The following is a 144,179-nucleotide window of genomic DNA, read 5'->3' on the forward strand; positions in this document are numbered from 1 at the left end:
ATCAAATTAGTTCCAAGGTAGACTAAATCTTTCTTCATTTCGAAAATACCTAAAGTTGACAAGAAATTTTTTTTGTTCCTGGCGGCCCACATTCTTATTGAAAAAAGCTCTACTTTTTTCGAAGTTTATCTCGTCTTGTTATATCAGAAAATTAATCGAGGATTGCTTTAACAATTAGCACATCGTCTTTCTCTATCCGGCAGAAAAGAAAGGTATCATTAACAAAGAAAACGTGATAGACTTCTGGAATAAGCCTAGCAATTTTGATCCCTTTGAACATATTCAAGTTTTGATATTCATTGAGGAGTCTTGACATGATGTACATTATAAGAAGGAACAAATATGGGCTAAAGGGGCAACCCTGTCTAAGCCCACGACTTCCTGCGAACCGTTCATATGGACATCGATTGAGTTTAACGGAGAAGGAGGTTGAACTTGTTAGTTTGTGAACCAAGTTGGACCAATGTTGGTAAAACCCTAAAAAAGAGAATAAACAATTAAGGATCTGCCATTCCACTCTGTCATCAGACATGTCGAGTATCAGGGCCACAAAGCCAACTTTACCCCTAGTATGGTTCATAAAGTGAAAGATCTCATGGGCCAAAAATATGTTCTCTTTAATTTCCCTTTTGGGGACAAAAGCTTCATGAAGTGGAGAAATGAAACTAGGGAGCAAGGGTTTAAGTCTAAGAGCAAGGGTCTTGGCTAGAATCTTATATGTCATGTTGCATAGGCTTATGGGCCTAAAGTTCATCATTACTTTTCGGTTATCTTTTTTTTTTTTTTTGGGGGATGGGTGGGGGATGAACCATACTAGTGTATATTTATTGCCCCAATTCCCATGGTAGGTTGATATCAATAAAAAAAGATTGAGCAAAATCAAGATATCAAGCAAAAAAAAAAATATATGCATTAAACCTGTCGAGCCCATGAGCTTTATAGGGTCCCTGGAGAATATGACATTTTTTAGCTCCTCAAGAGATGGAGGTGCCGATAGCCCTTCCAACAAATATGGGTCAATAAGAAGGGTTGGGGAGGAGGGGGTGGGGAAGAGACATTCCACAAAAGTGCAGTCTAGAGGGTTGGAGGTGGAGAAGAGATTTGTAGATACTTTGAGAAGGCTGCAACAATACTTTGAGGTTCCAACAAGGTAACTCCATTGTGTTCAATAAATTTAGTTCTCCTCTTATGACGGTAAATCTTAGAAGTGAGATGGTAGAATTTGGTATTTCTGCCTATTCGAGATGCAAAGGGATCTAGATTTTTGAAACTGAACCATTCTTCAGCATTAAGCACCTAGTACAAGACATTTTTCTTGTCAGAGATGACCTTCCAATCGGGGACAAGTTCAGATTCGAGGGCATCTATTTCTTTCCTAGGGTCATTTTCTCAAAGAGTTTAGTTACAATACTAAACACTGACCTATTCCATCCTTGAAGAAAACGGGAGAGATTTGCTAACTTTCTGCCAAGGGGTTCCTCTCAACATGCAGTCCAATTTGAAGTGATTGAGTCCAAAAATTTAGGTGAAGATGCCAAGCCACGTGGTAATGAAAAAAGTTTATCCCTTCTCTCACCCCTCCCCCCCAAACCCACGTGAGGAGGGGATGTTGATAAGAGGATATGATTGTGGTCTGAGCACAAAGCTGGCAGCCTCTCAACCTTAATTAGCATTGGGGTAAAGCGCGACCCAACAGGATTCCACAAAGTAGTGGTCGAGCTTTTCCTTGATTAGTTTGGGAGGTTTCTGTTTGTTTATCCAAATAAAATATGAACCAAACGCAAAAATTTCCACAATGGCTAAAGAAAATATGACACCTTGGAGGGCACCTTTTTGGAAACAAGTTGGTACCTTCTTAGGTGCTCTTGACTACCCTTTTGTCGTTACAGGTGATTTTAACCCTTTTGTCCTTATAGGTGATTTTAATGAAGTTTTATCTAACGATAGTAAGCTGGGGGGGAGGGGATTTCAATTTTTTTCTTCCAAAAAGGTGCCTATCCTAATACTTCAACTAAGAGATGCTTAAATTGGTATCGATAGACTCTACTTTTCACCTAAATTATTTAAAAAAAAAATCAATAACATGTTAAAGAGATCTCACATTTAATTCTTTATATTGTAAATTTTATGTAACTTCTGTGCACTTCTATCAAATAGGCCTTACGTTTTGAAATAAAGTTTCAGCATGGACCACCCTCAGAAAAAAAGACAAGATGATTATAGACTAAATTTATTTAGATTTTGCAAAGGCTACCTAAATAGTTTTTTTTTTTTTTTTGGATAACGCAAAAGAAAGCATATTCCATTACTAAACTATGTTGACTCTCTGTTGAATCTGTAATTACATGAGACGTTTTGATGTGATTACAGAGACCTGGACCGTAGAAAAAGCATCTGAAATTTGTACAAGTTACAGTGTCAGATAATGTCTTAACATACCTGCAAGTGGTTTTGTGATTCAGGTTGTTGGAATACAGAGTGTCTTCCAGTGGGTGAGTTTTTAAAGCATTGATCCGGAAATAGATTTTGTTAGTAAGTGTACAGATAGCACTGGTAAATTACATATAGAACTCTTGTGTTTTAATCAATTACATCTATTACTCCTGGAAGCTACATGGAGAGAAAATATTTAGCTTTCGAGACATTAGCCCACATAGAGTCGGGGTTTATCAATTAAGCGCCACATAGAGTTAGGTTCAACAATTATCCTTTTTTTTGGTACGGGTGCTTTTTTAATACTAGAAATGAAATGCCGTCTGTAAGGGTCAAACCCATGACCTCTCCACTGAGAAGTATGGATCTTTATCACTCATCTAACCCCTATATTGGCAACAATTATCTTTTTTTGATAGATTTGTTTTATTAGTCACCATTCAGGATCATTACTCGAATTGAATAATTTTTCAAATATGATCAAAACACCCGCTGTATGCTAAAATGACTAGAATGCCTCTTAAGTAACTTGCATCTTATTCTCAAAATTGAACCTTGTACATAGAGATGGGTGTTGTTGGCCACAGTTTTACAAGCGCTTTCTTGCTCTCTCTCTCTCTCTCTCTCTCTCCTTTATCTCTTTGTTCAATCTTTTTTTTTTGGTTGGCTGTACAAGGGAGGTTTTGTATACATTGAGGGAGGGGGGGGGGGGGTTGTTACATAGACTATCAAATCCATGACTTCTTCACTAAGAGGAGTTGGTCATTACTAACTGAGCCAACCTGTGATGGTCTTTGTTCAAAAAATTTTTGCCACTCTTTCTTTTATGCTAGAATTCTAATTTCAATTACTTCAAAGATGTGTTCGATCTATTTTTCTTTCTGACCTCAATTTCTCCTTTGTTTGCTCACTGCTTTGGTTCTTCCCCTTTGTTTCCACGAGGTTTCACTCTTAGTCCTTTTAAAGCAAGATCGTCGTCAATGTTGAATATTAAACAAGAGAATAACAAACCCCAAAGCAAAAGAAAACAGAGATAACCAAGCTCTTCCCACACGCTGATGATTACTTCCATAGCTCACAATAATTCCTCTAGCATTGTGTGTAAACTGAAAACGAACCGTCCCTTTGTATGTGGGTGTGTGTGTTTGTGGTTTCTAGAAGTGGTGGATGATTTATGACAAGAACGAAGAAGATCGAAGAAAAAGAAATCCCTTCACCCACCTATATGGTTCTCTAAGAATATTAAGGTATAGGGGTGTTTATAATTTTCAATGATACAAGTAAGGACAAAATTATAATTATATTTATTTGAGGGTATAATGGTTAATTTGCTTCAATTGTTGACAGCTAAGGGACAGTGTTAACTTTCTTTGGACCTATCTCTTGAGGTCTAGGTTCTTTTTTGCTTGCTAATGGGCTCTACCTCTTGCTTTCTCTCTTCGTTTTGGGGGTTTTGGTTAATGAATTTATTCATTCATGCAAAAAAGAGAAAGGGAGGAGGGGGGGTTCACAAATTTTGTAGCAAAATAAAGGAGTGCATGTAAAAAATTCTAAATAAAATGAAACACCATACCTTGAGCCTGGATGAATCTCCCCCATCAGGAGAGAAGAGTGTACTCCCCTGACGGTTCTCCCCATACAACAGTCGTGGGACCCACTGGGTATCCCGCCTCTAATTATTTTATCAACATTCATAGGTGGGCCCCACCACTACTATGTGGTAGAGAAGTGATGCTTTTATTTGTCATGTATAAACAACCAATAGATGAACATATCCAATGCTAAATTTTGGTGCATTAAGTAGGAGGAAGAAAAGTACATACATCTGGGCTAATATTAGCATTACACTAGTGTACAGAGCAGGTAGAACCTCTCCCTGCTCTCTCCCATCCGTCTACTGCTAATCTAAGAATATTTTAGGGATAACAAACCTAAAATCAAATCAAGTCAAAAGCTCAGAATAAAAACTCAATGTCAGTAATGACTGGATATCTGACCTAGGTGCTTCATTGTTAAACCCTCATGACTGATACACATCTTTGCTTTCTTGACTATCTCAAAATGCATTATGGCCATCTGACTAGCCCACCAGGACCTTGGATGACCAGAATTCAAACTCAGTTGACACTGTTCATAAGTATCACCAGAAATGGATGTAAGGCTCAGAGACCTTGCTGCCTTGCATTACTCTATTTCAAGTCATTGCAATGTCATAGTAACCTTACCCTGTTTATGAAGTAGGCATATCATTATTAGAAGGATGAAAAGGAGAAAAATAATAATGATATGAACATAAAAAAAATGCTCTCAAATTGCTCATACATGATACCCAAAGTTAGAGGTAATATAGATGGCTTAACCCAACAAACTTCAAACTCATCCATGGTGATTTCTCCATTAATCCAGTTGGATTAGACAATACAGGACAATTTGTGGCTATCATACTGCATGCAAATGTGAAAATATTAAAATGAAAACCTTTCTTTTTTTGTTTGGACTAGATCTGATTGTGTTTACTTTTCAATGGAAAACATCTTTTGATCTTCATAAAAAAAATTTACAACTGGAGTTGCATGCACAGTAAAAGTTAAAGAAACAGTTTCTACTTCTCAGCTCTGGAAACGGCAATCCATTTACCACTACAGTTATAACTCCACTATAGGTGCCCTTGTATCTGTCCTTGTTCTGGCAGGGAGCTGGGCCCCTCTCTGATAAGGAAGGAAGGGAAACCGTTCAGAACGAAAGGCGTGTGGAGAAACGAGCAGGCAGGAATGAAGGCTGCAGCTGAGACAATTTGCCACAGGGTGCAGTGGTGCTTCGACCACATAAATCAGGAATATATAAATCAAAATTTGATGAGAAAGAGATACATAATAAATGTTGTTATATATGTGGTTATATATGAAGAAGCGAAGAAAAGAGACAGAATATAGAGCCTCTAGATCAAATACATAATTCCAAAGGGAGAAACAAAGGAGGAAGCTGGCCAAATGCTTCCAAAAACATCTAGTCTTTGTGTCTTGGAACCCAACTTGATACATAGTCAAACAACAGAGAAATCTAAAGGCTAGAAGCTAATAAAGTTTTTGGACTTAGTTGAGGAAAAGTGAAAGAAATGAATGGGGCTGGTAGCTAGTCAACATAGGACATGAAAGAGAATAGGATGTATTATCATGTTGGAAAAGTCAAGGCTTGCAGTAAAAGGGGGCAATTGTGAGTCTTATCAGAAGTTAGGGCTGCAACAGGGTTGGGCTGGGCCAAACTTTTGCAATCCCAAGCCCATCCCTATATCTAAGCCTATTCTCGTCCTAACCCTATTTCAGGGCCAAATATTATTGTCCCTGACTTTAAGTGTCACATCCTCCCAGCCGGTACCCTAACTGGCATACTCGAGAGTGTGATCCACAGCCCCGAAGATCAGGTATCAAGTAATCAACATCCCACATAAACAATAACATAATCATGAACAATAATAATCGATGTGCAACAGATAAACCAAAGATCCAAATAAGGAAAGAATGAATCATATATAAATCAGAGTACTAAATATAATCAGAGTGTCTAAATCAAATAAGTAAAGTGAGGCGAAATCCCACTCTACAACCAGCGGAAATGTAGTTCTAAAAGAGAAGAAACAGAATGAAATCTAATCCCAATAGCAGGTACAATAGGTAACTAAATTGTTCTCAATCTTATAGACAATATCCCTATAAGTATAAATCTCATAAATGGCACAAGGGCGCTTCCACTCTATGGTCGGACTAAGCATCGTACGGAGCATAACCACTCGCGGAATCTTCAGTATAATTGTCGTAACCGCAATCACTTTCTTGGAGATATGCCTCTTCTCCTTGCGCTTCTTCATACGAGCAATCATGATACCGGAACCCGTAGAATAATCTAACAAAACATTGTACAAAAGGAATGAGTTTCAAAGAAACTCAAGAAGACAGTTAAATCTATAATAACATAAATGGCAGGATTACAAAACAAACATAAATGCAATATGGTATGAGACAAACAATGAATGTATGAATCTAACTCTATGTATGCTGGTCTTTATTGGCAGACATGCTTTAAGTCATAGCACCGTACTTCTTTAGGAAAGTCTCATTCACTCATCATCGGCTGGTAATGGGTCCTTCATCCCTCGGGATATTCCATGGTGGGGGTATAGGTCACCACTCTCTCACATCACCATTGGTCTAAGTACCGGCGCATGTCGGGGTTAAAGCCTAGCCAAATGCAAGTCTTCTACCGGTTACATCAAGTCGGATCCAGATACGCCCATTCCTCGCCCCGGCGATCCTTTCCGGTATCCTTCACACTAGAGTCCTCATAGTACCTGACTACGGACTCATCAACCCTATTGGTTATCCACATATGGTAAACGGGAAGCTCTCACATCACCATTGGTCTAAGTACCGGCGCATGTCAGGGTTAAAGCCTAGCCAAATGCAAGTCTTCTACCGGTTACATCAAGTCGATCCGAGATACGCCCATTCCTCGCCCGGCGATCCTTTCCAGATCCTTCACACTAGAGTCCTCATAGTACCCGACTACGGACTCATCAACCCTATTGGTTATCCACATATGGTAAACGGGAAGCTCTCACGTCCTCTCACGGGTTGGTTACCGGTCTTAAGCGCCCGTGAGCCCAAGTCTAACCATATGCAACCCTACCGATAAATGGTCCCCACAATGTGATTCCTGCCCTCTCACGGGTTGGTTACCGGTCTTGAGCGCCCATGAATCCCCATTGCTACCACGGGTCGTTCGGTCTCAATACCCCTCCGATTAGGGTCGACATAACGGGACATCCTAGCCAAACACTACTAGACAGTCCTAAATATGTCATCCAACAGTTTAGGAAGGTGTCCAAAGGGCATTTCCGAAAACATCCCATAATATTCCCGTAGTAGTCCTAGGACAGAAGTGTCAAAAGGAACACCTCTCCTTTCCAAACCATACTTAAGCATACACAAGCATCAATCCATAACATCACATATATGGTAACTTCATATATGGAAAGAAATCAATAATTACATTCAACTTGTACAAAACTGGTAAGTAAATCATACATCAGTCTATTTAATATAAACAAGTAATGCTACCGATATCAAGACAGGACAACAAAGTAGTATAACATTGTAAGAATCTATTTAAGGAGATAAACTAACAAGATTCAAATATAGAAACTAAGATATACAATTTATGTTGTTAAGGAAGTAACCATCCTTACCTTTTATAACTTGCAAAGGAATCTTAAGAAATCAAGTAAGATCTTGACGAACTTGAGAAGAGGATCCTAGACAAGTGTATACAACATATTAGGAAAGATCCCTAAAAGAAAAGATATCAAAACATCCAAAATAGACCAAATCGGAGTTGTTGACTCATTGGTCGATTGGATTGGTCTCTCGTTTCAGTCGACCAATCACCAACCAATGGAGACAAGTGGCCTACAAAATCAGAGTTTTAAGAATAAAGAACCGAATTTGGTGGTTCAAAAGGGTACTAAACAAGCGGTAAACTACATTGGTAGTATCCTAACATATAGAGGACCTCAAAACACTAATCGAATCAAGTTTTCAAGTTACAAATTAGGAAACAAAAAGTTACCATAATTAGATTAATCATGGTACTTGAAGAATTCAAGATACAAATCATAGACAAGAACAATAGGAGAATGAATCATTGATTTTGATAAAGATATCATGGAAGGCATACTTAGATCTTCAAGAAAATAGATCTAAGAACATGAATCTAAATAAGGAAACAAAACTTACCATAGATGTATCATCATGATTCTTGAAGAAAGCATGGTATGATAGAGGAGAAACAACTAGAGATTGATAGATCATGGATTATGTAAAGAAAACACAGTGATTGACTACTAATATGATCAATATAATAGATCTAAGAACATCAGAATTTAAATCAAAGATAAACGAAGACGAGATCATGATTTAGATCATGATTCCTTCAAAAGCTTGCAATGATCATGATTACGGACATTGCTTTAGCCTTTAATCCTTAGGAAGATCATGAGAGATAAGTTCAGAGATGTTTGCAACAGAGAATGCAGCATCTCCTCACGCCTCAACTCAAAAAGGAAAGAAAACAAGGATGAAGAAGAAGAAGAGAGTGTAAACATACCTTTTTGTATAAGAACACAAGTTTTGACGAAGATCCGTCAAGATAAACACCAAGAGTGCAAGGGAGATGACTTGCAGATGTCTTTGGTTTGTTCCAAAGAGTTTGGAGGCAGAAAATACGAAGTAGACTCGAGATTGGACTTAAATAGAGCAAGCAAGACCTAATTACCAAAGACAGAACCCATTGGTCGAGTGGATTGGTCGACTGGTCCAGTCGACCAATTAGTTCAGCAAGTTCAAAACAGGGAATTGAAAGCTCAGAACAAATCCAAACATAAAGGGGTTTTGCACACACACCAAGTGACTTACCTAATAGGTAGAAATGCCTTCAAACCATGATAGAGAACACTCCAAGTCCATCAACTAATCCGATCTTCATCTAGATTCAGTTTCCATAAATAGCACATTGTCATCAACACTCATGGATTCAAAGCCAGACACCAAGTCCTCCACTGGGATGGCCCAAAGCTGACTTCTTGCTTTACTTCGGGTTGTCGGACCTACAAACAACAGGGTTTCCGGGTCAAGGTTAGGGCTGGGTTTCACATTAAGCCCTACAAGGCCAAGCCAAGCCTATTCCCTCCCTGATTGGCCTTGTCCCTAGCCCTGTCTTTGGCCCTATCTTTGGCCCTATCCCTGGCCCTATCCTTGTCCCTATTTCTAATTCATTGATATCAAATATCAGGGACAAAATTAGGACCATGATAAAGGCCAAAATTAGAGACGGGTTGGGAACAGGCTCGGAGTCCAAAGAGTAATCCCAAGCCTGCCTTTGGCTCTAGTTAGGGCTAGAATATTTAGACCCTAACCCGCCCTCAGGGCCAAAATCTTGAGCCCAAGCCCTATTCGGGCTCAGGGCGGGTTAGGGCCGTCAGGGCCAAACTTGCACTCCTATCAGAAATAGCCTACTGGTAGTATATGCCATGATGCAACAAGAGAATCTTTGGGATTTAGTGAGGTAGCATATAGATAAACAAACAATTTATTTTGGACTTGCAAACAGAGTACATTAAGTAGAATATCTAGGACATAAGCAATGGGCTTGGCTAGTAAACGAAGGACAATAAAATGCATAACCTAATTTAGGTTTATGACCTAAAATGGCATTGTCATGGTATATAAACAAAATAAAATCATATAAAAGATATGATTTAACAGTAATAGGCCAAACTATCTTTTATGTACTTGAAAAGCAAAATTATACCTAAAATGGTGTTGTCAGGGCATATCTAAAGTTTAAACAAAATAAAATGATGTAATAAGACATTATCTACTTTCTTTTTTCTTTTTTTGGTACAGAAGTAATCTATTCAGATTCAAATAAAGAGAGTGTACATTGGATGGCATTGCTCACAAAAATTTGCGAAGCCAGGGAGTAATTCTGTCTCACATACAAGAGACAGCACCTTTCAAGCCAAAGCTTCTGCAGCAAGACATGGTTTTACCATACCATATTAACTACTATAAGCAAGGTTTAAAGAATCGGTGTTGGGTTAGGTTTGGTCCCTTGTGTTTTTAGGGGTGTTTCGCCCTTCTGCTTTTTTTTTTTCTCTTTCTTTTTTTTTTTTTTTTTTATTTAAAAAGAGGGGGGGGGGGTGTTGTTTTTTTTTGTTGGTTTTGTTTTTTTTTCTATTTTTTTTTTTTTGTTTTGTTTTTTTTTTGTGTTTTTTTTTGTTATAGGTTTGAAAATAACATATAGCATCTACAGAATTTCAGCAAATACTACAGCAAATTGTAAAATGCGACCACTTTTATTGATTGAACAATATTTTTTATTGTTACCTTACTTTTCAGGCTTAAGGCTTACATCCTGCTAGCCCTGCCAAATCACATCAAGGGATTGAGATTTGGAAGATCATCTGCAACCAATGAAATATAGAGCACAATTGCCTTTCTTAGACCTTTTTGCACTTCCCCCAGCAATTTCCACAGGATTTGATCCCCATATAGATGGAGATGAAAACCACATCGATATTAAAAATCCACAAAAAGAGCAAAGATCATGTAGAGCAATACATGCACCTAAATAAACGTAAAACAATGAAACATAGAGAACCATTTCACAGTGTACAGCAGAATGATAAGTCCAGGACTAGGAAGAAACCTATGGTTAAATTGGCTAGAGCATAAGCCTTCAGTTACCAGACCAAGTAAGCTACCTTACAAGGTTGCTGATCAGTTTGTTTTTGCTTTCTGTAACAGAACAAACATAGGCAATATAATCTAGGAAAAAGTGCAACTGATTAAGAACTATCAACAAATGGTTGTGTTACTATAACATGCCACTGAATTGCAATCTGCTTCGGATCAGCCCTCAAAAGAAGTAATTGAGGAAAATAGGAAGGTTGTGGCAAAGTTAATGGCAGAGTATTTAGCTTATGAGGAGGACCAAGGCAGGCAGAAATCTTGCATTAGTTGGTTGGAAAGTGGTGACCTCACTCATTATCGAGGATAAAGAGGTGGCTTAGTAGAACACTCAAGGTGAAGTAGTTGGTGTTCATATGGAACCAGGAGTTAACAAATCAGAGGTTCTTGAAGCTATCATAGAGAGAGAATCTTCTAAGCTAAAGGGGTGGTGGGCAAAGAGTACTCGAGTCATGCCGCCAGAGAGATTTTAGTGAAGGGTTCAGCTCAACCTCTGTCAAACTACATAGGTATGCACTTCAACTTTCCTCAGAAAGTTCATGTTAAATCAAGAAGACAAGTGGCAAATTTTTTCTGGGGAGGAACTGAAGATTCAGGTGTCTGGCTTGGGAGAAAATTACTCGAAGGCCAAAGGTGGAGTGGGTTTCAGAGACCAAACAATGCAGAATTTGGCCTTGCTCTCAGAGGCAGCATGGATGCTCTTCAGTGAGCCAAATAAGGACTGGGCAAGACTGATGACAGCTATATATTAACCCTGACTTTGATGTTCTACGTGCTCAACTAGGGAGGTCTCCTTCATGGGGTTGGAGAAGTATATTTGAAGGGTTGAAGGTCTTGAAAGAAGGTCCCATATGGAAAGTGGGAAATGGTGAGCATATCTCAGGTTTGGGATGATCAATGGGTGCCATCCTTGATGGAGTTTAAAGTGCAGCAGTAGGTTCAGAGTTCCTCTTCCATTGATAAAGTCTCAGACTTAGTGGATGCAAACACAGGTGAGTGGAATATTGGAGCCCTCATTAATATCACTTTTTATCCTCACGAGGCACAAGCAATTCTCAATGATGAGGAAAGAATAAATAAACTCGAACCAGCGGTGAGCCAGTCCGACCAGACGGAACAAACCAGTTGGTTGAGCCAGTCCGACCAGCCGGACAAGTAAACCGACCAAGCAAGGGGCGAAAAGACAAAAGCGAAAGCAAGGAAACGAAAAGCCAGCAAAGACGGACGCAAGACTCAACACCATATGAGAGGACCAAGACAAGATTCGACACAACAACAAGGTTGAGTCCCACAAACCGACGAAAAGCATAAAAGGAGAGAACACAAGAGAAAGGACGCGAAGACTATCACATTCGAATTCATGTCATTACTTCTGTCCCTTAGCGGATCCCAACTAGATCGTCGGAGGTGAAAACTCAACCTCCACGGTCGAGCTCATTCTTGCAGGTTCAACTGGCTGAAGGGACGAACAGGATTGTGCAGCAACACTTAAGATTCGAATACCATTGCCACTGAAGACATTCAAACTTGGGAGCTGCCAATAATGGGAGGTACTTTGTTAAATCAACATATATTATGCTAAGAAACTAGTAGAATAAGGTGAAAGCAGCAGCTCAGCCATCGGCCTCAACGAATTAGTAGATGGAACATGACTCCTTCGGTTTGGAAATTGATTTGGAATAGTCTCCGCTCCTTCCCCAAAATCAAATCCTTCTTATGATGTACGTGCATGTGGTGGTGGAGTAGCCGGATTGAGCTTCAGTGCTGCGCATTATAAGTTGCATATGATGAGGATGGATCGAGTGGACGAGGTCGAAATCTCGAACACTCAGGAAATGCGCAGCACTAAAGTTAAACCTGGAGTAGCCTCTGGTGAAGGACTGGTTACTAGAAAATTAGCAGCTCAAGCACTTTTAGGGTGAATCGGATTGAGCAGTGGATCCTTGGTCATGTTTCTATTAGGCCATCCTTGATGATATTTGTGTCCGAAGACCGATTTCGTTTCTTGTGTGTTCTCAAAAATTTCTTGGGTTGCTAACACAGTAGCCGATTCCCTAGCTAAGAAGGCATTCTTATCTGATAGTGCGACAATAATTCTCAATTCCGACCCAGGAATTTGCATCAAACCAGAGAAAGTAGATAAGCAAATCAATATAAATTGTCAATATAAAAGAATTCAATTTAAATTCCAGGCATGAAATCTTGAAATCTCAAATATCATTCAACCTAAGTCCACCAATTACGATGTAAAGATGAAAACATCAAAGGAACTTACAGATATTGGCCTGTCCACAGAGTTCTTGACGTGGTCCAGCAGTTTTTCCATCTCCAACAATCTGTGTAATTGCCTCTTAAGCTTCACCACCATTGTTAAAACCCTCAAACATTTAAGGGAATTCAATTTTAAGGTCGAGGTCGATGACATCGTGAGTTAAAACATGAAAGGGTTATCACTAACTTCCACCACACTAATCCTTGGTTTCGAAGGTGGCACACCAAGAGTTTTCATTTTGTTGTTTTTATGTTTTTTGGTGAAATAGAACTTATACAAAAACAAGGAGTTCTGTCATTTGAATCCTCTTCAGTCTTTCATTACTATCTTCATGCTCAACCTGATACAGCAAGAGTAGAGAAAGAGAAGAATTGAGAATATCTCTACAACTCAATGCATTGCCTGTAATCAAACCTGGAAGATGGTGCCACAATTTCACCCTCCCCCACTTCCAACCTTAAAAGAAAATAAATATAGCTCTAGAGGATAGATACTCTAGCAAAGATATCTAACAAAAATGGTGATTAAAGAAGATCCCAATCCTTTGATGTTTCAATTTTTATTGGATTATCAACAAATTTACTTTATACGGGAGTGAAACCCGATATGTATTTCGGGTGTGACAGGAATTTGTCTCGCACCTAACGATATGTATGAAACCAATAACTAAAAGCAAAGACCCAACAATTTACGTAGTTCGGCTTGATGGCCTATGTCCCCAAGTCAAGTCAATCTCACGGAACCAATTCACTGATTAGGGAGAATTTACAATAGACATACCTCAATCACACTGTGCATGGGACCCACTCAACAAAAATTTCACTTTGACAATATTACCCTCACTAATCTGAATCCGGATCTTTTCCCCATTGGGGGCTTCCTGACCACAAAAACTAGTGGGTCCCACTGGTTTTGAAAAAGTTTTTATTTTTATTTTTTCCAAAAAGTGTTTTTTACCATGGCCCCCACTGATATTTGTGGTTAGGAAGCGTCTGGGAGCACTTTGTGCTCCCCGTCAGGGTCACTGATCCGGACTCCACTACTCTACCTATAATAAAAAAAAAATACCAAAAATAAATATACTAAGGAAACTCTACTGATAATAGCTCATTCTACTTAGAAGAAAACCTACTTAATAGAGTATTTGTTCACTACCAACCTCACGCCCCGTACAATTCAAATGTACTCAAAGGGTTTTGCTCTAGTTTGATGGGAAGTAAGCCTCTTATTTATAGGCCAAGGAAAGGTAAGATTTTACTACAATTCAACAAATGAATTGTGTCTGATAGTATTTGCAATAAATGTTACCTACACTTTTGTCTCCCCAATCCATTTTTCACATTTGCAAAGATGTAGCCAACTTCATCATTTAGTTGATGACCACCATTCATTTAGGGCCTGTTTGGTTACATGAATTTGAAGACTTCAAATTTACGTCTTCAAATTTATGGAGTATGTGGAATGAAATATGTGAATTCATCCTGAAAAACTACTTGGTCGACGTGATTTTTGTGAATGCACAAATGTTTAGCGCTTTTATAGTAGGAGTCTATAGATTCAAGTTTTTAGTGTAAAACGATGAATCTCTAGATTTCATGAATCCAGTGATTTTCACAACCAAACAGGTATAAATCTCGCATTCATGAATCCAGAGACTTGAAAACTCTAAATTCATGTAACCAAAAGGCCCTTAATGCATCAATGCATTTCCTACATAGAGTGGTCCATCTCTATATTTTTAAAACCTCAATGCAACCAAACTTTCCTTCCCATGTGCTCACAAGTTGACCTTTTCTTATTTTTAGGCACTCCCAAGGGCCTTTAAAACAAATTTCATTAAGAGAGAGACATATTTGAACAGTGTAACTGCAAACTTCTTTATTTTTTTTGGTAATTCAGTCTTTCATTCAAAGGCAGAATCTGAGGCAAATTGAGTACAAAGATCAATAAGCCAAGGAGAGGAAGATGGCCAGATTGTCTTTCCTTGAAGAGACATGGCCTTCCTGGCTAGAGAGTGAGCAATAGAATTCATCTCCCTAGAGGCATACTCGAAAGAGCAAGTAGAAAAACTTTGAGTTACAAACAAAATATCCGAAATGATAGACTGCACTTCCATAGATCTACATTCCACTGACCAGTCAAGGCATTCTATCAAAGTAGCACAGTCAGGCTTGAAGACAATATTCATCAACCCTTCACTTACCGCCCACTGAGATGTATGTAGGATAGCCAGGGCCTCCGCTTCAAGACTATCCTTAGAAAGGATTGGGGAAGAAATAGCTCCCAGAATCTTCAAGCCTTTGTCAAAAGCTATAAGTCCCACGCCACCATTCACATCATCAAGGGGGAGGGCCGCATCACACCAAATCTGGGATTCCCATAGATCGCTAGCTGAAAGAGTTGGATGAATTTCATGCTCATTGCCCTCATCCACCAGATCAAAAGAGATGGGCGCCATTAGTGTTTGAGTCACATTCCAAAATTCAGCATGAGTACATTGGGCCTTAATCATTATTTCTTCTGGTCTTGGGCCTTTGCCTCTAAACATGACTGCATTGTGGGCTAGCCAAAGACCCCAGCAAACAAAGGCAAAATGGCTAAAGTATTTCCTCCCAATCTCCCTAGGTGGGAAGTTGATTTTCTCCCATTGTTTAATAACTTCTGGGAGAGAAACCAAGTGATCTTGGGGAATCATGAAGTTCAATCCACTTCCAAACCAAATTGCTTCTACATAAGGGCATTTGAATAACAAATGGGCCGATGTTTCAATCTCTTTGCCACATCTTCTACAAAGTGGATTAATTTGTATTCCTCGGTGAGCAAGGCCACTCCCAGTTGCCACACCTTCGGCACTAACCCTCCATAAAAATTTTCTAATTTTAGGGAGTGTTTTGCATGATCGAATTCTTTTCCAAACTCTTTTTGAAATCATCTCCCAATCTCTTTTTCTTGAAGATGTGGGCAGACCTTGCATGGCATGATCTCTTTGATTTTGTAGAAGATGACCAGGACTCTTAGTTGAGAAAATGCCATTGCTAGCTCCATCCCAAATTTGTTTGTCCTCATTGAGCATGATGGGAATTTTTTCCTTTGAGTATAGTCTTAGCATCACTTGGGCTGAACAATTGTTTTTTAACTCCACATTCCAAGACCTAGAGTGTTGAATCATGAGTTGGGCCACATGAGAGATTGTGCAGTTTATGGGCTTTGAACCTGATACCTTAAAATCCACTTTTGCTCGAATCCAATTACTTTCCCATGGATCAATTTGATCTCCAGAACCTAATTTCCACATAAGTCCATCTTTCAAGACCTTCAATCCCACCATGATACTACGCCAAGCCCATGATGGGTTATGGCCACTTCTTACTTCTAACAGTCCACTTTGAGGGAAATATATTGCCTTCATAGTTTGGGCCCACAAATGAGTTTGGTTCTTTCCATAATCTCCATGCAACTTTACATAGTAAGGCCCTATTGTGAAGTATAGGATCCCTTAGACCCAGCTCACCATTCTCTTTGGATTTGCACATTCTAGCCCAAGAGATCCAATGAATTTTCTTCTCATCTTCCTTTTGTCCCCAAATAAAATTGCTCATAGCTTTTTGAACTTCATCATGATGACTGTTTGGAAGAGAGAAATGAGAGGCTGCATATGTAGATAGAAAGGTAGCCACTGATTTGATTAAAGTCACCTTTCCGTCAGCAGAGAGCAAGTTATTTTTCCACCCCTTGATTCTACCACAAGTTTTCTCAGAGAGGCTTTTAAATGCGTCCTTTTTTGACACTCCAATCTTCGACGGGAGCCCAAGATATTTTGTGGGCCCCGAATTGTAGGGTATTTTAAGCGCTCTAGAGAACCATGTCTTGAATCTTCTGTGAGTGTTGGGGCTAAAGGTCATTGATGACTTTTTCAGATTTATCTCCTAACCACTTGCATTGCAATATAGATTTAAGCAGTTGTTTAACTCACTCACTTGATCAAGTTTAATATGAGAACAAAGTAGACAATCATCAACAAATAAGAGGTGGGAGATGGGTGGGGCTCTTCCTCTAATGCTTATCCCCTTAACAAGGTTTTCTCTTTCAGTATTCCCTATAACAGCTGAGAGTACCTGGGAGCATATAATGAAGAGGAAAGGAGATAGGGGGTCACCTTGTCTAATTCCTCTGGTGGGTGTGAATGAATTTTTATCTATGCCATTTACTAGAAGAGTATAGGATACCGAGCAAATACATTCCATAACAAGGGACACCCATCTCTTTGCAAAACCCATCTTGAGCAAGCCAACCTTAATAAAAGGCCACTCCAATCTATCGTAGGATTTCTTCATATCTAGCTTTAAGGCTAAGAACATGGCTTTTTCCTTCTTGTTCTTTATGTTTTGGAACATCTGAAGGGCAATGAATATGTTGTCTGAGATCAGTCTGTTTTGGACAAATGCTGACTGGTTGGGGGCAATAATATCAGGTAGTAGCTCCTTCAACCTTCTGCCATTATCTTGGGGAGAATTTACACCACCACACCACACAAGATTATGGGTCTAAAGTTCTCAGCCTTGTTAGGGTTTACAGTCTTAGGGATAAGACATATGAAGGTACGATTGAGGTCTTGGTTCAACTTACCATGCTCAAAGAATTCAATAATGAATATGTAGATGTCATCCTTAGTAATGCACTAGAACTGTTGATAAAATAAGAGGGGGGGGTACCCATCTAGCCCTGGCCTCTTTTATGGGCCCATATTTGCTAAAGCTTTGTGGACCTCTTCTTGGGTAGGAACAATGCAAAGTTTAGAATTTAATTCATTAGGAATAATGCACTCTACTTGCTGTAGGACCGTGTCCAAAGCCTCATAGCTAATTCATTCTGAGGTCAGGGCCTTCTCAAAGTGTTGCCCAAGCTCCATGTATACCTCTTCAACAGTCTTGGTCCACTCCCCATTGCTCAACTTGAGTTTCAAGATCTGATTTTTTTGTCTCCTTTAGAGTGTAGAAGTATGAAAAAAAGATGAGTTGTAGTCCCCTTCTTTGATCCAATTTATTCTAGACTTTTGTCTCCATAGAGTATCTTCCCTTTCAAGTTGCTCCTCTAATTGATTTTGGATCACCGCTTCTAATTTCAGATTTTCTTCAAAGGTGGGTTTACTTTGCAACACAACGAAACGATCCTTTAAGACAGCAATTTGTGTTTGGATGTGGCCAAAATTTTCTTTATTTCACTTTCTTAAAGGCCCTTGACATCTACACGTTTTCTTGAATGATATCTCATCTACATTACCCTCCACCGGTTTAGACCAAGAGTCTTGAATCACATTCTTACATTGATCACTTCTCAACCAAGCAACCTCGAAGCGAAAAGGTCTACGCCCTTTTGAGAGACCTCCCTCTGTGTCCACAACAATTGGATTATGGTCTGAAGCAAACACTGGTTTAACAAAAACAATAGTGTCTTCAAACTGTAGTCTCCATTCGGTGTTTGCGAGCGCTCGATCCAAACGGACATGAATCACATTAGATCCATTTCTCTTATTGCTCCATGTGTACACTGGCCCATTTGCACCTAAATCAAGAAGTTGACACTGATCCATCATATTCCTAAAGGCCCCAGTGTCTCTAAGCACAACTCTGTTCCCACCTTCTTTTTCAAACCAACTGAGATGAGAGTTGAAGTCCCCAACTGCAATCCACTTATCAGTTCTATATCTTCCCATAGAAATTATTTTTTCCCAAACCTTATGCCTGAGTTGCTTGTTGGGTTCGCCGTACACACACGAAAGATAGAAGCTGTTGTTCTCCTGATCAGTAACTTCACAGTCAATCAAGTTGAGACCTTTTTTCAAGATAGAGATTTTCACTTGAGATTGCCAAAACAAAACCAATCCACCTGCAATTCCCCTTGGGGGAACTACACAAATTCCACCCCCATAATTCAAGCTCTTGACAGCTTTCATAACCTAATCATCAACACTTTTTGTTTCCATTATGAAAACAATCTGTGGGTAATCAGATTTTAGGTAGTTCCTTAGAGCCCGGACTGTCCGTGGGTTCCCATCCCACGACAGTTCCAACTGAAAAATTTCATTGAAACCTATGGGACTGATCCCCAGTCACCACGGGTTCGGAGGATAAAAAATGTCCACCAAGAGAAAGCCTTTTGTCACTAATCTTTACTTCCTTCAAGTTGTGTTTCACTCCTAGAGCAATTTCCTTCTTTGTCCTCTTTTTGTATTTTTGGCCTTTTTTAACTTGGGAAGTTGGTTCAGTTATAACCACCTTGTGACTCCTTGCCTCTTTCTTCATGTTGGTTTTTTGTCGTTTGGTTCTCTAAGATATAGAGACGAGTTCAGTGTATTATGGATAAAATGGCAATGAAGATGGTGGGGTGGGTCAAGGTAGTGCATTGGTTTTGAGGGAGAGTGAGAAATTTGGGATGGTTAAGGCTATTGGATTTGACCAAGGAGGGGGGCAAATTGAAAGTAGAGACATTGGGGGTAGAGTTCGTTGAATGAGGAGTCAAAAAGGACATGACAGATGTGTTAGGTAGGCGGTCAAAACCAGGTGGAACATTGGGAAGACATTTAGGCTTGGGATTTGAGTCAACTAAAGAAACTTTAGCCATATGGGAAAGGAGAGATAAAATAGCTTCAGATTGTTTAGGCTTTTTCATAAGGAAAGATTGGATCGATGGAGCCATTGGTAGTAGAGCTGGGGGTGATTGGTTGGACAGTTGACAATCAGATGAAAATGTTTGCAAGATACTAGGTAAAGCCGTTTGAAACTTGCCATCTATTTCTGCCATTTTTCTGGTACTCTGAGTAAGCTATTTGCTACACTAATCAGACATCTGAAACCTTGTGGATGAAGTTTCTTTAACGTTCATATCCATACTGCTCTTGGAAAACTTCGGTTGAGACACCCTCTTCTTTGGCGACGACAACAAGTTAACAGTAGGAGTCTACGATATTTTAGGCTTCAATATAACCTCCTTTTCATTTTTCCAAAGCCTCCCATCTAGCATTATTGCTCTATTTTCAGTGCTTCCTTTCGGTTTGGGCAAACCCAAGCAGATGATAGAGGAGTTACAGCCATGAATGGCTTGGTGTGATTTGTGTTCTTCGAACCACCTGAGACACCTATTATCTTCATGGCCAAAAGTTCCACAAAAAAAGCACACTAACTGTAGCTTCTCGTATTTCACCAAACTTGAAAGGTTTCTCCTGATTCTCTTCTAACTTTCACCCAAAATTTAATGGATTTTCTTATATCCAAAGTAATACGTGCACGAATGAATTGAGTGAAGCTATCGAATTGCATTGCTACAATCTAAAACAATTTGAGAGGTGCACCAATCTTTTCAACAATCATGAAAGCAACTTCACCATCCATTAGCTCTTTAGGTAAAACATGAAGTTGTACCCAAAACTCGCACTGAGTGAAAGAGTTAGCATGAACTTTCGTTTCTCTTTTGAGAATCATTAGGTTGTTTGCAACTGTCCATGGACCTTCAGCAATGGTATTGAGAATGTCCATCTCCTGCACAACAAAACATTCAATTCGTCCCCAACCATTGGTTGAATCTTGTCCAAGACTTGAGAAAGAGCCGTTTGGGAGATGCCTTCAGATGCTACAGCTCCACTAAAGTGGTCCAATAAAAGATCACTTAGCTGATTCTCATTAAAAGTCCAAGATCCATCCAATTTCTTCAATTTTAAAATCTTGTTTGTCTTTCTCCTTTGAACAGTAGAGGCGTGGAAGAAGGCTGAATTTTTGTCTCCCAATTTAATCCAATCAATTCTAGATTTTTGATGCCGAAGCATCTCTTCTCTAGCTAGCTCCTCATCAACCAGATCCTTCAATCTATCTTCCTCATCCATAAATTCCTTGTTGTTGGGACCTAGCGCTGGAGAGGCGCCACAGTTTTGATGCCAGGCTCTTGCCTAATGTCCCCCATCCCCATCCATAAATCCGTGTTGGGACCTCGAGGTGAGGTTGCCTAAGGGGGGTAGTTGCTAGCTACATTATAAGAAAAATTAGTGGCACCGTATCCATAGGTCCGGACTTCTGGAGTAATGGCAAGCACTTGATCCTACAATTAGTATCAGAGCCTTGGTGATTCGGTAATTCGATAGAACCGAATTAGGGTTCTTGTGAGTTTTATTTCTAATTCGGTTTGTATAATCTCATATGGCATATAGGTTTGATTACTGTTCAAATTCTTGGTTATATATGCTTTTGCTGCTTATATAGTCTACCAATTGGTGTTCAATTCTCTAATTTTTTTGACCTATTTGATTCAGTAATTGCGATAACCTATGTGTGAGATTGAATTCTGATAGATTAATTACGGATTTAATATGTGGGAATAACATGTGCTAGTAATCTGACTTTTTGTTTGCATTATTAGTTCATTATTGTTAGCTAGGCACTTTATTTGGTTTATATTGGCCGTGTGCATTAACAATTATGCATAGTTTGATGCTGCTGTAAATTGCACATGCTTAGCAACAATTTGTGGTTAGATTAGTTCTTGTAATTAATTTTCAGAATTGTTTATATCAGTATTTTTTTAATTATTTCTTGTATATACTGATTTGTGAGATTTACATGGGTAAAAGTGGAGTTTAGTAAGGAGTTGAGTCTATTTGGGGAGGAGAAAGAGGATTCTCCTCCTGGTGTGGTTTCCACAAGCTCTAGTAGAGCTGTAGGTTTCGGTGAAAACCTTAAGTACCTGTCTGGGAGCTCCAATGGGGAGTTCTAGGGTAGACATAGAAAAATTTGATGGGATTGGGGATTTTGGAATATGAAAGAGGAAGATTAGAGCTCTCATGACCCAACAAACACTTCTTAGGGCAATAGATGATCCTGATGCTTTCTTTGAAAGCACAGACCCTGTATTAAGGACTGAAGTGATGGAGAATGCAATTGGTTGTATGCTCTGGAACATCACTGATGGTGTTATTAGGTGCCTAGATGAAGATGATAACACTCCTATCAAAATGTGGACAAAACTTGAACAAATTTATCAAAAAAAGAACTTTCTTTGAAAGCATAGACCATGTATTGAGGACTAAGGTGATGGAGAATGCAATTGGTTGCATGCTTTGGAACATCACTGATGGTGTTATTAGGTGCCTAGATGAAGAGGATAACACCCCTATCAAAAATGTGGACAAAACTTGAACAAATTTATCAAAAAAAAGAACTTGGGTAACATGATTTATTTAAAAGAAAGATTGTATGGCTTTAAAGTAGTATCAAACGCTTTCGTTGCTCCAAAAGTCCGGACCTGTGGATACGGTCCCACTATTTTTTTTTTGGTTAAATAGGCGCTTTATATTAATACTAAGATATAAATATTACATAGAAACTAGGAACGAAAGTAATTGTGGCCATTCCAGTCTTGCTCGATAATAACCGAGAGCCGGTTTGGCAAATGTTCAACCTGAAGTTCTACTTCATTCTCGTTTGAAACCAAACTATCCAAAAAGTCAGCGGCTGCATTAACCTCCCTCAAATGATGTATGAAGACACAATGGCGAAACATAGGTCGCATTCCCCAAATATCCTCTAAAATATCACGAGTTGACCATAATGCTTCACTAGGTTGAGCAATTTGCTAGATTGCTAGAGTGGAATCACTGCGAATCTCGACACAGGAATAATCTCGATGACATGTGTATCGCATACCCAATCTAATTGCTGTCAATTCCATACGTATGACACTAGGTGAAGGACAGCCACCTGCTATAGCAAAGAGAACCTCAACAACAGAATTTCTTCCAATTGCTCCATATCCCCCATGATACGAACCAGAGGTGGGTGAGCGAACTGAACCGTCACAATTAATTGCAACCCAGTGAGAGGGAGGTTTAGACCAGAAAAGACACAATTCAGCCGAGAGAGCATAGTTAACAGGAATTCGCCAATTTGAGAAGAAAGAGCGATGACTGGGAGAATCCTTCACACATTGGACCAGATGAGAAAAACGATTTTGGGTATCACCCAATATGAGATTCAGCATCACACAGGCTCGTCTCCTCTCATTTCGATAAAGAATGAAATTATGAGATTCCCATAATCGATAAACTGTGGCTGTAAAACTGAATTTACGAACCTGCATCATAAGAGAGTCACCTAGATAGTGAGAATGGAGCCATTGAAGTTTATCCGATAGCGATGAAAGAGAAGCACGATTAAACCCATTCAATTGCAAGACAGCGCGCCAGATCCAAGCGGAAATAGGGCAATTAAAGAAGAGATGATCCTTTGTTTCAGGCGTTGAATCACACTGTGAGCAACGTAGATCTTCTGTAATTCCCATGTTAAAAAGACATGATTTTGTTTGTAATCTTCCTTTAATCGCCAACCAGGTAATGAAAGAAAACCAAGGTTGGTGCAAAGGAAACCATATCAAAGAGGCCTAGTCCATTGGTAGGGGACGAACCCAAATGCATTCCCACGCACTTCGAAGAGAAAATTTACCGTGTTTTTAAGGCAGCCACACTGGAGTATCTGGCTGCAAAGATGAATAACAGTGGATTAATTTAATCTCAGGTAAACGGTTTTGAATAACCAAATCAGTTGAAGATGTAATCCACCCACTCCCTCCACTATGCACGTTTCTTAACTGAGAGACACGATCCAAAGCATTTCTCCCCAAAGCTTGAGAAATGAGACAACTCACTTCATCTAAAGATCCAAGTGGCAACCAAGGATCACTCCACAAAAGAGTGCTATTTCCATCTTTTAAAAAGTACCGGATTAAGCCGCGAGCCTTAGAGCGAAGCCGGAGAATTGATCTAAAAGAATTTGAACAAATCATTGGAATTAAAATGCACCCGAGAGAGGCTTTGCGTAACCATTGATGTCGAACAAAATTTACCCAAATGGAATTATGGGTAGAACACGGATTCCACAAATGTCGAATTAAAGCCGCATCATTCCATTCCCGTAATCGCGTTGAATCCAATCCACCTTCTGTTTTTGGACAACATACTTGAGTCCAAGCCACTTTGAAAGAGCCAGAAACCTTTCCACCAAGCCAAAGGAATCGAGACATTCGATGCTCAATAGAGGAAATGATACAAGCAGGTAGCTTGAAGACTGAGATCCAATATAACGGCTATCCCTAGGTAACCGAGCGAAGCAAACAGAGCTGACCAGCATATGATAAAGATTTGGCCCGCCATGAAGTGAGTCGACGATCAATCATATCCAATAAAAAATTAAAATCACTCCGTTTCAAAGACATGGAAGACAGAGGATTCCAAGATATCGAATCAGCATTCGACCCTCCGCAAACCCCAACTGAGAATAATAAGAGATTTGATTGTTGAGGAGCATGCCGCAAAAAAGATAGCAGATTTAGTTCGGTTAACAGAAAGACCCGAAAGATCATGAAACCAATCCAATAGACTGGCCAAAAAAGTAGCATTTGATTCAATTCCCTTCCCAAAAATAAATACATCGTCCGCAAAGCATATACTTGTAATTTTGGGTTGAGCACAATAAGGGTGGAATTCAAAAAAATCTTGATCCGCCAAAGACGCCAAGGAATCTGTAAAGACCTGTAAGATGAGATTAAAGAGAAAAGGCAACAAAGGGCAACCTTGTCGAAGACCATGATTTGCCGTAAACATCTGACTTTCCGAGCCATTGATAGATACAACATAAGATGCATTAATAACACATTGAGTAATCCAAGTAATCATCTGAGAAGGTAAGTCCAGCTTTGCCAAAAGAGTAAATAAGAAACTCCACTGAACCGAATCATAAGCTTTTTGTAAATCAATTTTTGCTGCAAACCGAGGTGTACCAAGAGTTTGGGATAACCAGCCCTTGACTAAGATATTATCCAAAGCCCCCCCCCAAAAAACCCCACACAAAAAAAACAAACACAACCCCCCCCAGAAGAAAAAACCCAAACAAAAAAAAAAAAAAAAACAAACCAAGGGAAAAAACCACCCCCCCCCCCCCCCCCCCCCCCCCTACCCCCCCCCCCAACCACCCACCCCCCCCCCCCAACCCCCCCGCGCCCCCCCCCCCCCCCCCCCCCCCCCACACCCCCTCAACACATGCCCTAAAATCCTCCAAAAATCCCCCCAAAATAGCACCATGGGGATTTGAACACGAGACTTCCTAACTCTAATACCACTTCTCGGATCAAGTGCTTGCCTTTGCTCCCAAAGTCCGGATATGTGGGTATGGTGCTACTAATTTTCCTTATACCGTAGCCAGCAACTACCCTGGTTTGAGTTTGGATCTAGACGGGACCTTGGGCAACCTTAGCACAGCCTGGCGAGGTCCCAAGGGGAAGGGTAAAAGAAATGACAATCATATTTAATAAAATTCTTAACAACAAGATAATCATTGTGAAAGGGAATTTAACAAGATGATAGACAAGTCTTGGTCATCTTATTTACTCTTCTCCCCAGTACTGACCAAATCTTGAGTTAATTTCTTAAACACATCTAGATTTTTGTCTAGATTGATAATAGAATCCATTTTAAAACTATACAATCTTTCTTTTAAATAAATCATGTTACCCAAGTTATTTTTCTAATAAATTTGTTCAAGTTTTGTCCACACTTTGATAAGGGTATGTTATCCTCTTCATCTAGGCACTTAATAACACCATCAGTGATGTTTCAGAGCATGCAACCAATTGCATTCTCCATCACCTTAGTCCTCAATATAGGGTTTATGCTTTCAGAAAAAACATCAAGATCATCTATTGCCCAAGAAGTCTTTGTTGGGCCATGAGAGCTCTAATCTTCCTCTTCTATATTCCAAAATCCCTAGTCCCATCAAAATTTTCTATGTCTACCTTGGAACTCCCCATTGGAGCTCCCAGACTTGGGTACTTAGGGTTTTCACCAGACCTACAGCTCTACTAGAGCTTGTGGAAACCACTGGGAGGAGAATCCTCCCCAGGTAGACTCAGCTCCTTACTTAACTCCACTTATTACCCTGGTAAATCTCACAAATTAGTATATACAAGAAATAATTTAAAAATACTGATATAAACAATTCTGAAAATTAATTACAAGAATTAATATAACCACAAAGTGTTGCTAAGCATGTGCAATTTACAGCAGCATCTATGCATAATTTTAACGCACACGACCAATATAAACCAAATAAAGTACCTAGCTAACAATAATGAACAGATAATGCAAACAAAAAATTTGATTATTAGCACATGTTATTCCCAGAGATTAAATCAATAATTAATCTATCAGAATTCAATCTCATACATAGGTTATCACAATTACTAAATCAAATAGATAAAAAAAATTAGAGAACCGACCACCAATTGGTAGACTACAGAAGCAGCAGAAGCATATATAACCAAGAATTTGAACAGTAATCAAACCTATATGCCATATGAGATTACACAAACCGAATTAGAAATAAAACTCACAAGAACCCTAATTCGGTTCCATTGAATAGCCGAATCACCAAGGCTCTGATACCACTTGTAGGATCAAGCGCTTGCCGTTGCTCCAAAAGTCCGGACCTGTGAATACGGTGCCACTAATTTTTCTTATAATGTAGCCAACAACTACCCCGGTTTGAGCTTGGATCTGGGCAGGACTTTGGGCAACCTCAGCACAGAGCATTGCGAGATCCCAACAATTCCCCCCCAGATCCAAAGCGAGATTTTGGGATAACTGAACCTCAACACAACCCGGCGAGGCCTTAAAATCATTAAAAATCCCCCCCCCCAAATACCACCATGGGGATTCGAACACGAAGACCTCCTAGCTCTAATACCACTTGTAGGATCAAGCACTTGCTGTTGCTCCAAAAGTCCGGACCTGTGGATACGGTCCCACTAAGGGACTAATTTTCCTTATAATGTAGCCAGCAACTAACTCAGTTCGAGTCTGGATCTAGGAGGGACCTTGGGCAACCTCAGCATAGCCTGGCAAGGTCCCAACAATTCCCCCAGATCCAAAGCAAGATTTTTGGATAATTGAACCTCAGCACAACCCGGCGAGGCCCTAAAATCCTCCAAAAATTCCCCCCAAATACCACTTGTAGGATCAAGCGTTTGTTGTTGCTCCAAAAGTCCGGACCTATGGATACGGCGCCACTAATTTTTTCTTATATTGTAGCCAGCGACTACCCTGGTTTGAGCCTGGGATCGGGCGGGACTTTAGGCAACCTCAACACAGCTTGGCGAGGTCCCCAACACTTGTAATTTGCCTTTTTCTGAATCAACTCAATATGAATTTCAGCCCTTTAATTTTCTCCTTGACTATACCAAATTCCATCCTATTCCACCTCTTAAATTCTTTCTTGCAATTCTCAGTCCTTTGACATAAAGGGTGCATGTCATCCCTATTTTCGTTGGTCCTCCAACCATGATCTGCCACCTCTTTACACCGGGGATGTCTCATCCACATTTCCTCAAAACGAAAGGGACGATTCCCTCTGACTTACCCCCTTTCGAGTCCAGAAGTAGTGAATTATGATCTGAGCAAAAGGCTAGGTTGATGGTTACTGCGGCATCTTCAAAGAGCATACTCAAATTAACATTGGCTAACACTTGATCAAGTTTGATCCGAATGTTGGCAGAGCCTCTATGCCTATTGTTCCATGTGAAGTCAGGCCCACACAAACCCAAGTCCGTTAAGCCACATTGAGAAACCATATCTTGGAATTGTTTAATATCCCTTCCTCCTTTGATGTTTCCACCTGCTTTCTCATGCCTGCTTAGAAAACTATTAAACTCGCCCAAACATACCCAAGCTCTTGCTCTTTGTCTACTAATACTTATTATTTGATCCCACACTTTTTGCCTTTGATGCTTAATGGGGTCCACATAGACACATGAGAGAAAGAAAAAAAAAAAAAAAAAAAAAAGATCTGGCTTCAACCATCACTTCCACATCCATTACATGCTCATTAGCTGATATTAATTTAACCTGAATGCCATTTCTCCATAGAAGTGCAAGCCCTCCAGCCGTGCCCAAAGCATTAAAACAAAAATAGTCTCCATCATTTTACATTGTTGGCTTTTAGTTTCAACTATGAACATAATATCTAGATGTTCAGATTTGGGGAGATTTTTAAGAGCCCAAACTGCCCTGGTACTCCCCAGACCTTGGCAATTTTAGCTAAGGTCCTCATATGGACCCGTGGGACTGATAAACCCCAGTGGCCATGGGTCCAGATTCTAAAAAATGATCACTTTCCTCTAGCTGATGTAGAAATGCTTCTGAGAGATCCAAAATTTTCTTCATTTGACGACCTGTTTTGCACTTAGAAACCGTTCTGGATGGTTCAACAATGTTCAGGTTGTTTCTTTTTCTGGAGATGGATTGGGCCATTGGATTTTTGTTTATTCTTAATGAAGGTGGGTTCGGGCATTCTGTTGTGGGATGGATAGAGCTTTGAGTCATCAGACACGTGGGCCTAATTTGCAAAGGAGGAGTGTTATTTGGGCTTAAGTGGGTTTTGGAGTGTGAGCTAAGTAGTACTATGCCTATAACATCATCTCCTCCAACCAACGAACATAGAAATCCTATGACACTTTATGCCTATGGTTGTCAAGGTAATCGACAACTATAACTTTATAAGTCTGGTCATCAACATGCCTAAGATAACCAGTCTGAGGGAATACACAATTTGGATAGGGAAGTCCTGATGGAGGGGGTATTTGGGGAAACATGATAGAAACAAAAAAATAAAAAAATATGGGAAAACTACGAAACTTGCAGGAAAAAGTCCCATGTTTCCACAAAATTTCCCAAGTTTTCCATGAAATTTGAGAATTTTTTTTTCTCATGAACCAACTGGTCTAGCTTGGTTGAACCATATTTCGATAGGTTTCGAGGTTTCAACAAGTTTCAACAAAATTTCGACTATTTCGATCGAAACGACTTTTTTCGATCCCTTAGTTTTTAGTTTCGAGATTCCCAAAATGAGAAATTTTGGTGGAAATTTCGCAAGTTTCGATTGAATTTTGTTCTTTGGACAACAAGAGGCCCATAATTTAAAACATGGGAAGCTTGCATTTGAGGGTCATTCGGTGGGGGTGTTATGGTTAATTGGATTGAGGGGATGACTCTGTTGAGTAGCAACAAAAGAAGGGAAAGTTGACTTTGGTATGTCAGGGGCTTTGGGTTGAGTCAGGTTGCAATTTGCGAAGTGATTCAATAAGGAAATAATGGCAAGAGAGTGGCATGGGCGTTCGGAGGTAGTCTTGGATAGGATGAGGCAACTGGTTCTGGGCGTCAAGATTAAGCTAGATGGCTCTCATCTCAATCTGAGCATTTGCAGGAGATGATATAAATGGTTGAGGTAATTGACAGGGGATGATTTCAGAAAAACTTTCCTCATACTTATCATTAGAATGGCACTATTGCTAGATGGACCTGTTGATAATCGAGCCTCCTGTGTCTCGGGCTCCCTCATTGGTTGAGGCACATGGCAATCTGCCCTCCATTGTGCGATCAGCTCCTTTCTTGGATTCCTCACTATTAGAAATTGGAATTTCTTCATCCCTATTGTCTCCGGTCACCGGAATCTCTCTTTCTGGTGCATACTCCGAGCTGGACCCTTCATTCTCAACGGAATATTGTTTAGTGAAGATTATTTTGGTCATTTTGACTAATTGAGTATCCATTATCGTACCCCAGATTTCCTCTGCACATTTCGGTTTGGGCCTTTCTCTGCAAAAACTAAGCTCGTTGCATCCATGATTTTCACAGTGCATTTGAGGTCCTCAAATTTCTTTATGCACCGACCTTCCTCATGGCCAATTCTTCAACAGAAAATGTAGTAAGTCGACAATCTCTCATACTTGACTGCAACTTCCATTGATGGCCCCTGAGAGCTAGTAACTCTGATGTAATCTCGAAGGGATTTTAAGATGTTGATTCGCACTCTGGCTCTTAGATACGATACTTTTGTACCAAACTGCATACCATTGATCAACATAATTGAGCTGGTCTCCCCCATTTTTCTTACTAATTTCATAGGAATAATATGGTCCATAAACTCAGCCGGCAAAGAGTGTATTTGTACAGCAAAGAGTGTATTTGTATCCAGAAATCACAGTATTTAAATTCCCAGTTATTCCTTTCATTCCATGGTTCTAGAGGATGCTAATATTGGAACAAAAATTTCCTATCTTCCAGAGTTATGATTTCCACTCTGTGACAAGTGTTCTAGGTCTAAGAAGACCCTCAGTTACCACTTGCTTTCTGAAAGTCCTACCTTCCATCAAATATCCTGCAAGAGTATTTTCCCATGATTTTGTGACTCACAGCTCATCTGCTACATCAAGAGTAACCTCATCATCTAATTCATTCAAACTGTAATCCGCTTTGGGAGTGTTGACCTGAGAAGATGGCTAATAGGAAGGAGACGTGGGTCTTTGCCCATAAAATTGTGTGGTGTCCAGATGAAGACATGACTTACAGGTTTGTGAAATGAGAGTGAACAAAGACAAAGAAAAGGGAGTAATCAAACGGAAACATTTTCAAAGACATGCCGGAGGGCGAAGAGGTGTAACGACAAAGATTTGATGTTGTATAGAAACTAATATAATAGCAACTAGATACAACAGTGACAATAGTATATCTCAATATAAACCCCATACTCAGAGTTAAAAGATTAGGTACTTTGAGAACAAATAGAAATTTCTTGACAAATTCAGCAACATTTTTGTATTGTAAGAAAAACCTTAAGCTAAAGAAACGGATTTAGTAGAAGAATTAACCTTTGTAAGTCAGGTTTTGATATTGACATGGGTGGAGAACAATTGTGGATAGAAGTGTTGAATAAAACCCTAAATATATGTTTATTTTATGGAATAAAATGAAGTGAGAAAAAACCGATGGTAAAAGTACATTATTTCCATTGAAATTCTAAAACATGGTTTCTTTGGTTTATTGGATTGGGAAAGTAAGCATAGAAGCTCCTTTAATTTAAGATAGCTTGTTTACTGACATAACACCCAACTTTTTCTATCTCATTTCTTTAAAAAAAAACTTTTAAGTGAGACTTTGTAAGAAAGGGAGAATATATATATATATATATATATATATATATATATATATATATATATATATTTTTTTTCCAACAAAATCCTTTCATTTCTTTTTATGTTCCCTCGCTCAACTATTAGTACGTCTCACACGCTTATTTTTTTCATCCATTTTATCTTGCAAAAGAAAAAAAAGCTAGTAGTGGGGACCTATTGACATATGATGTTCTAACCCACTATGCTAAGTTAGTAGTCATTGTGTATGTGTGGTTACTTATACTATGAGTTTATTTGTTTGCAAAATAAAAAGTGTTGGAAAAGTTGTACACTTAGATCTTACATTTTAATCGGGTAGGAGGAGGGTGCTTCATCTTCTCTTGAAGGTGGAATCATGGAAGTCGCCGGAGTTCAAGTTTGAAGAAAGGCTTGAAGAACTCCAAAGAGCAAGCTAGGAGAAGCGAAATCAAGTCGTTGAAGCACTTGTGAGAAGTGAGAACTCAACATACTCGCATGAAAACGAACGGAGAGAGAGAAATGGAATCTGCTCATTCCGGCGATCAAACAGTTCACCCAGTTCAGAGTGTTTTCAATAATCGATTTCTACCTCTAACAATTTGTTTTCGAACCAAAGAAAGAGAAATCGTGAAATTTCGAGTGACTTTTGCTGGTTTGTTGGAGAATCGACGATTTTCGGTCAATATCGGTTTCACATTGCTTTTCGTTTCGGTCCTTGGCGAACTTGGCGAATTTTGCCTAATTTCAGGTGAAATTCGCTAAAACATCCTACCGTGGGTGGGAGGCAAATAATGGAAAGGATAGTAGATTTTTCTAGCTTTATTGAATTGTTCTTGGAGAGAGAGAGAAGATGTGGATTCTTATATTTTCAAAATTTTCTTAAAGAAGAGGATTTTTTTTTTTTTTTTTTTTTGGGATATGAGGTTCATCCGGGCCAGCTTGCGCGCACCATGATTTACATCCTCAAGGGAGCTTTTTTATATTAATGCCGCCAAGTTAAAGAAGAGGATTTTGTTTTTATATTGGACATGTATCATGAATTTAACCATATGGATTGAAAAATTTTCCCTTCATGTAGCTAGATGATCTAATCTCATTTCTTCCTTATTTTTACCACTCTTAGTTGTTTATAAAAAATGATAGAATGCAACTCACTAATCATTATATTTGTAGATAGGAATGTATAATTTATACATATTGAAGAAGGGAAATGAGTGGACTTTCTACAAAATAAAAGTATCCATAAAAGTGTAACAACTTTTAAATGTGGTTTTTATTATAATTTTTGAGTAAAAAATTGACTACATCTAAGAACTTTACTTATGTTACAAAATTAATATATACAAGGAGGCATGTATTGATGACCAAATTGAGATCAACATGGATCAAGAAATCAAGAAAGGCAGCAAAAGTAAAACAAGTGTGAGTAGACTTTCTAAATGCATGACCCATTTTGGATACACGGAAGCATGTTTAATTCTAGCATGTCCCACATTAATTCTAGTATGACCCACATTGTATGGGATGGATATTTTATAATAAGTAAATGATAAGATTTATTTGGATTTAGATAGTCAACTCTTTCTTTTTCTTTTTTTTGGTTGCTAATTCCGGTTTTCAAGGCTTTGCCCTGACTAATCCGGTGTTCGACCCGGGTCGCACACCTGGTTGTGGTGGGTGAGTCTCCCAGCGAAAATTTTTTGCATCCACAAGATTTCAACTGGAACCTTACTTAAGCGGACCAAGCTACTTACCGCTTGGACCAACCCCCGTTTGTGATAATCAACTCTTTCTAACCTTACATAAAAATAAAAGTTTGGATTCTCTACCCGTCGATTAGACCCCCTTCACACCTTTCCACATCTTACGGAGTAGGTCTCATCTCTGGTCTTCTAGTCTTAGAGATAGGATCTCCCCTTAAAATATGCAGTACAGGAGTGGGGGAGGAATACAATCCTCTACCTAGTGAGGTAGAAAATCCAACTCCATAATCAAATGGTTGGAGACCTTATCTAGGACAAGCTTTTCAAGCAAAGGTAGGTGATTTTTTATATGTTGGGGATTGGAGTATTATATAATATCCTATCAGGCTGGATAGAATCGACAATCCCTTTACTAAGAAGTATTGGTCTTACCAATCGAACAACCTTGTGATGGTATAACACAATCATTTCACCGTTGCTTGTGTAAGATGAAAGTAAATTAAATAGATAAGGAGTTTGAGAAGATTATTGTGCCTAATATAAACTACATTAAAGTCAATAACGATAATTTCATAAAAATAAAGAATCAATAATGATGATTTCATTAATTTTTTTTTTTAAGTCAACAATGAAATACGTATTTTAAAAACACACAAAAATTTATGACTTATTTTCCACACTTATGATAACAAGACGTGGAGAACCACGTCCACCGAACAATTTATCCCTTGGCTTCCTTGATAATTGTGCACTCAAACGGTTGGATTTTTTTTTTTTTGTCAAAAAAATAAAAGTCATATCATTAAGTACAAGAATATAAGCTAGGAAACTTGGACGCCAACAAAGTGACATCAACCATGAATAAAAGTGGGATATTCTACCATGATCGAGAGAGGGAAAGACAACGCGCTCCCCTAGCTAAAAAATTAGCAAAAACATTGCGTATAAAATATTTATTGGATCCTCTTTGATTGGTATAGGCTCTGCCTATAAAATATTTATAATAACATTATTACTTCCAAAATAGAGCTCTTCTAAGTGCATCTGCTTCTACTTCTATTGTTGTTTTATTTCCACATCCTTAATAAAAACAAATGACTGTTCTTTCTAGATGATCTTTGATGATTCCTCTGTATTTTGCTTGCATGGAGCTGTTGAGGGCTTTAATAGCTGAACTATTAATGTTTACTTTGAGCCAACCTTCTTAGGAGCTTTCCATTTAACTTCTTTGCCATCTTCAATTTTTGTTGTTTGAGAAAGCTTTCCATGATAATCTTGAGTCAAGTGGAAAGCTAATGTTGAGCATACCATCCGGAGGGCTTTGAGGTATTCATTTATAGTATTTGCATATAAACCATTTACCATGAAAAGAGAAAAATCAACCCTAAATGAATTCACATCTTCTAGAATTTTCACCCCAGCAATTCTCTGTAATTCTTATTTAAAATTGTGACATGAAATCTAATAATTAAACTATTACAATTAATATCCAAACTAACAATTAAATCTAATAAATTTCTAAAATGCTAATGAAAAGTTAGTGAAACAGTTGTGAACCTTACTTCTTAGTGGAGATTTTGTGGATTTAACCGTCCGTCATCATAATAATATCTCAATTCTCAATTATCCAACATATAAAAAACGTCTTTGTATAAAAAAAAAGAGGGATAATTACTATTACTCCCCTGTATTTTGATTTTATTAATACCGTATCCCCTATACTTTTTAAAATTACTAATCAAACCTTTAACTTTGTCTACAATTACTAATGCCCCTTACTGTTAAGTTCCATTAGTTTATTGATGATGTGGCATCTTTATATTTTCTTAAAACCCCCAAAATACCCTTATACTTATCTCTTTACTTATTTTTCCTTTTGTCAAGTTACAGTAGTACCCTTAATTAACTATGGAGAAAAAAATAACTATAATCCGTTTTATTCTAAAAAAAAAGACCATCAAATAAAGAAAGAATGATTGAATAAAACTAAAATAGAAACCGAAGATGAAAGAAGATCGAAATAATCTAACAATTTATTTTCCCACATTCTACTGAGAAAACTAAGAACATTAAATTTACAAGATTCTGTGGTTTCCTTTGCATTTCCTATGTAGGCTTGAATGAAGAAGACGAAGAGGAGAAGGTGGGAAACCAAATCGGATTAAATGAAGTTTAAGGTAAAATTGGCATTTAATATGGTTTTTATAAATGGGGTGGTATCGTGTTTTGATTTCTTAATTTTAAAGGATAAAATAGACAGTACATATTCGAACTTAACCGCTACTTAACACTGTAATAAGAAAGGGGGACAACAGTAATTTCGTAAAAAACAATGTTTTATTAGTAATAAAATCAAACTACTGGACAATAGTAATTATCCCACAAAATAAAAATCCCTAAAATTTCTAATTTCCTCTCTCGTCTTTCGAAATAATTGTGTAACCCTCGTGAAGTGAAAACCGTCACTACATTTCATCTATTTGACCGGTTCGTCCGTCTGGACGTGGTGACAAGCAAGCAGCGAGAGTGATTGTGAAACAGTAGGTGAGGCACCACCCGATTAAGTTGTAAGTTGTAAACTAGCCATTGATTTCCAATCATCATCAGAGAAAAAGCATCATACATCATGTCACCCCAAACCCCGACCCCACATATTCAACTGCCCAACGAACGAAACCGAAACCACTTCAAGTTCGGATCAACTCCCTGTTTCGGACAACAATATACTCTTCCAATGGATTTGAACCACACATTCGGGTAGGGCCCACACAAGAATTACAAAACATTTAATATATTTTTTTTAATTAATACTTATAAGTGGCTATTGTGGGATTCTTCCCCAAAAAAAAAAAAAAAAAAGCTATTGTGGGATTAAAAACCGTCAGCGCAGCATATTGCTCTCAACAACCTCAGACTTCCCATTCAAGAGATGCTCTTTTCGTTTCCAGGATTTGTCCTCTATTGTAACGGTTTTATCTCTGACGTCATCACTCTCGCCCCATCTCTGTTCTTGTTTCTGACTCCATAAAAATGGCTCCGTTCTTGCCATCTCCCAGTTCGAAACTCTAAATTTCTATAAATCTTCACTCAACCTCAGTCGCTATCAGAGAGAGAGAGAGAGAGTTTCAGAGAGCCACCATGGATCCATCACCTTCGAACTTCCCAATCCTCAACTATGTCATGTCTCGCGTCGCCGCTGCAACTTTGGATCCCTTATCGGATTCCGCCTCCGTCCATGTAGACATCGAACAACCACCGGCACCGCCGTTAACGGAGCGAATGCCTGGCCTTAAGGATCCAGAGCTATTGGCAGCCATGACCAAGGCCGTCACCGAGGTCGCCCAGACTCGATCTGTCCTCCAGTCACTCGGCGAAAGGCCCGATCATGAGGCTGTAGACTTGGCGAAGGCGAAGATCGCCGAAATCGAGAATGAACTATCCAAGCATCTTGAAGAGATCGAGCTTTCACCTTCCCCTGAGGAAGTGGAGTCTAATACGTCGCCGAAGAAGGATCAAACACGGCTGGCCGCCGAGAAAAAGAAGGAAGGTTACAGAGCCGTGGTGCGGTTGTATGAGATGCACGAGGCCTACGAGAAGCTCTTGAGAGAAGCTGAGGAGAATTTGGAAAATATATACCGTTCTGCTACTGCCGGAGCCGAGGAGAATGGTGCTGATGATGAAGTCCCGCTTAATGATGAAGAGATAAATGAGGACGTTGTTAGCATATTGCAAGAGGCGTCAAAGAAGGATATGGATAGGATTGATCTTAAGGGACGTCAATTGAGGTTTCTTCCTGAGGAATTCGGAAAAATTCGGGGCTTGGTCGCTCTCAACCTGTCTAGCAATCAACTTGAGGTCAGTCTCTTCCTCTTCTTTTCTCTCTGTCAAGTCAAATATGAACCACGCTTATGATAATTCTAAGTCACCGATAGACGGTGGATTGACTACATTAGTGGAAATGGATTCTACGATTCATGTTGGACGAAATTTGATAAGTTTCTTCATGAAAGTTTTTTTCGCCAATTTCTTTCCCTTTTAACGAAGGAACTTGGGATTGCTTTGAGACACTACTGAAAGTTTCAATCTTATCTGTTTTTCGCCTGATCAATTTCGAATCTGCTTGTATTTGAATTCGTACTAATCTTCAAGAGGATTCCCCCCCCCCCCCCTCTCTCTCGCGCTCAAGTAAATAATTCCTGGGGTTGACCAAAAAAAAAAAATCCTGGGGAAAGATGACTTGTTAAGATAACGCTAGGTGGGAAGGGCCAACCTAAGTGTTTGGAGCCCTTAAGGTTTTATTGGAACAAAACTGTGTTGATTTGTTGCTGAGGTGGATTGAATCATTCAAGTAATCCATGCTTCAAGCTTAGGGTATAAATTGAGGATATATGGTAATTTAAAGGCTTTTTTTTAGACACTTAATTTTCTTCAATAGTTGTTTTCAGATTTATGTTCAGATTCCAGGACGAAGAAGAAAAAAAATCCCACTGGCCAGAGTTGTATGTATGTATATAAAGGTTACTTAGAAGTCTTTGGTATTTTTGTATTGACAAAAATAAAATCTGACTCAAATCAAGCATAACAGGAGGCTTTGGGATTTGATCATGGACAGAGTGCAGGGGATTTATCTTCCCTTGATTGAGGGAATCTAATGACAATCTGATCCTCTTTTGTTTATTCTGGACTGGGGATGGATTATCAATTTTGTTGCTGTTGTTGATTATTTGACTTCTGCAACTTCTAGGAGATGTCTTTTCTGTTTTGGATCTGTTGACTGTATAGTTACCATTATCGTATGTATCCATATTGAGCCTATGATGATTTGAATTCCTTGGCATTATCCTTTTTGCACTGTATTACCAATTTCTTAGACTACTTAGGTAGATTTCTTTGAAAACTAGTGTGCAAGATGAAGTTTCTAAAAGGAGAAGAAGAGCCTAAGTGGATCTGAGGCATGGTTGGAATAAAAAAAGTTGAGGACTAGCAATTTAATAGAAGATATGTTTAAAACCAGAACAGAGAGGCAGTTTTTTTTCTTTCTTTCTTTCTTTCTTTTTTTTTTCTCTTTTTTTTTGATGAATTTAAGTGTTCATTATATTCATTTGATCTTCAGCGCTTAGCAATGGGTGTACACGATGCATGAAGCAGCCTTACCCCTGCTTTGAGGTGATGCTGTTTCTTGACTTGAACACGTGACCACTAGGTCTCAGTGGAGCAACTTACTATTGCACCTAGGCTCACACTGATGGCCCTTGCTATGCCATTGAGCACTGAAGAGTAGTATGTTGCAGCTTGCAACTTGAAGACTTAAGAAAGGAGAAGGATGGGCCAGAAAAGGGACAAAGTAACAAAATAGGGCCTTACAGGTTAAGATTTAATAAGAAATGACATAGCATAGAAGTGGAGTGATACAACAGCGTTTATGTACAATACTCAAATAGTTTGAAAAAGGCTTTGCCGGTTTAAGCGATAACATCAACTTAGCCTCATCTCAACTAAATGGGTTGGCATCAAGGACCCTTTAAAAGAAAAGAAAAAAATAAATAAATAAAAAAATAAATAAAAATGAAGAAATGAGAAAAGAAAAGTGGGAAATGGAAAATAAGAGTGAGGAGTAAGAGGAAAGAAAATAACCCAAGGAATAAGGAAAATCTCAGTTATGTGTTAGCGACATGGATTATTGTCCTCCAGTAAGCTCCGTATAAGGCCATACTCAGCAAAAGAACCAAACTATGCATGTCATTCTTGACATCCTCTCATATACTCATTTTAGGCCTACCCCTTGTTCTTGTAGCTCCTTCAAGCAGGATCGGACCACTTTATACAGTGGTTCCTAGGCCTCTATTGGACCTTTCTGTAACATGTTAGATGACATTCACAGGGCTTGTAGATAATTGGGTAACTCCCACATCAGCTTTGAGATCACTTTAAACTTTCTAGTTTTCCACATATCCATCTTAACATTCTTTGCAACATAAAGCTTTTCTCTATGACACTTCTTAACTACCCCAACATCCTGCCTCATACATCAAAGCTGGTTGTAGACTTGTACAGCAATCCTATTGAACTTTCCTTTAAGCTTTAATAAAAGAATATGCTGTTCACACAATATTCTAGTTGTACCATTCCAATTCTTCCATCCTACTTTGTTGGTTTCAGCGGACTCTATTATATCTTATTGCATTATTGTTTGCTTTGGTAGTCAACTGTTTGCTGTAAAAGTAAACGTGTTTAATATCGAAATCATTTCTAGAATCATAGATAGGGGCATATTTTCTACCGTTCTTTGTGAGACATCTGTTGCTTGTAGTTGCTACATCTTCAATTTAATCCAGAGCATCAGTGTTGGAGATTACAACACACTATATCATGTGACATTTGTATTTATCCTTCATATATGCACTTCATTTTATTTGAATTTTTGGTACTGGATACAACATTATTTTGTAGTTATAATGGCTCATTTAACCAAAGAGCTTCAGGATGAGGTTTCTTGCTATATGCTTTTTGTTGATGATATTGTTTTGATAGGTGAGACACAAGTAGGGATTAATACCACTCAAGGTGTGAAATTTTGCTCCATCTCACCATTTTGCCCTTTGGCGAGATGGGTGAAATTCTGAAATTTTGTCAAGATTTTATTTTTCAATTTCAACTCCAAATTTTGGTGCGTTTTTTGGTTATTTTGGCTTGGTTTTCAGTGTTCAGCCTAATTTGAGGCCAATAAACATAATTGGAGTGTTATTTTTGCATAAAACCTAACCCAAAGTGGTGTTCTTGATTGGCATATGTCAGGTTGTATGTGAGAAAAACTAAAGAACATGAATTTTAAAAAATGTAAATATGGATATTATGCAAGAGAACACTAAGTTTTTCATTAAAACATAACAAAAAATACAACTAAAATTCAATATACAAGTGCAAGTGTGGTGTACAACTTAATAGTTTGTAGTACATGGTTAAAACAGTATAAGTGTATAACATAAGTCAATAGATAAATAAATTAGACATTACAAATTTATAGGACACATCAGACCTACTCCAATCTAATAATAGTTGCTATGACGGGCTAGATCCATCCCCAGACTCAGGGAGCTCTATTAATAGAGGACATACTCGGCCCATGTAATGAAATGCTTAAAGTTTCCTAATGATGTATGCACACTACCCTTCTGTAAGTAGCATCATCCACATAAAATAGCCAACCCATCTTACAGAAAGTGTAGTAAGGGTAAGGATTGCTATTGCGTTGGCGGCTAGTGCTCAAATTAGTTTCAACATCATTTGAATCTTTTTGTGGTATCGCAACTAGTACTTCTATTGCCTTGATGGATATTCAAATATGGACTCCAAAAATGATCTGCTTGATCCATCCCCAAATTCATATGTAGACATACCACTCAGATTAGCAGATAAACCACCGGATTCCCTTAAATTAGTAGATATGTTATATATGCCCCACTATGTACTTCCTCATATCAATATCCGTAGACAAGGCCCATAAGCCCATATGGTGCAGACCCCATGCTCTCCCTGCCATCTAAGCTCATTGATCCCATCAAGTCTGCCAAGCTAGCCATGTCAGTGTCCCTCTTGATCGGTGGATGGAATTGGCCATGGGGCCCTCTGGTGTAAGTACCTTTAGATATGGAGCCCCTAGCTTTATGACAAGGAATGCCACCATGGTGCTCATCCTAGGTGGGATGCGTGAACTATGACTTCTTAGTGAATCTAATAGGGCCCTGTTATGTCTTCGATAGTGAAACCGCCATATGCTCTTGAAGTCTTCCTCCACCACCACCACTGCCATCATCATCATCGTTGTCGTCATCTCATCTGAAGCCTCATTATCATCACCACCATCCTCATCATCACCTTTACCACCATCATCATCCCTTTGCTGAGTCTGAGTAAGAGCTAGGTCTCATCCAAATCCTATGCGTATGTGGAAGGCACAACATCATCGTCTGCGGGGACATTGTCCAATCCTCGTCAAAAATACCAGTTGCCTCTTGTGCATGTACTTGACCCTCGTCAGCCATAAATGCATTAACATAATGCCCATATGATGAGCAATCTATGGGTCAAGCCTCCCTCCAGGCTGGTTTAATACCAGCTCACCTCTTCCCCCCCCCCCAATCAACGAGGGGGTCCTTACCATCTGAGTCCACCTAGAAGATATCTACAAGATCAAGTCTCCTACTTCCCGTCACTCTCCACATGTCTTTTTATGTGTTGCATCTTCAATCTCAGGTTATAGTGGATGAACACAAGGTCTTTTAGGTATTGAGATCCGAATCTGTTCCACCTCTTTGAGTGGATTGAGGAAAATATGTTCGAGTTCCTTTCACATCCAGAGGCAAAGCAACTTTGCAAGAGAACCTTGATTGCTAATCTCTTGAGGTTCTCTGCACTCTCACCATAGAGAACCCACCACTCAGTTGTATTATGACAAAAATATGAAGTTATTATTTAATATATAATTTAGTAATTTGTAAAATGTAATAATTGTATACAAGTTATTAATCTATCCTAGATCTATGTGATCTTGTCCCTTCACACTAGCATCTAATCTAAAGGACCCGAATTCATCCCTGAAAACCTTGATTTGCAATCATTTGCAATAAAGGTTAGCTAAGTTCTTTCAAAATTCAAATGCAAGTCCTAAATCCTAATTCCCTACTATCTCACCTCATTGTTACACTGGGACTGGAGTGTTAAGTCTGGCCAACTTTCCAACCATGGGCATCACCACCTCAATAAGTTTTGTCTTTAACCTCAACGGTTGTTGTACTAGTATTTGGGGTTAAGGTAATAGGCTGCACAATTTAAAAATCACGATTAGATATAGGATTTGTGTTGATGTCAATTGAATGAATTACCAACAAATTGCATATTTACTTACTAACCTTATGCAGTGGATGCATAAGATGTGCAATCCATTGATAATTGATGATGTCTAGAAAGTGCTTGCAGCCTCTTGGATTTGCGTGATGTACAACCTCCCTCATGGCCTCAATGGCTGCATACAGGTGGGGCATAGTGGCCTCTTCATGGAGGAGTCCACCATATGTGGGACCTTTATAATATGCTCTAGGTCTTTAGCACTATCACCACTTGTCTCTAGAATGCATCTGATGATACTGTACCATGTATTGTGCGCTCAGTCGAGGTCCTCAATCCTGTCTAATCAAACCAAGCTTGAGATGTAAACATGGATCTCCACCCCATTCTCTTCTCGTCGATATTCTTTAAGGTGATGTAGTTTGTGGTGAACCTCGTGATGCTGAGTCACACTAAGTCACCCCTACATGCCTGTCTCATCATCTGGAGTCTAGTCGTGATTATATGTAAAGTTCATAACCTATGTAGCCCTGTCCACAACGCTCTCCACAATCTGAATTTTCTTGAATGTCCTTTAGCACGAGGTTGATACAATGGGCCACACATGGTGTCCAAAATAAACTGTACTCCATAGATTGCATCATCATCTCACTGGCCTTTTTGAAATTGGAGCTGTTGTCTGTCACAATCTGTACCATATTCCTAAGCCCTACCTCCTCCACCACATCCTGAAGATGTCCATAGAAGTATTTGTGGTCTCTCACTTGCCTGAATGCATCGACTTCAAAAAGATGGTGCTCTTATCACAATACATTATAAAGTTGATGATGGACTTTTTTGTTGGACCAGTCCATCCATTAGACATTATGGTGACTCCATAAGTCTCCCAAAATAGCCTCATCCTTGCAATGTAAGCCTGTAACTCCTCCTGCTGCGTGAAGTGTTTGTTCATCACCTCATGAGGGGTGGGGCCATGGTAACCAAAACCTACCTCTGCGATTGTGTCAATCACGTGCTGATAATAGGGCCCTTGTGCTATGTTAGCTATAATGGTGTTATAAAGCATCCATTTTGCCAGTGCTTCCTTCACCTTCCCATTCATGTTCTTCCATGCATCTGAGATCTTGGGCTGCTTTGCCCCCTTCTTCCTGAAAACATCAAGATCCTACTTTAGTATAGGATCCTATTGCTATGGAAAACCTATTGAGGGGGAAGGAGGACCCCTCTGACTTGGTGACCTCCTGAACATACCAAAAACACCACTTGACCCTGATGGTCCAACTCTTGCAACTCTAGAGGGACCAGTTCTTGTAGATTTAAATATGGCCCTCTCCTACTGGTGTGATGCCTTGCTCTCTGCCATTGCCCACCTCAACTCCCTGGCCTCCTCTATATGGACATTGACGGGATCAACATTGTCATCACTATCAGAATCAACGGGAGGTATGCCAAAGACCCCCCTCACTGCCTCATTCGGTGCTCTAGCCACTCTTTGCTTGTCTGCCTTCTTCTTCCCTACCCCCTTCTCTAACTCTTTGACTGCTTTCACTACCTCTACTAAAACATTGTTGCACACCTGAACATCCCTCGAATTGCCAATGAGGTGTGCCTTAAACCTACTAATGCTACTGCCACAAACTTTTGGCCACAGAAGTTACATGGTGTCTTCGCTTTATTATTGTCAATCCATGTGAAATATGGCCATTTTGTTCCAGAAGAAGAATAAGTGGATTTTATTTTTATTTTTATTTTTATTTGTTTCCTTCCTCATTTTCCCCCCACCTAGGAATATTCTCCCCTTATGTTTAATCCCACATGGAAAAGGTGGAGTATTTCCCTCATGCTTCACTTTATATAAAGCCTAGCCCCAGTTCCTTTTAGACAAACTAAAAACTGCTCAAAGCTCTTCTTCTCTAGTAGAATCTCCTCAGTTGGCTCTTTAAGGGAGGCGGCTAACTTTTAATATATTTTTGTTCTTTAAGTAAGCATTTTACTTTTCCCCTTTTAATTTTATGTTTATAGTTTAGGTTTTTATTTTCAGTATAATAGATAGAAATTTTCTTTCCTTTGAATAAAGTTGTTCTTTTCAATTTTAGTCTTCTTTTGTCTCCTTTGCGAAACTTTCCCTCTAAATATTCCAATTCTAGTGACAAAGGTTGGAGTAGTTAGATTGGGCTAAGCGTAGCAATTTCCGTTTACTTTATTCAAGTGACTCCAAGACAAGCATATCACAGCTCACATTGATTGAAAGAACAAGATCGAAGACTTCTTCCCTGTGATCGGGTTTGCTGCACGATCCGTGTGCTTGTGGTATTTATTTTAATTTGACAACAGTAACATAGATGAAGATGTTGAGGAGGATGTGTGCATGACTAGGAGAGAGAGTAAGGAATGATTATATTAGATTCAACTTGAGTGTTACACCAATTCAAGACAAGAGATTGTTGCTTGAGGTGGTATGGGCATGTCCAAAGGAGGGAGCACCTATAAGGAGGAGTGATTAGATCCCACTTGATAGAGCTAAAAGAGGTAGAGGTAGGCCCAAATTGACTATTGAAGAAGTAGCAAGAAAAGATATGCATGTTCTAGGACTAGACACCCATATGAGTGCAGATAGAGCTGTATGGAAGACTAGGACCAGTGCGGCTGATCCTTTATAAAGAGAGATGTTCTTGGAATGCTACCTTGATTGTGTCTCCTACAATTATCTTCATATATACTTAATGTTTTACTATTACTTCTTGTCTCTTTTACTTAACCCTTAAGTATCCATGTAGCCGACCCCATTGAGTTAGGATAAGATTATGGTTGTTGTTGTTGTTGCAGTAGGAATATAGAAAATTGTAAAGACACCGCAAGATATATAGCAAAAAGCTTTGACACCCCAAAAGTATTGCCAAATTGGCTTAGACACTCCAGAATGTCACCTAAAATTGCATAATAGTGCACTCCGTTAACATTTTCTGTTAGGTCATCCTTTTTTATTTTGTGGTTTCCAAAAATGCCGTTAACCATTGTGACATTGCTGTACCCTCATTTACCATAACAGTTAAAACCCTAAACTACCACTGATTAGCTCGTTGAAGGAATTTCCCGTTCATCCATCTTCTTTCTTCGTACTCTTAGGGGTATTTTCATCCCAACTAAAAAGGGTCAACTATATGCATCCTTTTAGATAAATTTGGAAACAATAGAAGACCTTCACAACTGATTCTCTCTGCAGTGATGGAGCAACAGTACTGAGCAACTAAAAGGGCCCCACTATTTCTTTCTGCAATGATTCAGCAACTTATTCGAGAACCCTTCGGAGTGGCCATTTCAGGTGGGTACTGTTTACACTATAAATCATGAACTGGCTAAGTTTTGAGGATCCTCTTCTCTCTCCATCTCTACTGATTTGCTGTCATCCTCACTGTCAATGGTAAGAGGTTGGAAATGACTAAGACTTTTGTGATGAAGCAGTGGATCCTGCAGCAAATCTTCTTAGGATGAAGTCTAAGATTGGTAGAGCTACTGAGGCTGAACGGATCCCATACCCCTTCATTTGCTCCTACCGCTTTGCAGGTACTTCCTGAATAACTTGGGACAGAATGACAGATGCTTGCCATAGTTCTTCCAAGAGACAGGGTCAGGATCACAGGGGATTGAATTATCAAACATAACCCAGCACCACCTGTTTGATATCATTTTCATCCTTCATTCTTCTGAATCTAAAATCTTACATGCCTATTAGAGCAATTGTTGTAAAGGAGAAAGATATTGGCATAAACAATCAAAGCAGTTGATGAGGAAAATCTTGTGTTCTGTATGTTTTCTAGTTTCTTCCACTTCATGGCTTGACGGCATCTTTTTGGATCATTAAGATTAAAAAAGGATTCCACACCTTAGAGTTCTAATGGGTCAGCAGCAAGTACAGCGGTGGTTTTTGGAAGAACCTCATGGAGATCGCCTTATCTAGGGTTTCATATTGTCCAATTTGTAGAAGAACCTCACGGAATCACATCTTTAACAAGGGCAAGTAGGAGCTAAGATGTCTTTTTCCCTAATTGTATAAGGTGGGACAAGAAGGATAAATTGGTCTTTTCCTGTTTAAACTTAACTTGAATTGTTCTCTGATATAAAATAGGGCAGAATCATAATAGTGTTTGTTATTACAAATATACTAGTATGGTTATGTTTGTCTTTTCCATGGTTCTGATAGAAAAGGGGCAATTGCCAATTCGAAATACTTATGGGGTGTCTTTGAAATTCTATGTACAGATATTACAGCTTATGGCCTAACCCATGAATTTATGAGTTAATATTTTGAAGTTCTCTTGCGTTTTGATAGATTTCCAGTAGTTATGTAGTGAGCCCTTTGTAGAAGAGTGGATTCTCTTAGGATAAGTGGATTCATGGCCTATTAATTATTTATTTGGTAATTCAGTTACGATCAATTTTCAGGTTAGATTTCTTCATTCTAACCTGCTTCCCATCTTCTCTTTCTCTTTTCTTTTTAATTCTTCAATATCTTTGGGATTACTGACCAACTCTGATTTGGAAAATTTGTGTTTGTTATCTGATCTACGGTTTCTGTTTCTAGTAGTGAAGTTTATTAGTTTATGTTCGAGTTTTAGTTCTGCTTCTTTAATCTGTCTTGATTTAGTGGATAATTTTTGTGCTCTCAAATATACCCACAAGAACCTAACCAAAAAGGATTTGAACCTCATAATGGACCAGCTTCATAGACCAATTAATGGTCCAGCTCCTGGGAGTCTTGAATTAGTTGAGTTTATTATTTTTAACATATGAAGATAGGATTTGGTTGGCTTGGTATACAGATAAGAGACTTAATCACTTATTTATCGTAATTCAGTCAAGGAGTTTTGCTAGCTAATAGGATTTTAGTCCTAGTCAGATTAGGTCTTCGAATTCAGTTTTTTAATTAAAAGCATTGGTCAGAGACAGTTTAATCATTGAATGAGATGGATTTTCCTTTGGCTTGAAGTCTGTAAGAGTGATTACCTCTCCTTCCTTATATTATCCATCTTCCAACTGAGCACTGTGTGTGATACTCCCGGGAGCAAATGTGTAGAACTATGCTTTTGCCATATGTAATCGACTATCAAAGGAATGATCAAAATTTGCTGCTTTCTGTCTGAAGCTGCATAATCATTAAAGCAGCGCCATTGTTGTTTGTATTTTGAAGAGAAATTTCTTCAACCATAAATGGTTTCAATCTCCTCAACCTTCAACCTATTGCTGATCATAGTTTGAGGATCACGTCCACAGCAAAGAAGGTGGTTCAATCAAAGTTTGAATGTGATCGGAGTTCTGGTTTCACTTCCAAATCCCAAGTCCGAAGCCTAAATAAAAAACTTTAATATCCTTGTTTTTATTTAATTAGTATAATCTGCATCATGAAGTGGAGGTGTTGGAAATCATTTGCATTTTTAGTTACATGTTTATTATCCAGTAGTAATCTTTCCAAAGGTCAATGCGAAACCTATAAGGTTGACATCTTGCAGGTACTTATGTATTGATGAGGTTTAATCTCTTAAGGTTATGTATTTTATTGATGAATGAATAGACTTATTTTCTCTATCTGGGATTAACAGTTTCATGCTTCTTTTCATGATTAACTGGATTATGTGTTTCACTGAACAGGTTATTCCTGATTCAATTGGTGGACTAGAAAATCTGGAGGAGCTAAATCTTTCAAACAACCTTTTGTTGTCGCTGCCAGATTCCATTGGATTGTTGAAAAGGCTGAAAATCCTTAATGTGTCGGCAAATAAGCTTACAGCCTTACCTGATAGCATCTCCCATTGCAGGTAACTCATCAGTTCCTAGTTTGTTTCATCTTCAAACATATATCAGCTACTTGTGGTGGTAACTGTTATTTGTGCAAATATTGTGGTGCAGTTCATTGGTGGAGCTGGATGCAAGCTTCAATTCTTTAAAGTACTTGCCCACAAATATTGGGTATGAACTGGTGAATCTGCAGAGGCTTTCAATCCATCTCAATAAGATCCGTTCTCTTCCAACTTCTATTTGTGAGATGAAGTCTTTGCAACAACTTGATGTCCACTTCAATGAACTCCGTGGTCTCCCTCAAGCCTTTGGGAAGTTGACAACTCTTGAAATTCTGAATCTTAGCAACAATTTTAATGATCTGACAGAGCTTCCTGAGACATTTGGTGATCTGATAAACCTCAGGGAACTTGATCTCAGCAACAATCAAATCCATGTTCTTCCAGATACTTTTGGTCAGTTGGCCAAGTTAACCAAGCTCAATTTGGAGTTAAATCCCCTGGTACTCCCACCAAAGGAAGTAGTAAATAAAGGAGTTGATGCAATCAAAGTGTTTTTGGCAAAGAGGAAGCTTGACATGCTATTAGAGGAAGAACGTAGGATTACAGAAGAAGCGAACAGCCCAAGGGGGACTGGGTGGGTGACTCGCAGTACCTCATGGTTGAATAACTTTGTTACTGGATATTTTGTAGGTGATACAACCTCACCTGGAGACCCATATCTGGATCGGCAGTTATGATTTCTTGGACTTCTGGCTTCTGTTGCCATATACTTTTCGTGGTATGTACAGGCTTCACTATGAGATATCTTTGGTTTGGGTAAAAAGCTTGCTTGTTGCCTGATCTGCTGAACTCCCCGAGCAAGTGCTGGTTCTAACAGTTTTTTTGCTGCCTTTTTGTGTTTTGTTTTTGATTTATCAAACATCCTTGAAATGTTCATAAAGTTTATGCCAAAGTAGAATGGCTGAGGTTTTGGTTTTTTTTCATATTATGTTGTTAAAGAGTTGAACAATGAAAATAGATGGTGAGTGTCTGATCGAATTGATTGGATCATGTAAGAACAAGGTTCAAGTCTATAGTTGGTCTGTTAAGATGCCTCAGCTGCATGCATTACTGCACTTCTACTTGATACGTATTGTAATGATAAATGGCTAGTCTTGCTGTGACCTTTTTTTAACATTTGCATGTTTTATAAGTTACATTTACTTTTTCATGAGCAGTTAGATCATCAGTAAAACACAACAAATAAAGACTTCAGAAGAAGAAACAAAGTGGACAAGCTTATCACCAACGAATCCTTTTGATTATTGAAGCACAAGTCGTATCTACCTTGCGATGGTTTTACATGCGTCTATAACAAAGAAAAGGAAATTTGGAGGGAGTTGGGAGTTATATTAGAGGTTTTCAGGGCAGAGAGCCCATGAAGGTTAGGCAAAGAACACAACAGGGAGGACATTGAATCCGATTTTTCACTCTTAGATCAAACACATTCAGATGAGTGTCATGGAGAAGGCTCCACCTTGATGTTGTCCACGTGTCATCCATCTATACTACTTGTATATTATCCATTGCCTATGTATTTTACTTTCCATCAGAATATTGTCTGACTTTTTGGGTTCTAGATGTTGGAAGTCTTGTTTTGCTCACGAATGTGTTGTTCTTTGGTTTGACTTTTTCCTCTTTCGGTCTCTTGTTCCAGGGTTTCTTGGTAGGTATTCTTTCCTTTCTTGGAGTTTTGTAGAACCCAAGGAATTGGATAATATTATTAATGAGGGAAAGCACAATATACAGACAATGAAGAATAAGAAGAGAGGAAGGGCTTCTTTGTGTTTTTTTATATATAGTGGGGATGCAGTAGCGGTGATCAAGTGCCCCCCGCTACGCAATGTTCGGACTTTTTATCGAATACGACCTATACAAGCATTAGCCCTGTGCGCTACTAGTGCAAGCACGCCCCATCAGCAGAGCCCCACCGGAGGCTTAGTATAGTCCACAGAAGCCGGTAGCACTCATGCCCAGCACCACCCTCTGTCCAATGCAAAAAACGGAGGAGTCGAGGGGATTTGAACCTGAGACATAAAGTTTATCAAACCACTTAGGAGTGAGCTTGGGACCACTAGACCACCACCCGCGGTGGTAGTGAAAGTTCTCACTAACTCAAAACAAAATTAGAAAATTGGTAGCTTTCAAGTGGAGAATGGGTCCTAGTGTCAATGAAAAGATTGTAAAATTATAATAAACTAAAAATAATTGAGAATTTTTGTGTTCAATGATGCTGCAAATAAAGCAATTGAAAAGGTGATGTTGCTCATAGGTTGTGGCATTGAAGACTTACAATTAGAAGTGAAAAAGGAATGGAAATACCGACACAGAAATGTTCCCTAATGCTCAGTCTTTCAGAAAAGAATATGTAAGCATTTTGTAACAATACAGATGGATTTTCAAGGGAGGAAAACATTGAGGCTAGGGCATACTTGACTACATTCACTCAATTTACATGGTGCCAGGTATTGTCTTACTTTAAATTGATAATTTCTCAATAGAAGTTTGGACAATAGGAAGAAGATACATTACGGGCAACAGAAGGGAATATACTTCAATATCCATGATTTTTTTTCCCTAACAAGAAAGAACAGAATTCTTACCTGGCATAGATGATAGTCCTTTAATGGAAGAGATGAAGGTACACAAATGATCGACATGAGTTCTAGGACGCAACAGGTATTGCAAACTATAGTTGTTTATCACCACCAGAGTATCCAGAGATTAAATTATCTCCATCTCCCCAGTCAAGTCTTTTCCAAATTAAGATGGGGTCAGACTATATGAATCCTTACCTTGGAGAAGACCCTGTGTTGTGTATGAACTCTGTAAATAATGAACCATAAAAAAACAAACACAGACCCACCATTCTTCCTTTTGGTATAACAAAACCAACCAGTCAGAGTCTCCTCTTTTAACACAGTGATGAATGATAGATTAGTTGACCAACTCCAATATCTCCTATTTCATTCAAAATTAAAGACAAAAAAAAAAAACCACTCCAGTTCTTGAGCACTATTATGATACACACATCAATCAATGACTCAGTAACAAAACACAAAAGAAATTTAGATTTGCCACCAAGAACCCTTCCACTGGTGTCTTAACTTGTTCTGGTGTGATCTTACACTACTGGAAAAGGTAGTCTCAGCAGATAGAGAAAACCCCCTCCCCTCAAGAGTTGGGAGTTGGGAGTTGGACATTTAATGATCAGAAAACCTTACTATTATGCCCACCTAACATTTGGGTTTGTGTTTTTGTTCCTGAGAATGATGACAGACAGAACAACCAAGCAAGCCTCAATAGTGAAGATCTATGAAGAGGGAGATTCAGCGAGAGGACGAGTGACTTCATCAGCACCTGAGTTCAAGGCTTCTTCATCCTGAAACAGATCATCGGTCTTCCTAAAGACAGAGTGGAGGAAGATGACTGCCAATCCAATCGACAAGGAGACGATAATGTTGAGCGTGGCTTTGGTGAGAAAAAGGAAAACAAGAGTAACAATCGACAAGAGAACCAACACCACTCGATCATCAATGGTTGTTCTAGCGATGACCCACGGCTCATCTCTTAGAAAATAGAAGAACAACCAAAGAGCCATCATTACCACAAACACTATGAGTGATATGGGATGCCATAGCAAGCTCAGGAAGACAATCAAGAGCACTATAATGGCGTAGTTCATCCGAAAGTAGCCCAAGTTGGTTGATACACCGGCGAAAGCTTCTCTCACGTTTGAAGGAACGCGAACGGCATGACGGTGAAGCATCTCTCTCCATGGCCTGCAAGTGGCCAACTCTGATTTGATGCGATCTTTGGCTCTCGACATGTATTCCCCACCTGAAGCTCCCATCGACTCTGCTGGTATTGTCCCGTATCTTGTCATCTGAGAAGACCAAGAAGAAGAAGAAGAAGAAGAAGGTTCCTTTACTTCTTTCCAGAGAAGGGATTTGCAGAAGAAGAGGTGATTTATATAAAAATCTGAATCTGATTTGGGTAGTGATCAAAAGGTATAAAATCATCCACGATACAGAAATGGTAGTCGATGATGCTGGGGGAGATTGGATTCCTTTGGCGCAGGCACAGAGCAACATTCACCATGATGGGACCTCTTGAAAATGTCGTAACTACCAGTCTAAGTTTTGAGGGAAAAGCCTCGAGAACTCCAAACATGTGGAGATAAACAGATATGGGCAGAGAGGTCGCCATTGCCGACAACCAATTGCATAGTTTACAAAGAAAAAGATTGACCTTTTCGTGGCTCTTGCCAGGGCATTCCATCAACTTAAGAGTTAAGAGTGCACTGTGTCTGAAACAACCCATCTTCATAATTGAAGCTTCAATCACGCTCCTTGTATTCGGTGCTAACTTTTGGATAACCGATATGGATCATCATGGAAGAGATTCAGTGAATCAAGCATCACAAATTTGAATCAACTGATTCATACCTGATATTAAGATTCAAGTGGATGGGGGTGATTCATTGATTTCAGTTGCTTAGTCACAGCTGAGATTTGTTAAGATCAGTTTAGGATACATCGAATAGTCTTTCTGTTGAACCCATGACCTCTTTACTAAAAAATATTAATTATAGTCAATTGAGCAGCTCTTTGACTGTGCCATCGGTGAGTGACCTTACCGCACCAACTCCTCTGTTGCTTGTTGCTGATGCCGATACTGATGGGGATCATGTTGCCTAAGATAATGTATTTTAGAATCAAACCAAACTTATTTTATTCATCTTTATTTATAAATCTGGCAGCACCATTGTGTGTTCTAAGCCCCATTCCCCATCACAAATCCGTTGAGATGGCCATTCAGTTTGATAAAAAGATCACTGCTATCTTGCAGTAACTCGGTTTTCTAAGGTAACAAGTTGGATTTCGAACTTAACATTGTCAATGTCGACTCCAATCCTTAACACCAATAACCATGCATTAAACATAAACGCCCAAACAAGAAAAGATGCAAATGGGATGGTGTGGGATTATCTTCCAACAAGAATCTTCTCACCTGATCTTAAAATAAAGCAGATTGGAGGTAGCTCTTCGTCTCATATATTGTCAATCCTCAGTATAGCACCAGCCACCAACTGCATGAGTCCCCACCAAACTGATCTGGTTGGTTGTAGTTGGATTGACTAGTTGTTTGGTAGCTGAGCTCACATGGATGGGTAAACTATTAATGCAGGGACATCTCAATTCCAACATTTACAGTTTGTATTTAGTGCTCGTCTTCAGCACCTCTTTCTGAAACTTGTAAATTTGGGCAAAAGATGTGGTAATATATACATTTCTTCTTTCATCTTCTATCTATGATTTTAACAGAATCTTTTTGTTGAAATGTTCAGCACAAAAACCATACAAGCACAAGATTGTCAAAGGAATTCACATTTTCCCACTGGAGCTGCTCAACTCTATCAAGCAATTCTTTGACAGATTTATCAGCGAGTCTGCTATAACTCGTGCACTGGACCTCATATAACCACCTGTAAAATAAGAATAACCGAATTATCTTTGCATCCTATGTCAACTCAAGAGCACACTAAAGGTAACATAAAAGAGAAAAACTCGGGTTCTCTTGAACAATGGATGACCCAAATCACACACCTCCCCCACCCCCAAGAAACCAAGGGTGGGTGGCCCAAGCAATCTAGCGTTCACGGTTTAGCATGCACGCATTAGATTCGACCATCGTGGCATTGTGTAGATACCTATCATTATCACCACATATGCTCAAACTGGTCCCATATATTATTTACTAGATTGGATGGTTCCAGTAAAATAGATACAATCTTAGAGCTCTAACATGCATGACCTGTAAAATATAGCAGCGAAATTGCATAATGGATGTGCAAGTCTTTTGAGGTATTGTAAGGGCAATACCCAGTGAACAAGGCTCCTACGATCGAAAGGGGAGGGTCATAATGTATGCAGCCTCACCTTTCCCGAGTCAAATCTTCTGCCACTAGGTCACAACTCACAAGAAGCAACCTCACCATTGTGACTAGGTCCACCCTCTTTTGAGGTATTGTCATATTTGTTAGTATCCCTTAAGGAACTGTCATTTGCTTACTATAAGTCTTCTGAATGTTAACCCCATACTTGTAAAACCCAAAAAGAAAAGGGAGAGCAGGGGTTTACCATACCTGATGTAAGCATCACAAGAGGAACATTCTTTTCTTTGGCAAATCTGAACACCTTCTCATCCCTTCTGACCACTCCGTCAGGACTGATCTGTCCACTTGATATGAACACAATCAGTAATCATTTATTGTAAAAGCTCAAGGGGCTTTAATATATATAACCAGACAATTAGGAAAAAAACACGTTACTCCTTGTGCTGTCACCTTTAAACATATGGTACACAGGAACATAACATAATTTAGAGGAAATTACATGCATCCCTGGTTTTACTCCTTTTACACACACCCCTTGATATTTAACTTATCATATCTGGAACCGGGAATGCTGAGAGTGTTAGTGAACTCTTAGTTGTAAAGGGTAGATGACAATTTTACCCATATCATGAGCTGAAAATATAGATTGAGATACTGTTTCTGTTTCTTATGCTTCTTCCTCCACACATAAAATCCCCGAAGAGAAGAAAAGATGTGATGATATTCATTATCATCAAGACATTGAAAGAGAGACCTTGCGTTTACTGACAGGCAGTTCCAGACATTGCTGCAGCATGTGGTTAGGTGGAGAATGTGTCAAACTATCTCAGAAGCTCTAAAGAGGTGCTGTAGTGGATGGTGTCACAGGTCTGTTCATCGGAGAAGAGGAGGGAGGGAGGGAAGTGAAAAACCAAGTTGCTCTGCAACCATGAGCTCCATCTTATATCCATAAGCAGCAGCAGCACAACACAGCGCATTGTGAGCAACACCAATTGTCAATCCGCAGCTTAGATAATAGTCAGGATAGAAAGGTCTCATAAATAGAAGATAAAAATCCTTTCATTTTTATGGATTTCTATCTCCATCTGAGATGCTTAGTGAGAGCAAGTCACCGCCCTGAAAGGCATGTTAGCAAGATCTCACAGAAAAAAACCAACACGAGAAGAGGAGAAAAAAGAGGAAGAAAAAGCAAATTGATTTGGGGATTTAGGGATAAAATCAACTCTGCAGAGTGGATCTAAGATATTGATTTGCGATTTAGGATTAAAACAATTGTCTACAATCAGGAGAACTGATCACCCTCTAGCCCATTCATAATATAATACTGGTACCTATGCATTTTCCAACCTATAATGACAGGAAAACTTTAATGGAGATAAAATGATTAAAGGATTAAAAAAACCCAACATTTAGACTCAGGAGACTCTTAAGTCAGCCTGGTAGAAACTATAGAAGAAAGAACAGATGAAGTGGTTGATGCAGTTAAAAATTGAAAAGAATTTGTTCAATCTGCTAAAAAAGCACAACCCCATCAAACAACTTCAAAATTGAACAGAATCTGACTTCTGCTAATGGACTTGAGCATGTGATTGATGAAGTAACAGTGGTAGTCATTTCCCTTCTTTCAGTCATTCAGTTTGATAGTTGAGTATTTATTGCAAGAGAAAAAGAAAAATGTCACCATTAAAAGTGGGGACACATTGAAGCTAAGAAAATTGCAGGGAAAAGAAGTATGAAGAGATACAATAAGTTGGGGACACGAAGGGGAAAAATCTATTTATAAGATAGCTAAGATAACGGATAGGAAGAGTAGGGATCTTGACCATGTTAGATGTATTAAAAATGAAGATGGTAAAGTACTAGTATGTGATGAGGACATTAAAAAAAGATGAAAAATCTATTTCTCTAGTCTACTAAACAAGCATACTTTAAGCACCTATGATTCGGACGATTACATCATTCACCAAAGCACCAATTTTTGAACTTATATAAGGAGAATTTCGATGTCCAAAGTAAAAGAATCACTAAGGAGGATGAAACTCGGGAAGACACAAGGTCCTGATGAAATCCCAATAGAAGTATGTAAGAGCTTAGGAACCCATGGACTAGTTTGGTTGACTAAGTTGTTTAATAAGATTATGAGCAAAGGAAAAATGCCAGATAAATGGAGGAGAAGCATCGTAGTTCCAATTTATAAAAATAAAAGGAGATATTCAAAGCTATAAAAACTATAGGGGCATTAAACTGATAAGCCATATTATGAAATTATGGGAGAGAGAATTTGAAACCTATTTGAGACACTTAACTACAATTACGGAAAACCAGTTTGGGTTTATGCCGGGAAGATCAACAACGGAAGGTATTTACCTAATTAGGAGACTTATGGAAAGGTATAGAGAATGTAGGAAAGACCTTCATATGGTATTTATTGACCTAGAAAAAGCTTATGATAGAGTTCATAGAGCATTATTTTGGCTAGTACTAGAAAAAAGAAATGCTGCAAGTAAATATGTAGACATAGTTAAGGATATGTATGATGATTCAGTGACAAGTGTAAGAATAGTGGAGAGACAAAGTTATGAATTCCCAATTATAGTTGGGCTACATCAATAATCAACTTTAAACCCATATCTATTTGCACTTATAATGGATGAATTAACCAAAGACATTCAAGATGAGGTCCCTTAGTGTATGCCTTTTACTGATGATATTGTATTAATAGATGAGACTCAAGTGGGGATTAATACCAAATTAGAATCATGGAGAGCAGCTTTGGAATCAAGAGGTTTTAAACTAAGTAAAACGAAGACAAAATATCTAGTTTGTAACTTTAGTCATAGTTGGGCAAACGATGAGATGGTGATACTTGACGATAAGGAGATTCCTCAAAGTGATTATTTTAGGTACCTAGGTTCAATCATAAATAAAAGAGGTGATATAGAGGATGATGTTTTCCCAAGAATTAAAATAGGGTGGATGAAGTAGAGAGAGGCGTCCAAGGTCAGCGTATTCCATTAAAGCTTAAAGGAAAATTTTATAGGACCATTGTTCGACCAGCTATGATGTAAAGTGCAGAATGTTCGGCTGTTAAAAAGACTCATATAGATAAACTCAATGTAGATGAAATGAGGATGCTAAGATGGATGAGTGGCAAATCTATGAAGGATAAGATAAGGAATGATCATATTAGAGTTGTTTTGGGAGTTACTCCCATAAGTGATAAACATCGCAAAAGTTGTTTGAGGTGACACAACCACATTCAACGGAGACCTATAAATGCCCCTATACGGAGAAGTGATATAATCCAAATTGAAGGGACTAAAAGAGCTAGGGATAGACCTAAGATAACCTTAAAAGAAGTGGTGAGAAAGGATATGCATAGCTTAGGCCTTGTATCTAGCAATGGCCTCAAACAGAACTGATTGGAAGGCAAGAATTCATGTAGCCGACCCCATTTAGTTGGGACAAGGATTACTGTTGTTGTTGTAAAGGTGGGGACACAGCTGCAGGAAGAGGAACACATATTAAAGAAGGGAGCAAACTTTTCATTTAGATCTAAATATACGGTAAGGGATGGGTTTTGTACTATGAGAATAAAACGTCACACTACACCAGTGGTGGGTAACATGGCCATTTTGGAATGTCTTGGCATCAGCCAACCCTTCCAACTTAACAGACTGAGGTTAGTGCTAGCCACAGTATATTCCAGGACAGTGCACAGGGTTGCACGTTATTTTCTCTTTTATAAGTTAGTTTCTCTTCCCATTAGTAATTAATTTGCAAGTACAAAATCTTGATTATTTTGCAAACACAAAATTTTTCTTCAAGCCATCAAAATTGTAGCAACTATTCTAAGCAATTAAGTATGACTAGCAGAAATAGAGAGCAAGCTCCTGGTTCTGAATTGATGACAAAAGCCAATCTAAAATGATGACAGTAGCCAATCCTAAGTAATTCAATATGATGTAGACCATACTTATAAGTTAAAAAGTGTGAAAAGAAAACAAACAACTAGGCAATACAATGAAGAAGACTAAATCAAATGAAAGCATAAGATTACCTTCAACATGCCCAGAGGATCTCCATCAAGGATATCAGTTCCAGCATTGTACACTACCAGCTCAGGATCAAATGTACAGCCAGCAACCTATAATTTGTAATAAAAAAATCATGACCACATGCAGCAATCGTTTTGATCCCATTGACACATAAGGTAGATGACAGAGATTGAACTAAGTTACTGACAAATATCATGTCATTAAGTTTAATAAAATTATGTGTAACTTCTTGACAATCAAAGATCAGCCTCAAGCACAAAGACAATACATTATCTAGCAGGCAGGTAAGCAATTACCAATGAAATGAAAAGACTGCTGGCTCAAGGAAGAGGAAGCAAACAGAAAAATGAGAAACAGTGAGAGTTTGTGCCCCAGATTGCAGCCATTTTATATATGGTTAGCCTCAATATGATAAATAACATAAGCCACAGCCCGAAAATACACATTTATTATGTGATGCACTACTAACAAACAGAGTCCAAATCTGGTAGTCTCAGTTATTGTCTTAATTGAAGAATATGAAGTCGATTTCTCGAGTTAATGATTTGAAATAATTGGGTAATAATGCCTAGAAAGAGATTTAAATAAGAAAATAGATTGAATAAAAATATCTAAAGAAATACCTCAAGTGCTTTATCCAACTGCTTTAAGTACTCATCAGTGCTGGTCCCACTCTGGCACATAAGAAAATAAAATGTGCAAAGTTATATAAAGCAAGATCAAATGCTGGAACCTAAATAGTCTGATTTGAAAAATAATGAAACAAAAGAGATCATGTCATTATTACCCTCACTTCAACTTTCTGATCAATGTACCTCCTAGCCTCAAAATCCTGAAGCAGAAAAATGATAAAATATCAAGTATGGAAGCGATGCATAATCCACTGTTTAATGATTCAGTAAATGCACACAAGAATTACAGAAGCTACGGAAATTTCAATCATAAATTGTCGAGATTGGCAATAAAACTTTTATTCCTACATAGTATCAACAACATAATTTTTATAGAAGAGTTTCTTACATAAGGATATATTTCAGGGTTGTACATGTCCAGAATATAGACTCTATCTGTGGGAACAATGCTGTTAGTGAAGTTACAAATATAATGCACAGGTAAAAATTATAATTACAACAGTTGGATAGGAAAGCGTACTGTCACGTGAAAAGTCAGTTTCATGGCCATTCCCTTGATGTGCATCAAGATCAATAATCATCACTCTACGTGCAAGAAACAGGACATAAAGCAATGATATAAACGTAATAATTTTTAAGCTCATAATTAACATAATGATCGTATTCACTAAATATCAGTTGAGTACCTCGAAAGATTTAATCGGATAAAAGCATAGCAAATGCAAAGTGAGATGTCTGCATACACACAGAAACCACCTCCTTTCTCTGCAGAACAATGATGAAACCCTCCCCCAACATTGATGGCCCAACCTCGTTCTTTCGCAAGCTTTGCTGCTAAAATCGTTCCTCCCACCTAGTGAACTTTATGTTCAGTATCTTCAAACCCATAACCAACAGAAACAGCAAAGAAAGATCATTAACACAAAATGGGTGAGAATTTCACCTGCTTACGGAATGGATTCAGAACTTTCTGTTGCACAAGGCAATTGGGAAGTAGAGCAACAGGAGGCACCTGGAAAAATGTGATGGAATTACTGGACAGTTCTTCATCTCAACTGCCTGAATTGATAAACAAAAATCTAACCAGAAATTGTCATGACGATGGGAGTTCAGCATCATGAGTATGTAAAATTCAAGGACAACCATGAGAACAATTACATTATTTATATTATCATATAAATACATAATTAAATTCAGGGGGTGAGGAAGCTTCAAAGAAGCTGGCAATCAACAGCCATGGCATTAGTGGATTGTTAGACGGACTTTACCCCCAAAACTAAAGAACCATGAAAACAATATATGTATAAACCATGGAACTAAATTTTGGTTGAAACATGTTGAAACTGGACAGTTGTCTCAGTTCTGCATGATAGCTTTGTACTATAAAAAAAATAAAAAAATAAAAAAATAAAAAAATCTTTGGTTTCAATTGTTTTATACAGGTTTCAACAAATTTCAACAATATTTCAAAATTCTCAATTTTTTTGACCAATAAATACCAATTTTAATCAATTTTCAAGTTTTCAATCAACCCAGTTTCAGTGCTTTTGACTAGCTTTGACAAGTTTCCGTAGTTTGACCAAATTTCAGTTTCTGGATGCTTGAAACCTTGGTTGGCACCAGAATCTTTAACATTGGTTAAATGAACTATAGGGTCATAACGCTGGGACAGGACTGATGTGATACAATAGTAATAGAGCAACTTTTGAAGCATTGTTCATTGTAGAAAATTAAGCATTATCAACTCTATCATTCACCAAATGACATTAGTAAGAGAACAAAGTTGGGACAGGACTGACGTGATAAGGACATAAATGTGATAATCTAGAGGATGAACCATGAAGAAGATTGTTGGGTCATGTTGAATGTGGATCTTTCATATCAATCGTCAAGCAGCAGAAATTAAAAGCTTTCATGTCGTTATAGAAAACCTATAGCCTACTAAATATGATGAATAATACAGCCTATAGTATCAAAGATGATTCAAAAGCTGTTCTTTTAGTTAGTCATCTAGCTCATAAAGCTGCGATAGCTACATACATATTGTAATTTCTGGGAACAACGTAGATCTCTGAGTTTGTTAATTGAAGTTTATCTCCCTCCCTCGCTACCTCTCTGAGACTGCTAAAGATAATAACTGAACCTATTTATTATGTCCAGGACACTTCATCAGGATTACCTCAATTATAATAGAGACATTCAGACTGCTTTTCAGGCTAATCAAGTATTTTTCTGAGTGCACCTGCCAGAAACATAAAATGAATGTGAAGCCAATGGATATGGATACTCAATACACATGATTAAAATCATCTAGCATCAATAAGGTTTGCATAGGAAAAAATTCAATTCTCGTGGACATAATCAGTACACATTAGCCATTGAACCATAAACCTAGGACTAGCCCCCAGGAAAGTCAATGTAGCTTTGGGTACTGTATTTGCTTTGAAGTCCTGGTATAATCATTGATTATGTTGTAACTGACAGAACTTGACAGACCTTTGATTAAAACCAGAATGAACTGGTCTATCTGTATCATAATTTAAATGTTTCGTAGATTCCATGATTCTCACTACTACTGATCATAATGAAATAGTTATCACCTGATTAACCTAAACAGCCTCCTTGAAGCTGCACGATAGGAAAGAGAAAGCAAGCAACCAATCTAGCATGCCTTCCTAATTCCTAGACTCAAACTAGAAGGCAGCTATATACTTTCTCGTTTGTTTGACAATTCAATTTGTAGTTGTTCTTTCCAAGGTTTTTTTTTCCAGAATGGTAATTATGTGATTTCTGGCAAATTTTTCTTTTAAAGTACATTTTATATGGTGTGTATCTTAAAAGGGTTAACTGCAATTAGGACATACATATGCAATGTTGGGGCATGATGGGAAAAAGTAAGCTGCATATTTTCTTCAGGTATAACCTGGTCATGATTGGAAGCCAGTAACACCAATGATTTATGGGGACTCCGACATTTCAGTCAGCTAATTGGATCAAATTGACTGGGCTTCATTCAGCCAAGAAGAGTGGAGTAAGAGAAGGTAATCTTTGCCGTCATGGGTATTCTTAGCATAACAACATCATCCCAACAATTCACCAAAGTGCATAAGTTTTAAGAACATCAAATTCTACAAGTGAGGTAAAGACAAAAGTAGCTAACCCTAGGATAAATACAAAGAACAGGGATTCTCTGATGATGGCTACCAAATCAAGATTATGTCACATAAGTTTGGAACCAAGTAAGTTCGGATATGATTACAATGGTATATGTAAGTTTTGCTCCTACACTTGGGTGATTGATCATAAGAACCTTCGAATAACCTCTAAGATGTACCTGAACGCCAGCTAAAAGCTTTCTTTGAAAGAAGTGAAAAAAAAAAAAAAAAAAAAAAAAAAAAAAAAAAAGAAGAAGAAGAAGAAGAAGAAGAAGAAGAAGAAACATGTAGGTATCGAGAAAAGTCTGTGGCTACCACAAGTAAATCATCTTTTGACGCTTCAAGAGGCTCAACTATCTGATCCTTTTTAAGAACACCATCCTTGATGAGGTATTGGCATATTCGACCCCACTTTGATGAATCAAAAGGGTGCCTAAACAAATGGTTGAAAGAATAGAATTAAAAACATTTAAGATGAACAATCAATTCAGATTGCACTTTCAATCCAAAAAGAAATGACACAAGAAATTCAACAATGTTATTAATAAGACATTCTGACTGCAAAGACATTACAACTAAGTAGCTTATCTCCTTTTTTCTTTTAAATCTCCAAGAAAAGATGAGGAACCTCTGTATAATAACAAATTAAGTCATTTCACATTTAGAATACGGCTAAACTAAAAGCCATTCGTTAACATTTTTCTTTTGAACGAGCATTTATTGACATAATAGAAATTGACTTTCTTGAAGGAAAGACAACAGTTTATCCAAAACCTTGGGTGGGGGACACCAAGCATCATCAGATAGTTCATGGGTAGAGGGTGAAGCTAAAATTTCTTGGGAGACTTGTTATTGTTGGGTTTGTGATGAAAATCACTTTGTCTTTTTTGAGTTCAAATTTGAACTTAGTGGGTCCCACTTAGTGTTAAACATGGGTTAGGTATTTGGTATCATTAAGAGGGCCTTGGAAGAGGTAAATGGGGGCAGAGAAAGAGAGTTTCTAGTGAGTTCCAAGAGCGGTTTTGAGCAAAAACGGGATTGAACTTTTGGGGTCTTCTTCTTCTTGTGGTTTTGCAAGAAAGGGGTTTCTTCTCTCTTGTATTCTTCTCCATTGCAACTCTATTGAAGCTTAAGCTTGAATTGAAGGGTTTTCTTCAAGAGCTTGAAGGTGGAAGGATTTCTTCAAAGAGGTTTGAGAGGTGGTATGACCAGTTGAGGTAAAATCGTATTATTCTCAAATCTTGAACTATTTTGAAGATTAAAATAGTGAATTCTAATCTTGAACATTTCGGGTTAGTGAACCACGTAAAATTCTTGTGTGTTATTTACATTTATGTTTCATTCTTGTGGTGGTTTGTTGTTATTTGCTTTATGATTATCTTCAATTTATTTACACAAGATCCTTGGTTTATTTCATTTATTTGGGTGATTTGTTCAATTACCAGCATCCTTGGATTGGGTCTTGTCTTCAACAGTTATGACAAAGACAGTTTGAGACATAATAGATTGTAAGTAGTTAACATACCAAAAGAGCTGCCTGATTGTACAACAACAATATTTTGCAAATCGACTTAATGATAACCTTCACTACTTTATCTATGAACATTTTTTAAAAAGGAAAGTAACTTCTCAGAACAACTTTAATTAATATCATATTAACGTACCCATTAGAATTCAGAAGCCAGAACAGAAAGAAAGAAGGAAAGAAATGGTGACTTACAGTTTCTCTATCCCAAGAAATGCGATGTCATAGGAAGAAGAGTAAATTAGAGGAACCTGAAAACCAAGTTGGAATTGAAACTATGAGAAACAAAAGCAGAGGAAGTGAAACAGTTATAAATTAGTTGTTTTGTTCAGAATTGGAGGGATAACCTTGTTGGGAGACACCTCGAAGTAGAGCTTGCTGGAAAGAACGCGATTCCTTCGGAGGGTTTCCGAATCGATAGAAGAGGGACCTCCAGTGACGGACGAACTCGCCATTCTCAAAATGCGAGTTCTGAAACACAAGCAGGCGTAGAAAGATGGTACTGTGCAGAGTTTAGTGGCTGCCACTTCGAAATCGAATTCTATCTTCTTCTTCTTTTTTTTTTCTTGAACGAATCCAATCTCGAATTAGTAATTACAGGGATCCGAGGTTGAGTCGGCGCAACTCGAACTCAGCCGTGTAGTTGAAGCCTGAAAGTGACACGGTGTGAGGCCCTCAGACTCCGACGTGTCGGGGCTGACCTATTGCGCCGTCACTGTCTGTGAAGAACACTTCCTCCATTGCGAGACTCGAACTAAAAGACGGTTTGACTTTCTATTAGTGTTTATTAGATTTTAAGGTTTATCGGGTCAGGTTGTCGGTGCCACGACTACACATCCTCAGGAGAGCTTTTATATAATTAACATAGAAGGGGATTCGCTTCGACCTCAAAGAAAATTCAAACCAAGATCATTGTTATACCTTTGCAAAACTTAGTTTCTTCTTTGGGTTTGAGAATTGAGCTTTTTTTCACAGATCATTGCTTTACCTTTGCAAAATCGATTTATTCAATTCTAATCTTGATAAACCCTCTCTTTGATAGACATGCATCTAGTACAATGGTGGATGTCTCCTATGCAAACAATAAGTCTAAAGAGGTCCCTACCACACTTTAGCCTCTCCCCCCAGAGAACAAAAAACACTTATTCTTGCAATATCAGTTGTCACTAATATAGCCAATCCCATTGGTTCCTCTTAGGTTGTAGAACCCGTACAAGCACAAAAAAATATAATATAGAAAAGGATTAAATACTACACATTTCAATTAGAACCAACACTTTTTTTTTCTTTCTTTTTTTTTTTTTTTGGAATGAGGTTTATCCGTGCCAGCTTGCACACACCACAACTATATCCTCAAAGGAGCTTTTAGATAATTAATATAAAAGGGGCTTCGCCCCTAACCCCAAAGGGATTCGAACTTGACCTCCTAGGTAGAACCAACACTTTAATGTCATATCGCAATCCAACTCTTTCAAGATCATGGGCAACCAAGAGGAGATTAACTTCAAAATTCAGATCTTGCTACTGATCCAACCAATAAATCTGCTACTATATTTGTCTCTATGCCATAAAGGTGCAATATTTTATATTAAAATTAATTGATGACAATTTATAAAAAAAAAAATGAAAATTAAATGATGCTATTATCACTAAACAAATATTTAAAATATTAATTTTTTTCCTTTCTTCTTTAAAATTTTATATAAAACCAATTTTACCTTCATCCCTATATTCTATTGTTTCTCTTCTTGAGACTCTTGTTTAGTCTTCTCCTTCCTCAACTCTGGTAGCATCCCCCACCTTATCTTAGATTCATTCTTAACAAAGAGTTGTTATAACAAATATGTTACAAAATAATAAATTGAAAAAGAAACAAAAAAGAAAACACACAGAAATTTAATGTGGTTCACATGCCGATATGGTATGTTGTGTCCACGGGCGAAGAAGAAGAGTTTTTCACTATACAGAAGAAGAACATAAGGAGATTTTACAACGAAGAATGACATTGCAAGAAATCTCACCCAAAACCTTAATTGGAAATCTCAAATCTCTCAATAATATGGTAGGTGAACATAACATACATATCTATAGACTCCAATCAAGTAAATGGGTCAACTCATCGAGTTTGGTCGTACCATAGAACAAAATTCTGTCAAAAATTGAGAAATTTCCACTAAAAATTTTCATTTTGTTAAACTCGAAACGAAAAACTAGGGGAACAAAAAAAATTCCAAGTTTCGATCAAAATTCCGCATGTGGCTCTTTCTTCTCGCTGATCGCTCTCGGATTTGCTAAGATCAGGGCAGCAGTTAGGGGTTCAGGAAAAGAGAAAAAGCTGAGTACCTAACCTAGTCTTAGTCATTTGATCGCAGCATGTCGGATGTCTCCATGAGTAGCTCACGACAGAGGGCCAAACCATCAAAACTTGTCGAAACCTTGAAACCTGGTTCAACCCAACTAGACAAGTTGGTTCATGAAAAAGAAATTCTCAAATTTTGTAGGAAACATGGGAAATTTTGTGGTAATCTGGAAAATTTCGTAAAAACTTGGGAATTTTTCTTGCAAATTTCGTAGCTTTCTCATATTTTCAATTTTTTTTTTTTGTTTCTTTCATGTTTCCTCAAATACCCCTTCCATCAGGACTTCCTTATCCAAATTGCATATTCCCTCAGCCTAGTTATCTTAGGCATGTTGATGACCAGATTTATAAAGTTATAGTTGTCAATTATCTTGACAACCATAGGCATAAAATATCATGAAATGTTTATATTCATTGGTTGAAGGAGAAGATGTTACATACATAATACTACTTAGCTCACATGATGGATCCACCGAGGTATTGAGTTGTACTTTCCTTTTATTGTCAGTTACTTTGTATTTGATGTTTTGAAGTTAAAAATTATATATTGAATGTTATGTATTTAAGTAGTTAAGTTTATAGTGTATTATGTACATTAAATGACATATTTACATTGATTTTTTTAGCAAAATACAACCAATGTGTTCTTTATACTCTAATTAAGTTAAATACAGAGTTTCACCATAAAATACTCCCTAAAACCTGTGGAGACTAGTACAAAAAAAGTCTTAAGTTTCCTCGAAATTCCTCAGTTTCCCGCCTAGGTTTCCCGTTTTCACCTAGTTGAAACTTGAGTTTCCTTAAAATTTTTTTCTATGGGTCATACCGTACTGTGGGGGCTCTGGCCCCACACCTCGTCCACAAATATCCACAAACAGGTCATTCAAGTCACCCACCAAAGTATGTCAGTGGTTCTATCTTCCAAATCGGGTACAAGAATTCTAGTCAAAACATAACAAATCTGCACCTTGACTTGAATTCTCCCATAAAATTGAATAATCGTTATATTCTCCAAAATCCCCTTCATGGGCTAAGTTTTATTGTGACCAATCAAGTCCAAGCAATGCTTGAACTTGCCGGTACATGATGGCTTTGTCAACATATCAGCTGGATTATCTTTAGTATCAATCTTCAATACCTGAATATTATCTTCAACAACTACTTTTCTAACATAATGATACCAAAAATTAATGTGCTTCGTCCTCTCATGATACATCTAATCTCTAATCAAGTGAATTATCACTTTGGCTATCACAATGGACAACAATCGCCTTCCTGAATCATGCTGAGTTCTCCAAACAAGCATCTAAGAAAATAGTTTCTTTAACTACTTCAGTCACTACCATATACTCTACTTCTGTACTAGATAATGCAACTATAGCTTGTAAAGTAGCCTTCCAACTAATCGCACAACCTCCCAAAGTAAACACTTACCCCAAAGTAAACACTTACTTGTAAGTGACTTTCTTTTGTCAAGATCACCTGCATCAATTTGTTACCATTCCTCCCAAATTCCAAACACACACCAGAGGTCCCCTTTAGATATCAAAGTATCCATTTCACTACTTTCCAATGAGTTTTATCTGAATATGATGAATATCTACTCACCACACTAACTACTTGGAAATGTCAGGTCGAGTACACACTATAACATACATAATGGAACCAACTACACCAGAGTATAGAACACATGACATATAACTCACATCTTCATCTGTCTGAGGTGATAGAGCAGCTAAAAGTCTAAAATGAAATGCAATTGGAGTACTAACAGGTTTTGCATCTTTCGTGCCAAAAAGCTCCAACACCTTCTTTATGTTTTTTTTTTTTTAGATAGCCATAGGTTCTTTGCCTTTCTATCCTTCTTGATTTCCATACCAATAATCTTTCTTGCTGCCCCCAAGTCTTTCATCTCAAATTCAGTATTTAACTGTTGCTTAAACCTGATGATCTCATCCATATCTTTAGTAGCAATTAACATATCATCAACATATAACAACAAACATTGAAATGAACCATCAACAAGTTTTTTAAAGTGTACATAACAATCATACTTGACCTACTATAACCTAAAGTAGCCATGACCGTATCAAACCTCTTATACCACTGTCTAGGAGATTATTTCAAACCATATAGGGACTTTTTCAATAAGCAAACTTGGTCCTCTTTTCCTTCTACAATAAAACCCTCAAGCTGATGCATATAAATCTATTCTTCTAGTTTACCATACAAGAATGTAGTTTTCACATCAAGTTGTTTTAACCCCAAATTATGCACAGCAACAAAAGCAAGCAAAACACGAATGAAACTATGGTTAACAATAAGTGAACACGCATCATTAAAGTCAACACCTTGTACCTGACTACACCCTTTTGCAACCAATCATGCCTTATATCTAGCATCTCCATCACCTACGGTGGATTCTTTCTTCTTGTAGAGCCATTTGCAACTGACAATCTTCTTCCCTCTAGGCGGCTTGACAAGGTCCTATGTTTGATTTTTATGAAGAGATTCGACCTCCTCATTCATGGCCAACAACCACTTTGAAAAATCAATAGAAGAAATAGCTTTTGAATATGTTGCAGGTTCACTATTATCAATTGTATTTGCAACAAGCAATGCATAAGCAACAATTTCAGCATTCACATATTTTTGTGGTGGCCTAATATTCCTCCTTATCCTATTTCTGGCAATGTTGTACTCTTCTTCTTCTTGATTCCCTGTAGCACCTTCCTCTCGATTCCCTGGAGCACCTTCTTCTCAATAAGAGTGGGTGGTTGAACTAAAATTGACTGTGCTTTTTTTAAAGATAGATCATCTACTTCAAATTCCACATTCTCCCTAAAATTTTTCTGTATCACTGTGAATATGAATTTCTTTTCTAGGATTTCACATAGCAGATTCATCAAAAGTTACATCTCTCCTAATAATAAATTTAGGATTATGTGGATCAGAACACCATAACTTGAATCCCTTAACTCCACATCCATATCCAAGAAAAATACATTTTTAGCCCTAGGTTCCAACTTTCCATCATTCACACGTGCATAAGCAGGACATCCAAAAACTTTTAAATTACTGTAATCAACAAGTTTACCTAACCATACCTCCTATAGAGTTTTGCATTCAATAGTTGTGCAAGGAGACCTATTTACCAACCATGTTGCTACATTTATTGCTTTTGCACAAAACTCCTTGCCCAATCCTGTATTTTACAACATGCACCTTGCCTTCTCTAACAAGGTTTTGTTCATACACTTTGTAGCTCCATTCTACTGAGATGTCTTCACAACTGTCTTGCAATCCTCACTCCTGCAGAACTTATTAAAGTCTCCTTCACAGAATTCTAGGCCATTGTCCATTATCACTCTTTTAATTTGCTTCCCAGTTTGCTTCTCAATCAAAATCTTTCATTGCATAAAAGTAACAAATACTTCATTTTTGTATTTCAAGAAGTAGACTTAGACCTTCCTAGAATAATCGTCAATGAATATAAGTAAATACCTAACACCAACTCCTTTTGAATGAACCTTGGATGGCCCCCACAAATCTGAATGAATGTAGTCCAAAGTTCCTTTGGTCTTGTGAATAGCAGTACTGAAACTAACTCTCTTCTGCTTCTCAAACACACAATTTCATCTTTCCTGTACTCTGATCACACAATAGATCCCTTATGCTCAATGCAGTCATCCCTCTTTCACTCATATGGCCTAGTCTCATGTGCCATAATTTTGTAGCATTTGAATCAGAAACTGATGAAGTTGCTGCAATGGATCCAATGATTGTAGTACCCTACAAGATATACAAATTACCAACATTCTTTCCATTAATAAAAAGACAACCTTACTGATCTTTATGACTTCACCTTCAGTTGTGTATTTGCACCAGTTTGTATCAAAGGTGTCTAAACTAATGAGATTTTTCTTCAATTCTGGAACATGTCAGACATCAGTTAGAGTTATGATAATACCATCATGCATCCTAATTCTGATATTTTCCTTCCCAACTATATTACAAGGATAATTATCCCCCATCAACACAACTCCACTTAAAAATATTCGTAAGTAAAGAACCACTCATGGTTAAGGCACATATGGTGGGAACACCTAGAATCAAGGATCCATTCTTCTTGTGGTCTAACTCTGTCATTAGACACCAATAACATCTCAAAATCACTCCCATCTTCAGTGACACAAGCCTCTGCAGAGTTTTCTTTCTTTGGTTGGTTGGTACCACCACTTGCTTTCTATTTGTTCTGAAGCTTGTAGCATTCAGATTTGATATGCCCCTTTTTCTTGCAGTAATTACAAGTCAAGTTTTTGTTCTTTGATTTTGACCTAGACTTTTTCTTGTCACTATCCGAATTTATCTCAGTAGTTCTACCTCTAACCGTCAAACCAACACCCTTAGATTTGGTTGATGTCAATTTATCGTTAATTTTATATTTACTCAAAAGATTCGTTTTGAGATCTGCAACTGAGATTGTCTCCCTGCCATAGATCATGGTATCTTTAAAGTGCTTGTATGATGGAAGCAATAAACATAATAATAATAGGGGCTAAATCTTCATCATCAATTTTAACATCTATCTTTTGTAGATCAGTAATGATAGAGTAAGAAGTAGCAATATGAGATTTGAAAGAAATACATTCACCCATACGCAAAGTACGTAACCGTTACTTTAACTTTAACTAGTTAGTGAGGGGTTTCATGAGGTACAAACTTTCCAACGCCAACAACAATTCTGTCGTTGTTTCTCTCGAGAGAACTTCGTTCAATATAACTGAATTGCGGTGAGGGTTCGATCATCCATATCATTCCAATTTTCTTCAGACATAGTCTCAAATTTCTTCTTCTTCCCAAGTATAGCATTCTTCACTCTTTGCTGAGTAAGAATTTGTCATAAACTAAAATTGATGCTCCCAACATTCAAACTTGCCATAAACTGAAACTGATGCTCCCGTCAAATTTTTCAATATCGTATTTCGTTGATGTTAAAACCATGGATGTACAAATAAAAAATGACCAAGAGCTCTAATGCCAATTGTTATAACAAACATCATGAAATAACGAATCTAAAAAGAAACAAAAACAAAAACACACAAAGATTTAACGTGGTTCATACATCAATATGATATGCTAAGTCCACGGGCGAAGAAGAAAAATTTTCCACTATGTAAAAAAAGAACAGAAGGAGATTTCACAACCAATTGTCAAGAATAACGTTACAAAAACTCTCACCCAAAACCCTAATCAAAAATCTCAAATCTTTCAATAATATGTAGTAGGTGAACATAAGATACATATATGTAGACTCTAATTGAGTAAACGGGTCGACTCATCGGATCGGATTGAATCGTATCACAAGGGCTCCACCCCGCACCAAAGACCCAAGCCATTTGTTTCTACCACAGATCTCCACAAACGAGCCATTTAGGTCGCCTATTAAAATATGTCGATGTGGGTCCATCTTCTAAATCGGATATAAGAATATAACTACAACTTAAAATATACATGAAAAAAACCTCAACCCCAAACCAAAGGTTTTGTTATTGGTCAAAGACCGCCAAAATGGATGGATGATTGTGACACCACTACTGAATAAAGGTTCAAACCTATTTGTGATAGCCGTTGATTTCCTCTGCCAACAAGAGAACTTTCAATATGATATTAAGCTATTGATAATGATAACTATCCCAATCAAAATATTCAAAAACAAATTGATTTCAAACTATAATAAATTTAAGGGATAGAGTTCCACATGCTTCAATGTACACGGAACACCAACCGGTTTTCTAGAGGAGCATCTATATCTTAGAGACTTTAAAGTACATATAAAAGAGAAAACAATTATAAAGTTTTACGTGAAGGAAATGCCACACGCTAGCAGCGTAGAAGCAGTGGTGGCTTCACGTATCTGCCAGTGCTCATTCTAATGGCATTCCTGGGCTCTGTTCATAGCTGATGACTAAAGAACCCAAAACCCAGATGAGCTTGTGGAAGTTCTCTTCTCCTTTCTTTACTACAAAGCCAATTAAATGAGCCATTCAACTTCAATAAGCATGGTGGGTTATAAGAGAATTGTAGTTTCACTCAAGAGGAACTCTTCACTTTATTTAAATCAGTTCTGACCAATTCTTCAACTTGAAATTTAAGAAAGAAAGAAAACCCATTTGACTTAAATTACACTTGAACGTTGCCTCTAAGCCATGATGTGCAGACACCCACAAGTCTTTCTAACCTCAAACATCTTCCCTCACATTCCCATAGAGAATGCCTTGCTTGTTTTCTAATGAAGAACTAAAACCAGTCCAATTTATATATGATATGATGGTGAAATTGTATAGGATTGTCTCACGTTCTTCGAACCTCTCAAGGCTTCAAGTTACTTTTCAAGGAAGAACTGATTGAAAGACTCGCAAAATGGAGGGAGAAAACCAGAAGAAATTCCTCCATGGAACACTTGAAGTAACCATTTTCCATGCCACACCTTACACACCATCCTGTTTCTCTGAAGTAAGTAATCCAAAAACCTCATTACACAACATGCGATTTAATTGTTCCATCTCCATGCAAGCTACCTTCCTGATTAATTTTGAATTAACTGCTTAATTAGGTGGGCATCACCTGAATATCATAGTATATAAACCATCTAATACTACAATGTATCATTTGGCTGATTTCATTGAATATCATCAAGGATGATGAATGAGGAAACAGGGTGAGAGTTTCCTTCTCTCACAGTTTTCTTCACAAACACTGAAGACTGGTGATTTGAGCACCAAGAAGTATTCAAAACAGTAATCATAGATGCAAGTCCTACAAACTATAGGCTAATTTTGGTATTATAACATGTTCAGTTGAATCCACCTTTGAAAGTTAGAACTTCGAAGTACTAAGCATTGATTGAATTTGTCTGCCCCCTCCCCAAGTGTCTGTTTTTCAGAGAGATGCCCACCTATGTCACAATAAGGATAGACAACAAGAAAGTTGCAGAGACAAGCCATGAATTCGACCGTGTGTGGAACCAAACTTTCCAGATCCTCTGTGCTCATCCATCTGATTCTTCGATCACCATAACAATGAAGACAAAGCGCTGCTTCCTAGGAAAGATTCACATACCTACCTATCAGATATTAAATGAAGCAACTCTGATTGATGGGTTCTTTCCTCTCCTCACTGAGAAAGGGAAACCAAACCCAAACCTCAAACTCCAATTCATTTTATGGTTTAAGGATGCAGAATGTGAACCAGGCTGGGGGAAATTACTTTCCAATGATGATTTCCAGGGCACAAGGAACTCCACATTTCCACAACGATCAAGCTGCCATGTCACACTCTATCAAGATGTTCACCATCACTCAACTTTCCATCCACCAGTTAATCTTCAAGGGTACCCAAGAAAGCTGTGGGAGGATGTATACAAAGCCATAGACGGTGCGAAGTATTTAATTTACATTGCAGGGTGGTCTTTCAACCCTAACATGGTGCTGGTAAGTTTCTGTTAATCCCCATTTCTATCTAAATTTATGATCATCTCCTCTTCCCACAATCTGACTATGCTCTTGAATGTACAGGTCCGTGACTCTCATACTGAGCTTGAAAATGCGAGGGGCGTAAAAATTGGTGAATTGTTGAAACGAAAAGCAGAAGAAGGCATAGCTGTGAGGATCATGCTGTGGGATGATGAAACATCTCTAGCAATCCTCAAGAATAAGGGAGTGATGAGAACACATGATGAAGATTCCTTGAACTACTTCAAGCACACTAAGGTGATATGTAGATTATGCCCCAGGCTACACCGTAAGTTCCCTACAGTCTTCACTCACCACCAGAAGACCATCACTGTGGACACCCAAGCACATTTTATCCCAACTAGTGTTGATGATTGCAGGGATGAAATCATGAGTGATTTCAGAAGTAGAGAAATAATGAGTTTTATTGGTGGGGTGGATTTATGTGATGGCCGATACGATACTGAAGAGCATTCCTTGTTTAAAACACTAAACACTGAATCTCATGCTCAAGACTTTTATCAGATAAACATTGCAGGAGCTAGTCTTCTCAAAGGTGGACCAAGAGAGGCTTGGCATGACAGTCATGCTTGCATCACAGGTGAAGCTGCTCGGGATGTGTTGGCTAACTTTGAGCAACGGTGGACTAAACAATGTGATCCTTCATTGCTAGTTCCCACCGACACCATCCCAGATCTCATTCGCCAGCCTTGTTTTAAGAATGTAGACTCTGGAGGGGATTGGAATGTTCAGGTCTTCCGATCAATTGATCATGCATCTGCCACCCAACTGCAGAATGGTGTCTCTGTCGAGCACAGTATCCATGAAGCTTATGTTGAAGCAATTAGGCATGCAGAGAGGTTTATCTACATTGAGAACCAATATTTCATAGGAGGATGTCAATTTTGGGAGAAGGATAAACATTGTGGTTGCAGGAACTTGATCCCTGTGGAAATTGCCCTTAAGGTGGTGAATAAAATCAACGCAAAGGAACGATTTGCTGTATATATTGTGATACCAATGTGGCCAGAAGGAGTACCTGACAGTGAATCAGTGCAGGACATACTGCACTGGACTAGACAGACAATGGCAATGATGTATAAGCTTATTGGAGAAGCAATTCGAGAGAGCGGTGAGCCAGGGCATCCTCGAGATTATTTGAACTTCTTCTGCCTAGCCAACAGGGAAGAGAACTGCAAAGGAGAGTTCATATCTCCATACTCTCCACACCCAACAACCCATTACTGGAAAGCTCAAACACACAGGAGGTTCATGATTTATGTACACTCCAAGCTCATGATAGGTACAGGAATTTTTCCTAAATTATTTTTGGTCTCACTTGCAGCTATTCATATTTTAACTTGTTTGATGACAAGATATTAATCATCTGTGATGACTGCTTTGGTGTTTACTCTCCAGTGGATGATGCATACATGTTAATAGGCTCTGCTAATATAAACCAGCGATCGATGGATGGACGACGGGACACTGAAATAGCAATAGGATGCTACCAACCCAAAAGCATCGGAAACAAAATGAGCAATGGAGCTATTCATGTATACAGAATGTCCCTCTGGTATGAGCATACTGGCTGCTCTGAAGAAGTACACCTGGAGCCACAAAGTTTAGATTGTGTAAAGAGAATCTGTTCAATAGGAGAGAAAATGTGGAGCATATACAGCAGAGAAGAAATAGTAGATATGGAAGGTGTCCATTTGGTGAGTTACCCTGTCCAGGTTTTGAATGATGGTTCTGTGGAAGACCTTATGGGAACTGGGGGGACTTTCCCTGACACCACAAGTCCTATCAAAGGGAAGAGGTCCATGATATTACCACCCATTGCTACTACTTAGAATTTGGTTTATTGCCCCATCATTGGGGAAAAAATATTCTTTTGAGCTTGTATCTTAAAATTTTGTGTGTGAATAATAACTTAGTGATAGTTGTCCAGCTTATGCATGATGTGTGAAGAATTACTATCCATATTACCCAAAAAAAAGAAGGATCTGAGAAATGGATCAAATGAGCTCCTATGGCATGCACAGCCTTAGATTCTTGATCTATCTCTTGATTGTGTCAATACATACTAACAGGTTCTCCTCTACACCCTAAACGGGTAGAAAAAAGAGAATGGTTCACTACCAAGGGTAGAAGATCTTGAAATTCTTGACTGAAAAAGGATGCTAGTCAGTTTCACCTGTACCTCTAACAGCTTTGAAAAAAGTATATGGCAACAGAAATGCATTTTCTACTTCCATTAAGAACTGATTCGAATATAGCACAAGGTTGAACCATCAACTACATGAGATTCTAATCATAGCTGTCAATCTAAGGCATGCATCCGACGTTCCAAATAAGACTTGATCAGTAAAGACAGTAAAGAAAATCATAAATAAGGGGTAAGCGTGAGAAAGAGGTACGACACTTCATTTTTCACTAAACCTGCAACTTTCCTGCTCTGAGCTCTTTCAAACCTAGGTTTCACCTGAACTCTAGTTCGATCTCACTTAGGTCACTACTGACTTGATTGTCGGAGACGGACCACCGATCAAAACGATCAGCACCATTTCTAAAAGCATCTTCCAATGAAATTGCAGGTGCACGTAGATTCAATCAGTTCAAGCCGCCAGAACTGAACCTCTTGGTGTGATCTACGATCTGTAATCTCGGCAGATTCCACACCAACATTTGGTGCCATCTGTGGAAAAGAGCAAAAAACCATGGCTCAATAACTGGAAAAACAGGAAGAAGAACCTCTAATTGAGGCTGTGGAGGCAAGTCAGAGAGATCTCCGACGGAAAAATGCAAAAGGAAAGACAAAGCCGATGGAGTAAGACTCTTGGAAGTAGAAGAGATTGAAAGGAGAAAAAGCAGAAGTCAGTCTGCAGTTATTATGATGTTCACGAATCAGAGATAAATAAGAGGTTCCGGATTCTGGATAATCAAATTCTAAGATTAGCGAATAAAGAAAATGAAGGAAACATTGAAGAATCAATGAGTCGGAATCCATTCTCTAAAGAAATCATGAAAGCTCAACTCCTTCACAACTCCAAGTTTCCAATATTTATTGTGTATGATGGGAGCATTGATCCCGAAACGATCTTAGTTTAACTTATGTGTTCGGAGGTCAGAACTTTGAAGTGTAGATCATTTCCTCATCACTAAAAGGACAAAATCTAGTTCTAGCCAAACAAACAAAGAAATCAAAAGTTGATGAAGAATCGAAAGAGTATGAAGAGCAACAAAAAAAAAGATAAAGAAGAGAGGAGGGAGTCCACCAGCACATGAAGAGATCAACTAGGAACAACAGAAAAACTTGAATGAAGCGGGCCATGATCAATGTTCAGGACAAGATGAAATTCTGAGTTTGATCATGAAAAAAAACTGAGACGTGAACAATATGAACATGAAGGAGACCCTATAGGCCAGAAAAGAGACTGATGATGGAGGAAACAAGAAAAAAGAAAGTGCAACATTTTTCTCTAACCAAAAGGATCGGAGAAATTACAAGAGTTATTCAAGAAATGAATATAGAAACAGAAAGAATGATCAGTGTTAAGAGCCTGAATGCGAAGAGATCATAAATATTGATGCAAATCCAACATCAAACGTTCTTAAGATGGCCTGCTCCAATGGTAGTAAGGGCGGAGGACTGAAATCCTAACAAAATTTTCCGTTATCACAAGGTTCACGTACATGATATAGACGAATATAGAATTCTAAATAATGAAATTGAGCGGTTGATTAGTCAGGGACAGAACCGAGAGGGAGGAATGGGGAAAGCGAATAGAGATAGCCAAGGAGGTGGAAAAAGAGAGAAAAGGAGGAAGCTAAAAAAGATTATCAGTCAGATTCTCCAGTGGAGGATCATGAAGGTCCAAAACCTCAACGAAAGAAATCACCAATCATGGCTATATTGGGAAGTATAGATCTAAACTCTATGGAAAAATCAAAAGCTCACGCTCGGTTTGTACATTCAGTTGAATCACAGTTGATCCCAAAACGAATAAAGAAGATGAAGGAAATCATTTTCAAAGAAGATGAAATGGCTGGGATTCAAGAACCACATGATCATGCAATAGGTGGTTGCAGAAGTCACAAATTGAGATGTCCATAGAGTCCTAATCGACATAGGCTCTTCAATGGATATCTTGTCCTATGAAGCTTTTCTAAAGCTAAAACACGAATCAGTAAAACTAAAACATGTGGAACCAGACTATTTCGTTTCTCTGGAGAATCGGCCTCTATAGAAGGAATGCTAGAGTTGACCATAACACTTGGAACTCATCCAAAGACAGTGACAACGATAACAACATTTTTGGTGATCAGAAGTCTATCAGAAAATAATGATCTTGGGCAAACCGACTCTAAACGCGATAGGAGTGATTGTCTCTATAAGGCATTTGAAGAAGAAGTTCCCAACTGAGCAAGGAGTTGGAGAATGAATGTCAGACCAGAAGTTCTCCAGACAATGTTATACAACTTTTCTCATAAATTCAAAAGCTCAAAGTAAAGCTCTAGCCTTGACTATTGAATTTATAGATAATGGAGATGAGGATAATATCCATAGAGGAGAACAAGTAGAAAAACTAGAGAAAAGTTTCTTCAAATTGGATGATTCGGAGAAAGGAACAATGATAGGAGTGGAACAAACTAAGGAAGACAAAAAGCTTCTCACAACCTTTCCACGGCAAAATTCTAAGATGTTTGCTTGGCCAGCTTAGGATATGCCAAGACTAAGTAGAGAAGTAGTAGAGCATAGTCTCTGGCTGAATAGCACAATGACGCCAGGGAAGCAAAGGAGGAGAAACTTTTCAGCAAAGAAGCATGAAGCGATAAAAGTAGAAGTTGAAAAGCTCAAAAAATCAAGGTTTATTGAACAAATTGAATGTCCAATCTACTTAGCAAACGTGGTAATAGTAAAAAAGCACAACGACAAGTGGAGGATGTGCGCAGATTATACGGATCTGAATAACGCTTGTCTGAAAGACTGCCATCCATTACCATAGATTGATCAACTGATTGATGCTACATCTAGTCAGCAAATGTTGAGCTTTATGGATGCATATTTTGGCTATAACCAAATTCTCATGCAGAAAGAGGATCAACCCCACACTACATTCATTACCAATATAGAGAGTTATTGTTATAAGGTAATGCCCTTTGGTCTAAAAAATGCTGGAGCCGCATACCAAAAAGCAATGAATAAGTTATTTTCTAATCACATTGGTCGGAACATGGAGGTGTATGTGGATGATCTTCTTGTTAAAAGTAAATTGAAAATAGAACATCTAGTAGATCTAAAGGAATGTTTTGATGTCTAAGAAAGTATAGGATGAGACTTAACCCAGATAAATGTGCATTTGGAGTATCATCAAGAAAATTTTGGGCTATATGGTCACACAATGTGGGAAAGAGGCGAATCCAAAAAAAATCAAAGTGATACCGGATATGGAACCACGAAATAACATGAAGGGAATACAAAGCCTAACAAGAAAAGTAGCAGCTCTAAACATATTCATATCCAAATTAGGAGATAAGTGTGCAACCTTCTTCAAAGCATTAAAGAACTTGAACACTAAAAAAATGAATTCAAATGGACAAAGGAGTGCTAGACGTCACTTGAGGAATTGAAAAAGCGAATGACAAGCCCTCCAATCTTGTCACGGCGTTTCGGGAGAAACTCTGCAAATCTACTTGGCCTCTCTGGGGCAGCACTAAGTGCAGGCTTGATTAGAGAAGGAGCACATCAACATCAGATCTATTTTGTAAGTCACACTTTACCTAATGCCGAGTCCAGGTATCCAGAAGTTGGAAACAAGCCTTAACTTTAATAATAGCAGCAAGAAAGTTGAGAACCTAGTTTCAAGCCCATTCTATAGTTGTCTTGACCAATTGGCCTTCAAAAAATATCCTTCATAAGCTTGAACTAGCAGGAAGATTAGTGTCTTGGGCATTTGAGCTAATTGAACATGATATGTTATAAGCCCAGAACAACGATTAAGGCTCAAGCCTTAGCTGATTTTATTGCTGAGAGTGTATCGCCACCCATGGATGAAGAAAATCTCAGTGTAATTCTTGGTAGATGAATTCTCCATGTTGACGGCTCGAGCCACTCTCAGGGATTTGGAGCAAGATTGATTCTTCAGAGCCCAACTAGTTTTATTGTTCAGAGTGCTTTGTGTTTCAAATTCCATGCTCTGAATAATGAAGCAGAATACGAAGCCTTGATTGCTGGACTCCATTTGGCCAAGTCACTGTGTGTTTAGAATATTGAAGTCAGGAGTGATTTAGAGCTGGTAGTCAATCAAGTTAATGGGGGTATATGAAGCCAAGGATGATCGGATGGTCAGATATTTACAGAAAGTACTTGAATGCAAGGTGTGGTTCACATAGTTTAGTACACAAAGAATACCAAGAGAGAAAAATGCGATGGCGGATTCTTTGGCTTGATTAGCTTCGATAAAATTTACACCCTTACCTCTAGTACTGTACATTGAGGAGCTAAGTTCACCAACTTATTCAGAGCCAGAAATCATGGAGATTGATAACGATCCATCTTGGATGGATCCAATAGTGTCTTATCTTAAAGACGACATTATTCCAAGTGAAAAAGAAAAGGTGAGGGCTCTGAGAAGAAGGTTAGCAAAGTTTGTTCTAAAGAATGGACTTCTCTACAAAAGAACTGTCATTGGTTCGCTTTTGAAATGCTTGGGACCTTTGGATGCCCAATATACCTTGGTGCAAGTTCATGAAGGAATTTGTGAAAGTCGTATGAGAGGAAGAGCTTTGGCCTACAAAGTTCTAAGGCAAGGATTTTACTGGCCACGAATGCAACACGATGCTATGGAGTATGTAAAGCAATGTCATAAGTGCAAAATTCATGCTTTAATCCAAAGGCAACCCGTTAATCAGCTAACATCAATCCTGAGTCCAATACCATTTTCTATGTGGGGAATGGAAATTCTCAGGACCATTTCCAGTAGCTTTAGGAGGAAGGAAGTTCGTGGCAGTAATAGATTCTTTTACCAAATGGGTATAAGCAGAGGCCAAGGCAACCATAACGGCCAACCAGATGGAGAAATTTTTCTGAAACAAGGTAATATATCGTTTTGGTATGCCAAAAGTTCTACTCACTAACCAAGAGTTCTGTGCCCACTATCGCATAGAATACAAAAATTCTTATGTTGCATATCCACAGTGTAACAGGCAGATTGAGATAACCAACGGAACCCTTCTCAACAGGATAAAGAGGCAATTGGAGGAGGCAAACACTCAATGGATAAAAGAGTTCCCACATGTACTCTGGGCGTACAAGACTACAGTACGAACTCCCACAAGGGAGACTTCATTCAAATTAACATACGGTTTAGAGGCCCTAGCACCAATTGAAGTGGTAGTGGGATCAGAGAGATCAGAATTATACGATCCAAAAATGAATGAAGAAGGATTAAAGGCAAATATGGAATTTAGCGATGAAGTAAGAGAAAATGCGTTGTATTGAAACATAGAGTATTAAGGAGAACAACAGCTTATTATAGAGAAAAGGTAAGACCCAGATCCTTCAGAGTGGGAGATGGTCCTTAGGAAAAAATTAGTTTCAAATCCAAGGAATTGTGGGAAGTTGTCAACAAATTGGGAAGGACCATATGCGGTGATCAGAATTGTCAGCTCTAACACCTATTGGCTTAAAGATCTACAAGGAAATCGACTAAGACGACCTTGGAATATCACTCATTTAAAGAAATATTATCACTAATATTTGAAGGAGTCACTTAGGAATTAATGATGAATTTGTACTTGGTCACAAAAGTTGATTCTGATGATGAATAAATTTCTTTGATCATTCGTACGTAAATCCATAACAAAGGCTCTTTGTCAGCCATTTTATCAATAAGACTCTTTGTCAATCATCCTCTCAAAAGGCTCTATGTCAGCCATTTTCTCAAAAAGGCTCTTTGTCAGACATTTTCTTAGAAGGCTCTACGTTAGCCATTTATCAATAAAGGCTCTATGTAGATTTTATCAATAAGGCTTTTAGTCAACCATTTTTCCAAAGGGACTAGCCATAAAGGCTCTTGACAACCTTTTTCATAAAGGTATTGCTAATTAGACTTTTCACAAGTCACAGACTGAAGTCGTTTTGTAATTCATGAGATTTCAAAGTCACGGAAGGGTATATAAAGACTTTGGAAAACAAGGCTTCTATTAGCCACGGAGTAGCACCCAGGGCTGATCAAGTTCACTAAGATTTCTAGTAGAGTAAGTGATGATCGGCACATCAAGAAGTAAAATAAAGAGTAAACGAAGAATATATTTTGCAAGATGGTCATACAACTTCTTCAAGAGGGTATAGTATATATGATCAACAATGATGAAGAGTTGTATTTCCATCTCAACAGAATTAATGAAAAAGGGGCAATAGGTGGTCAAAATCAAAAGATTTAAAAATAAAAAAAAAGGATCCATATCTAGGAACAGAAACAGGGGGCTCTCATTGTCAAAACTATCAGTTCCCCCTCTAAATCACTTTCACTCCGCCTAGGAACGTGTCTTTTGGATGTTGGAGTCCAAGAAGGTTAAAGAAGGCTCTTGTAGGAAGGAATCGAGGAGCAACTTTCAATTGGGTTTATTTGTCACCCCTAAAACTAAAGTTGGGTTGGACTCTGAGCACCTTTCCCCATACTTATTCACAACAAGCCTTAAACATGTTGCGGCAGAACCCATGAAAGTTGGGTTCTCTTTAGCTTGTCCAATGGCTTCACTAATTGTAACAATCCCTTTTAATTCTAACCCAGGATCCGTATTGGAAGTTTGAATACCCGAAATCAGGAAAAGGCGACTATCAGATTGAAGCCCATGATCCATATTCTGAGCTCATGGATCTGGATTCTATCAATGAACATCCTATCATACTGGGAACCCAAAGGAGATCCAGTAGAAACCCTGATGGACTAGGAAAGTGGATCACTAGCTAGAGTCAAGTTGAGTTTGAAGATGTCTGGGATCAAGGTAAGAACACCCACACATGTTGGTTAGGGTTATGTTAGTGTTGGGGATCAACCAAATGAACAAAGCATCCAAGTACTGAAAAGTACTGAGGGCAATTGCTTAAGGCGGTTGATTGACCCAACCAATCATCCCAAACGAACGGCCAGGTCTACTTACGGGAATTAAGTCCTGTTTTGCTCCAGCCCTCTATAAATAACCAACCATGATTTATTTTTGTATTATTATATTGGTGGAGGTTACTGTGGACGGCTAGGAGGCAGAGAACACGTGTTCGAAGGTGAAGAACTATTGATTCGCAGAGAAGCTATGATTTGCGATCCGTTTTGCAAATCAGTTGGAGGTAAGATGATCTCACACTCCTTACTACTCCTCTGTAGTAGTGTGTTGTCTTTCTCCCATATTTCTATGGATGGTGAATTGTGATGGTTAACATCATTCCAACAATGATCACAATTAGATCAATACCCAAAAATGGATCCTTATATCTGAATAAAGGGTTGATTGAATCAAAGGAGATGATGTGATTCTTCTAAACCATTTGGCTTCATGGTTTTGGATTGAGTATGACTTTTAAGCTTGATAAGGACGAAATTCGGATTTAGATCATCCCAAAATCTTATTAAAATTGGGAGATCAAAAGTCGGAATTTCGGACTTGAGTTTCTGTTTGAAAGAGGGGCGGTTGCTCAGGATAGTTGATTGGCCCAACCAACCGCCATAAGCGACGGGCTGGGTCAGAAGCTTTGTCAGTCTAATTGTTGCTCTATTTTGACTTTTGTTCTTAATATAACTTTGTAACCATATTATAGGTGATCACTAAAGCTCTCTGGACTTGTTGTATGTGAGGTTTAACTATAGTTTAATAGTCTCTTGAGCTTTGACAGGTAAGGTTACATTCCTATATATATGTATTGATATGATCTATGATGAGTTGCTATAACTTCGAATGCATTAGTACTTGTAACTTGTTGTAACAATATGTTTAAATGATTTATGGTTAGTTATATATTGTGAATAATGATTAGATGTACTTTAATTACTATATGATGTTGAATGACTGATTTTGTGATAACGAGTGATGATGTGTTGTGACTATGATTGAGGGTATCCTTGTTGGGTATCCATTGTCACATCCACCCAGCCGGTACCCTACCTGGCATACCCGAGTATGTGATCCGCAGTCCCAAGGATCAAGTATCAAGCAACCATGCCTCCCAAATATGCGATAACACAATCATGAACAATAATAATCAAGGTTAAATCATATAATAAAAGAAATCATAAATAAGATAAGAACAGATAATTAGAGTGCGGAATAAAACGATACCAAATATATAATCAAAAGGAAGGAAGTGAGCGGAAATCACTCCCTCAGGACATAGTGGAAAGTAGATCAATCAAAGTTGAAGATTACATATCCAAGTCCTTAAAAGAGTATAACAATATAAAAGTTAAACTAAGGTCTCCTCGGTCTTGTACAAGATATTCTCATAGGTATAAACATAGGAGACCAACAGGTTCACACTAGGTCGAGCTAATCGACGGAGGGTAACCACCCTTGGGATCTTCACCGTGACCTTCATAGTAGCCAAGACCTTCAAAGTAGTATGAGGAATCCAGGTCCGTCTCGAGGAAGGAGCCATCAATTTCTTCAATGCCTGCAGAGTAATCTAACAAAACAATTACACAGAAAGGAATGAGTTCGAGAGAACTCAGCAAGGCAGTTTTTCCATAATACATAAGTTATATGATACAAAACATAACATAATGCAAAATGATATGAAATAGATGATGCAAATATGATTCTAACTCTACATATGCTAGTCTCTATGGTAGACATGCTTTAAGTCATAGCACCATACTTCTTTGGGTAAGTCTCAGTCACTTAGCACCGGTTGGTAATGGATCCTGCATCCATCTCGGACAATCCATGGCTGGGGTTTCGGTCACCACTCTCTCACATCACCATTTGGTCTAAGTATTGGTGCATGTCAAGATAAAGCCTAGCCCAATGCAAGTCATCTACTCAGGAGTATCATGTCAGATCCGGATACGTCCATTCCTCCCATCCCGAGATCCTTTCCGGTATCCTTCACACTAGAGTCAGCATATCTGACTCTCTCAAATATGGACTCATCAACTCTATTGGTCATCCACAAATAGTAAACGGGAAGCTCTCAAGTCCTCTCATGGATATGACTCACCGATCTCGAGCGCCCATGAGCCCAAGTCTAGCTATTTGCGACCCTACCAATGAATGGCCCCTTTCAGCTATCCGCAATGTGATTTATGTCCTCTCACGGATATAACTCACCGGTCTTGAGCGCCATCAAATCACACTACTACCACGGGTCGTTCGGTCTCAATGCCCTTCCGATTCCGGTCTGATACAACAAGGACATCCTAGCCAACACATCTAGACAAGTCCTATGTATGTCATCCAATAATCCAGGAAAATGTCGATGGGCATCTTCGGAGAACATCCCATACTATTCCCTTCGATGTCCAAGGACAGAAATGTCAAAAGGACATTCCCCAATCCCAAATCATACTTATCCAATCACATTCTCAACTTCTTCAGATCATACATACATGATACTTCATCATATTGAAAGATAAGTCATAACATCACATGATCAATCATATATGAAATTTACAAGAAATAATAATCATGATAAGTAAGAGTATGTAAACATGAAACTATTGTCATAAGGTACTTACAGCAGTCATATGATGTCCAAATACAACCAATAAGCTAAGCCTACTAAGTTGTCAACATCAAGGTAAAAATCACATAGTCTATGTTATATGGGGACTATTCCACCTTAATCGAATGATACCAAGGATCACTTAGAATAGTCCCTAAATGAGTGCTTGCACCCTAGACAACATATGTGCAACATTAGATAAAGAAACAATCAAATCGGAGGTCAAACAGAGCAAATCGAGCAAATACAAGGTTGCTGTACTCAGCTGTTTGACTGACTGGTAGACTGACTCAGTCGACCAAGTGAACAGTGCGGGGTTGAATAGTAAAATTTGATCCGAAACCTAGCTTTCGGGGCTCAGATCAATCCGAAACTTGGAGGGATTGATTGCAACAATATAAGAACACTATCTAGCAAGTAATTAGTATAATCTAATGGTCTAATTAGGAATCCCCAAATTGAAACCCTATGTTCTAAAGACAAGAATCATAGCATCAATTGAAATCAAATGAATTTGCAATAGAAATGAAGGAATTAGCTAGGGGAATTGATAAGCAATGGATTAGGATAATATGCTAGCATAGTAAATAGACTTAGCATACTTCATACTTCAGTTTAGGACAAGAATACAAGAAGTTAAGAAGAGAATTAAAGAAATGCATATGCAAGAATCAAAATGAGGGCATAGCATAGGCAAGAATGGAAAGAGATCATACATTTGTAAAGAATGAACACTTGGAGTGGTGGTTGCAAGGTTGCAGCACCAACTCCAAGGTTACAACAACAACAAGAAAAAGAAGAGAATAGAGTAGGATAGAGGATGAGAAAGAGAAATCATACCTTAGAGAAGAATTTGAGAGAAGAAGCAAGGATTCTTGAAGAGGATCTTCACTAAACCCAAGAAAGTGCTTTGGGAAGCTCCCTCCTCGTTCTCTGGAATCCAAATGATTAGGGTAGGGTTCTATTCATGAGGTCCCAATAAGTAGGCTTAAAATAATCAAGAAATTTGTAATTTTCGTATTTAATAACCAGTTGGTCGACTGACTAGTCAACTGGGTCAGTCGACCAAGCAGTGACAGCAACTTCAAACATGGAAATGGAAGGCCAGATGGGGTTAAATTCTATTGGGCTTTCTCCTCCAACTAAATCAACAAGTCTAGATTAAAGAATTACCTTCAAATCAAGTCCGGAAGTGCATTAGATACTTCAACTAATTCACGCCTCTTCTAGGTGTAGTTTCTCACCGAACATTGACAGTGTATCCAAGTAAGGGGCATCACTGTCAATATCCATAGGCTCGGAATCAAACACCAAGTCTTTAACTACGAGGGCCCACAAGTCTCTTCTTCTTCCACTCCGGGTCTTCGGACCTAAAAGCATCAAAGGTTCTGGGTCAAGGTCAGGGTTAGGATAGGGCTGGATTTCACATCCATTGTTTGGGATATCAGGGGCTATGATATGGGACATTGTTTCCTGATGCCCCCAACACTATCATGGTTGCTGGATGACATACCTAGGAGGTCTAGATTGCATGGCCAGGTACCCACACATGCTACTACCCTTTCGGTAGGGGTATTGAAGCCGAATGACCCGTGATAGCAGTGACGTGACTTTGTTTCATACTACAGCGGTAGCCGTCCATGCGGAAACTCAGTGGTCCACTGTTGATCATGCATTCGTAGGGTTGCATATGTTAAGGTCGGGCTCATGGGCATCTAATAAGCGGCTGGGAGTTGTGGGGGGACATGAGAGCATCCACCCCAACAATATGTGGATGACCATAGGGTTAGGGAATGGAGTCCAACAGAGGTAGTCAGTCCATAAGGATTCTCATTCCTAAGTAGAGAAGGATACTGAACCGAGTTGGTTGGTGCCATAGGAGAAGTATATGGACTACATGTAGTATGTCATTGTATGACCTTGCATTGGATTAGAAACCTTGACATGTGCCAATACTCATGCCAATGATCGTGGTGAGAGAGTGTGGACCTAAACCCCAGCCATGTTTGATTGACGAGGACTAAACCCCTTGACCGAGATCCCAATAGAGGTAACTAGTCTGTGAGGGATTAGAGTGACTAGACCTATCCATAGGAGGGCTGGTGTATTATCTTAAAGCATGTCTGCCATATTAAAGACTTGCATGGTTAGTTACTAGTTGCATCCATACATTTGCATATCATCCTTTATATATGTTGTCTACCATGATATGATGTTTACATATATATGATATGTGTTTCCTAACTGTGTTCGCCAGAACTCATTCCTTTTGTGGATTATTGTTAAACTAAGCAGATGGTGATTTTGGATCGGGGGAAGTTCTGCAAGACTGGGATAACTACAGTGAATAAACTTTGGAGGCGCCAGTGGGAAGTGGCGATGTATACCACAAAACCACCTGTTGGTGCTTGAAGTGTGCTTACAGCCCCGATTGATGGCAGGAGGATTCAGGTGGCTCACCATTTTGAGAGGTCGATGAAGGAGGGTTGGATGACTCCTTTTATCGAGAAGCTAGAAGATAAGACTGCCGCCTATGAACGAGAACAAAGAAACAATTGAACTTTTATTATTTTGCTTCCGCTAAAACTTATTTTTTAGTCATGAATTACTTTATCCTTTTTCTTTGATTCTTTCCTTTCGGGTTTTGGACTCATGTAATCCCTTTTTATTTAATTATTTGGATTATTCTTGCTCTTAATTATTATGTGTGTTATTTATCATTGATGGGTAAACCGTGGATTGCGCTCACGGGTTATCGGGCGGGACTGGGGTGTGACACTAATAGTTCTAACAGTTTTGGGAACTGTGGAAGATCAGCAGAGAATGTTATGGCTGAAGTGGCTACCTAAATAGTAAGTGGAACTTTAGCAGGCGGAGCTTTGGGAACTGTGGGATCATTATCTTCTCTTGGACTATCCTCTTCCCCAAAGATTTGATCAACAATTTGCTCAATCACTTCTCCTGCGGCATGAGCAACAATTTCTTCAACAACTAGCTTGATTTGATCAACTAGGCCAATTTGAGGGTCATCAGTTCTTATATCTTGATTAGGGACTCTATCCAAGGAAGCATGAGATTCTCTAGTAACTTCATAAGATATTGGCAAATAAAAATTTTTAGTAGACTCTAAAGACCGAACGATGGGAATAACTTCCTTACCGGTAGGAGGATGAACTGGGGAAAGCAAAGATGCGACAATGTGTCTAGAGGGATGGTCAGAAGTGGCTGTCCCCTCTGTATTTTCTTCACCCCAAGATTCTCCTTCGAAGCAGGGGATTTGATCAGCATTTTCCTACTCCTCTTCTGAGTGGTTAGCTCTTGACCAGAGGACGGACCTATGAAACGGAGTCGCCTCCTTGAGGTCCAATTCCTGTTGGATGACTTTTTGGCAATTCTCTCATCAACTCTGACACTAGTGATTTCAATGTCATCATCGTCCTCTTCAGCTTCCTTGCTCTAACTATTTCTACCCAAATCATCCCCCTCATCATCTTCATCTTTCTTGCTTCCTTTTCCATCAATTTTCTTTTTCTTTTTCATTTTTTTCTTCCCCCTATGGTGTCATCGTCTTCCTCCTCAAAACCATTGTTACCTTTATTAGAATCTCTCTCTTCCTCAGTAAGTCTTTTCTTCTGTGAAACCTAACCAGAACTACTGGAGGGTTTCTTCCTCTTATTTTTCTTCCCAAGTGCAATCTCAGCCTCTTTCTCAGCATGCGCATCCTGTTGTTAGCAATGCTAGGTGCATTCTAGGTCCCAGCCCCTAAATGGTATTTGAAAGTCAATTCAAAGGAATAATGCAAAATGATGGAAAGCAAAAATAGAACATAAAAAAAATACACCTGGAAGAAGGCCATAACAGGCTAAACCCTCATCATATCTAAATTCATTGCTGTCAATCTGTTCACCAGAAGGAAACATTTTCCATGTCTCCTGATCCTACTCATCCAGATGAGGTCTTTGATTAAAAGGAGCCAAAGACTCATAGAGTGTAAGCTCCATTGGGAACGATATTGGGAAAAGGAATTGCATAGAAGAAATATTTCTCCCTCCAACCTTTGTTGTCATTAGGGATAAATTTTCAAACAAAAAGGGAATGGTTGTCAAGCTCAGCACCAATGATGTTTCTCCCAGCAAAGTGTAGGAAACCAAGCTCACTGGAGACTTTCAAAGTATGATAGTTCCGAAACAAATTGATAGAAGGACTACATCCCATGCACTGAATGAAAGCCCAAAAATAGTTAACAAGCCTCCAACTATTTGGGGTAAGTTGGCAAGGACAGACTTGATAATAATCAAGAAGAGATTGAGCCCAAGAACTTAGAGGAACCCTACATCCAGCTTCTAAAGATTTGACGTAAATGGCAATCACTCCAAGGTCAGTAAGAAAGGCATGATCAAAGGGTTTAGGGATCCAAGCTTTGAACTCAGATGGAAAGCGATAATCAAGAATTGGCTTGGTTTTCTTAATTCTCGTTGGGAACCCTACATCCAGCTTGGTTTTCTTAATCCTCATTGGGAACCATTCAAGACAGCAGTCTTGAAGTTCTTCTTCTTTCCAACGGTTTCAATAGGGTTGTAAGGAGTGGCGATTTCATTATGGGCGTAAGGAACAAGATCCCAATCAGCGTTAGGAGCTCTACTAGGTCTAGCAGTAGAAAGGACAATAGGAGCCTTTCCGAAGGAAATATTCGGAGAAGTTTCGGGTTCAGAAGCAAGGTTGGGGCCAACAGGGTTGGTGGTAGGATCCAAAGGAATTCTAAGGTAAAAAGAAGGAATCACAGGGGAAAGTAAGGCAAGAATAAAGAAAGAAGGGTGAAAAAGTTCGAAAAGTTCTCACACAACAGCTTGGCTTGTAGACAAGACTTTGGGGTTTAAAAAGACAAAGCAAAGATGAAGATGAAGGAGAAAAGTGCATAACTAAAGAACAAGGTAAATAAAGGAAGTGAAACAATGTTGTTGGGAAATGTCATGTTAGCATTGCCACATCTGCCTCCATTAGTTTTGATGATAACAAACATAATTTACTAATATCTACATTAAGTTGTGTTTTGTCCGACTCATTGGTAAAGTGGATCAATTCCATCTCGTTGGACCAAACTCATCGGATACTCAAGCCCAAGTCAAGTCAACCAATTTGGACAAAGAACCAAAGTCAAGATGAGTATCAAGTTCAATGCACAAGAAGATGTGAAGATCAAGTCAAGAATCAAGACTTAGATGAATTTAGGACTTAGGACACTTTCACATACAAAAATATGTAATCACACCAATTATATGCATTTCATGTCACTAGACTAACCTAGGACATAGTAGGAAGGTGTATGTGGCTTAGGTTTGACAAAAAAGACCAAAAACCCAAGCCAAGTCCAAGTCCCAAATTAAGTCAAGCTACTATGCACCAGACGGACGTCTATCTGGTCATAGTAGGCCAGACGGTCATCCGTCTGATCATTGACTTAAGCCCAACGGCTATATTTTAATGGCTATTTCTTGAGACGGAGCTCCATCTGGTTAGACAGACGTCCGTTTGGAGTAAAATTTCATTGAAATTTTATATCCGTTGGGAGGTTGGGCCAAGCAATTGGAGGACTTCTTTATAAGCCCAACCACCCCCATTTGAGGGGTTCTATGTTGCCAGCAACCCCCCCCAAAAAAAAAAAAAAATGGGGGTGAAGGAGGAAAAAAAAGCAAAAAAACCCCCCCCAACAAGAGAGGAAGAAAAAGAGGAGGGGGGAGGCGGGAGGGGGGGAGGGGGGGGTGGGGGGGGGGGGGGGGGGGGGGTGGGGGGGGGGGTGGGGGTATTGGGGAAAAAAAAAAACAAAAAAAAAAAAAAAAAAAAAAAAGTGTCACTCTTCTTGTTAGGTAATATCCATTACTTCTTAAACTTGTATTGACTGTTCAATTCTAGTTTAGGTTGATTAGAATTGGTAGAGGGTGCTCTTGCCTTATTTAGAACAAATATTGTAAAGGGAGCTCTTGCCCTACTTAGTAAACAAAGATTGTAAAGGATACTCTTGTCTCGTAACAAAGGTTGTAAGGGTTTGATTCTCTACCCACCGTATTGAAAGAGAATCACTAGTGGAATACTCTCTTGAGGCCAAGAGAAGAGTGGACGTAGACTTGTAAAGTCAAACCACTATAAATTCTTGTGTTTTGATTGTTTGATATTGTCTAATTTCATTTAAATCTTCAATTTATATTGAAATTACAATTAAACCGAGAAATTGGGACAACCTATTAGATACAACCTAATCACCCCCCCCCTCTAGGTTGTATTAACGGATGCAAATAGACACCCTCTATATTTGGAGGGAAGATATACGATGCTTCGAATCAAAGAATGCAACTGAATTGAATCGACGCTTGAGAAAGAAAAAGTGAATCATCCACATTTTGAAGGGAAAGCAATTGAACACATGGAACAAATAGATTAGTCAAGAAAAGAAATGCAAAGTTGTACCTTGGAGGATCAAGCGTATTGGATAAGAAAAACCAAGCATTTATGAGTAGGATGCCAAAGGTTGACAGGATGGAACGTTTAAAACTTTTGAAGTAATAATGGGGGCTAAGTGGGGGCTGAGTGTTTTCCTAAGATGAATAGATCAAGTACAGATAATCTCGAATCAAGACATAACTCATAGCCAACTTTTGAAGAATCTTAAGCGTTGGAGAATCCAAATTTAGCCATGTGGAAGAGCATATGGAGGTAAAGCTTGAGTCAAATGAATAACTCTAAAGAAGAAAGCAAGGCTCTGATAAACTCAGTATTCATTGATGAACTCTCATGGTCAGGGAAGAATTTAACATCCTCTAATGAACTATTCTGAATAGAAAGATGAGCTCAGAATTAATTTCTGATGAACTCTATTGATTAGAAGATGAACTCAGAACTCTCTGATGAACTCTCTTGATCAGAAGATGAGCTCAAGATTTTCTAATGAGCTCTTTTGATCAAAAGATGAGCTCAGTTTTTCTAAATAAATCCTCATGACCAAAGATGAACTCAAATACCGATGGACTCTCACAGCTAAATATAGATGAAGAGCAAATCCAAACAAATCTGATGAGGAATGATTATTTGGATCATAAGAATAGTTTAAGCCTCCTAACCAGAGTATTAGCTAAGGTCAACAAGCTTGGGGGCTCATGTTATGAGTAAAACATTAATTATTGGTTCGCACTAAGTGAACCGGCGGTTCAAATATAGCACAAGGTTGAACCATCAACTACATGAGAATCTAATCATAGCTCTCAATCTAAAGGACTGCATCGGACAGTCCAAATAAGACTTGATCAATAAGGAAAATCTATAAATAAGGGGTAAGTGCGAGAAAGAAATACAACGCTTCATTTTTCACTAAACTTGCAACTTTCCCGCTTTGAGCTCTTTCAAGCCTAGGGTTCACCTGAACTCTAGTTCGATCTCGCTTTAGCTCACTACCAACTTGATTGTTGGAGACAAACCGCTGATCAAAACGATCGGCACCATTATGACAACATCTTCCAATGAAATTGTAGGTGCACGTAGATCCAATCAGTTCAGCCAAAATTGAAACGCTTGGTGTGAGACGCAATCTGTAATCTTGGCAAATTTGACACCAACAAATATAAACTACAAACCGAATGGGTCTATAGATGCATCAGTGAATAATCCATAGGATCTAGCTGAAGGAGATAAAAGAGCTAGGAAGGGTCCCAATAACCATGTATGTGGTGGTGAGTCGATAGGCCACGTAGAACATATTTTAGTATATAGTTTTTATTTTGTAAGTTCTGATTGTAAAACATAATATAAAGTTAAGGATGTCACAAATCTTTTTCTATATCTAAGGGCCTTTTGGTATCAATTCTCATTCTCATTCTGATATTTTTCATTCTTTTAATGAGTTTGACATCTATTTTTGTTTTAAAAAAAAAAAAATCCCAAAATCCATAAAAAAAATTTCAAGTCCAAATCCTCTACCCCCATGCTCCCAAAATTTTTCTCTCATAGCCTACCTTGTCAGGGCGGTTTGTATCAAGTGGGTTGTGAAAAGGAACCATGGGGGCATGTGGGTATTGGGGTAGAAGATATATTTTTCTGTTTTTGACTATTTTGGATTATGAGTTCAAAATTCATTCTATTCATTTTCAAAAAAGTCACTTAAAATTCACATTCATATTGAGGATATAATAGTAAACATATATTCTTTTTATGAAAATTTTGTTGTTTTCCATTTTAAAACATTCCAAACCCTAATAATTCATTCTTAATTTTCATTGTCATTTTTTTTTATCAATTTTTAAGTAGAAGCACCAAACTTTTTTTTTTTTTATTCCATAATTTATTTAGAACAAAAGTTACCAAATTATTTATCATTTCTAACCAAAAATGAAATTCTTGTATTCATATCTTTTAAACATGTAAAATAAAAAAATGAGAATTAATACAAAAAACGCCCTAAGAATTTTTCCTTAAAAATAAAAAGTAACTTAATTATTCTGAAATATCATTGAGAAGGAGAAATAATAGTTTACTAGGAAGCCAGAGGTAAAATTTTTAAGAAAAAAGTAAGAATAAACAGAGTGTAAGGAGATGGGATGTAATTTTTTTTTTTTTTTTTTTTTTTTTACATCACAAACATCCGAGTCAACCTTAACCCCTTACACTATCCTTTCTACTACAACCTCGATACAGTGAATATGCTAATTCTTGCTTTGATTGCAATTTTATCTAGAAGGCAAATGTCAAACATAATTTAATTTGAAAAAAAAATTAACCTTTCCTATTCTTGGTCTCTAATTACTCTCACAGTGATTTTCCCAGATGAATGAATTATTACCTTTCCTTACCTTTAATTCAATTAAAAAAACTTTTTCTTTTTTAATCTAAAATTAATTTTTTTTCTCTTTTTCTTTCCTTTACTCCCTCTTTATAAAAATCTATTATAATGGTATAATTTTTTAAATTTCCTTATTTTCCCCCTCTTTTATTGGAATCCTTAAATGGATTACATGTTTTTATTTTCCCTTTCAGCCTCTTGTATAGGAATCTATTAATTACATATATTTATTATTATTTTATTTTACCTTACTTTCTTAGGGGAGAAAATAATAAATTTCTATAGAAGGAGAGAGGAATTCTTTTTCAAAATTAAAAAGTACACCTAATCATGTGTATTGGGTCTCCAAGGAAGAAAAGAAAAGGAAAAATAAATAAATAAAAAGAGAAGAAATCACTTTAATCAATTAAAAAGTAAAAATCAAGAGTAATTTAACTATTTTGAAATATCAAGGGAGAAGAAGAGGTAATGGTGGGTTTTGGGAGAATCATGAGAGGTAAAACTTCCGATAAAATAAGAGTAAATATAGGGAGAGATAAAAATATAAAAAAATGGCTATCTTATTTTAATCATCAGTTATTGCAGAACCCATGAAGTTGCAAACGCAGATTGCACAGCAGTTTTTGTTTTCACTCTAATGCACTTTTATCTCCTTTTCATCAAAACTTAAAATACAAAAAAGATACACAAGTAATAGGGTGAAGACATCCCAAAGCATGTTTCATTTACAGGGTCTGATTTCAAATCACTGGTTCGGTGGGAGAAAATCTCCCCTCTCTACCTTCCAAGGACCATAATAGAACTTTGGTTTCATGAGGGGCACTGCCTCTCCTGGGTGATCTTCCCAATATTTCTCCTGTTCAACACAAAGGAACCAAGATCTCACATTAATTTCAGAAATATGGTTTCAAACAATGAGTAAGAAAATTTTATTCGAACTAAAATGTGTGCATTTGCAATTTATCTGTACAAACTACAATTGGAGAGGGTCTTGGTAACCATCTTCCATTGCTGCTATTTACTAATAGTTTCTGTGATATTTCACCATGCAGAATTTCATATTTTAGGAGAATGGAAACATCAACATAATCACATTTATCGAGCAATTCAGGACACAGGAAAAAGAGCCTTGAAGAAACATTATCATGTGAACTAGAGTCTTAAGTCTCCCCTTCCAAACACAAAAGCCTGAAAAGAAATTAGTTTTAAGTTTGACAGATATAATCTACCATCCACAAGCAAGTTTCCTAAGAAAGGAGATAAATAACTCAAGTATATCCATAATAGACAACCTTTGTCAGAAATGCAGTGAAAGGAGAAGAAGCAAAGATGCTTCAATTGAAGGAATGATAATCAAAATGTCACTACTTCACCCTAATCTACTTCATCAAACTTGAGTGAAAACCTAGTGACCCAGTTTCTTCACGAGGAATGTCAACTTCAATTTTCAGAATGGTGCTTCCAGGAAGTAGGTGATGAAACATAACTGGTAATTGATATTAATCCAATAGATGATGCCTAACAATGCACAGCAGAAGATATGGCAGATGCTGTTGTTTGATACAGTAGCTAGAAGTCTATCAATCAAACTAGAGGACCTGAAATAAAATATAAGACAGATAATACAAAATGAGAGACCAAAGTTACTAAATCCTGTAGACATTCACGGAAGCATACTTGTTCATTTGAGTAACATTTTAACAAATTCAATATTCCCAGGGTGACATTGAGAGGAAAGGGAGGAGAGTGGAAAATCTGATTTTGTAGTGTCTTATCATTTACAGCTCGTATGTACACAACAGCCCCCCCCCCCCCCCCCCCCCAAAACAAAAAAAAGAACAACACCCCAAGTTTCAATCCAAAACAGGTTCACGGGATTTATACATCCAACAAAATGGAGTTACACTTCTATCATAAGTAGACAACATGATCAAACTACATGGTTTGGTGGTGTGCCTACAACAATGGTGCAATACCCAAACTAGGGTATCGAATTTTGGACTATACAACACTTAATTTTGGTTGCAAACAACCCAGGAGCAAGAATCCCTGCTTCAGTTTTGCAACAACACAAACAATGGCAACAATCATTCTCCAATCAAAGTCAATTCTAAAGTTTTACAATTCATGAATCTAGAAGAAGAATTCAAACAACCCACAACCCCCCCCCCCCCAAAAAAAAAAAGTACTAAAAAAAATGAATACAATACCCAAAATCATGGTTTCTGAGCTTTCTAAGATTCAACAAAGCAAACAACGCAGAATGGCAAAACTATGGTCTTACAAAATTATATTGTCGCTCAAAGAATAAACCCAGCAATTATGACACATCTAATGCATGGATTTCACGCCTTGGTACGCTGCACTGCTCAAACAACATCCAATTCGGAGTTAGTTATGCTTATGGGTATCTAAAGTTTTACCATCAATTACCAAACCCCACACAAGGGGGTTTCAAACTTTTTCGAGAAAGAAGGGGTTTTCTGCAATAACCACAAATATTTGATTTGGTACTACGATAGTGCCACAAATAATCAAGTTTTGAGCAAATCACTAAATCAAATATTTGTGGTCACTGCACGAATCCCCTTCTTTGTTGGAAAAGCTCAAAAACACCCTAGATTAGGATTTTGACAATAAAACTGTAAGTGGCTGTAACTAACTCGTTTTAAAGGCATTTTAGTCTAACATTTTTTTTTCCCTTTCAAGTTTCAAATCAGGTATTCTTGAGTTTCAGCTAGAGATCATACAAAGGCAAGAAACCTATGCACTAGATGTGTCATGGTTGCTAGGATTACCCTTCAAAAGATAATCTAATTCCATATGACCCTAGTTTTGATATTCCATGTTGTTTGCTACTTTGCTTTGCTAACTTGGATTGGATAGGGATCCTATGGATATCTTATGGATGGTTTTTGGTTTTGAGATGGCTAAAAATTACTGGGTAACCTATGGTATGGTTTGAGTGGGAGAAAAAGACTATTGTTCATGTATTTTAGGTTGTGGGAATATCCCATGGCCCTATGGGATTGATCCGTGTCATTAAGCAATAAAAAAATAAAAATCCTAAACTAACTAGTAAGCAATGAGAAAGGGTGTCGATTTACAAGGAACCAGAAGGCTAATTACTAAAATTAATTTTGAAAGTAAATTTAGGCGAAACTAATTAAATCTGAAAAATAAAAGATTTAAACTAAAGGCAATGGAAATAAATCTAATCTAGTGAATTGGAAAACAGTAGAGATATATATGGGAAGGTCTATCTTTAGGATTCGAATCCCCAATGGTATCAATTAAATTGGTCTCATGCTTTAATTTATCAAAACCATAGGCTTGATAAATTCACAAGTAGGGTTTATCCTAGGCATAGACCATCTTGACAACACTATCGTCCTTCGCTTTTCAAGCTTGGCATGCTTAGTTTGTTCAATTATAATCTATCTCTAGTACTACCACATTAATAATAAATATTATTGCTTGAAATGAAAATAATGAATCACAAAAACAAAATTTCCCTAACTTCAAAAGTTCAACTATTCCTAAAGACTGATATGACCCTCTATCTCTCTGCAATAACTCACTCTCCTGATTCACAACCAAGTGACCAACACCAACAGTACAGCGAAGAATTGATAGCAAACAGATATTCACTTCACTCAACGGGCTACTGACCAGTTACAGAACATAGGAAATAACTACAAAATTGGTAGAGTTGAACTACTAGTATTAACGCAAAATTGGACTACAATAAGAGTAATTGCAGCCATTAATACTCACCTGGGAACTGAGTTCTCCCCCCAGCAAGACCTCCTTGCTTAACTACAAACTTCATGCATAAAAAAAAAACCTTCACCTCTCTCCCCTTACATAATCCCAAAAACCCTAGTAACTAACTGCTATGCTCTAACCAATCCTTTCTTGCCATCTGGACCATTCTCTGTTGCTGTCATAAGCTAAAGTTAAGGTTGCTGTCCACTTACCTCTTGCCACCTGTCCCTCCCAACTGAGAATGTTTCTTAAGTGTTCAGCTGGGGATGATCCCCTCTAGCAGTTGATGATCCTGTGCTGCTCTTTTTCTTCTTGCACCTATTCATTCTAGCCATTAGAAGCTTATCCAAGAGAAAAGAACTTACAACTCATGATGGAAGATGGGCAACAAACACATCCCTTGGCTGAGTAGTTCTTTGTGCCCATCTTCCATCATGAGTAGCTAAGTTGTTTTTTTTCCTTTAGGAGTAGATTGACTTTTGGAGTTATTAATTAATTTTGGTTTAATGTAATTGCTTGATGTTAGACTAAACTCCATGAGAATGATTTTTATTGATATATATCTAGTAGGGAAATTTTGTTTCTATGATTCATTATTTCCCTTTCAACCAATAGTAGTTATTGTTAATGAGGTTGTACAAAAGATAGATTATAACTAAATGAACTAAGTGTGTCAAGCTTCAAATGCGAAGGACGACAATGTTGTCAAAATAGTCTATGCCTAGGATGAACCCTACTTTCTTGTAAATTTATCAAGCCTGTGGTTGTGATAATTTAAAGAGTGAGACCAATTTAATTGATAATGCCACTGGGGATTCAAATCCTAAAGATAGACCTTCCCATATGTTTCTATACTGTTTTCCAATTCCCCAGCATGAAATCTTTTATTTTTCAGATTTAATTAGTAAAGCCTAAATTTACTTTCAAAATTATTTTTAGCAATTTAGCCTACCATTCCCATAGATCGACACCCTTTCTCACTGCTTGGTAGTTAGCCTAGGTTTTTTATTTTTGATTGCCTAATGACATGGATCAAGGTTGACTTAGGATTGATGGGAGAAGTAAGGCAATATCCTAGGGTTAACAAAATTGATATGGGCAAGGAATTGAGACATTAAAGGTGCGTTTGGCAATGGGCCAATGAACAATTTTTGGTGTTCTTTGGTTCTTAGAATGTCAAAAAATGCCAATAAGCGGGTTGTTCTTTTGTTTTTAGGAAACAAACCAGTTCAATTTTTGTGTCTAAGAAGGCTTTTGACAAAACAACTTTGATTTGTTTCATCGTTCTCAACAACAAGAAGCACGTCTCGAAATTATGCGCAAAGAGGGACACCCAGACCAAAATTTAATCCACACACAACTTCTAACTCCTTAGTGTCTTCATTTAAAAAGAAATCCCAATCGTATCCCGCAAGAAGACCTCTTAAAATTCTATCCACTCTCCACCTTCTCTCTTCTCTCTGTCTCTCTCGTGTCTCCAACCAACGTAACTCAAGTTTTTCTCCTAGGTAGACCTCTCCAACCAACGTAAAATTCTCCTCTCTCTCACATCTCTCATCTTGTTATCTCTTGTCTCTAAATGCTAGATTGTTAATTGGCTCGATTCTTCAGAAAATCTTGACAAAACTTCCTAAGTTATCACTAGTATCTCCAATCGCTGATCAAAGAGAGGTTTCCTAGTTATATTTGTTTTTCAATGAAAGGCCTTCATTCAATAATAGGGGTCGTTGCCGTTGTCAATACTGATGTTGCTATAGTTTCTGGGAGTTTCAGTCTTTAAGAAGTATTAGTAGTTATTGTATCTGTATTTTTTGCTTCAATTTTTGTTGAAATTTAGAAGAAAAAAGAAGGAAAGGAGAAAAAGAGACGTCAGAAGTTACAATTGTGGCAAGTACTTGTATCTGCGATTTTTCTCAAACGTTGAATGAAAAATATCCATTTCTCTATATGATTTCCTTCCTCTTAAGTAATCGAGACAACAGCAATTTAGAGAAACTAGCAAAGGGAGAAAAATTAATAAAAGCAAGTATTGCTGGTGTGTACAACACGTTTAAAAGAGAGAGAGAGAGATTATTTAATGACTCTCATTTTAGGAAATTTTGTATTAGTCTTGGACTTAAAGACTGAAATAGTTGAAGTTAATCATTTGGCACTGAGGAATTCTGTTCTCATTCTCAAAAACCCAGGAACAACGAAGGTCTGCCCTGTTTTGTGATAATCATTGTTGATTAATTTATGTATATGATAATCGAGCTAATGTGTTTCTCTGGGTTTGGTATTTTAAATCTTGTAATCCACATAACAGTGATTCCATTGCACTTGATTTCGGCGGAACCATTTGGGGTTTCTCTATAGGACCATATGATGGTCGGAAAAGAGGTCTCTCTGGCATTGCTTGGGGATCTTTTGTGGTAAAGTCAGCTGGTAGATATGGCCACAATCTGAACTCTTTGCCGGAATCTTTTCTGTTAAACGTTGTGGAGTTCAACGATATCGCAAAGGAAGAAACAACTTTTCCAAGAAGTTCAATGTTTGTTCTGTAATTTTTCTAGCTTCAATGATTAAATTTAAGAAGTTTAGGCAACAAAAAAAAGAGGATTATCGAATTACCAAACGTGGATTTGTTTCACAGGCATTCTCAAACTTTCTCAGCACAAATTTTACCAAACAGTGGAAATTGTGCTCAAACCACCATTCTTCGATTCGATTAAAACGCTAAGAAACGATACTCGAAAAGAACATCGTTATCAGAAAAGACCATTACTAAACGCATACTAAGAAGATCAAGGAAAAGGGAAATTTACAATTTAGGGATAGGAAAAAAGATGCAGGAAAAGGGAAATTGGGATTAAGACATTGTGCAATGGGAAAGGAAGGGTTAGGGTTTTGAAGATCTTAGGCAAGTCATTCAATTCTTTCTTTTCGGTTTCAGATGTGCTGCAAGTCAGAAAAGAGAGGGAGGGAGAGCAGAGAGAGAAAGAGAGGGGAGGGAGGGTGCTGCAGGTTTTTTTTTTTTTTTTTTTTTTTTTTTGGGGGGGGGGGGGCGGGGGGGGGGTTGAAGAATGGGACAAGAAAGATTGCAGGGATCTGTGAAGGGGATCTAAAGGGTTACAGTGGTGTGGCGGGGGAGGGGGGATTAGGGGCTGTGATGGAGTGGGGGTGGGGATTTCTAGGTTAACGCGAGAGGAGAGAGTGTGAGGAGGGGCTCCAATGGGTTTGGGATGAAGGGGACGGGGCTGGGGGCATGCATACTTGGAGGCTGCTGGAAATGAAATAAGACTGCTGGTTTGCTGAATGGTTGCTGCAATTGAATCAAGACACTAAGAATCCATTGTGGCCCTCCCAAGAAGGCCACAAGGCCCACAACCCATTTCCGACAAGAGTTTTTCAATTCTTTTTTCAATGTAGACTGTCTTTACAAAGAAAGAATGGCTTATTTATGGCCTTACATCAACAAAGAAATAATCTAACTCTAATGGGGAAACTAACTTAGACTAAAATAGGACTTAGAAACTAACTCAACTAGGGTTTCCTTCATAAGTCAGGATACCCTTTACAATTAAATAACAACCACATAAAATTAAAGACCTCTACTTGAAATAAAAGACCGAATTACCTATAAAGAGTCCTACTTAAAAGAAAGACTCCTTATAACACAAGAACTCAAATACTAACTCAAATCAAGACTTCAAGACATGACTGGACTCTAAGAATTAAAACTATAATTCTGAAATTAAAATCAGCAGCAAATTAGGATAGAAAATGACCAAAATGCCCCTTTTAGGGCTTTGGCCAGCCCTACGTGCACCACCTTGTAGTGTCTTGGAGCCCACTCAGGGGGTGGACCCTTCTTCACATGGGGGGGGGGGGGGGAGGTCTAGATCGTTGCCATGATTTATGTTGCTGCACAAACCGAAGCTTGTTGTTACTAGGTTGTGGTGATAACCAAATTATGTAGCATATATTGCAAAATACGATACACTACATTGGCTATTGCATCACCAACGTAGGCACAAAATCATAACCATATAATTTGATTGTGTTGTCTATTGGTCAAAGAAGTGCAATGATGGGTATGTGTTCCTTGGCAGACCTAACCTATCTTGGTTGAAGTTCAGGGCACATGTGAACTATAATCAGTAATTATGTAGTGCTCCAATCAGTGGTTTAGACAGGTGACAGATTGACAGTAATAGCACAAGGATAACAAACTGTGGTTGAGAGGAACTTTTTCTAACATTAAATCACACACCCCAAATGTCAGCCTAGGAATATCAAAATCTAAAATAAAAATAATAATAATAATACATGAATAGAACTGTCTACTAAAGGTTAAAAGGTCACAAAATGTGGGTGAAAATAAATACACAGAGCATTGATCAAACCCAACCATTGATTTAGTTATATCAAACCTTAGTTATCAAATGAGTTTCCATCAATTAAGGCAGTCACCACTTTTATCTTCTATTCATTCTTTGGAACTCCCATATCATACTGAACACATTTTTATCTTCTATTCATCCTTTGGAAATCTTATATCAAACTGACTCCCAGCTTCACCTACTAGGCTGCTACCCCCACCTGATGAGAACCCAACTTTAGCGTTAGGGTTTCTTGGATGAAGTCCCTAAAATGGAGGGTTTGCTCAGAATCTTCCAGCAATTAATTATCAATTCTGGATGGAATGGAGAGCATGGTTAAATTTGGGTTCTAGGCATAGAAGAAAATTCGACTGAAATTGTCGAAATTTCGGAGATTTCAACCATTTCGGCCGAAATTTCGACAATTTCGGAAGTTTCGACCGAAATTTCGACCATTTTACATTCCAACTTGTTTTTCCTTTGATTGACAGTCCACAGCCTAGGGTTTGGGCCTTTGGGTAGTTAGATCTGTTTGGGTTCTTAAGGCCCATTCCACGGGTTTATTACACAGAAAGAAATAGCCCAAACAGCTTAGGGGTCTAATAGACTTGAACAACACTTGAACTGGAACCGCCAGTTCAACCCTTTCTTCTTCCTCACTTCTTTTGCAATCTGCTTGTTGTTAGCCCTAAGCGAAGCCCAAATTTTTTCTGTTGATGGTGAATCTTCCTCCCCCTCTCTAATTATGGGCAATCCCCAAAAATACTCCTCAGATTTTGCCATGAGATCTAATTGGGTAACCAAATCGCAAAGATCTCACACAAGATTTCTGCAGGAAATCAAGCTGTCTCTGCTCCAACAGTGCTGATGAATCCTCTTCCATAGCTATCACCATCACCCTTGGAGGTTTTGCTAGAGTTTGTGCCACCCAACCATCGTTCACTATGGATCGACTTTGTTTCTCCCATGGTGGTTCAGCCTCTTTGCCTCCTCTTTTAAGAACTCAACTGATGCCTCATCGCTGTTGATTCGCCGAGTCTGGATTGCTTTGAAGGTTTTTAAAACGTCTTTTGCAACTTCAATGTTTTCAGTAAACTCCAGAGGTTCAACCGCAGGCATTCGTAGGTCTCCTCGTGCATTAGCCCCTTTTGGTTTCTCACGATCAGAAACCCTTCCAATCTTCTTCATTACTACTAAGTTTCAAAGCTTCTTTGAAACTCGCCCAATCAAGTACTAACCACACCCTCTAGTAGAGCCACTCGAGAACTTCTCCTTCCAGGTGTTGAAGAGCCACACTCAACCTTCGCTCCTCAATTTGGTGTTCCCAACAAAACAAGAAAACTTCAAGAAGCCATTCTAGCACATTGCCTTCGCCGGAAAACATGCATAATCTTGTTTCCATTGCTTCCACAGATTGAAATGTGTTTTTTGATACCAATTTGATAAGAACCCACAAATCAAACATGAAAACTAATATTATTTAATTAATAAAATAATGAAGAACAATGATAAACTAGTTACAATGATGCCAATCACCCCCACAGAGATGCTCCTCCCTCAGCCTACGGTTGCTTGATGAGTAGATTTTATATCTACTAATTAATTGGTTTTATTTCTATAACTTTGGTGATTTTAAATATTTCCTAGCAAATTCTAATTAAGATTTATTATTTGTGCTTGCAGGAAATCAACCAAATTTGTAGGGTTATTATTGGGAAATTCTACAAAAAGAATCTTAAAAAATCAAGCTGGATTTTATTCCACTTAAAAAAAGGAAAGTCTTTTTCATCAAGTTAGAGTAGACTCCAGAAACTTCCTCAAGTCAAAAACGTGGAGAGAAAGATTCTTTGCATGCTTCAGGGTTTTATTTCCTATTTGGAACTAGATCAAAGAGGGAAGAGGGAAAATCCCATTTTTGAGTGTCTCTGTCCAGTTTCGATCAAGTTTTCATCGGATGGTCATCCATGTGTCCGATTAAGCTGATTTTTGGACAGGAGCTTCATAACTTCTGTTGAAGTATATGTAAATTTGGTAGTTTTACTGTTCACGTTACTGTTCACATGAACAGTATTATGCTATTGTTTTTATTATATTTTCTATTTTTAATGTGGGAGTCTTGCTACATAAGTTTTGGGAGTTTTTAGAAAGTATAGTTTCTATTCTGGTGGTAGTTTCTATTTTCAGAACTTTCTATTTTAGGAGTTAGGAAGTTACTAAAGTTGTAATATTTTGTTTCCTTTTTCTAGAGGACAATTACTTGTCTCTCAAGTTGTATTAGATTCATTAGAAGCTATAAATAAAAGTGCTCTGTGATTCTAGACTCTTAAGCAAGAATCACAAGCCTCTTCTACTAGTTCTTCATCTCTCTTCTCTTCTTCTTCTTCTCTCTTTTCTTTGTTCAAGTTCAGCTGCTGTTTTGATTATTTAATGCTTGTTTTCTAACATGGCATCAGAGCAAGTTTAATCATAGGGACTGTTTTCTCTCTCTTGGCTGCCCAGTTTTTTTTCCTTTTTCTTATCTAGGGTAGCCCCAACCTTCGCTGCAGTAATTGTGCATGGCTGTCCTTCTTTAACTTTTGAAGCACCAAGTATTTATGTATTAATACTATAAAAAGGCCCTAAGCTTTCTGAGGATATGTCTACCTATTTGATTCAACTGAGACTGCTACTACCCCTTTTTTGTGTGCAAATCTGAAGTTCAATCTGCACTATACTGATGTCTTGGGATTCCTCTTGATTCTTGCAAAGATATGCCCATAATTCGGATTGCAAGACCTAAGTATTGTCTTCCATTGTTTGTGCTATAAGTTTAGTTGCAAGTCGTATACTAGTACCCTTGTTTCATTGAATTTCTCTCTTCTGAAAAATTCTGCTGCTACCTTCTTGCTTTACTACTTCTTCCGTTGTTTATTTCAGAATCAAGTTTAGCCTTCTTTATATCTAATACTTCTACAAAGACCTAGAGGACTATTTTTCCTTCATATCGAGATCTGTTAGAGTTTCAAATCTAGCAGAAGTTTGCTGCTATGGTCCGAGATCTGATATTATCTGCTACTGCAGCAATTGTTATTGCACTTCTTCCAAGTGGATTGCTGCAATGACTACTTCAATTTTGAGATTCCAAGCTGGTTCAATATATTTTTTTTCCTGATCTAATTTGCTCCTGCCTAAGGGTTAGCGGTGGTCCAAAAAAAAATTTCCCCCCTTGGTGCACAAGACTTTGTCTTGTGAGACAATTTTCTGCTGCTTGATCAACTTTATTGGTGAATAATACACTCCTCATCATTAATTGTCCACGTGTAATGCTACAGGTGAGGGGGAGAATGGTACCTTATTCTATATCTACTCAAGATGTGCTGATGGATATTATTTGTGAAGATCTTTGTCCTCAACCTATGGCATTCTACAACGATATCATTACATGTCTTTACCTATATTGTCTTTTACCTTACCTACTCGGTCCGTAATAACCCATACTACCTTACCTACTTGGTCCGCAGTAACCCATACTGTCTTTTACCTTACCTACTTGGTCCACAGTAACCCATACTGTTTTTTACCTTACCTACTTGGTCCGCAGTAACCCATACTGTCCTTTACCTTACCTACTTGGTTCACAATAACTCATATTGTCTTTTACCTACCTACTTGGTCCATAGTAACCTATATTGTCTTTTAGCTACCTATTTGGTCCGTAGTAACCCATACTACCTTACCTACTTGGTCCACCTATATTGTCTTTTACCTACCAATTTGGTCCGTAGTAACCCATACTACCTTACCTACTTGGTCCACAATAACCTATACTGTCTTTTACCTACCTATTTGATCCGTAGTAACCCATACTACCTTACCTACTTGGTCCACAGTAACCTATACTGTTTTTTACCTCCTTACTTGGTCCACAGTATTTAATATTGCCTTATACCTACCCATACTTTACCTGTTACTTGCCTTCTTGTGAAGCGTTTATATGGACTTTGGAGTTACAATTTTGAAGATCTGGTGTGGATATTTCTCCCTACTACCGGCATTATATGGATAGTGTCTTTGATCCTGCTACTTATGGACTTTGTTCGTCTTCAACATCGTCGATTGTTCTCAATATTGGATGGTTCTATTAACATGAAGAATTAAAGTTTTTTTTTAAGTTGGTGTTGATTATCTCCTGGGTGAAGTTTTCTCAGTGTTTATCGACATCTGTCATTGCTACACAATTCAAGATTGGTGCTACTTTTCAAATTTATTCTTATTGTGCAAGCTGAAGTTTTCTTTGTGTACACTCCAGCTTGAGGGGGAGTGTTGAAGTATATGTAAATTTGGTAGTTTTATTGTTCACGTTACTGTTCACGTGAACAGTGTTTTTACTATTCACATGAACAGTAAAAACAGCTTTTACTGTTCACGTTCTTGTTCACGTGAACAGTATTATGCTATTGTTTTTATTATATTTTCTATTTTTAATGTGGGAGTCTTGCTACATAAGTTTTGGGAGTTTTTAGAAAGTATAGTTTCTATTTTGGTGGTAGTTTATATTTTCAGAACTTTCTATTTTAGGAGTTAGGAAGTTACTAAAGTTGTAATATTTTGTTTCCTTTTTCTAGAGGACAATTACTTGTCTCTCAAGTTGTATTAGATTCATTAGAAGCTATAAATAAAAGTGCTCTGTGATTTTAGACTCTTAAGCAAGAATCACAAGCCTCTTCTACTAGTTCTTCATCTCTCTTCTCTTCTTCTTCTTCTCTCTTTTCTTTGTTCAAGTTCAGCTGCTGTTTTGATTATTTAATGCTTGTTTTCTAACAACTTCTTACTCTTCAAATCCAACGGTGGGATTGTGCATTTAAGCTCTCGAAGTCAGTCTGATTTGTACAGCAAATCCTTCATTAGTTAAGTAAGATTAGGAAATTAAAATTTTACCAAATTGAGTCAAGGATTTATATTAAAAAAAAAAAGAACATCAACTTGAGGACGTTTTGAGAAGAGTAAAGGACGAATTTTGGAGACGTTGGTTGGCTTTGGAGACTTGGAGCTTGGGTATAAGTTTTTCTTCATTTTCTTTAAATGTTCTCGAACTTTTCTATGATATTTTAATTTTTAGAATGAACTAATTTAATTTTTCTAGGGATTAGATGTAGCCTTAATTTTTCTAGGGATCAGATGTAGCCTAACTTTGAATTTCTTTTTCTTTTTTCTTTTTTCTTTTTTGTTGAAGCCTGACTTTGAATTTCCACTCTTGAATTCATCAATATAATTGTGAATATTGTTTTCATTGATTGAGTTTTTACTTTTGTTCTTAATGCTTTTGATTAATTGGCCACTAATCAACTGATTCATTAATCATAATCAACTGGTAGGGGATTTATGTGTTTAGTTCATTGGAGTAAATGTCATGAATTACATGAAGGATAGAATATACTTACATGGTTTGTGTAGTTGTTACATGGGAATCCATAGAATAATTAGAATTTAATGATCATTAGTTGTTTTAACTCACATATAGATATAGTGGATTAGCAATTAAGAGAATTTCTATAAGTACTTGAGAGAGTACTAGATAGGGAAGGGAATCTCAACTATCAATTAGAAAAAAATATTTCATATTATAAAGATGGATCAAAGGGTTGGAAGGATTAGTTATGGTGAAATCTATCCCCTAGGTTTTTAGGTATTAATAGATCTCAATTTAAATTTCAATTTGCAATTTAGTTTACAATAACTCTTTTTCTTATTATTCGTTCGAATAAAATTGGTATAATTATTTTGTTACTTACTCTATAATCCTCAAGGGAACGAATTTTTCGTCATTATATTACTTGTTACAGCAGCATACACAAAATGACAACGCTGCCCAAAACTACTCACATAAAATATTCGATAACAACTTCTCACATCTTATCCCTATTTATAACCCCTAATCAACCCTAACCCTCTCTCTCTCTCCGCCACCAGCCACAATTATGGGGCCCTATCAGGGTTTGCCCAGGAAATTCAAGCAATTACAGGTAAAAATATTATGGATTACCTAGGATAGATAGAAAAGAAACTAAATAACTTTGGATGGTGAAAGGATCGCTGTAGGTCAGTCCAAAATTATGTGGGAAGGGTTTTGGAGAAAAGGGAAAACTCAGAGTTTGGTCAAAACCCGAGATGGGATAGTTTACTAGGAAGTAGGGTAGCCAAAATAATATTAGCGAAACAGGGAGGAAACCTGTAGTTGGGGTGTGGAGGGGTTGGGTTAAGGGATAATTCTCGGGAAAAGAGAAGGGAAGGGAAAGAAAAGGATACCAACAGTAGGGTGGGGATGACTTTAGGGTTTTAACAAACCCAATTGAATGAAGATGTAATGGTTAAAAATTGGATCTATAGGGTCCTTTCTTGTGATCTCTTTTCTTTTCTTTCTTCTTTCTTCTTTCTTCTTTCTTCCCTTTTTCTTTTTTTCTTTTTTTCTTTTCTGTATCTCTTTTCGTTTTTCTGCTGCAAGAAAGAGAGAGAGAGAGACCGAGAGGGTTGGGAGGAAAAGGGGAGGGGTCATAGGGCAGGGACGGGGTGGGAGGGGCTCAACAGGGTCGTGGGAAGTTAGGGAAGGGGCTGGGGGAATTGTTAGGGCTAGAGGGGCTGCTGGTCAGGTGCGACAGCAGGGGCAGGGATGGAGAATGGTTGTGCAGAAACAGGGGAGGGATGGGGTGTCTTGCGTGAGAGGGTAGAGGCAGGGGATGGTGTGGGGAATGGCTTCTTTACTTGGAAGCTGCTTGCGTGAAGGCTTTGAAGAAGACTTGAAATCTGCTGGATTGTTGAAGAAGATGAAGTTTGCTTGCAGACTAAAGAACTTTCAAAACCCGCTGAGGCCCCCTCTAAACAGGAACCCCGTTCCTTGCTCAATAACTTGACTCAATAATCCAGACTGAAAAAATAACATTACACAATGAAGCTATTTATGGCCTAAAAATAAAAGACTCTAACTCAACTTTGGAATTCCTTAACAGATAAGGTTCCAATTACACCTTGGACTGGACTCTTAATGATAAAGCAACTCCTAATGGATAAGAAGGAATCTTATCTTATTTCTCAACTAACTAATTTCCACTAAGGATTCATTCAAAACAACTTTAACTCAAAACAAAAATCTCCAAACAAAACCAAACCTAACTCAAACTAGCAAACTGGACTCAATGAAAATTCTGAAAAATTATAAAATTAATTTCAGAAATAAAATAAGGGCTAAAATTCCCAAAATACCCCTCAAAAGGGGTTCGGCCAACTTAGGGTGGCTTCTTGGAACAATCCGGGGGGGCCCACTTGAGCTTTCGGCCCAGGGGTCCTTGTGTCCACATCAATTTGCTGTCTAGTTCATGATATGTCACACTACGTCCATCCTTAGGTATAACTTGTCGTGGTAGAACAGGAATTACACATGTTACAACCTTCTCGAAGACATTGAATTCTTCCTTAGGATTTGTGGTCCTAGCAGTATTGCAAATTACTCGATACGGAAGACATGCATTGAGAGAGAGATCCATAGACTTAGGGCCAAGAAAGTGAATTACCTTGCCCTATTAGAGGTTTTGAGAAGACCCTAGATTGTCCTTTGTCATAGTTTTCTCCCACACATGTTACCTAGTGCATAACCACTGGCAATGGTTGGTTATACTGCGGGATGGATCCTACATTGGTTAGGGAGACTATTAGGGCCCTAGGATGATGCCATGTGAAGGAGAGAGAGTATTAAGGTTAGTTGAGGGGTAATAAATAAAGGGGAAATTGAGTGGAGAGGGGAGGAAAATGGGATATAAGTAATTCTTGGGCAGCCGTAGGCTGAGGGGCACCGTGAGGTGTGGGGTTGATTGGCACCATTAAAACCAGCTTATCCTTGTAAATTTCTACTGTTTTATCATTGAATTTCATAGTGAATAGTAGGTTCTTATCAACTGGCATCAGAGCATTAATGATCCTCGAGAGGTGAGATGACACTGTCGCTGTTTTCCGGTGAAGGACGAGAGCAGGAATGGTTGAATGAAGTCGAATCTTTCTGCAAGCAACATCAGATGGAACATGAATATTGGCTCGGAATAGCTCTCCAATATTTGGAAGGAGACACATTGGATTGGGTATGCGCAAGGTCTTGGCTGGTGTTTGATTGGGATGAGTTTCAGAGAAGCCCTGCAAACTGAGTTTGGCGATGGCCAAGGGACAGCTATGGATGTGATTTTGGACGGCACCCAGGAAGAAATTATGGGTGCTAATGGAGTGATGGAACTGGGAGACTAGGCAAAACCGAGGGAAAGAACGCTGAGTGAAATCGATTGATTGCTATGGTGGTCCCATGTCATACTTGGAGAAGAGAGAAGAAAAGAGTGAGAACTTTGACTAGATTAAGGTTTCAGCAGCGAGAAATCATGCTGCTAGATCAAAGGTCTGCAAGAAGAAGGAGAATCGAAGGAGGCCAAAGGCAATCAGTGGAAAATTCCAGACAGCGGCTAAGGTTCATGTTTGCAGAAAATGGAGAAGACGATGCTGGCTTTTGAGGGTTTTTAGGGTTGGTTTGGCTCAACTCAAACCAGTTTATGGGTTTGGTTCACACATTAAGAGCCAAGATTCTTATAATTTGGGCCCAACTCAGGTATGCAAAGTATCAAACTTAGGCCCAAACAGAACCAAGTTCAAATAGTGGGCTGTCAGTTTCCCCAAGAAACCCCCTTGGGCCCAACCCATTCCATTAGCTCCAAGCCCATCCGATTTCATTAACCCAATCTACAATCCGTTTTTCTTGGCGCATAGTTTTAAGTGGTTAGGCTTCACCGATTTAAAAGCAACACTAGGGGCGTAGTCCACTTTATTAACCATAAGCCCAACCCATTTCTTTTACCCCATACCTAGCCAGTCTCTTTCAACCCATGGGTTTAAATATTTGGACCCCACCCATTTAAAACATCTATAATGGGCCTGGCCCATTTCGTTAAACCAAAACCTATGTCCTCTCATCACCATTTTGGGCCTACATGATCTCAGACAATCAACAAACCAGACCCAAACCAGTTCGAACCAAGCACTTACCGAACCAGGGTCTAACCAAGCCACAAAAGTGGGAAATCATCGTCTTCAACCTCATAGAATCGAGACGGAAAGCAGGCAGCATGAATGGAGTTGCAGCATTGTGATGGGTGTTGGTTTCGTTGCCGGCGACAGAAATTCCCAGACAAAGTTCTTCGCTCCAAGCCTTAATGCTACTTTCCCCAAGCTTCTCACACATTTGTTTTGGCCTCTGGTGCACAGAACTGTATGCAAGTTTGGAATGGCAGTACAAAAGAGGGTACTCAGGAAAGACCTGATGCCTCTCACTCAGTCAGTTCGTTTCCCAGAGGACCAAAAATGTTTGGTCATAGCTTTGCTTGCAGGACCAGTTATCGACGATCCTCAGGCAGCTACTTTGAGGCTCACGGAGCTGACGGAAGGGCCAATGAGGATTGTGAACCCGACGCTTGATGAAATCATCAATCCTACTCTTGCTCATGGGTTAACTGCTTCACGTCCTGCACCTAGGAATCTGTTGAACAATGAAGAGAAGAGGTTTTTTAATTGCCTCCGTTCGTTAGCGGTTGGTAGAGTTGCAGTGGTGAAATCAGCACACACAATTCTCTTTATTTTCAATCCAAAACCTCAATTTGACGATATGTGCCTCCTGCGGAGTGTACGGGACCCTTGTGCAGCTTTGGAACTTGGAGAGTGAATTGTTCTCTACTTCTCTGGTTGCACAGTATGTAGGGGAATACATGGAATGGCCTGCAGTTGATCGCTTCCTCTGCACATCTGAATGGCAACTATCCGTTGAAAGTCCTTCATACCTATATTGATGCAAAACTCAATGATTCATTACAGCAGGTGTTGTGATCTATAAAGGGCTTGTTGTTCATGGTTTTCGGCTGAACCCAGCTCCTATTGCTATTCATGGTGTGTTCTTGCCATCAGCTGAAGCTTCCAAGCTTTTTCTCTGTATGGATTGTTTCGAACTATTCGGATTTGGGATCTGTGGGCTGCCAAGGAGGGCTCGTCAAGATGCTGAACTAGCATGGTTATGTGGCAAGCATTTGAAGACTAAACTTCAACATTTCCATCACCTTGAGGACAAGGTGATTTTCGAGGGGCCGCTAGTGTTAGGGCCCTAGGATGATGCCATGTGGAGGAGAGAGAGTATTAGGGTTAGTTGAGGGGTAATAAATAGAGGGGAAATTGAGTGGAGAGGGGAGGAAAATGGGATATGAGTATTTCTTGGGCAGCCATAGGCTGAGGGGCACCATGAGGTGTAGGGGTGACTGGCACCATTAAAACCAGCTTATCCTTGTAAATTTTTATTGTTTATCATTGAATTCCATAGTGAATAGTAGGTTCTTATCAGAGACACAGACCAAGTTGCGAGTAGCAGAGAAGCTCGAGAAGCTCGAGAAGCTCAATCCGACAACCTCCCTCCAGACCCTCTTCAATAGGCTTAACATTGCAGGGACGACTCTTCTAAAAAACACTAGGCAGTATACCCCCATTAAGCACCCTCACACGAAACTTGACTCCAAGGATTGCCAATCTATAGGTGGCAATACAATAAGGAACCCTTTCTTTGGGAATGGTCGAGTTAGAGGTAGAGGTAGAGGTCATGACCCCCATGGGCAGAGAGCCATTCTGAATCATCCTCCATACAGGGGTGATGAGGACTTTGAGCCCTATGATAGAGGATTTGACATTAGAAGACTGGTTAAGGTAGAGGCACTGTCCTATGACGGTCAAGTTGATGCCAAAATCCCACTTGATTGGAGTAGGGAGATGGATAGGTTCTTTGATTTCTATGACATGCTAGAAAAGGTCCGCTTCAGGTTTGCTAAGATGAAGCTAACTAGAGCAGCACAGGACTTCAAAACTGATATAGAATCTCAGGCATATGATTTAGGGCAAGAATCAGTGTCTACTTGGGTTGAAATGCAAGAGAGGCTCAAAGGAGAGTTCTTACCTATGACTTATAGGTTGCAACTGTTGGATAAGATGAATACCCTAAAGCAAAGGAGGCTATCAGTCATTGAGTATATGTCCAAGTTCAACAAGTTGAAGATAAGGAACACTTTTTGGGGCCCGGGGGGGATGAAATGAAGCTTCAGATTTATGCATCTACAAACCCCCACACCTGCGCTTTACGCACCTTGAGGCTAAATCGCCAGATAAAACAAAATTTATGACATGGGCATCAACAAAACCAGACTCAATTACATAAGAAAATCATCTCCAAACAAGAAACCACTACTTTTACAAATTCTAAATTTTGATGAACCCCAGAGAAGAAACCCCACAGAAGAACCACATTGCTATTGACTGTCACCAAAGCAGCCTGTAAAATGTCTGCCAAATACAGTCAAACGGAAATAATGTTGAGAAAAAGCAGCAAACCAAATTTTAGCCAACTCTAACGACTATAAAATGAGATATGAAGATGACATCCGATAGCTTTGTTTTTCAGTTTCAAACAAAACCAGCCTGTAAGTGTTCCCAAAACAGGGTAAAATGGAGATGGTGTTGAGAGAAGCAGCAAACAAATTTTAGCCAATTCTGATGGCTAGGAAATGAAAGATGAAAGTTACACCAGATAGCTTTGAGGACCAGCAGTGTATTTGGACCACAAATAAAATCAACTGCATGGTATGTTGAGATGAGGCTCCGCAGCAGCTTTGGTTCAGTTTTGATGGAGGGATTGACAATTGAGAAATGAAGAGGTTGCACCAGAATAGAAGGCTAAAGTCTACAAGCCTATCCAGCCAACAGATTGCGTGGAGTTAAGATCAAGTGGCCCTCTTAGATGGCTATATCAAACCCCCCAAAGGTCTGCTGAGACAGAGATCCCAGAAGAACGGTTGATCCAAATGCCTCAGACAGCAAGCTGAAACAAGTCTGCAAAAGTGAATTCTACAGCAACTTTGAATGAGATTCTTCCAGTACTTGAGTTGACATGGCGCTGCAGTGTATATCGAACAGAGAGAAGGGGCAGGGGAATTGGCTCACAAGGAGGATCACCATAATTAATGGCAAGCATGGTCAAATTCTACTCTTCAATGATTTGTTCCTTTCGATTTTTTTCTTTTTTTTTCCTTGGGGGGGGGGGTTGGCAGGGTTGCGACGGTGCAACCTTAATTGCTAGGGTAAGTTCAGAAAATAGAAGATAAAATAGATAGAAACTTTCAGAAACTGAAAATAGAAACTACCAACCTAGCAACTACTGACTGTAGTTTGAAATTTCTGTCCCATCTCGGTTTTTCAACCTGATAACATTGTACCATGTTTCAATTGCATGTTTTGGTGGGTTTTAGGTGGATCTTGGGTCTGATTTCCTGTGTACAACCTAATTTGAGACCAATAAACTCAATGTTATTTTTTATTTATTGTTTTTACTAAAACCTAACATAATGCAATCTTCTTGATTTGCACATGCCTGGCTGTATGCAGTTGAAACTAGATCATGTATTTTCACAAATCTAAATATGGATATACAAGAAAATACTAAAGAGCAAGAACAAACATTGAGTAGACAAATCTCTATTACAATTTACAATTATACCCCCTTGAAATTCATTGAAATACTGAAATTTCATCGAAATTCAGTCAATTGACTCAATTTTGTTTTGGACCATCTTCCGTCTCGGTAGCGAAAATTTCAGCAAAATTTTGGTGCTACTGATAATTGAATATAAAAAAACTAAAAATTAGAATCACTAACGCTTCAATAATCAACCTTCTAAAGAACACTAAAATAGAAACCAAATAAAATCCAAGTTCCCCCATACATAGACAAATTTGACCATTCTGAAAAAGTAATCACATGATCCGGTCTGAGCCCCGCAGAATCTCCAAATAAGTAACATTTTCACCAAGGAAAAATATGAGGCTATAACACTGTTCATGTGAACAGAGTTTTGGCCTCTTTTTCTTCAGGTTTTGTTCCACAGCACCATGACTAAAAAATTCCTCGAGCCAAATTACTAAATTGTTTAGGTATTCACCCCATACGCATCATAGATTGATAAGCATCTTCAGACAGAAATCTTAAGGATGTATTCTGTAAGTTTAGAGGTGTCAAAATGATTACTTAGATCCACATGCGACTATTGGTATTGCACATCCAGCAATAGTTCCATTCACAGGTTAAATTTTATAGGCCAAACAAATACAAATGGATAAAATATATGTATAAAGCATAGCAACAAAACCCATCAAGGTAAGGATGAATTCCTTCAAAAATTAAGCATCAGAAGTCCATAATTTAAATGTGAAAGAAAAAAGAGGGGGAGGGGAGGCCGGAAGACGAACATGTAAGTTTAAAAGAGTATGAATGATAACTGTTACCTTGTACAGTTGCTCTGTAATAGCAGATCCAATGACACCTGTATAGAACGCAGCTACATAGATGGTGATGAGTGGAGTGAATGACTTTGGCCGTCTGTATGGCTCAATCATGTCCCAAAGGAAAGTTTTCTCCCACTTTGTGTACAAGTGATCTGCATATTTCCGCCAAAGATAGCTGGTCATTTCCTTCTATTATCACAGGCCTGTGAAACCTAGATCCAGAGAGAATGTGAGTTATGCAGGCCAGGTATAGAAAAACTCTATCCAGTTTTGTGCACGTAACCCAATGAGAAAACAACACTACTACCAAATTAGAATTGGATGACCAATAACTTCTCAACATGTCTGCTCTAGTTGATCAATTCTAGAAAACACATAGGCAGTCAAACTCAACAGAACTACGGGGTGTAATAGCAAACCCAAGGGCCACTTAAAATTTGTAGATTACAAATAAATCAAATTCTGCAAAAATTTAAAAATCCACCACCAACTAATTTTTTTTCAAAATTCAAGATTTGCAAAGATGGATAATTTTTTAAGTTACTATTCAACCATGACTACTCCATACCTGTCCAATATTTCTAAATTCATATTAGGTTTTAGGTCATGCACCTAGAGATTTGAAACTAACAAGCTGGTCCATGGTTTTTATTGGGACAGATGCACTCATTCACTATTTAATAGATGTCTGTGCCACCTAATAGGCAACAGCAAGAAAAATTAAGGCAAAGGTTTAAATACTTCAATATGCAATCACCAGAGAAGCAATTCCAAATAATCAGATCCTCATCTAACAGCACAAATCAATAACAGAAAACAAACAAAAGAGAACAAAATGGGAGCGGATACATATGGAAATTAAACAAATAAGACAACAATAATTTTTTTTCCCAAGAATCTGACGTAATAAAATGTGTAAGACAATGATATGGCATGTGTTTGATACAATCACTTTGTCAGCAAAAGCACCGGCATATATTCACTATTCAACAGTCATCTGCACTACCAAATAAACAATATAATAGTATATATGGAAGAATCTTATAGGAAAGCTCAAAGTTGAAACAAACAAATTAAAACAAGATAACTAAGAAATTAGTAATTTGAAATAGAAAAAAATTTCAGCGCCAACCTCTGAGTTACCCCCCAAAATAGATGCACCACAAAACAAATCAAAATGTCAGTAGACCTCCTATACCTTAAACCGTTAGTCTTGTAAGCCTGTTTTACAATATTACCCCCACATTATGCCTTGGTAAAAATTTGAAAAAGTTTACTGCTGAACTAGTTCTTTCTTCAATCTTGGGAGAAGCTGCGATTTGGGAGAGACTGCAGGAGAACTGCAAGCTTCATCGGTAAGTTATACCACTCCCCTTGCCCCTTCACTTACTGTACCAGAGAAAAATGAACCTAGAAGCTTCTTGAAGTTTGAAAAATGAAGACTCTGTGATCCATATGCCAGTGGAAAGTGCACCTGTAAGCTTCATATCTCTTCCATTTTTGCTATGTATGCTAAAAAGCCCTGTTGAACCCTTCCAGTGCTGCCACTCACCTGCACAGACACCCCCTCATACTGCCCCTCCTGCACTGTTTTATCTCTTCAATTCAAATTTGAATATGGAAATAATGCCTCATTCAGACCAAATCATCTCTCCTAATTCAAAGACATAGTTTATGTTGATACCCCCCACAGATATTAACTGTAGATCCGAATATTTCAGGAGCTTATACAGATGCTTACAGAGAAGACATCAAAATTTTAATTCAAACTTGCACCCCTAACTCCAGCAACAGCAACATCTCTAAAGTTTCTTCATCAAAAAAGGAGACTTGTCATGATCTGAAGACAAATAAGAGCTCCTGTGGCCGCTCTAAAACATCAGTGCTCAGTACAGACTTTCTTTATGTGATCCATTTGAGTTATGGTTGTTTTTCTTATACTACACTCTTAATTTCATGTACACCTATTCTTCTGTAATGCACAAATAGATTAGCACACTATTATTCTTAAGGTTTAGACTCATAACTGATGATCACAAGAGTACTACATAAGTTAGACCAATTCAGGTTTGACTGTGTTCCACAAGTCAAATCTTTATTGATATTGCTTTTGTGCCACGCTTAATTCCTAGATAACTGAACTGTAAGATAGATTACAAAGCAGCAAGAAAGCAAAGAAAAGAAATCTGTAATACAACCACAGCAATCACTTGATTTAGCACAAAGCCAAGGGAAGAAAGCTGGTATGTGGTTAGAGAACCCCTTACCAACTCTTTGATCTGTTGCCCATGCAACAGTTATGGACGGAGCCAGCCTTCACAAGTTCATGTTTCAATCATAAAGCAATGAGCATGAAGCTGGGGGTTTTTTTATTTTCTTTTTTCAGAAAATGGAAGAGAAAAATAGAAGGGGAGGATCGAAGAGGAGAGCAAAATGGAAAAACACAAAGGAAGACGAATGTGCAGATCAGTGCAAGACTGGAAGAAGACGAAGGAGTGTGTAATTGTGGGAAGGGTTTTACCCAGGAGGGTAGTTTGATCTTTTTAAAAACACTACTTTGCTTACATCATCAGATGATCAAGGCTTACCAAGGGTTGAGGTCTAAGTGATAAAGTTTCACCCAGAGGATCTCGCTGGACTTTGTACCAGTTTCATATGCAGTGAATTGCCAGCAAAGCGGACTCTATGTCACCGGCTCTGTATACAACATACCGAAAACAGAAAAACTAAATGCAAATTCATTCAATTATAACAGAATCCCAATCAAGGTGTTTGACTCTAGCCATTTCTAGTTTCGGATTCCATGTGGGTGGAACCTAGTCTGAAGAACAACTAATTGTAACCAATAGTTGATGCATACCAAGAGATAAAGAATGAATATCCTAATGGAAATTCTCCGTTGTTATCATCTAGGAAGAGGAAAGACTTACAAAGACAATAATCGGAGACTCGTTGGCTGCCGTTGCAATCAAATTAGATTTTGGAAATGAATAAAGGAAGGAGGCAAGGACACCGGACACAAAGCACAAGTTGCCGGCTCCACTAGTATGGTAGGTAAAGAAGTTCAGAAGATGAGAAAATGAAAGAGGTTATGGTTCCAAAACAGAAGCAAGCTGACCTCCCCTTCGGACTAGGCATTTTGGCTGGGTTCTGCGATTTTGTAGTGATTTCCTCTTTTCTTGAACTGAGGTTCGCTTGGGCCAGCTTGTGCGCACCTCGACTACATCCAAATGTAGACCAAAATATAACTTGCTCCCCACACCTCTTCACCACACATTAAGAAAGGGGGCCCACTGGGGGTCTCACCTAATTCATCTTGTTAGAACTCAAAGGTGGAACCATCCTAATATGCGATGTAAAAGTGTGAGGGGAGCTCAAACCTTTACACTAGACGGGTAGAGGATCTGAACTTGAGTTTATATACCTCAGGCTACTCAAGTCTACTGTACATTGTATTCATGATTTAAAATATTCCATGCAAGGTTTAGAGTATCGCATAACAATAATGTATCGGTCGTTTGATTTTAAGGCATGTCTCGTTTTGTATCTTATTGTATCGTAGATACGTATTAGTAAGTGTAGAATTAGATGGAAATGATTAAAATGCATATGGAAATGGTCCAATCTGAATATAAAACAATAGATATAGCTATTACAACTTACAAATAGTAATAGAAAATTCCTTTTGTTTGAAGGCCCCTTTGAATTCAGAGGCAATAAGGCTAAGGGTACTTAAAGTTAGATCCTAAATAATTTTAAAACTTGATATCAAAATCTATAACCCAGTCAACGCCTTCTTTTGTTTTTGTAGGGAACTTCAAATTTGCTCAATTCTCTCCTCCTACAAGCTCAGTCTACGTTGGCACTAAACACATGAACCTTCTTTTCAACTTCAATGGAGCTCAACCCAACAGTGTTCTAAAGTCTCTCTTCAGTCATCATCTCCTCTACTTTCTTCTACATTCCCGCATCTGCATATGTATTTGAAAGCAATGTCAAAGCACTCGATTGATCAGGCTCCAAGACAAGGAGCCTCTTAGCCACTTCTTCAGCTATTGCAACTGCCTTGTGAATTCTACAAGCACCTAGTGGATCTGCCAAATACTACCACTAGGTATAGCTAACATTTTATCAATCACTTGTTTTTCTGATTCAATTTTCCCTCCCTTGCCTAATAGGTCAATAATACATGCATGAAACTCCTCTATAGGATCAACACCAAAGTACTTAATTGATTATAAAAAATGCCATCCTTCTTCAACCTTACCAGAATGGCTGTAAGTTGATAGAATTGAATTAAAAGTTATGGAATTGGGTACCTAATAATACCCAAGAAAAAAAGAGTAAGTGCTTTAGAATATAGACCACGTATTCCAAACCCACTGATTATTGCACTCAAAGAACATACATTTTCCTCAGGCATTCAATCGAACAGTTTGTAGGTATCCCAATGGAACTGCACTTAGGACACACACCAATGAAGGCAGTGTAAGAGAAAAATCCTCAGGCATTCAATCGAACAGTTTGTAGGTATCCCAATGGAACTGCACTTAGGACACATACCAATGAAGGCAGTGTAAGAGAAAAATAAGAGACAATCGTAAGGAAGAATGGTAACCCGTTCTCAGAAAAGAAAATGAATAAGGCAATCATAACGAAGAAGAGAAAAAATAAAAAATGCTAACCCGTTCTCAGGTTCAAGCGTTAGGTTCACCTTCTTTAGTTGAAGCTACAGGCAATCGTAAGAAGAAGAGGAAACAAAAACAAAAAATCTTAATCCGTCTCCAATATTTTGGGCCGTCGTTCACCCTGTGGCGTCTGCAAAGGCGAGCCCTCCTTTCACCGCTATTAAGCTGAACGCCGTTTGTATCGATATGTATTGGATCGTATCGTATCTATCGGTTGGGTACTTATCGTCTTATCTTTTTCCTTTTTGGTAGGATACGCGGTATGGTCGCTAGTCGCTACTTGTCTTTCGCCAAATAACATTTTTCAATACGATACGCGGTACGTAGCGCAGTATCGTATCGTATCATTTCGATGGCTAATACATATGATACTGGGGAGACGATAAGGAAAACTATACTTTCAGACATGTATCGGCCTGTATCGCAGGCTTGCAATAGCAGTACGTGTCGATTAATACAAAACTATACGGGCTGATACTTTAAACCTTGAACCCATGATAAAATATTAGCCGAACAGATATCCAAATTGGAAATAGCAAACATGATACAATCAAATCCATAAAAATTAACACCACCAAAGGGGGGAAAATCACTTTCCCCCTCGGGGTTTGACCCAAATCACCTTTTTTTTTTTTTGATTGCCAACCCCGGTTTCCAAGGCTTTGCCCTGACTAATCCGGTGTTCGACCCGGGTCACACACCTGGCTGTGGTGGGTGAGTCTCCCAGCAGGGATTTTTTGCATCCACAAGGTTTTGATACCAGAACCTTGCTTAAGCGAACTAAGTTGCTTACCACTTGGACCAATGTTGAAGAGTCCATGTCAAGCACCACTGCACCGGTCAAACAGCCTATGGCCAGCTAAGACATCAGTTACTTGATCTTAACCGAAGTTACTTGATCTAACCAAATTTACTTGGTCCTTCTTTGTATACTGATATAAACACTTGTAAACATACTATATAGAGTAGATTAGATTGTAAAACATTCTATATTGAAAATATCTGATTACCTTCTCAACATGGTATCAGAGCTTAGTTAGGGCATTTGCTCCTCTTTCGGTTCTGGAATGGCCACTGCTTCCTCTCCTTCCTCTTTGAATTCTGCAACTCCAGCATTAGTTTCCATTAATGTTGCTTCTGCACTTCCCATAAAACTTTCTTCTTCCAATTTTCTGCTTTGGAAAGCACAATTCGTGCCATTGTTAAAGGGATACAATCTTCTTGGCTTTCTTGATGGATCTTATCCAAAGCCTTCTCCAAATCCTGCTTCTTCTTCGATTGGATCTTCTCCTTCTCCTACTGCTTTGTGGGAACAGCAAGACCAGTTAATTTTAAGCTGGCTTGTTGCTTCCGTTTCTGAGCGTGTTCTCCCACACATCGTTGCTGCTCAGGGTTAAATGACTGAAAACCTTGATCTCATTTGAGATCACAATCTTATATTTATAGAATATGACAGAGACAAATATGAAAAACAGACACAGGCACACCAACCAACACAGGCACACCACACCCCCCGCAAGCAAGGGTCCCAAGAACCGAGTTTGGAGCGAGAATACCAAAATGAGCGGAGGAGAGAGCTAGGAGAATATCGCAAGTTGATCATTTGTAGAGACAAGCGAACACAAAGATCATGTTTAGCAACCATCACGAACAAAGTGAAAACAACCCAAGGCTCGTCGAGCATGAAAATAGGGTTGCCGTCAAAAGAGTGCACCAATATTATCACACCATAAGACCGGAGGAGAGACGGGAAACCTCAACCCCGAGAAGAGACGGATCCGGTAAGCTCGGAGGGCAAGGGCAAAGCACGATATTCACTCTCGGTGCTAGAACGAGCAACGAGACGTCTTGGATTGCCAAGAAATAAGATTGGAGCCCAAGTAAATAAGATAACCACCGCGATTTCGATCAACAGGGCAACCAGCCAATCGCATCGAGTAGGCCCAAAGAAGTAGAAGAAGATGGCGGAGATGAAGACCAAACAACAAAGTACCCTTCAAGTAACGCGCAATCTTTTAAGAGCTACCCAATGAACCTCTTGAGGAGAGGCCAAAATTGCAGAGCTTATTCACCGAATATGATAAGTCGGAGTCGAGTAAGAGTAATATATTGAAGACCACCAACCAAACCCGATATAGTGTGGGATCAGCCATTGGGCTAGTAGACATAGCCGAGAAGTGAAGAGAGGAAGACATAGGAGTGGAAATAGGCTTCGATCCAATAAGCCAGCTCGGTTCAAAAGTGTAGTAATATATTTTTGTTGAGATAAGAGAATCCCATTTTGAGAGGAATGAGTTCAACACCCAAAAATACCGAGCGGGACCTAAGTCTTTGAGAGCAAACCGGATGCCAAAGTGGATAGGAAAGCATCAATAGTAGTGAAGAGGGCCCAGAATGAGTATATCATCAACGAAACAAGAACATACAAAGTTGTTGTAGGGTGATGCCGAATGAATAATGAGGAATCGTTTTAGAACCATCAAATCCATGTTGGAGAAGAAAAGTACTAAGACGTTGAAACCATGCCCTTGGTGCTTGTTTGAGGCCATAAAGGGATTTCGCAGTTGCAAACATAAGAAGGATGTCGAGAGTCCACATACCCGGCGGTTGGTGCATATAAATTTCTTCGTTAGATTACCATTGAGAAAAGCATTGTTGACATCAAGGTGCGAATAGGCCATTTGGAAGAGACAGCCAAGGCAAGAATAATGCGAATGGTAGTAGGTTTTACCACGGGATGAAAGTCTCGTCATAATCCAACCCGTATTCTTGTGTATATCCTTAGCTACTAGACGAGCCGGACGTTCTATGGTCCCATTAGCCTTACGTTAACACGATAAAGCCACTACACCTATTAATCGACGATCCAAGGTGGAGGGGAAGAACCCAAGTATGATTGGACAAAAGAGCATTAAACAGATCCAGGCAGACGGGAAAGTGATTTAGAGGCTTGACTATAACAAGTTGGTTCATCCCGGATGAGAGATGAGTAAGAAGAGCAAGAGGAATAGGATATCGAGAAGCATAGTAACTTTAGGTACTTTGGGAATGCGGGTCCCATCCAAGAACGAGTTACCATAGGATGTTTTGATATCACGGGAGGATGTGAATTGGGAACCTATTAATGGAAAAGGAAAATGTTTATCAACGCCGTAGTTACACAATATGATCAAAAGAAGAGGGCCCATTAACAAAACAGTAGGATGTCAGAAGAAGCCCAACATGTAAAACTCATTAGTAGGCCCATATGTGAAGCGAGGTGTTGAGATGTATTCAGTGAGATGGAGCAGCAGAATACGACCACCATTCAAAAAGTATTAGATCCATTTGAAGAAACTAAAAAGGATCACATGTAGAAACAACAAGAGAATTTCAGCCAAATGACCCGAATCAGGCGAAGTGGTAGGAAAGAGAGTCGAAGAATCCTCGAGGAACAACAACTCATAATTTTCAGGCAGAAAACCAAAGTAACACATAATTTCCGAAAGCAGAACGCGAAAGTTCATTCATACAGTGAAGCGAGAATGTGAGGAGTCTTGGCGAGACTAGAAGCATGAACAGCAACCTTGGAGACTTCACCCAAAGAATGTGAGTCAATAGGCGATTTGTCTTGCATAAGGTGGGGGCAGGAGCAGATGCTTGAAATGTCTTGAGATATGTGGTGTATTATGAGGATTCCCAGTGAAGAATGAACAGCAGATGAGCAAGGATGAGAAACGGGTTTAAAACCATATTTGCGGGTAAAGAAGAACAAGAAACATATGAAGGAGATTGTGATAAAGAAGAAGTGGAAACAGAAGAATGCTCGAATGAAATGGAAAAGAAGATTCATCAAAGATAACATGACGAGAAATGACAATCTTTCCGAGATAAAGACAAACATTTATACCCATGATGTTTAGGACTGTAGCCTAGAAAGACAGATGAAGACCTAAAATCAAGTTTGTGTTTATGAAAAGGCCTTAAGAAGGGAAAGCAACGACATCCAAACACTTTAAGAAAGGTATAATCGGATGTCGATTAAAAGTTTATGAAAAGGAGTGTCAAAACTTAAAGCGTTGTAGGCAAGGATTAATAATGAAGGTGGCGAGAGAAAAAGCCTCGGACCAGAATTTCAATGGCAAAGGGAATGAGCAAGCAAAGAAAGACCCATTTCAACAATATGACGATGTTTACGTCGACACGGCCATTTTGTTCGGATGTGTGAGGACATGACAAACGATGTATAATGCCACAAGACTGTAGAAAAGTAGTGAAGCTCCTAAATTCCCCACCCCGGTCGGATTGAAAACTTTTAAGAGAGCAAGAAAATTGGTTTTCAGCAAGAGCTTTAAAGATTTGAAAAACCGAAGAGCATCGAGACTTTTTAGCAATGGTGTAAAGCCATGTGAATCTGGTAAAATCATCCACAAATGAAATATAATAACGATGACCTTGAAGAGAGAACGAGAGGAAGGCCCCCACAAGTGAGTAAACTAATTGTAGAGGAGCGAGTAGTAGTAGTGGAGCAAGAATGAAAAGGTAAGGGTGGATTTACCAGTTGACAAGGGAGAAACGAAGAAGTGCGAGAACGAAGATGGTAGATGAAATTGATTTATTAAACGAGTCACGGTGGGAAAACAGCATGGCCTAGACGAAAGTGCCAAACATCGGAAGAAACAAGAGACTAGAAAGAGGAACAGAAAGCATGCAACATCACCGGGAGTTTATAAATGCCATTATCAAGCAGGACCTCGAGAAGGGCAGGCCCGAGCACCGATCCTTAACAACAAAACCATATGCACCAAATTCAATCACAACATCATTATCACAAGCAAACCGATGTAGACAACAAGTTATGAGCAGAGAGGCACATGAAGAACATTATCAAGGTGAAAACTATGATCATTAACGGAGAATGATGAAGAACCAGATGAGAGATGGAAAGACGAATCATCACAAGACGAACGAATCGGGACCAAGATATCACGGAGACCCGAGAGCACCAACGAAGTGATGTGATGAGAAGCACCGAATCGGTATCCAATCATAACACCAGATTTGCGGAGCAAGATTAGCTTGAGGAGAGTTCAAGATGAAGTAGAACCCAAAGCGGATCTCGAAGCATAGCGTGAAGATGAAAGCAAGATTGCATATGACGGACGATCGCGAGATCGACAAAACAGGGAAGAAGAACGACCGCCAGACGCCCTCGGAGGACACAAACGACACCAAACGGCATTAGAAAATCGAGAGTTGAAGGAACGGAAGAAAACCACCGCGAGAAGACGAGAAGCGGAGGGGCGCCACGAGCAAGAACAGAAGATCGCAAAAGAGGACAAGCGACCCACAAATGAAGACCAACGACGGACACGATCGGAGGTCACGAGAGGAGAGGAGAACGCGAACTCGGAGCCAAACCACCAAGAAGAAAACACGATCGACCGAAACGGCGGAGCGAGAGCAAGAGCAGAAACCGAGAGCAAAAGTCGCCAGGAACGAACCAACATGAGAGGCAAGAGCGCAAACCGAGAAGAGAAGCAAAGCGAGAAAGAGCAGGACAGAGGAAGACCGAGAGCGAGGAAAGGCGGAGGCTCGAGGAACCAACTAAGAAGAAGTTGATCGGAGAAGGAGGAAGTCGGAGAGGGAAGCGAATCAAGATTCAAAACGGTGAAGGTTAGGTAGTACCACAACAAAACAAGAACACGAAGCGAGGGAGAAAGATGAAGAGATAGCGGGAGTTAAGAAGAAAGAAAAGGGAAAGGGAAAACGGAGGAGAAGAAAAAGAGGAAAGCAGGAGGAGCAGAAGGAGGAGGAGGAGAAGAACGAGGCAAGGAAGAAAGACAAAGAAGAGAAGAACAAGAAGAAAGAGAGAGAGAAAGAGGAGGAAGGAGAAAAGAGGAAGAGGAGAAAGAAAGAGAAAACGATTAGAGATAAATAATAAGAAAGAAGGAAAATAGAAAACAGAAAAAAAGACTAAATGGAATCTTGAAGCTTGGGACAAGGTGCGGATTATCTTATAGAGGTTTTGTCCATTGCTGATTTGCTAGCTGCTGCTGATGCTCCGGTCTCCAACGAAGATTTAGTTCTTGCCACGCTTCGTGGTCTTGGGGAAGAGTACAAGGATTTTGGCACCTCTGTGCTTGTGCGCGCAGATCCACTTTCGTTTGATAACCTTCAAGGTCTGTTACTCACGCACGAGATACATATGCGTGCTTCTGCAACTCAGACTGTGAGTTCTTTGATCTCTGCAAATGTTGCTGTTTGTAATAGTTCAAATCCCTCTATTCATCCCTCTGTTTCTACAAATCCAGCAAGAGGCTATCAAGCGTTTGTGCCTCGTGGAAGATCTGGAGGCTTTCATTCTAGTCGAAGGCCTTGGAACAGAAGGTTTTCTAATAGAGCTTCTTATAGCAATTATAATAATGGTAGTGCTCGGTTTAGAGCTAATGGGCAGAATTTGAATGGTTGCTCTTTGCCCTCTATTTCTGCAAGTTCTTTGCCTTCTCCCTCGTTTATGAATGAACAGAGGATTATTTGTCAACTATGTCAAGCTGAAGGTCATCTATGTGCTCATTGCCCACAAAGGTTCAATCATGCATATATTGGTAAGCTTGCTTGTTCTTCGATTTTATGTTCGCCTGAAGCTTCTTTGGATCAATCGCTTTGGATTCTTGACTCTGGGTCTAATAGTCACATAATTTCAGATCTTGCTCACCTTGATGTTCAAGAACCCTATACTGGTTCTCAGAACGTGGTTGTAGGTAATGGAAGTTCTTTGTTTATTTCTCACATTGGTATGATGAATGTTAAGGCTTCTGGTTGTTCTTTTCAATTGTCTGAGGTTCTGTTTGTTCCCAATATTAGATGTAATTTGTTGAGTGTATCAAGATTCTCAAGAGAAAATGATGTTTATTTTTGTTTCTCTTCGGATATGTTCTACATCAAGGATCGACAGACTCACAAGGTTTTGATTCAAGGGAAGAGTTTTAATGGGTTGTTTGCTGTTAGATTTGAAGTGAACAAGTTTGCTACATCACCAAGAGATTCTTCATCAGTTGTGGTATCTTCACCATCATAGTTTATTGCGTTTTTAGTTTCTGCTGTTCAATGGCATCGTAGGTTGGGACACCCTGGCTCTAATAGAACACTTGAAGTTCTCAAACATATGGGTGTTCATGGTTCTGGTAGACTTCCTTCTTGTAATGCTTGTAAGTGCTCAATGAGTCACAAACTTCCATTTTCTACTTCTGATTCAGTCAGTAGAAGACCTCTTGATATAGTTCACAGTGACTTGTGGGATCCTTCTCCCTGTGTTTCTTTTGATGGATTTAGATACTATGTTGTATTCATTGATCAATATACCAAATATACGTGGATCTATCCTATGAAAAATAAATCTGACTTGCTGGCAATTTTCACAAGGTTTAAGGCACTTGTGGAGAATCATTTTGGTGTTAAGATTAGCACATTACAAACTGATGGTGGTTTCGAATACCAAATGCTATTTAATCTTCTTGCTGCTAATGGTGTTTCTCATCGAGTTTCATGCCCTTATACACCTCCCCACAATGGGATTGCTGAGAGAAAGCACAGACATGTGCTAGAGTCAAGTTTGGCCATGATGTTTCAAGCTGGTCTTCCTCAGCTTTTTTGGACAGCAGCAATTCAAACTGCTGTGTATTTGCTTAATCGAATACTTTTAGTAGTTTTGTCCAACATATCTCCCTTAGAAGCTTTATTTGGGGTCAAACCACAATATGGATTATTAAGAGTTTTTGGATGTCTATGTTACCCTTGGTTGAGGCCCTATTATCAATCTAAGTTGCATCCAAGGTCAAGACCATGTGTGTTTTTGGGCTATCCGTCAGCATATAAAGGATATTTTTGTTATGAACCTGGTACTGGTAAGATGTTCAAGTCACGGCATGTGGTTTTTGTGGAGGATCAGTTTCCATATTCCTTCTTGAAGAATTCTGCTTCTACTTGTTCTCCTAAAGAGTGGCTTTCTGTGTCTTCTTCCCTTGATTTGAGTTCTGAAAATAATGTTTATGGGCTAGGAGATGCTGTAATTTTTAAAGGAGGCTCATCGATGTATCACCAGTCTTGTACAAATATTATTCATAGTGGAAATATCCCTACCCCTCTTCATGGGCCTTCGGGTCACTTACCTGCTGGTGGGCCAAATGGCTTATCAGCTCAAGAATTTGGTTCCTCGGTTCTGCCTCAAACCGAGTCTTCTGAGCTACGTCAACTTGCTGTTGAGTCTTCACCATGTCAGCATATTTTTCTGCCTTCTTGTCAGCCTGCTTTAGCTGGTTCAACAGCTGAACCATATACTACGAACACTTCTAGCAATATGGTTCCAGAAATTGTTGGGTCCTCAACAATGGATTCTCAACAAAATGATATATCAGTTTTGCCTCAAAATGATTCAATTCAGCCATTACAATCAAGTTCTATGCATCAAATGGTGACTCATTCTCAAACTGGTTCTCTTAAAACTAAACGACTTAATCTTTTAGTTTCTTGTGAAGATGCTTCAGTTCCTACTACTTATCTCCAAGCTGCCAAGACTTTAGAATGGAGAAAGGCGATGCGTGATGAATTTAATGCTCTTCTCCAAAATGGAACTTGGGTATTAATTCCTCGTGACAACTCACAAAATGTCATAGGTTGTAAATGGGTATTCCGGGTTAAGAAAAACCCTGATGGAACTATAGAAAGGTACAAGGCTCGTCTTGTGGCAAAAGGTTTTCATCAACAACCTGGGTGCGATTTCACTGATACTTATAGTCCGGTAGTTAAGCATACCACCATACGGATTATTTTGTCTATAGCAGTGACAAATAAATGGCCCATTAGGCAGCTTGATGTGTCTAATGCTTTTCTTCACGGTGATTTGATTGAGACTGTATTCATGGAACAACCTGCTGGGTTTGTCGATTCTTCTTTTCCCTCTCATGTTTGTCATCTTAAGAAGTCTTTATATGGCTTAAAACAAGCCCCAAGAGCATGGTACACCAAACTTTCCAATTTTATTATTTCACAAGGTTTTAAAGGGTCTCGGACTGATACTTCTTTATTCTACTACAAGACTACAAGTGTGACGATATATTTTCTTAGCTATGTTGATGATATTCTTGTCACTGGAAATAGTTTAGAGGCCATCTCTTCTTTGTTGAAAGCCTTAGCTACAACTTTTGCTATCAAAGATCTGGGTGATCTTCATTATTTCTTGGGCATAGAGGCTAAAAGGACTTCTGACGGACTTTTTCTTTCACAACGAAAGTATATTTCAGACTTATTGAGTCATACTAAAATGAGTGATGCAAAATCAGTTGCTTCTCCAATTGCCTCTTGGGCTTCTCTTTCTATAACTGATGGCACTCTTCTTTCTGATGGAACTGAGTATCGTCATATGGTTGGCGTTTTACAGTACCTTGCCAATACTCGTCCAGATATCGCCTATGCAGTTAGTCATGTTTCCCAATTTATGCATGCTCCAACAGATGTTCATTGGAGTGCTGTGAAATGTATCCAACGCTATCTACGCGGATCTGCTTCCATGGGCTTATTTTTTTTCTCGGGATTCTTCGATGGCCCTAGCTGGCTATTCGATCTCTGATTGGTCCGGGTGTCCGGACGATTGTCGGTCCACTACAGGATTTTGTGTCTTTCTTGGCAATCATCTCATTTCCTGGAGTTCTCGTAAGCAACGCACAGTTGCTAGATCTTCTACTGAATCGGAGTATCATGCTATAGCTAGTGTTGCTACAGAACTTGTTTGGGTTCGGTCATTATTGGGCGAGATTGGTGCTTATTTGCCTACTGCTCCGATGATTTGGTGTGATAATATCGGAGCTACGTATATGACTGCCAACCCTATTTTTCATGCTCGTACCAAGCATGTTGAAATTGACTTTCACTTTGTTCGGGATTTAGTGGCTTCTCGACAATTTCATGTACGTTATCTTTCTACTATTGATCAGCTAGCAGACATTCTTACTAAGGGTTTGCCTCGGACCTGATTTTCAACTCTTCGTGACAAGCTCACGGTTTTGGACCCGGTTCGCTTGAGGGGGCGTGTTGAGGAGTCCATGTCAGCACCAGCTGTACCGGTCAAACAGCCTATGCCAGCTAAGACATCAGTTACTTGATCTTAACTGGAGTTACTTGATCTAACCAAAGTTACTTGGTCCTTCTTTGTATACTGATATAAACACTTGTAAACATACTATATAGAGTAGATTAGATTGTAAAACATTCTATATTGAAAATATCTGATTACCTTCTCAACAACCAACCCCGGTTTGCTCCAAGAAAAACAATATTTTGATTTGCCTCTCTTATAAAGTATGGTATGCAATTAAGACTAATTATGGACACACCACTAGTGACCGTAGTTAGTAAATACGTGTATTAATTGACATATTAATATGCGCATCCAAACGTATAATTCAAAAAACGACATTTTTTCGCACAATAAGCTTACACATAATGTCGTACTTGACTTCTAAATGTAGCTATACTGATTTCCTTATTAATTATTGTTTTAATTGGCCGATTAATTTGCATACTAATTGATTTTATTTTTTTTTTAGAAAAAGTAAATAATAGAAAATAGAAACCCAAAATACGATTCATTTCCTCTTCTTCTTTTTTTTTTTTTTTTTTTTTTTTTTTTCTTTTTCTATTTTTCCTTCGCTAGTGAGTGATAACTCTCAAAACCCAAAACTTATTCATCGTCAATAGTGGCATTTGTCAGTAAATAATTTGCTTCCTCTTTCATAAACTATTTATATAATGTCTTGGATTTTCATTCTATACCATAAACACTTCTTTCAAAACATCAAGATAAATTAGAACGGATTCGGACATGGAGATCAAATTTAACCCCTAAATAATATAGAACAACCACACAATATATCTTCTAAATACATTTTGACTTGCTCATGTCATTTCCCAAAGTAGCAATTCTTATTGCAATGGAAGAACAAAACCCAATAAACTGAGCAATGTGAGTGGGAAATTAGACTTGAAAGAGATGACTCTTCCTTTTCAGACTCTTAAACCCCCCCCCCCCAATAACATGGATCTTCAGAATTATAGAGTTGCCTTTTAAAAAAAATAGTTATAATAAAATAAATGTACCTTAAAAATGTTCAAACAAAAGATGTGCTACCCATGTGTTGACTTTAGTCTCATGATATTGATACTCCAATTACAATGATACTTTGAGTTAGCTGCCTATTATCTTTAGTGTTCATTTTACATGATTCTAAGAAACAGACACCATTTTAGATTTATTATTTTTATTGGTAAAGATAATATTTGCTGGATTTAAAAGGTTATGAGGTTATGTCATTATGTGATATATATATATATATATATATATATATATATATTAATATATATATATATATATATATATATATATATATATATATATATATATATATATATATATATATATTCCTTGTTTACCTTAGATGTAGAGATCCAAAATAATGAAAAATGGTCCCAAATTAAGTTTTTGTCTATTGTTTTTTGTATTGAAGGTTGTTTTTTTAATTTATGTAGGCATAAAAATTTTGAATTAATTGCAAAATATCAATTTACTATTGATTTGTAAAGAGACAAAACACTCTCCTCCCCTGTATTCTTGTTTTCATACTTATTCAAATCAGTCGTATTAAAACACATATTATACATGTAAAATATGTTGCCGTACACTACTTATTGAGTTGATTTATTAAGAACGTATCATTTGTCGTATGACCTTATCAATTGTTGTACGTATTCGTACTCGAACTTACTAACTATGCTAGTGACCAATCGGTTTCTGCTAGTGTAGTCATGTTTATAACAGAAATACCCTTCTACCCTTTTGATGTGGAGAAAATATGATCGAACCTGGTTCATGCTTGGTTTGACCTTCGACTCCGGTCGGGGCGAAGAGAGTCGACTCACTTCGGAACGAGCCGGGTCCAGGAGATAGCTTGCTGAGGAAGAAAACTAACTAGCCACAAGCACGCGCCTAATCCGACTTATGGATTAGGTTAATTACCCTAATGATAGCAGACACAACTTGGCGGCTGTCACTTATCACTATTGAAGGGATAATCATCAAATAACCGTGAGGTTATCCTAGGAGTTCTCTACTAGTTCAAACTAGTAGAAGTCTATCACTCAACGGATCTAACTGTTAGAATCCAACGACTATCCGAAGAAGGCTCAAATACAACCAATGAAGAAGATTCGAAGGTACACTCTATATAAACATCACTTACCTACAAGGTAAAGGAGAGATCTAGATCCATACACACACATTTGGATGTAAACACTCAGATGCTTATGATCTAAATCGTATTCCAATTATTCATTCCTTAGCTATGCGCTTCTAGCAGAGCCATTTGTGATTAAGTTCATCGATTGACTTAGCCTTCAGAGGTGGACTCCCGACCCCAGCGGTCGGGCCACATCTGATGCTTTCGTTTTGCAGGTCATTAAAAGGAGATCTAAGGGCTGAGCAGATTTTAGACGCATCACCTTTCAATCTCCTTTTTTCAACTTACAATAATTAATTATCCAAAAAAATTTCGACATGGATTTTGAAAAACATATACCTAATAATATATTTTAAAAAAAGTTTTATTCAAATGAATTATAGTTTTAAAAATAATTACCAAATGCTAAATTTTTTAATAATTTTATTGCCTAACCAGTAATCTACTGTGAACTACCAAAATTACTCTCAATGTCAAGTCTATTATATATTTAAATTTAGCTCGTATTTTTTTTACCCTTTTTAAAAAAAAAAAATCCTAATTTAAGTCTTAAAAGGTAGTTAAACAGTCCCAGGTGACTCTTTTACTAGAAGGGAAATTTTTTTTTCTCACGACTCTTATTATTTTGTGAGGCAGGAAATTTAGAGAGAGACTCTTCTCTTATTCATCTTGTTCTATGTAGCAGACAATTTACAAAGAGGCGTAGAAATCCTATTGTTTTTCACTTGTAAATCATTAACATTAAATCTTTGATTCTCATAAAACCAGTGAGTATTGTCTCTTTCTCTTTTTATGATGTTGTATTTTCTTTTTTCCTTTTTTTTTTTTTCTCACTAATAATACAATCTTGCTATGATAGAAGTTTTGTTGTGTATCGTGGATAGGTTACCATGTTAAAATCATCATCTTGTTTAAGTTAGAGAAGCAAACAAAGCCGCTGATTGGATGTCTAAGGTGCAACTTTGTCTCTTGGACCCATGGGCATTCTTCCCAGATGCTCCACCTAGGTTAGAAGGAATCCTCATGGTGGATAAAGAGTTTTGTTTAAGTTAATTTTGCTGTTTGTTCATTTGGGTTGTTTAGCCCCGTCTTTGTACAAAAAAAAAGAGCAAATTGCACTGGCACCCCAAAATGGAGGCTTTAAAGCACTGACACCCCATTTTATGTTTAAAAAACACAAACACCCCATTCATTAAACACACTAGTCCATTTTGTCCCACAATTTATTTTTTTTAATTCCAAAAATGTCCTTACCAACACTTAAAACCAAGGAACGGAACTTCGCCTGATTTTTGCTGAATTTCGGGTTTTGCTGGCCAGCGAAACCAACGAAACCCTGAAATTTCGGCAAAAGTTCGCCAAAATGCAAAATTGAAAGGAGAGGAAGGAATCAATCATGACGATCGATCATACCCAACCTTCTAATGGGAAAAGAGACCTGGGTATGTCAATCAACAAGTTCATTTGTATAAATTGTCTTCCTTTCTTGAAAGTTCTTGATATTGATGGGTGGCTTGTAAATCTAATGGTGTTGTTGGCAGGTTATCGCACCAAGGTTCCTCGCAATTCAAATATGGAGAAATTGCGAGATGGGTATTTGTTTCCAGAGGTCTGTAAGATTCTATTTTCTTCACTAACTCTTTCTTTTACTGCTTCTTCATCTCGTCTCATCCCTATTTTAAGTGCAGATTCGAATAAGGGAGGAGGAACTAAGGGTGTCAAAACCTAACCCGAACCGTTAAAACCGGACCGAACCGGCCCGTTATAGCCTGGACCGGCCCAAACCGAAGCTTAATGGGCTGTGTTTGGGCTGAAAAACTTCAGCCCGCAATGGTTCGGGGCTGGGCCGGGCCAGCCGTGTGTGGCCCGCTAGCCCGAACCGTTTGGCCCGAAACTAGCCCGAACCCGAACCAACCCGTTAAACCCATTATAAATAAATGAAATAAATTAAATTTAAATGTAAAAGACAAGAAAACCCCAAAGTGTTCATTTATTTTCCTTAATTGTTTTGCTTTGGAACATGCAAACAACAAGCCAGTCAAAGCCTTTGCCATTTGAAAGATGGGTTGAGTGAATATTTAGCAATTGTATTATCATTTGAAAATCTTTAAATGCTTTATTTTGATCCATTTTTACAAATGTTAAGAAGAGGGAGGAGAATAAGCAGAGACAACCCACTAAAATTCATCAAGATGCCAACTTTTATTTGTATATATTAGTTCTATAATTTTTACTTCTTTGTATAAAAAAGTTTTTGGTTTGAACACCGATAACAAGAGACTTGGAGAGAACTTAATGTTTATATGTGTTTACATGCCCTTGATAAATTCCACACATCAACAAAGTACTCAAAACATATTGACCGTTAATAAATCCAATTTTAAACCGTTAGCCCAAACCGTTAGGCAACCCAAACCCAAACCGCACCGGCCCGAAACCGGCCCGAAACCGTTATTTTCTTAATGGGCCGTGTTTGGGCTGAGTGTTTTTCAGCCCGAAACCGTTAGGCCCGGCCCGAAACCGGCCCAACCCGAACCGTTGACACCCCTAGGAGGAACACAAGAGAAAGTACCCAACAACAAAGGTGATAACCCTAGGAGTTGGTGATACTACTCTGCCAATTTCAGAAATCATAATCTCTTCCATGACTCAGTTAATCAATTCATTAATATTAACAATTCCAATCACAACGAAGTCAAAAACCCTAGAAGAACAAGAATAAAAAATATTAGATAAACATTGTAAGGCCATTTTTGAATAAAAAAAAAAAAAAAACAGTGGGTTAATGGTTTTATTAACAAAATCGACTAGTGTGTTTAATGAATGGGTGTTTGTGTTTTTTAAACATAAAATGGGGTGTTAGTGCTTTAAAACCCCCATTTTGAGGTGCCAATGCAATTTGCTCAAAAAATAAAAAAATTTCATCATTTGTTCTTCTTTTTTATTCTAATGACCTTATTTTTTACAACTTGAATTAGCCGATGATTAAATATTAGATAAACATTGTCACTAGAATTCAAATAATATAATTGGATTCTGCAATTCTTCCTCTCTTCAACAAGTGTATCAATAGGAAACTGAAATTTTTTTTTTAGTAAAAGAGTTACGTTAGATTGTCTAACTATTTTGAGGAATTGAATTTGAAAGAAAAATTACTTAAAAATAAAAAAATACTAATTAAAATTATATATATAAATACTTGACTTTGAGGATAATTTGGAGTAGTTCGTAGTAGGATATTAGTTGGGTGGAAAAAATTATTATAAAATTTAGAATTTAATAATTATTTTCAAAAATAGAATCTATTTGAGTAAAACTATTTTAAAAATATCTTATCAAGTAAATGTTTTTCAAAATCGAAACAAATACTTTTCTAGCATAAAATTGAAAAAATAATAATTATGATTAACTTCCATAATTAAGTTCAAAAAATACTTTGTTCTACAAAATAATATTTTTAAGGGATAATTATCATTGTCTTCTGTACTACAACTTAATTACTAAAAAGACCTTGCTCTTTATAAAATCATTATTGCCCCCGCACTTTTAAAAGTGTTAAGAAACCATTATAGTTTGACGTTTAATGTTTATTTTACCCTAGTAAAATTTAAAAGCCAAAATACAATACCATACCAATGTCTACACAAGAACAGTGAAAAACGACAAAGATCAACTGTAAGATCACAAAAATCGCACTTGGGAGCACTAAATCATCTAATACAAGCTCTGCCAAAATTCGCTTGAAATGGGGGCAAAATTTCAACAAAATAAGCCTTTTGTAGTGAATTTCAGTCGCAAATATTGCATGCTCTTATATCACTCTCAGTTTTGTTTCGGTACTTACTAAAATGATGAGATTTTGCCGAAATCGCAAAATTTAGTACTATGAATGAAACAAGAAAAACAACTTCATATGTAAAATTAAAATAATAAATAGATTTTAGAAATTGTAGACATTAGATTGTTTTGAAAAAGTATAATCACTCTAAAAAAATTCTACATGGGTTTGCACATTTTCAGCGCTTAGAGTTTACTTGTAAAATATACTAACGTGGATAATAATAACTCATATATAGATTGCAACTAATGGTTTTCAGCCATAAGAAATCTATAACTAGAGTTAACTTTGGAGAATTCATTAATAAATTTAAGAGAAATTAGTTTAACCTTTCAATTTCCTAAAAGAGAGTCATGCAATTTCTATTAGGAATGAGTTCTAAAAAAGTTATCCATGTTATGAAATAAAGAAGATATTGAATACAAAGAAGAAAGACAAGATGAGTTCAATCAGAACTAATTCATTCAGTTGAGCGCATTACATATTTATAGTAGAAGGAACATCTACTATGATATGGAAATATCAAAGTCTACAAAGAAATACAATATATGATTCTCACACACAATAAGATAATCTTGATATGGAAAGATAGATTGCCATCCAAGATAGAAGGTGCATAGAATGGAAATATTGACTGCCAACATAGTGCGTTGAGATCACTGTAATCTTCAATTAAGATTGGAATGTGAATCACCAAGATTGTATACTGAGGTGGTTGAGATCTTCAATTGGAAATATTGTCTATTAGGGGTGATGGATATCCACAATCAATATTATTTATAACACTCCCCCTTGGATGTACATGAATAGATATGTACCTCATTAAAACCTTACTAAGAAAAAACACTGTAGGAAAAAATCTTAGTGAAGGAAAAAGAGTATACATATCTAAATAATACGTATTAGTAGTTGCCTCATTAAAAACCTTACCAGGAAAACCTAATGGGACAAAACCTTGGTTAAGGGAAAAAGAGTGCAGCACGTATTTTACTCCCCCTGATGATAGCATCATTGAATATCTTTGAATATGTACATTCCAATATCATATACTTCGAAGTATGCAACTTCTCAATAGATAACTCTGTTAAATTATCACTTGAACGAGTTTGTTGAACATCGATTTCACCATTTCATTGAAGACCATGAATGAAGAAGAATTTCGGTGAAATATGTATCGTTCTATCTCCTTTGATGTATCATCGCTTCAATTGAGCTATGCATGCAGCATAATCTTCATATAATATTGTTCAAACCCCTTCTTCTAATAGAAGACTGCATGCTTCCTGAATTTGTTGTATCATTGATCTAAACCAAATATAAAATAGCTAACATTCACTTATGAATAAATAGCCTGTTTGAGATCTAGTTGTATATAGATTAGATATAAATCTTGCATCTACATAACAAGTAAGTTGATGTCCACATTTATAAAATAATATCATGTCAATAATTTCTCAAATATACTGAAATATATGTTTTATAACATTTTAGTGTCTTCATATTGGAGAAGAGATAAATCTTGCTAATACACTTATAGAAAATGTTATATCTGGTTTTATACTATTAGCAAAATACATTAATGCCCTAATTGCACTAAGTATGGTACTTTATGACCCAGAAATTTTCCACTATTTTCTTGGGGTCGAAATGAATCTTTCTTTATATTGAGCGATCTCACATCCATTGTGAACCATTGTGGTACTCAATGGATGTATTTTATCTAGATAAAATCTCTTCAAAATATTCTCTATATAAGTTGATTGATGAACGAATATTTCATTCGTCAAATGCTCAATTTACAAGTCAAGACAAAACATTGTCTTTTCAAGATTTTCATTTCAACTTTTTTTCTCCAAATAGTATACTGCTTTTGGAAGCTCTTCAGGAGTTCCAGTGATATTTAAATCATCATCATATACAATTACTAAAATTAGATCAATATCCTTTAATAAAGGCACAATAATAAATTTGATCATTTTTATACTTTTCATTTAGTAAATATCCACTAAGGAGATTATACTATATATGCCTTGATAATCTTTGAAGCCTTATTGAACAAACTTTCTAGGAATTTTTATGTGCTTCAGGTATTTTGAATCCTTCAGGGATTTTCATATATATTTCATACTCGAGTGAGCCATATAAATAGGCTGTAATAATATCCATTAGAGGCATGTCAAAATTTCATATACTGCCAGATTAATAAAATATCTGAAGGTGATTGCATCCACCACAAGAGAACATGTTTTCATGTAACCAATGCCAAGCATGTGCGAAAATTCTTATGCCATAATTCATGCTTTATATATCACTATTGTCATTCTTTTTTTTTTTTTTAATTGTTACATAAATGTTTTTTTACCTCTTCAGCACCCAAAAATAGTTGGACACAATGAAAAGAAATGGCAAAACTATTTCTTACCTAAAAACAAAAAGGAAAAAAGGAAAAAGGAAACGTTACATAAAATCCTTGATCTCCTTTCTAGATTGATTTCAAATGTAACCAACCAATTGACAGCCTTACATAATTAGAGTTCAAACTCAAGCTTTGGTTTCACTGAGTATGCAAATACCAACTTCAGCATATATGGAGATGATAAGAACGAATCAACTAAATATAGCAACTCTCGGAAGAAAACAAATTTCTACCTAAAAGTTATATATAGTATACTTTCATTATAAATAACAAGTGAATTGGAGTGAGATCCACGCTTGAACTGCACTAACACATTACACAAAGTAATAGCCAGAGCTGGAAAACATGAAGTTCTCTTTCTCCATTACTTGCGTTCTTGTTCTTCTCCTCCTTTTCTCTGAAGGTAAATTAGTCTTTCATTCATTAACCGAACCAGTTGAACTGCTATGATCATTGATCAATTTGATTGATTTGAATTTCATTGTTTAAACATTAACTAGTTTCTGCTCATGGGTTTTAATTTTGTGCCTTGAATTTGTTGTTTTATGTCATAGGGAACATCATCGGAGAGGGCCAACAAGGTTGCTTTTCAGGTGCCATAATGCCTAGATGCACTGATCGTCGTTGCACCTTTTTCTGCACCAACGAGAATCGTGGAAGAGAAGCGAGAGGATATTGCGAGCAAAGAGGAGCCCCACAAGGCCCGGAGTGTGTTTGCACTTGTCCCATTCACTAAAAACTCATGTTTGATAATGTCTCCTACTTAATAGTGCTGCCCTTAACCTAACATCTATTAAATAAACTTCATTGTTAGGTGAAAATTGATATTATGGATTCAACAAATCCTATGGCAGGGTTCAATTTCTTTGTGATCGAGCAAAATGCAATGAAGAAATCCATAATTTTGGCATAAGTGGTAATGATTTTTCAATCACTTCAACAAACAAACTTGTATGAGTCTCTATGAACTACCACCTCTCTCACTCTTAGCCAAACAACCTTGCAAGTTTGGAGGCAACGCCAACTACACTTTCCTTTCTTTTCGATCTCTTGTTATATTTTCCAACTTACAATGTGAATGCATGTGTTATCTAAATGTATGTGAAGGTGATTGATCGTACGTGTGATCATGAAAGCCACTTACGTACATGCATGTGACATGTAATTGGCTCGCACATATATGTGTATCAAGAGGAACTGATCTTATAACTATGAAGAAAGGTATTGAACAAAGTTTCAAATAATCTTAGTTTTGATGCCAATTACAACGTTTTAAGCACTAGGTTTAATTCTCAATGAAAGTGGTTTCAAATTAATTAAAGATTCAAAATATTTATTTGAGTGGCACATCATTACCCACCCCCAAGTGCCTAATGATCAAGTGTCGAGTTTTTTATGAGACACTAAAATCCCAGTAACATTCGTATGCGGGCATTTTAGATCACGATCGAAAGCACATAGATTCAAGGAAGGGGAAGGATAAAATGTATAAGGGCGGTGGCTCAATCCAAAAACCACTCCGTCACTGAGGGGAGTTCCTCTCCATTGAAGACATGTATAGATAGAGGTTAAAACCTGAAAGGCTGAAACTGCTCAAAACCACTCGGTCATAGTGGGGAGTTCCTAAGTTTCTGTTTGATTAAAAAAAGATCCATAAATAAGGAGTTCATCACTTTAATAAATAACAAGGCGCATGAAACAATCATTCACCTACTACTCAGAACTAGCTCAGAAGCATGAAGAGTGCTTTGTTCTTCTCTTTCTTGGTACATAATCTTTCTTTCCAATTTCCTTTCATGTGAACTTCTCCAGTGTTATGGTCATTCCAGTTCAAACCCTTGAACCGGATCAGACCACTTGAACCAAACCATGGGATCAAACTTGGTCCAAGATAGTTCTATTGACGAATCTCAGTCATGGCACTTCTCAGAGGAGATGCCAGCTGAGAAGTCAAGAATCATGCATCACAATGACAAGCACACAGCTGTCATCGTATGACTTTTAGGCATAAATAGTGCTGGCATAAAATTTGGCACATCCTCGCCCAGATGTCAGCATTGAATGCACTAAGTCTCATTAAATGCGTATGGAAAGCCCAGAAGCTTCTCATTCGCCCAAAGCCTGGCCTCGAGTCTGCGTACTTCTCAAATTTTTTTTTCGAAATTATTATTATTTTTATTATTTTTTGGTACTGGTGCTTTTTTAATACTGAAAATGTAATGTCGTTCGCAAGGGTTGAACCCAAGACCTCTCCACTGAGAAGCGTGGATCTTTACCACTCAACCAACCGTGCATTGACAAAGCATGGATTTTTAATAAGGATCCGTGGTGCAATGGTAGCGCGTCTGACTCCGAAATTATTGATGTCACTTACTATTATGCTCAGCTAGTTAACGGATGTTTGGCATCTTTGTATTTTTCAAAAACTCCAAAATAACCCTAATGTTTATTACTATTTATTCATCTCATTGGGATCCAACTCTTTGATATTCAAAATTACAAGAATATAAGAGAGAAAGAGAGAGAGAGAAATTTGGTACTTAATATGATTTTTCTACTACCTAATTCCAATGAAGGGCAAAATGCACATAACTGTGCTTGGCTCCCAAGAGGGATGGCCCGGGAGAGGACCCTTATGTTAGAAATGAAGGGAAAATAGTAATTTCATAAAAAGCAAAAGTGCATTATTAATGAAGTTACAGTACAAAGAGGCAACAATCATTATTTTATTTTTTTATTGTTTTGTATTTTAAATATTAAAGTATAATTTAGTATATTAGATTTCAAATTTTTTTTCGGTTGTCTGTTTACTTTATATATGTATTACGGACTCTTTTTCTCACAAACGTAGCTTCATACCAATTTTACAATTGTATTCTTCTCATTTTGGATTCACACACACACAAAACAAAAAAAAATAAACAAAAAATCTTAAATAAGTAAAAGGTAAAATTTAAGGAATTACCATTTTTTTTTTTTTTCCTTATATTTTGAAAATGAAATCTTTTTTTTCCTTTAGTTGCTCTCTTTATTTTGATGAGTGATTAAGATTGTTTAATTATGGTAATTTTTTCCTAATTACTAAGAGTAATAATATAATTTAATATAAAGTATAAATAATGAAAATTTTAAAGTTACTTTTGAACTTTAAGAGAAATCAAAGACACTAGATCATCACTTAACGGCAAGGGGGCATCAGTTATTACAAGAAAAGTCTAAGATTTGACCATTAATTTCAAAAATTGTAGGGAAAAAAGTAGTAACTAAGCAATAGCATAGGGAGGCAATAGTAATTATCCCTTTATTTTATATCTGTTTCAAACATTCAAAGCATAAGTTTTACAAAACAGCAAAAATAGTGCGAACGTTCAAATGATTCTAGAAAAGAACACGGTTATTGGAGAGGCTGTTACCAAACGCATACAAATGTATTTCCTATTTCATTCTTTTTTTCTTTTTTAATTGTTACATAAATGTTTTTTTTCCTGTGTAACGATTTCAGCACCCAAAAATTGTTGGACACAATCATAAAAAACAGCAAAAACTGTTTCTTACCTAAAAACAAGAAGGAAAAAAGAAAGGAAACGTTACATAATTAAAACCGTTGACCTCCTTTAGATTGATGTCAAAGGTAACCAACCAATTGACAACTATACCATATATAACTTTTTAGGTAGAAATTTGTTTTCTCCTCAGACTTGCTATTTTTGGTTGATTCGGTCATATTGTCTCCATATATGCTGAAGTTGGTATTTGTTACTCTCTATGAAACCAAAGCTTGAGTTTCATTATAAATAACAAGTAAATTGAAGTCAGATTCACACTTGAACTGCGCCAACACATTACACAAAGTAATAGCCAAGAGTGGAAAACATGAATTGCGTCTCTACATTTTGGCAAATCATTTCTTGATTTATATTCATCAACAAATTTATGTTCAAGATTTTCGTCTTGTTGTATTATTTCAACAATAACATAATATGCAAAAATGTTGTCGACAACTTTATCTTTTCGGTTCCATCTTTTTCCTGCAATGACATAACTAATCGAGAGCTCTTCATTATTTTCAGGTACCTGAACCTCTTCTGGGGTTTTATAGAAAGTTATGTTTTCAGGATCTTCATAATCAATTGTCTCCATATTATGATCATCTTGATCATTTCTTTTTCTAGGATTTTATCCTTAGAACCGATTGATCTTCCACGTTTTAAACGTGGTTTAATTTCATTTGCACTGATAGATTGTCCTGCTTGGACATCAATTCTAATTGGAGCATTTACAGCTGGAATATGAGATTTAGTAACTCTTAGCAGGTCAGCAAATCTGGCAGTTGATTCATAATATATATTGCATTATCCTTCGAACTTCAAGTTCACAGTGCTCAGTACGAGGATCTAATGAGATAATGATAATGCATACAATCAATCTCTTTTTCCAACTGTTTATTCTCTCCCCCTCATGTTGGAAAAACTAATTCATTAAATAAATCTCCTATCATTGGCAATATATTGCATTATATAAGGAGATTCATATCCGATATATAAACCCAACTTTATTTGGGAACTCATCTTTGTGCGCTGTGGTGGAGCAATTAGGACATAAGCCACACATACAAAAAAAATTTAAGATGATAAATATTTTGCTTTTGACCATAAGCCAATTGTAACAGGGAGAATTTATGACAACCTTTTGGCCTGATGCGTACAAATGATTCTTTGTTCTCATAACTAATGGTTTAGCTATTAATTGAAGACATTTAATAAATGATTTTGCTAAACCATTTTGGATATAAACATAAACAACATGCTATTCAACTGTGATCTCAGTTGTTATACAATAATCATAAAGCCTGAGATGTAAATTCACCAGCATTATCAAGACAAACTGTCTTTATCTTATAATCCATAAATTATGTTCTTCATCTCATTATTTGAGTAAATAATCTCGCAAACACCAAATTGCGAGTTCATAATGAACATACATGTGACCACTTTATAGATGCATCTACTAAAATCATATATTATCTGAATGGTCCACATGATGGGTGAATGGGCCCATATATTTCACCCTCTATACGTTTAAAAAACGTAGAATGTTCAATCTCAACTTTAGCTGGTAAATATTTAATAATAAATTTTTCTTGAGAACAAGCAATACAAGAAAATTCACTTAATTGAAGAATCTTCTGGTTCTTCAGTGGATGACAATTGAATTTTCAATAATTTTTCGCATCATACTTGATCCGGATTGTCCAACCGGTCATGTCAAATAATAAAATGAGCAAATTACACTGGCACCCCAAAATAGAGACCTTAAAGCACTGGCACCCCACTTTATGTTTAAAAAACACAGACACCCCAATTCAATAAACACACTAGTCCATTCTGTTAGTGAAACTGTTAACTCACTGTTAAAATTTTTTAATTCCACTAATGCCCTTACTAAAATCTGAAAAAAAAAAAAGAAAAAAAAAACTCAACTCGTATGATAGCACTCAGAAACCGCGAATACTGGGTCAGGCTATTAGGTGCTCAGACCCATCAGACCCATCAGGCACGTCAGGCTCGTCAAGATCAGGATAACACTCGTGCACTTGCTTTTCTGCTATGACCGCTATATGACCCCTGCTTTCTTCATTTTCTCAATTTTCACTCAAGCATGGAAGAAGGATGGATTAACCGTAGGATTGTAATGATGGATTTCATCACAATTACAAACATGAGATTCATAAAACATTCTCTTCTTTCTGTGGTTGCAACTTTGATCTTCACCTCCAGCCCACGGGAGCCCCAAAATTCAGAGAAATGGAGTAGATGACTACTGATGAGACCTTTGAAGGCTTAACAAGAAGAAGAAAGAAAGAAGAAAGAAAGAAGAAGAAAGAATGGTTGAATGGAGGGAGAAATGAGAAGTGAAATGGCCTCTCTTTCTTTCTGTCCCCCTCTTCCTTGCAGCAAACCAGAAACGTAAAGTCAGAAAAAGAAAAGAAAGAAGAAGAAGAAAGAAAGAAGGAAGAAAGAAGAAAGAAAGAATGGTTGAATGGAGGGAGAAATGAGAAGTGAAACCGTTGAAATCCCAATCGTGCAAAGGGTTAGGTTTTTTTTTTTTTTTTTTTTTGAGTAAATGAAAATAGATTTCTTGGAGAATAAGTCAAGGGTATAATAGTCTTTGTATAAATATGACTAATCAAGTAATAACAATTCTAACAGAATAGGACCTATGTGTTTTTTAAACATAAAGTGGGGTGTCAGTGCTTTACGGCCTCCATTTTGGGGTGCCAGTGCAATTTGCTCTAATAAAATTATTGGAATCAATGTTCATTTGATTTATCCAAGCATGTGTTTCAACCATGCGATATTCGTGTAGTACAAATTGG

General features: G+C 38.0%; 7 protein-coding genes and 1 pseudogene across 12 annotated transcripts; 3 read left to right on the forward strand and 5 right to left on the reverse strand.

The window, feature by feature from the left end:
* Window positions 1-14,911: 14,911 nt before the first annotated feature.
* On the reverse strand, window positions 14,912-15,466 carry LOC149011579 (uncharacterized). Its single transcript, XM_089162699.1, has one exon. The coding sequence runs from the start codon at window positions 15,464-15,466 to the stop codon at window positions 14,912-14,914; it is 555 nt and encodes a 184-aa protein (XP_089018825.1).
* Window positions 15,467-22,626: 7,160 nt separating this feature from the next.
* LOC149011580 (uncharacterized) lies at window positions 22,627-23,331 on the reverse strand. Its single transcript, XM_089162700.1, has one exon. The coding sequence runs from the start codon at window positions 23,329-23,331 to the stop codon at window positions 22,627-22,629; it is 705 nt and encodes a 234-aa protein (XP_089018826.1).
* A 12,341-nt stretch (window positions 23,332-35,672) lies between these two features.
* Window positions 35,673-48,669, forward strand: LOC149011581 (plant intracellular Ras-group-related LRR protein 3-like). The gene is made up of 3 exons (XM_089163935.1): window positions 35,673-36,584; window positions 47,220-47,386; window positions 47,478-48,669. The coding sequence occupies exons 1-3, from the start codon at window positions 35,868-35,870 to the stop codon at window positions 48,103-48,105; spliced, it is 1,512 nt and encodes a 503-aa protein (XP_089020061.1). The 5' UTR covers window positions 35,673-35,867; the 3' UTR covers window positions 48,106-48,669.
* Window positions 48,670-49,533: 864 nt separating this feature from the next.
* Window positions 49,534-51,571, reverse strand: LOC149011582 (PRA1 family protein F3 pseudogene; annotated as a pseudogene).
* Window positions 51,572-51,687: 116 nt separating this feature from the next.
* Window positions 51,688-63,404, reverse strand: HDA2 (histone deacetylase 2). The gene is made up of 13 exons (XM_089163936.1): window positions 63,024-63,404; window positions 62,872-62,927; window positions 61,467-61,584; window positions 60,176-60,238; window positions 58,940-59,008; window positions 58,683-58,849; window positions 58,517-58,581; window positions 58,385-58,431; window positions 58,152-58,196; window positions 57,988-58,038; window positions 57,367-57,453; window positions 53,556-53,643; window positions 51,688-52,895 (listed from the first exon to the last, which is right to left on the reverse strand). The coding sequence occupies exons 1-13, from the start codon at window positions 63,129-63,131 to the stop codon at window positions 52,795-52,797; spliced, it is 1,065 nt and encodes a 354-aa protein (XP_089020062.1). The 5' UTR covers window positions 63,132-63,404; the 3' UTR covers window positions 51,688-52,794.
* Window positions 63,405-71,260: 7,856 nt separating this feature from the next.
* Window positions 71,261-74,871, forward strand: PLDEPSILON (phospholipase D alpha 4). The gene is made up of 4 exons (XM_089162167.1): window positions 71,261-71,551; window positions 71,968-72,528; window positions 72,613-73,852; window positions 73,969-74,871. The coding sequence occupies exons 1-4, from the start codon at window positions 71,459-71,461 to the stop codon at window positions 74,400-74,402; spliced, it is 2,328 nt and encodes a 775-aa protein (XP_089018293.1). The 5' UTR covers window positions 71,261-71,458; the 3' UTR covers window positions 74,403-74,871.
* Window positions 74,872-79,086: 4,215 nt separating this feature from the next.
* Window positions 79,087-80,053, forward strand: LOC149011585 (uncharacterized). The gene is made up of 3 exons (XM_089162701.1): window positions 79,087-79,400; window positions 79,521-79,664; window positions 79,759-80,053. Exons 1-3 carry the CDS (start codon window positions 79,087-79,089, stop codon window positions 80,051-80,053), a joined length of 753 nt encoding a protein of 250 aa, XP_089018827.1.
* Window positions 80,054-93,061: 13,008 nt separating this feature from the next.
* Window positions 93,062-119,478, reverse strand: EMB2752 (embryo defective 2752). Of its 6 annotated transcripts, XM_089160603.1 has the most exons (4): window positions 119,278-119,478; window positions 119,068-119,136; window positions 114,593-114,804; window positions 93,063-93,948 (listed from the first exon to the last, which is right to left on the reverse strand). In XM_089160603.1, exons 3-4 carry the CDS (start codon window positions 114,773-114,775, stop codon window positions 93,838-93,840), a joined length of 294 nt encoding a protein of 97 aa, XP_089016729.1. In that variant the 5' UTR covers window positions 114,776-114,804; window positions 119,068-119,136; window positions 119,278-119,478; the 3' UTR covers window positions 93,063-93,837. The 6 variants fall into 6 exon arrangements, with proteins under 6 accessions (XP_089016730.1, XP_089016733.1, XP_089016729.1 ...); XM_089160604.1 differs by lacking the exon at window positions 119,068-119,136 and having other exon boundaries at window positions 93,062-93,948; window positions 114,593-114,795; XM_089160607.1 differs by lacking the exons at window positions 119,068-119,136; window positions 119,278-119,478 and adding an exon at window positions 119,001-119,058 and having other exon boundaries at window positions 93,062-93,948; window positions 114,593-114,795.
* Window positions 119,479-144,179: the final 24,701 nt, after the last annotated feature.

The sequence above is a fragment of the Hakea prostrata genome, chromosome 7, assembly GCF_041222555.1.
Source record: "Hakea prostrata isolate BN-2017 chromosome 7, UWA_Hpros_2, whole genome shotgun sequence".
NCBI classification, from domain to species: domain Eukaryota; kingdom Viridiplantae; phylum Streptophyta; class Magnoliopsida; order Proteales; family Proteaceae; genus Hakea; species Hakea prostrata.

Coding starts and splice junctions, on each gene's coding strand:
- LOC149011579 (XM_089162699.1), bottom strand. CDS start 15,466: ATGGCGCCCATCTCTTTTGATCTGGTGGATGAGGGCAATGAGCATGAA.
- LOC149011581 (XM_089163935.1), top strand. CDS start 35,868: ATGGATCCATCACCTTCGAACTTCCCAATCCTCAACTATGTCATGTCT. Junction 36,585..47,219: donor TGTCTAGCAATCAACTTGAG/GTCAGTCTCTTC, acceptor TTCACTGAACAG/GTTATTCCTGATTCAATTGG. Junction 47,387..47,477: donor GATAGCATCTCCCATTGCAG/GTAACTCATCAG, acceptor ATTGTGGTGCAG/TTCATTGGTGGAGCTGGATG.
- EMB2752 (XM_089160604.1), bottom strand. CDS start 114,775: ATGACCAGCTATCTTTGGCGGAAATATGCAGATCACTTGTACACAAAG. Junction 93,949..114,592: donor TTACAGAGCAACTGTACAAG/GTAACAGTTATC, acceptor TGTGTTGAACAG/GAGAAATATTGGGAAGATCA.
- PLDEPSILON (XM_089162167.1), top strand. CDS start 71,459: ATGGAGGGAGAAAACCAGAAGAAATTCCTCCATGGAACACTTGAAGTA. Junction 71,552..71,967: donor CACCATCCTGTTTCTCTGAA/GTAAGTAATCCA, acceptor CCCCTCCCCAAG/TGTCTGTTTTTCAGAGAGAT. Junction 73,853..73,968: donor ACACTCCAAGCTCATGATAG/GTACAGGAATTT, acceptor TTTACTCTCCAG/TGGATGATGCATACATGTTA.
- HDA2 (XM_089163936.1), bottom strand. CDS start 63,131: ATGGCGAGTTCGTCCGTCACTGGAGGTCCCTCTTCTATCGATTCGGAA. Junction 61,585..62,871: donor TTTCTTGGGATAGAGAAACT/GTAAGTCACCAT, acceptor CCATTTGTTTAG/GCACCCTTTTGATTCATCAA. Junction 58,197..58,384: donor ACCCTGAAATATATCCTTAT/GTAAGAAACTCT, acceptor TTTCTGCTTCAG/GATTTTGAGGCTAGGAGGTA.
- LOC149011585 (XM_089162701.1), top strand. CDS start 79,087: ATGGAGATTGATAACGATCCATCTTGGATGGATCCAATAGTGTCTTAT. Junction 79,401..79,520: donor ATGCAACACGATGCTATGGA/GTATGTAAAGCA, acceptor GGAAATTCTCAG/GACCATTTCCAGTAGCTTTA. Junction 79,665..79,758: donor CAAGGTAATATATCGTTTTG/GTATGCCAAAAG, acceptor ACAGTGTAACAG/GCAGATTGAGATAACCAACG.
- LOC149011580 (XM_089162700.1), bottom strand. CDS start 23,331: ATGGGAATTACAGAAGATCTACGTTGCTCACAGTGTGATTCAACGCCT.